The sequence below is a fragment of the Carassius auratus genome, chromosome 12, assembly GCF_003368295.1.
Source record: "Carassius auratus strain Wakin chromosome 12, ASM336829v1, whole genome shotgun sequence".
In the NCBI taxonomy this organism is placed as follows: domain Eukaryota; kingdom Metazoa; phylum Chordata; class Actinopteri; order Cypriniformes; family Cyprinidae; genus Carassius; species Carassius auratus.
In genome coordinates, this window is record NC_039254.1 from 9,177,956 (window position 1) to 9,281,464 (window position 103,509).

Genomic DNA, 103,509 nt, shown 5'->3' on the forward strand with positions numbered 1-103,509 from the left:
CGAATTTCGATGATTCGCCATGAAACAGGAAGTTGCTATAACTCAGACATACAATGACCAATCTGCCCCAAACTTCACATGTTTGATGAGTCTCTGACCTGAACAGATTTGACATGCCCATATTCAGTTTAGTCATAGCGCCAACCTATTGGAACAGGAAGTGACATATTTTACACTGCGATGAACTACTCCTAGAAATTTTATGACATCAATGTATTTTTTGTGGTCAGTCTAATCTAAAGGCCTGTGCGATGTTTAAGTTTGAAGATTTTGAGTTTTCGTTAAAAGGGTGTCCATTGGCGCCGTCAGAAGTTTCGATGTCTCGCCATGGGAATAAAAGATGTTATAACTCAGGCATAAAATGTCGATCTTCCCCAACTTCACATGTGTTGATAGAGTCCTGGCCTGAAACATCTGAAGGCCAAAATTCCCATCAGGTGTGGCAAAATGGCTCGATAGCGCCACCTATACATTTTCAAGAGTGCGCCTCGAGCTATGTTTCACGTACATGTACAAAAATCGGTAAACACATGTAACACACCAATACCTACAAAAAAGTCTCTTGGTACGAAATCCGAATCCCAACAGGAAGTCGGTTATTTAGAATTTTCTCTGCAAAATTGCGTTGTTTTGCCATTTTCAGGGGTTGTACTTTAACGAACTCCTCCTAGAGATTTATTCAGATCAACACCAAACCTGGTCAGTGTAATCTAAAGCCCTTTGCGATGTTAATTGCGAAGATCTTTAGATTTCGTTAAAGGGCGTGTCCATGGCGGCCTGACAAATTTCGATGTTTCGCCATGAAAAAGGAGTTGCTGTAACTCAGTCATACAATGTCCAATCTGCCCCAAACTTCACATGTTAGATAAACTTCTGCCCTCAACAGATCTACATGCCCACATTCAGTTATAGTCCTAGCGCCACCTATTGGCAACAGGAAGTGACATGTTTTATGCTGCGACAAACTACTCCTATAATTTTTTTGAGATTAACATATATTTTGTGGTCAGTCTAATCTAAAGGCCTGTGCAATGTTAACTTTTGGAGATCTTGAGTTTTTGTTAAAGGGCGTTTCCATGGCGCCATGACAAAATTTGATGTCTTGCCACAGCAAGAGAAGTTGTTGTAACTCAAGCATAAAATGTTCAATCTTCCCCAAAACTTCACATGTTTGATAAGAAGTCCTGGCCTGAACACCATCTGAAGGCCAATATTCCATTATGATAGCGCCACCTGCTGGCAACGGTAAGATTGGCACATATATGGGATATACTTTGATATATTCCACTTATATTTAGGACATTAAATGCATATTTCTCAACGTTCACCTTTTTACTAAAGCCACACGATGGCGGTGAGCCCGGGTGCGAGGGCCCGTTCATCGCTGCTTGCAGCTTTAATTATTCTTCTTCTTCTTCTTCTTCTTCTCCCGAATGAATCGCATTTTTGAGGGCTTTAACATGCTCAAAAAGTCATGAAACTTTGCACACTCGTCAAACCTGGTGAAAATTTTCGTCTGATATAGGATTCAGAAGAGGGTGTGGCAAAATGGCTCGACAGCGCCACCTATACCAAGAAAATCAACAGCCTTCCAGCTATGTTTCACGTACATGCACGAAAATTGGCACACATATGTAACACACCAATACCTACAAAAAAGACTCTTGGAGCGAAATTCTAAACCCAACAGGAAGTCGGTTATTTTTAATATTATGAGCATATTTTGTGTAATTTTGGTCATTTCCATGTGTTGTATTTTAACGAACTCCTCCTAGAGATTTCTTCAAATCAACACCAAATTTGGTATGCCTAATCTAAAGGCCTTTGCGATGTTAAATTGCGAAGATCCTGACTTTTCGTTGAAGGGCGTGTCCGTGGCGGCCTGGCGAATTTCGATGATTCGCCATGAAAAATGAAGTTGCTATAACTCACACATACAATGACCAATCTGCCCCAAACTTCACATGTTTGATGAGACTCCGAACCTGAACAGATTGACATGCCCATATTCAGTTATAGTCATAGCGCCACCTATTGGCAACAGGAAGTGACATATTTTACGCTGCGACGAACTACTCCTAGAAATTTTATGACATCAATGTCTTTTTTGTGGTCAGTCTAATCTAAAGGCCTGTGCGATGTTCAGTTGTGAAGATCTTGGGTTTTCGTTAAAGGCTTGTTCATGGCGCCGCGACGAAGTTCGATGTCTCGCCATGCGAATAAAAGATGTTATAACTCAGGCATAAGATGTCCGATCTTCCCCAAACTTCACATGTGTGATAAGAGTCCTGGCCTGAACAGATCTTCAGCCCAATATTCCACCGGGTGTGGCAGAATGGCTCTATAGCGCCACCTATACACTTTCAACGGAGTGCGCCTCGAGCTATGTTTCACGTACATGTACAAAAATTGGTACACACATGTAACACTCCAATACCTACAAAAAGTCTCTTGGTACGAAATCCGGATCCCAACAGGAAGTCGGTTATTTTGAATTTTCCCTTCAAAATTGCTGTTGTTTTTGCCATTTTCAGGGGTTGTACTTTAACGAACTCCTCCTAGAGATTTATTCAGATCAACACCAAACTTGGTCAGTGTAATCTAAAGCCCTTTGCGATAATAAATTGCGAAGGACTTGAGGTTTCGTTAAAGGGCGGGTCCATGGCGGCCTGACAAATTTCGATGTTTCGCCATGAAAAAGGAAGTTGCTGTAACTCAGACATACAATGTCCAATCTGCCCCAAACTTCACATGTTGGATAAGACTCTTGACCTGAACAGATCTACATGCCAATATTCAGTTATAGTCATAGCGCCACCTATTGGCAACAGGAAGTTACATATTTTACACTGCGACAAACTACTCCTAGAAATTTTATGACATCAATGTCTTTTTTGTGGTCAGTCTAATCTAAAGACCTGTGTGATGTTCAGTTGTGAAGATCTTGAGTTTTTGTTAAAAGGTGTGTCCATGGCGCCGTGATGAAGTTCAATGTCTCGCCATGGGAATATAAGATGTTATAACTCAGGCATAAAATGTCCGATCTTGCCCAAACTTCACTTGTGTGATAAGGGTCCTGGCCTGGACAGATCTGAAAGCCAATATTCCATCGAGTGTGGCAAAATGGCTCAATAGCGCCACCTATACACTTTAAACGGAGTGCGCCTTGAGCTATGTTTCACGTACATGTACAAAAATCGGTACACATATGTAACACACCAATATCTACGAAAAAGTCTCTTGGTACGAAGTCCGAATCCCAACAGGAAGTCAGTTATTTGGAATTTTCTCTGCAAAATTAGTGTTGTTTTGGCCATTTTCAGGGGTTGTACTTTAACGAACTCCTCCTAGATATTTATTCAGATCAACACCAAACTTGGTCAGTGTAATCTAAAGCCTTTTGCGATCTTAAATTGCGAAGATCTTGAGGTTTCGTTAAAGGGCGTGTCCATGGCGGCCTGACAAATTTCATTGTTTCGCCATGAAATAGGATGTTGTTGTAACTCAGGCATAAAATGTCCAATCCTCCCCAAACCTCACATGTTCGATAAAAGTCCTGCCCTGAACACATCTGAAGGCCAATATTCCATTATAATGATAGCGCCACCTGCTGGCAACAGGAAGATTGGCACATATATGGAATAAACATTGATATATTCTACTTATATTTATGAGTTTAAACGCATATTTCTCACCGTTCACCTATTAACTAAAGCCACTCGCTGCCGGTGAGCTCGGGTGCGAGGGCCCGTTCATCGCTGCTTGCAGCTTTAATTAGGGCCCGAGCACCGAGGTGCGAGGACCCTCTTGTATCTGCTTTGTTTTTTATTATTAGGGCCCGAGCACCGATGGTGTGAGGACCCTCTTGGAATTGCTCCGTTTATTATTAGGGCCCGAGCACCGATGGTGTGAGGACCCTCTTGGAATTGCTCCGTTTATTATTATTATTATTATTATTATTATTATTATTATTATTATTATTAGGGCCCGAGCACCGATGGTGTGAGGACCCTCTTGGAATTGCTCCGTTTATTATTTTATTATTATTATTATTATTATTATTATTATTATTCTTCTTCTCCAAAATGAATCGCATTTTTGAGGGCCTAAACATGCTCGAAAAGTCATGAAACTTTGCACACACCTCAGAACTGGCGAAAATTTACGTCTGATATGGGTTTCAGAAGTGGGTGTGGCAAAATGGCTCAACAGCGCCACCTATACACGTTCAACGGTGTGCGCCTCGAGCTACGTTTCATGTACATGTATGAAAATCGGTATACACATGTAACTCTCCAATACCTACAAAAAAGTCTCTTGGAGCAAAATCCAAAACCCAACAGGAAGTCGGTTATTACTAATATTATGAGCAAATTTTGTGTCATTTTTGTCATTTCCATGCGTTGTATTTTAACGAACTCCTCCTAGAGATTCATTCAGATCAACACCAAATTTGGTATGCCTAATCTGAAGGCCTTTGCGATGTTAAATAGCAAAGCTTTTGAGTTTTCGTTAATAGGCGTGTCCGTGGCGGCCTGGCGAATTTCGATGATTCGCCATGAAACAGGAAGTTGCTATAACTCAGACATACAATGACCAATCTCCCCCATACTTCACATGTTTGATGAGTCTCCTAACATGAACAGATTGACATGCCCATATTCAGTTATAGTCATAGCGCCACCTATTGGCAACAGGAAGTAACATATTTTAAACTGCGATGAACTACTCCTAGAAATTTTATGACATCAATTTTTTTTTGTGGTCAGTCTAATCTAAAGGCCTGTGCGATGTTAAATTGTGAAGATCTTGAGTTTTCGTAAAAAGGCGTGTCCATGGCGCCGTCACGAAATTCGATGTCTCGCCATGGGAATAAAAGTTGTTATAACTCAGGCATAAAATGTCTGATCTTCCCCAAACTTCACATGTGTGATAAGAGTCCTGGCCTGAACACATCTGAAGGCCAAAATTCCATCAGTTGTGGCAAAATGGCTCGATAGCGCCACCTATACACTTTCAACAGAGTGCGCCTCGAGCTATGTTTCACGTACATGTACAAAAAACGGTATACACATGTAACACACCAATACCTACAAAAAAGTCTCTTGGTACGAAATCCGTATTCCAACAGGAAGTCGGTTATTTTGAATTTTCTCTGCAAAATTGGCGTTGTTTTTGCCATTTTCAGGGGTTGTACTTTAACGAACTCCTCCTAGAGATTTATTCAGATCAACACCAAACTTGGTCAGTGTAATCTAAAGCCCTTTGCGATAATAAATTGCGAAGGACTTGAGGTTTCGTTAAAGGGCGGGTCCATGGCGGCCTGACAAATTTCGATGTTTCGCCATGAAAAAGGAAGTTGCTGTAACTCAGACATACAATGTCCAATCTGCCCCAAACTTCACATGTTGGATAAGACTCTTGACCTGAACAGATTTACATGCCAATATTCAGTAATAGTCATAGTGCCACCTATTGGCAACAGGAAGTGACATATTTTCCACGGTGAGAGACTATTTCTAGAAATTTTATGACATCAATGTCTTTTTTATGGTCAGTCTAATCTAAAGACCTGTGTGATGTTTAGTTGTGAAGATCTTGAGTTTTTGTTAAAAGGCGTGTCCATGGCGCCGCGACGAAGTTCGATGTCTCGCCATGGGAATAAAAGATGTTATAACTCAGGCATAAAATGTCCGATCTTCCCCAAACTTCACATGTGTGATAAGAGTCCTGGCCTGAACAAATCTGCAGGCCAATATTCCACCGGGTGTGGCAAAATGGCTCGATAGCGCCACCTATACACTTTAAACGGAGTGCGTATACACTTTAAACGGAGTGCGCCTCGAGCTATGTTTCACGTACATGTACAAAAAATCGGTACACACATGTAACACACCAATATCTACAAAAAAGTCTCTTGGTACGAAATCCGAATCCCAACAGGAAGTCAGTTATTTCGAATTTTCTCTGCAAAATTAGTGTTGTTTTGGCCATTTTCAGGGGTTGTACTTTAACAAACTCCTCCTAGATATTTATTCAGATCAACACCAAACTTGGTCAGTGTAATCTAAAGCCTTTTGCGATCTTAAATTGCGAAGATCTTGAGGTTTCGTTAAAAGGCGTGTCCATGGCGGCCTGACAAATTTCGATGTTTCGCCATGAAATAGGATGTTGTTGTAACTCAGGCATAAAATGTCCAATCCTCCCCAAACCTCACATGTTCGATAAAAGTCCTGCCCTGAACACATCTGAAGGCCAATATTCCATTATAATGATATCGCCACCTGCTGGCAACAGGAAGATTGGCACATATATGGAATAAACATTGATATATTCTACTTATATTTATGAGTTTAAACGCATATTTCTCACCGTTCACCTATTAACTAAAGCCACTCGCTGCTGGTGAGCCCGGGTGCGAGGGCCCGTTCATCGCTGCTTGCAGCTTTAATTAGGGCCCGAGCACCGATGGTGTGAGGACCCTCTTGGAATTGCTCCGTTTATTATTATTATTATTATTATTCTTCTTCTCTAAGATGAATCGCATTTTTGAGGGCCTAAACATGCTCGAAAAGTCATGAAACTTTGCACACACCTCAGAACTGGCGAAAATTTACGTCTGATATGGGTTTCAGAAGTGGGTGTGGTAAAATTGCTCAACAGCGCCACCTATACACGTTCAACGGTGTGCGCCTCGAGCTACGTTTCATGTACATGTATGAAAATCGGTATACACATGTAACTCTCCAATACCTACAAAAAAGTCTCTTGGAGCAAAATCCGAAACCCAACAGGAAGTCAGTTATTTCTAATATTATGAGCAAATTTTGTGTCATTTTTGTCATTTCCATGCGTTGTATTTTAACGAACTCCTCCTAGAGATTAATTCAGATCAACACCAAATTTGGTATGCCTAATCTAAAGGCCATTGCGATGTTAAATTGCGAAGCTTTTGAGTTTTCGTTGAAGGGCCTGTGTGTGGCGGCCTGGCGAATTTCGATGATTCGCCATGAAACAGGAAGTTGCTATAACTCAGACATACAATGACCAATCTGCCCCAAACTTCACATGTTTGCTGAGTCTCCTGTCCTGAACAGTTTGACACGACCATATTCAGTTATAGTCATAGCGCCACCTATTGGCAACAGGAAGTGACATATTTTACGCTGCGACAAACTACTCCTAGAAATTTTTGACATCAATGTCTTTTTTGTCGTCAGTCTAATCTAAAGGCCTGTACGATGTTAAATTGAGAAGATCTTGAGTTTTCGTTAAAGGGCGTGTCCATGGCGCCATGTCAAAGTTCGATGTCTCGCCATGGGAGTAGTTGTTGTTGTAACTCAGTCATAAAATATCAGATCTTGCCCAAACTTCAAATGTTTGATAAGAGTACTGACCTGAACACATCTGGAGGCTAATATTCCATTGGGTGTGGCAAAATGGCTCGATAGCGCCACCTATACATTTTCAATGGAGTGCGCCTCGAGCTACATGTCATATACATGTACGAAAATCGGTAAACATATGTAACACACCAATAGCTACAAAAAAGTATCTTGGTACGAAATCCGAATCCCAACAGGAAGTCGGTTATTTTTAATTTTCCCTGCAAAATTGGTGTTGTTTTTGTCATTTTCAGGGGTTGTATTTTAACGAACTCCTCCTAGAGATTTATTCAGATCAACACCAAACTTGGTCAGTGTAATCTAAAGCCCTTTGCCATGTTAAATTGCGAAGGAATTGAGGTTTCGTTAAAGGGCGTGTCCATGGCGGCCTGACAAATTTCGATGATTCGCCATGAAAAATGATGGTGCTATAACTCACACATACAATGTCCAATCCGCCCCAAACTTTACATTTTTGATAAGACTCTTCACCTGAACAGATCTACATGCCAATATTCAGTTATAGTCATAGCACCACCTATTGGCAACTGGAAGTGACATATTTTACACTGTGACAAACTACTCCTAGAAATTTTATGACATCAATGTCTTTTTTGTGGTCAGTCTAATCTAAAGACCTGTGTGATGTTTAGTTGTGAAGATCTTGAGTTTTTGTTAAAAGGCATGTCCATGTCGCCATGACGAAGTTCGATGTCTCGCCATGGGAATAAAAGATGTTATAACTCAGGCATAAAATGTCCGATCTTGCCCAAACTTCACATGTGTGATAAGAGTCCTGGCTTGAACACATCTGAAGGCCAATATTCCATTATAACGATAGCGCCACCTGCTGGCAACAGGAAGATTGGCACACATATGGAATAAACTTTGATATATTGCACTTATATTTATGAGTTTAAATGCATATTTCTCAACGTTCACCTTTTTACTAAAGCCACACGATGGCAGTGAGCCCGGGTGCGAGGGCCCGTTCATCGCTGCTTGCAGCTTTAATTATTATTATTATTCTTCTTCTCCAAAATGAATCGCATTTTTGAGGGCCTAAACATGCTCGAAAAGTCATGAAACTTTGCACACACCTCAGAACTGGCGAAAATTTACGTCTGATATGGGTTTCAGAAGTGGGTGTGGCAAAATGGCTCAACAGCGCCACCTATACACGTTCAACGGTGTGCGCCTCGAGCTACGTTTCATGTACATGTATGAAAATCGGTATACACATGTAACTCTCCAATACCTACAAAAAAGTCTCTTGGAGCAAAATCCGAAACCCAACAGGAAGTCGGTTATTACTAATATTATGAGCAAATTTTGTGTCATTTTTGTCATTTCCATGCGTTGTATTTTAACGAACTCCTCCTAGAGATTCATTCAGATCAACACCAAATTTGGTATGCCTAATCTGAAGGCCTTTGCGATGTTAAATTGCGAAGCTTTTGAGTTTTCGTTAATGGGCGTGTCCGTGGTGGCCTGGCGAATTTCGATGATTCGCCATGAAACAGGAAGTTGCTATAACTCAGACATACAATGACCAATCTGCCCCAAACTTCACATGTTTGATGAAACTCCTGACCTGAACAGATTGACATGCCCATATTCAGTTATAGTCATAGCGCCACCTATTGGCAACAGGAAGTGACATATTTTACACTGCGATGAACTACTCCTAGAAATTTTATGACATCAATGTATTTTTTGTGGTCAGTCTAATCTAAAGGCCTGTGCGATGTTAAGTTGTGAAGATCTTGAGTTTTCGTTAAAAGGCGTGTCCATGGCGCTGTCACGAAGTTCGATGTCTCGCCATGGGAATAAAAGATGTTATAACTCAGGCATAAAATGTCCGATCTTCCCCAAACTTCACATGTGTGATAAGAGTCCTGGCCTGAACACATCTGAAGGCCAAAATTCCATCAGGTGTGGCAAAATGGCTCGATAGCGCCACCTATACACTTTCAACAGAGTGCGCCTCGAGCTATGTTTCACGTACATGTACAAAAATCGGTATACACATGTAACACACCAATACCTACAAAAAAGTCTCTTGGTACGAAATCCGAATCTCAACAGGAAGTCGGTTATTTAGAATTTTCTCTGCAAAACTGGCGTTGTTTTTGCCATTTTCAGGGGTTGTACTTTAACGAACTCCTCCTAGAGATTTATTCAGATCAACACCAAACCTGGTCAGTGTAATCTTAAGCCCTTTGCGATGTTAAATTGCGAAGATCTTTAGATTTCGTTAAAGGGCGTGTCCATGGTGGCCTGACAAATTTCGATGTTTCGCCATGAAAAAGGAAGTTGCTGTAACTCAGACATACAATGTCCAATCTGCCCCAAACTTCACATGTTAGAAAAAACTTCTGCCCTTAACAGTTTTACATGCCCACATTCAGTTATAGTCATAGCGCCACCTATTGGCAACAGGAAGTGACATGTTTTACGCTGCGACAAACTACTCCTATTATTTTTTTGAGATTAACATATATTTTGTGGTCAGTCTAATCTAAATGCCTGTGCAATGTTAACTTTTGGAGATCTTGAGTTTTTGTTAAAGGGCGTTTCCATGGCGCCATGACAAAATTTGATGTCTTGCCACAGCAAGAGAAGTTGTTGTAACTCAAGTATAAAATGTTCAGTCTTCCCCAAACTTCACATGTTTGATAAGAGTCCTGGCCTGAACACATCTGAAGGCCAATATTCCATTATAATGATAGCGCCACCTGCTGGCAACGGTAAGATTGGCACATATATGGGATATACTTTGATATATTCCACTTATATTTAGGACATTAAATGCATATTTCTCAACGTTCACCTTTTTACTAAAGCCACACGATGGCGGTGAGCCCGGGTGCGAGGGCCCGTTCATCGCTGCTTGCAGCTTTAATTTCTTTTCTTTTCCGTTGAGAGTTTTGTGTTCTGAGTTAAGTTTTGTAACGCCGTGTCTCAGAGTCTGACCTCAAGTACCTGCCTAAAACTACAACCAGCCCACAACTCCACATCTTCAGACAACTCACAATCACAGGCCTCCCAAGACGTAACTTTAACGACTCCTGATCTCCCAGTCAACCAGCAATTTTGGAAACCCCCTTTTCGATGACAACAAAGGGAACCTGTCAGGGTTTTGGGTAGAGGGATGAGGCGAGGACTCAAAGATGCAGAGAGAGGGCTCTTTAATAGCAATACAAATAAAACAAACAAACAAAAACTACCCCGTGGGGGAAAACAGACTAACTTGACTGGGCAAGGCAAGGCAAGGCAAGGCAAGGCAAGGCAAGGCAAGGCATACACAGACAAAGATTCGACGACGAACTCGCAACCAGACTGCAAACACAAGGGCAATAAATAGGGAGCTAATGAGGAGGTTAACGAGGGAACACGTGTGGGGAAAATTATATCAATAATCAGGTAACAAGATGGGAGGGGTCAAGACAATTGACGAGAGCACATGGCACATAGGAACGAAGACAAAAGCCATGTGCTCACACAAAACAAAAAACACAAGCACATGGCCAGCAAACCAATCGCAAGCCATGTGCTCGAATCGGACACAAACACGCAGCTAATGAGCAAGCTCATAACCCGCGTGTTCACACAAGACAGCACGCAGCCAGTAAAAACTAAGCTGCGTGCGACAGCACAAGACAAAATATAACAAGCACACAGCCGATAACTCGAGCTGTGTGCAACAATGCCACAATAAAACAGAACATGGAGCGCGAGTGCTCGGTCCCCGACACGAAACCGAAACTCAGCAAGACATGAGTGCCGGGATCCGAACACCACGCTCCAACATGAAACAGGACACGCAGACAAGAGCGCACAGCTCGAGCGGTCTCGAAGCCGCGCGCTCACATGAAAACAATAACATGAGGAGAGTATCAGGGCTCTGTCACAAAACCATGAACACTACTAACCTGAAGTGACAGAACCCTGACACTAGCCTCCCTCAAAAGGGACGCCACCTGGCGTCCCTAACATGGAACATCCAAAAACTAGACAGGAACAAGACAGAACAGGCATGGCAACACAAACCTGGTACACAACAGAACACAAGACATGGAAATCAAAATACAAACAAAATAGGGGAGGGAGGGAAGGGGGCCCAGTCAAGCAAAAAGAAAAACCTAATAAGTTAATAAAAGAGACCAGGGAGGGGAGGGAGGGCTGAGCCAAGGAGGCTCAGGCAGTACAGGAGTCCCAGCAGTGGGCCAGGGTGGAACCGGAGAGATGAGCCAGCGAGGATCCGGCCTAACAGGAACCCCGGCAGACCACCAGGGTGGAGCCGGAGGGACGGACCAAGGAGGATCCGGCCAAACAGGAACCCCGGCAGACCACCAGGGCGGAGCCGGAGGGACGAACCAGTGAGGATCCGGCCAAACAGGAACCCCGGCACACCACCAGGGCGGAGCCGGAGGGACGGATCAGCGAGGATCCGGCCAAACAGGAACCCCGGCAGACCACCAGGGCGGAGCCGGAGGGACGAACCAGCGAGGATCTGGCCAAACAGGAACCCCGGCAGACCACCAGGGCGGATCCGGAGGAACGAACCAGCAAGGATCCGGCCAAACAGGAACCCCGGCAGACCACCAGGGTGGAACCAGACGGAGAGACCAGGAGGCCTCCAGCCAAACAGGGACCCCGACGGATAGGGAGGGCAAAGCCGGCAAGGCACTCCTCAGGGGTAGAGCTGGCATCAGGGCAGGGAGCTTAGACAGAGCCGGCATCAGGGCAAGGAGCTTAAACAGAGCCGGCATCAGGGCAAGGAGACTGGGCGGCGCCGGCAGGGCAGGGAGACTGGGCGGCGCCGGCAGGGCAAGGAGACTGGGCGGCGCCGGCAGGGCAAGGAGACTGGGTGGCGCCGGCAGGGCAAGGAGACTGGGCGGCGCCGGCAGGGCAAGGAGACTGGGCGGCGCCGGCAGGGCAAGGAGCTTGGGCGGCGCCGGCAGGGCAAGGAGCTTGGGAGGCGCCGGCAGGGCAGAGAGCTTGGGCATGACTGGGATGGCCTCCAGGCCAGCAGTGGGCTCCTGAATGGCCTCCAGGCCATGTGGGATGGGGGAAGTCTTTCTCCTTTTCCTTCTCCTCCGTCTCCGAGACTGGGGCACTGAAATGTCGTCGGCCACTACTGGGGGCGCGGCAGCCTCATCAGGCTCCTCTGGGGGCGCTGCAGCCTCAACAGGCTCCTCTGGGGGCGCTGCAGCCTCAACAGGCTCCTCTGGGGGCGCTGCAGCCTCAACAGGCTCCTCTGGGGGCGCTGCAGCCTCAACAGGCTCCTCTGGGGGCGCTGCCACCTCCTTAGCTGGGGAACGTGCCAAGAACTCCACAAATTCCCCAAACGACAGGTGGTCCAGCCCCCTCATACTCCACCAGCTGAGAGGCTCATCAAGGGCGTAATTGAAGAGGTCCTTGAGGGCCGCATCATTGACCTCCAATCCCTCTGCAGTCCCACTGAACTCCAGGGCAAAATCCCTCACACCAGTCCCTTGTTGATGGAGAGAGACCAAAGTCTTGAACTGGAGCATGCGCTGATAGTGGGGGCTGGAGAGAGTGGAGGCTGGTGGACAGTGCAAACCCTTCCTCCGCTGAGTCCTCATACTGGCGAGTTCGTACTGTCAGGGTTTTGGGTAGAGGGATGAGGCGAGGACTCAAAGATGCAGAGAGAGGGCTCTTTAATAGCAATACAAATAAAACAAACAAACAAAAACTACCCCGTGGGGGAAAACAGACTAACTTGACTGGGCAAGGCAAGGCAAGGCAAGGCAAGGCAAGGCAAGGCATACACAGACAAAGATTCGACGACGAACTCGCAACCAGACTGCAAACACAAGGGCAATAAATAGGGAGCTAATGAGGAGGTTAACGAGGGAACACGTGTGGGGAAAATTATATCAATAATCAGGTAACAAGATGGGAGGGGTCAAGACAATTGACGAGAGCACATGGCACATAGGAACGAAGACAAAAGCCATGTGCTCACACAAAACAAAAAACACAAGCACATGGCCAGCAAACCAATCGCAAGCCATGTGCTCGAATCGGACACAAACACGCAGCTAATGAGCAAGCTCATAACCCGCGTGTTCACACAAGACAGCACGCAGCCAGTAAAAACTAAGCTGCGTGCGACAGCACAAGACAAAATATAACAAGCACACAGCCGATAACTCGAGCTGTGTGCAACAATGCCACAATAAAACAGAACATGGAGCGCGAGTGCTCGGTCCCCGACACGAAACCGAAACTCAGCAAGACATGAGTGCCGGGATCCGAACACCACGCTCCAACATGAAACAGGACACGCAGACAAGAGCGCACAGCTCGAGCGGTCTCGAAGCCGCGCGCTCACATGAAAACAATAACATGAGGAGAGTATCAGGGCTCTGTCACAAAACCATGAACACTACTAACCTGAAGTGACAGAACCCTGACAGAACCCCCTTTACAAATGCAATGCAAGTAACTTACCCCCAGACTCTGAGCTGAACTGGGTTAGCCCATCTGATATAATTGTAACCTCATTGAGTAACTCAATGCAAGGGTTAATTAAGTGATTGATGGTTGTTCATGTCTATGCAATTTCATGTATGGCTGTAAACTTGGGATTTCACATTTTCATTCTCTTAAACTCATTCTTCCCTAACTTTCTATCTTCCTGCAACTTGTGTGAATGTGTGAGTGCGTGTGCTTATATGTTAGATTAGTTTATGTCTTAGATTTATCAATAAAGCCTTATTCATATTGACAGGAGAAGTATCCTGTTACTTGCTAATTAATAGTGTTTTCTCTATATTCTGGATATTATCCATTGCTGAGTCGATGTTATATGACTCGTTCAATGAATCGCTGGCCGTCTCAGTTATCAGCCGTAAAACAGTGATTCTGTCCAAATTCCCTTTAAAATCCTAAATGAATCCCTTTGAGCTAAATTGACCGGTTTCCCTTACACGGCTCTGGGGAGTTAATAAAGGCCTTCTGAAGCGAAACGATGCATTAGTTTAAGAAAAATATAGATTTTATTTTTTTTACACTGTAATCTCCAGCATTTGTGCACAGCGGAAGACGCAACATAAGCTTCGGGAAGAGAGTGACGGACACGGAAGCACAGAGGAGAAAACGAAAAAAATATTGCCCAGCCATATTTTTTTGAACAGGAGTATACCGACCAGGAACTCTGCAAAATGGAGAAGGCTGCTGCAGAACAAACTACAGATGTACTGTAGTTCACATGTCTTCTTCCCTATGCTGTAAACAAAACTTGGTTCTCACAAGACTACACTCTTCTCCCTGAAGCATCTTCCGCTACGCCTACATCATACGCTCCAACACCTTGTTGTGAACACGCCTGCTTGAGAGACCAGAAGCTGGAGATTACAGTTTATACAGTACATTTTTTTAAATCTATATTTTTCAAACACTAATGCATCATTTCACTTCAGAAAGCCTTTATTAACACCCTGGAGCCATGTGGAGTAGTTTTATGAAGGATGGATGCACTTTTTTCAGCTTCAAAAAACAGGGGCACCATTCATTTACAGCTTGGAAGAGCCAGGACAATTTTTTATATAACAGCGATTGTGTTTGTCTGAAAGAGGAATGTCTGATATGCCTAGGATAACCTAAGGGTGAGTAAAATATAGACTAATTTTCATTTTTGGGTGAACTATCTTTTTAAATTAGATTTAAAATGTTATATACTGTCATATTTCAGTATTATAATTCAAACTACAGTAAAACTAATTGAAAAATGTAATGCTTTGTTTCTGTTTTTACAATTTAGCTTTTCATTTAAAGATCTTTTGGTTATAAATTCAGGGCTCCAGACTACAAATAAAATTCACACAAATTTAGCAGGAATCATTTAAAATCTAGTTGCCACTGACAACAGTTAGAAAAACCTTGTGCTTGTGTGTTTTTAATCAGATAGTCAAAAAGATTCACAGTCAGCTGTTTGAATCAGACTCAAGACTATAAAGAAAATACTGGAAATAAAAACATTTAACGTATTTTATTTAAAAAGCAGAAATATTTGATTTGTAGTGATATGTTAATGGAACAAGTACAATAAAGATCATTCGAGTGACAACCTCGTTATGAATCAGTGATACAAAAAAAAAAAAATTCAGCTGGTATGGCTCAAGGAATTTTTATATTTTTAATTATATTTTACTTCAGTCGAGATAACTAAAGTGACAGCATCAAATGGTCAACAAAACAAAAAATCACTAAAAGAATCATTGACAGAAAAAATACCACACCAACTTTTCCTCCATTACACAAAACAATCTTTCCCATTGCTAGCAGCTCACTGCACAGACCTGACTCAGTGAACCTAGACATAAGATGTCCCTTGTCATGTTACCTTATTTTCTCTCCAGCTTCTTCCTGGAGCAGCTCTTGTATATTGAAAGCATCTTCCTGTGCTTTTTGTTCTGATCTCAAGCCCGAGGGCAAGTAATCAGCATGTCACTCTAAAATAGCATGCAGTACTCAAGGATGTACAACATAATACGATTTGTCCAGGTCAGTGACTACACCGTAGTAATGGCCTCTGTTCTGACATTGATAATTTGGATATGTCACAGTAAGTCAGCTGTAAAGAGATACACAGGTTTCTGTTATAGAAATTCAGGTTTCTTATAGAAATAGGCCATTGGTCAGTTTGTAAAGCACAGTTTTTCTTGCCCAGCCCGGTTGATTCTCACATGGACAAGCAGCATAGCATGAAGACGAATTCAGTCTTGGATCAGGAGGACATTTGACATTTAGCAGGTTGGTTTTCTTCACACAGCAGAATGAACTCCTACACTGAGTAAATCACAGGGCATCAACAGCCTGACATATAAACCACTGATAATAACCACCTGCCGAACAGCCAAAACTGGCTTTATCTTAGCTGCTATATTGAAGTGTAAACTATCCTTTATTCAACAGTTAATTCCAGAATACTAGACCAATCAGAAAAGTAGACAGGATTTAATTTAATATTAAATAAATCAGTTTGTCTGAATCTGCAATGGGGTATTTTTCTGTGAGTTTTTCTGCAGGGTACATCTACACGGCAGAAGGTGGCAGCAACTCTGCAAGTGAATGTCTTTATGAGTTATTCGTTCAACTAATTCAACTAAACGTTGATTCATGAGTGTCTTTATGAGAGAATCACTGACTAATTCCCTTAGATTCATTCAAAAATGCTGATTCATTTACAATCTCATAAAAAAGGTGCACTGTCACAATACTCAATACAAGGGGCAAAAGCTAAAAGGTACATCTTTGTACCTTATTTACTGCTAAATTATACATATTAGCACCTTTTGAAAATGTACTGACCCAGTGTATTTTTTTGAGTGTATAGGGATAAAATGAGTGACTAATGAGTAATATGAGTGATTTAATCATTCACTTAACTGTTTCATTGAAAAATGCTGCTTCACTCAGGAATGAAACACCACCGTGAGTTGCAATAACATTTATACTAACGCTTTATTTTAAACGGTTTGTGTTGGCAGCACAAAACCAGACAATGTTGGCCATTGCTTTATTTAAAATGAATGTCACTCATTGTTAAGTTCTTGCTACTAAACTATACACATGTCAAGAGTTAATGAAAAGGCGGCTTAAAACCTGTTAAAGGCCATCCACGAGCATTCCCATTCAGCCAACCCACGCCTAAATTTCCCACTTTTCCAATAAGCGAAATAAAGGGTCCAAAAGTTTGAAGCAAGAACTTTCCACAAGCCAACACTTGTCAGTCAACCCTCACACAGACTTTGACAGATTTCTGTACAGTCTGTCCATCTGTGCAAGCTATTTCAGTGGAGTTGGATTGTAACAAAGTCATTTTCATTATGCAGTGAGGTGGAGGGCACATTAGCAAAGAGACGCAGACACACACTACATCATTAAGATGCCTCATTGGCATTGTAAAACGACTTGGCCTATAAATACCTCTCTAAATAAGACTAGAAAACCCTAGTCATTTTAGATGGATTGAGATGCTTCACTTAAAAAAAAAATAAGAAGGTTTCTCATACATAATGCCATGGGTTGTGTGACCTCACATATGACCTTGTCTTGTTTATGCCTCTTTTGTTTCTTTAATTAGAATTTCAACTTATTTTTTAGCATAGAAACTACTTACAGAAGGTATCTATTGTACGTGAACATTAATCCCTTTTTACTGGTTCTTTTAACATCCAGTAAGAATGCTAATGCGGATAATCTGCCAGCACATTTTCTCACACCGGGCAGCCTTGATTTTCATCCTCTGCTTCAGTTAGATTATTACACATGATATTTATATATTTGGATTAAAGGGAATTGCAAAATGGGGCTATTTTATTTATTTATTTAAAGCACCTTTAGATTTATTAGCCACACTGCAGTTTGGTTTCAACAATAAGAGCTCCATTTTTAAATTCACTGGCACAAAAACTGTCTGATCAAATGGAGCAGCTGTAGTAATTTTGTAAAATATGAAATGTGTTTCCACTTTCAACCGCAAAATATTTTCTGTTATTATTTGTTCTGTTAAAATGCATTTTCTGGTGACTCACAGCAGTGCGTTTTTAAATGTGAGACATCAGCAGTGAAGTCGCAAAGTTTGATTTTCCCCAGACACTTTACATTACTGAAAGATCATTTATCATGTAACTAGCCCGTTTATTTTGTATCCTTGAAGCTTTAAATTCCCTCAAGAATGTTCCCTCTGTGGTTTTTGAGTTTACTTCATCAGGCTTACACTTTTCTCACTGTAACTTCATTTGGTGTTTGCAAACCAAATATCCTGCAGTGTTAGTCATGTACCTTGGTGACTTTAATCTAATTTGTGGTAGGCTTTGCCTTGAAGGTGCTATATGCCTTCAACTAATTCACAATCTATCCGAAACCTCACTGCTCCAACATATGACCACACATCTGAACACTTAATGTTCAAAATTTGGGTGAATGTTCACCCAAAAATTAAGTCTGTCATCATATACTCACCCTCATGTCTTTCCGAACCTGTATGACTTTTTTTCAGCGTAAAAAGATGTTTTGAAAATGTGTCCTTATAATTAAATGTAACAATATTGTCTTTTATGTTTACAGGTTTGGTGCAACATGAAATTATGACATAATGAACGATCTTTTAAAGCGTTAATTAATACACAAAAATTAAAATTACCACATTATTTACTTACCTACAAGTCATCCTAGTTTATATCAGTTTCTTTTTTCAGAGTTATATATAAAAGAAGCTTTATAATGGCAGTGAATAACTGTTGAGATCCAATAGTCCAATAGAAGTCCAATAAAGTGCATAAATCCATAAAGTACTCCACATGACACCTGGGGATTGATAAAGCCACCTGTAGTGAATCGATGCGTTTGTGTAAGAAAAATGTCCATATTTAAACCCTTACAAACTGTTATCTCTAGCTTTTGCTGACTGTTGTACAAGTGTTCACAAGAGAGTGGCGTTCAAGGTTGATGGGGGACGTACATTTCTAAGGCCTCAAATTTATCAAAACTTGCTGAAAAGCCTGTTGTACACAATTATACACTGAAAAAAAAAGTACATTACGGTGAAAAAAAAGGCAGCTGTGGTTCCTGGAATTTAACAATTTAGGTTTTACAGTTTTAACTTAAATTTACAATTAAATACCCTAAAATACTAGTATGTTGAAGTACTGAAATGTGTTTTGTACCTTTGTAATACACTGATAACCACCAAATGCAGGTGGTGATAAGAAAGTCACATGACGAACCAAACCCCATCACAAGCAGTTTTTTTTTATAATATTATATACTGTAGAAGGTGCACAGTGTCTTTCACACAAACAACTAAACACCATCGTGGTAATAAATACACATCTGAAATAATGTAATTAACAATTATTTAACAAGATATAGGTGTAATATACAGCCCTAATATACAAAACTGATATGAAAAAAAAAAAAAACGAAGAAGAAACAGTTATTTAAAAAAAACAAAAAAAACAAACAAACATCAAACTAAAATGTAATGCAGGGAATTCTGGAAATATCAATTGACAGTTATTCACTGTCAATTAAACAGTCTTTTTCACTTGCAAAAACAGTATAATACGGTATAGTACAGCTTTTCACCGTATATAGTAGGGGAATACTATACATATACAATTTTACAGTATAATCTTATACTTTTTTAAAACAAGTAAAAGGCCTTGTAGTTTAATTATAAAAATGTCCCCTTTTATGTTAAACAAAATAAATTTTGTATTGTTATAGTAATATTTCAAGATGAAAACTGGACTAACTGTACTTGACTATCCATATACATTTTTTTTTTTTTATTATGTTCAAATGTGAGTGTCAAATATGATACATCAGGTTTTTGAGCAACGTTGATTTGTATATCTCATAATCATGGTGGTATATGTTTGGACCCATAATAAAAACTACAGAACATTAATCGTAAAACTAAGGATGCTAAGTATACCATATTATTTTGAGATACAGAGTAACTGATATTTAGATCCATTTTGTGCATTTAGTCTGCTATACTGTTGTAAAGATTACAAAGATTTACAAGTAAATCAAATCGTTTTTGTTCTGTTTTTTGGATATATAAATATCAGCTATTGCATCAAATTGCATACTTTTGCTCAGTTTGGTGTTTTTCCTTCTCAGATATGAGCAGACACTCTCAGATATTCTCTTATATCATAATATAAACAAAACATATGATACTCAAAAAAAGAAGAAGAAAGATTCAATAATGAATTCCATTAAGAAAAAAAAAAGACTGTTATTTCATATGTCAGCCTTCACCGGGTTAAAGAGGCAGAGCAGGAGCCGTTTACAGTGAGCTGAACATTTGGACTTGTTCTAATGATTCACTGACATAACGCTGTTTAAGCAGCGCACCTAATGTCACCCTTTGAAAAGACTGCTAAAATCCAGCTGCTCTCTGAGCCGTTGCCTTTTCCTGCCTCCATTAATCTCATATGCTTCTTGACATGCCCAGTCCCTGCAATGCTCCACTATACTGCTTGGGATGAGTGTTTGTTTGCTTCTTCTAGATCTCCATCTAACCTTATCCTTCCTGACATGGTGATGTTTGAGAAAGACTCATATTAAACTTTGAACCAGGCAGAATAAAAGGTTCATCCTGCTTTCTCTTACTTCCACCATTAGGGCTCCCTCTCCTTAAGTGCTTAGTCAGAGCGTGACCTCAAAAAACAAGCAGGTCTCTCGATTTTTTCCCCCCTTTCAGTCACAGACACAATGAATGAACAAGTGGTGCTCTTTCATGTTATTTGAGGTACCTTGGGTTTAATTTCAAACCAGAAACCGGAGCACTCGATGATTTAAGGGCTTACTGAGATACACTCTGTACATGATTTTTCACTTTCTATTCATTTTAGCAAATAAGCCAAATAAATAATGAAAGCATCAGAGCGACAGAATGATGCACTTAAGATTTTTGAACATAACCTTGAGAGATGGAGACTAGGAATCCACAGTTTCACTCTTTTTTGAATATGTGTCTATGTTGAAAGCTAAAGTGCTGTAGACCTTTACATTTAAAGAGTGGATAACATGCTGTGCGTTGGAGCTGGTTTGGGTTTAAACAGCAGTGTCGTATAGCAGTTCACATTCATAAATGTGTCCTAGAGGCATGGAATCCTGAAAACAACTGCAGCTGTTTGATATGGTGAGTTTCCAACTAATGCATCTGTTTGCATAGATTTTGTGTATTTGCTACAGAATATTTTTGTATAATTATGTTGATAGCAATATTAAAATTATTTTCTCTCTATTTTCTCTAAACGCAAATAAATAAATAAATGAAGATTATGCATAAAAACATCCTCGTACATTTTGTATTCTTTATAATAGACCTTTAAAATCCATTTCCTATTTATTTTTAAGCATGCCCCACTTAAACTGTGATAAACACTTCTTCAGCAGCACTCCACACAGAAGTGCTCTACTGCTCTCTCAAGGACACTGAGTAGCAATGCACCCACTATAGTGATTCATGGCTTCTGCAGCATTCTGCACAGAATAGAATACAATACAATAGAATGCAATACAGTAGGTTTGTAGTAAATGTTGTATGTACAGTTTTAAGACATATGAGTGTGTGTAGGTGCAATATGAGTGTGTTACTGTGTGCAATATGTGCAATATACAGAACTATGTACAATACAGTACATAACTGAGCTGTGCTGAAATATTATGCTATTTACTGGATAGATTTTTAGCCTAGCTGTGAGAAATACAATAAATAGCTTACTAACTATAAACACATCTGGTGAATTGGTGGGATAGAAGGCTATTTATAAGAAACATTAGACATGAAAATGATAGGTTAACATAAAAGTAAGTTGAAATTAGATGAAAGACATTGGCTAACTATGAAATCATAATTCAATTTTAATCTAATATTTTCTACTTCATCTCATAATGATGATTTAATATGTCACAATTGTGACTTTTTATCTCTTTATGACTTAGTAGCCTTAGTAGTAAGGTAAATTTTATAAATTAGACATCTTTGTGACATAAACATGTAACAAGTCATTGTTTTAATAATGCGATTCCATACACGATAGCAGTTGAACAGTTGAGCCACTCCAGTTTAAAAAAATATATAAATATCCAAAAGTTAAAAATAAAATCAATGCGTTTGTTGTAAAAACAGGAAGCCAGAAGCAACTGAAGTGTTTTTCTTTATGCACAAGCGTTTAACGTTCATGCATGAACAGGAGTACATTTTAAGTGAAGTATACTATCCATTTTTAATAACCTGAACGTAAATCACGAAATTGCACGAAATTACTGCTGTTGCTTGGGCTTGTGTTGCACCTCCAGTGCCGCAGGTGGCGCCATTTGAAATTAACGTTCTAAACTCTGCGACGTCACGTGACACAATATGCCTTTTTGAAACTGTAACGAAGCCGAGTAAACCAAACTTATCTAAAGCCAAGGATTATGATATAGCTTAAAAAAAACGGGTTTGCTCAGTTCTGTGATTTTGTGTGTACTACTGCCAAAAAAATAGACGTTAAATGGAAGGCCAATTCTTTAGTTCGTCCTGGTAAAAGGGAGTAGAACTGGTAGAACTATGAAATCATGAACCAGTAACGTTCGCGTTATTCCAGCACGTAAAAAATCTATTCAATTATTTCAGTAAATCGTTCGTAAAGATGGCGAGCCCGTTGCTGGAGTATGAGACAGAGATGTTTCTGAGTTTGTTCAGCACAGACGGGCTGCTGATCAGCGCTGAGGGGCTCGGGATCGACCGCCTTCTCTTACACTTCATGAGAGTGTATTCAGAGGAGGGCAGCCTGGTGCTCCTGTTAAACACAACCACTCCTGAACAGGTGGGTCAGCCCGAGTGATCCTGTTATACTGAGAGATAATTATTATGCATGTCGTTTGTGTATGTTACTATGTTCATGTGTACTGCAAATGACGTAAAAAGTGATACGAAAGGTTGTAAACCTGATTGAAAGGCTACAGAATCTACACCATGCACGGACATTTTCATTATATGCATTGCATTGTTATGCTTAAGCCTGTAAAGCCTAAAATATGAAATAATAATAAATAAAAAAATCGAATCTTTTGAAATGGATCGCTTTATTGAACCTTTAGACAAAATGTTTATATTGAGTGTAAGTGAGAATAACAAGGGAAAAACACAATCAGTTTTTTTTTCTTCAGTTGCCCAGAGCAAAAATATGCAATTTGGTGCAGGTGTTGTTATTTCTAAGGCCGAAAGGTACGATGCAATTTTGATAGATTGTAATGTAAATCAATATAGCAGTCTACTTAAATAAAACGCTTGTAAATATCATTCGTCAATCTATATATCTAAATGATATCTATTAATAATACATAATATGATATTGAAATGCTTAGTTTCATTGCCAAGCTCTGTAGTTTTAATTGTGGGGGGAAAGAAATATTATTAAATGCTAGGCATTGCTAATTCAAAGATACAAAAAAAAAAAACTGTGACTTGAAGGTGGACGTTTTTAGAATTATATTTTACTTATTAAAAAAAAAAGTAAAAAGCTTTGGTCATGTTCATAATTTTTGAGGCCTTTGTCATTCATGTATCATATATGATACAATAGTCTGTAGGATAAAGTGATTCAATAATAATGATGATGAATGTGTTTGCCTGTTGAAGGAGTATTTTACAGAGCAGCTCCGTGCTGAAGGGGTGAGCCATCTTCCCCAGACTGTGACCAGTGATGTGCATAATAATGAAAGATACAATGTGTACACTAAAGGAGGAGTTCTCTTCGTGACCAGCCGAATCCTAGTGGTGGACTTCCTTACGGACCGAATTCCTGCTCACCTCATAACAGGTCAGTGGAGCTATGCAGACGTTTTTCAATAATGTGTTGCTGGACTAAATTGTCTTAATGTGTATTTGAACAGGAATCCTGGTGTATCGTGCGCATAAGATCATTGAGTCTTGTCAGGAGGCTTTCATTCTGAGACTTTATCGGCAGAAAAACAAGACGGGGTTCATCAAGGCCTTTACTGACAAAGCCACATCCTTCTCTTCTGGCTTCTGTAAAGTCGAGCGTGTCATGAGAAACCTGTTTGTAAAGAAGCTCTTTCTTTGGCCAAGGTATGACATTTTATTTTTTGTTTTACTCTGAGTATTTATGATTTTTGTTGGAGCATGTTGTTTATAAAACAGGTGTATTTGCAATCTGCTAGATTTCAAGCATCAGTAAACACAACGCTGGACAAACACAAGCCGGATGTGGTGGAGCTGCATGTGTCTCTGACTCCAGCGATGAGAGCCATTCAGAGCTCTATTCTGGACATCATGAACGCCTGCTTGAAAGAGCTGAAGCGCTACAACCCCACGCTGGAAGCAGAAGACCTCTCTCTGGAGAACAGCCTGGGAACTTCCTTTGAGAAAGTGAGAAAATACATTTCATAGTGCTGTTGATGATACTGTACATTTAAAAATAAAAAATCCAACAACATACAAGAATAAGAATAAATAATACTGATTTTCATATTTCACAAAATCATTTATTATTTTATTCATTTGTTTCTTTTCTACTCTGTGACCATAAATTTTGATCTTAAATTGACTATGGTTATTACTAACATATTGACTGTTTATTAGTACTTATAAAGCACATACTCTGCATAACCATATTCTACTTCCCCAATTCTACCCAATACCTAGAATTAACAACTAACTTATTAACTGTTAACAAGCAGCCAATTAGAACTTTGAGAATTAGAACTTTGAGGCAAAAGTCTCAGTTAATGGTTTGTCAATAACTAGAATTGGACCCTAAAGAAAGTTTAATAATATAATGTATATGTGTATAGTATATTTGTTATATATTTATTTATATGTAATATAAATAAAATATGATACTATTATGTAAATTAATAGATTTTTTATTTATTTTAATAGTGTTTAATTATTTGTATAAAAATCACATTATTCATTGTTCTGTACTATGTAAAAATAAAAAAAAAATCACAATAACACAAAAACATTTTTATTTTCACTAGTTTCAGTATTATTTCAAATGCAGCAATAATAATAATTACATTATTTTATAATAGTTATAAAAATATTCTAAATGGTAATTATATCAAGTAATAGTTATATATGAATGATTTTATTTATTCTTAAATTAAAGTGCCCCATTATGGATTTTTTGAAAATTACCTTTAATGCATTGTGTGACAAGTGAATGAAAAAATCCTGCAAAGTTTTAAATCTGAAACTGCACCGTGTGTAAATATATTGTCTCTTAAAAGAAAGAGTCCACACTGAATCATTGAAACGAGTCGTTTTTTTAAAACAAATCCTAAGCCTTCTCATGTTGACATCCACGTGAAACATTAGCATATTGCCCGCCCACTTGTTGCACGCACAGACCCTGGAAAAAATGAAAATGCAAATTCATTCTTTGCCACTATGAGTGGCTTTTGGAGCGTTAAAAATGTCAGTTTCCCTGGTAACGCTGTACACAAAACAGCACTGGCTCACAAACGCTGATTTATCAGGCATTACAGACATGATGAAATTAAAATGAAATCGACCAATCACCAATCGGACCAATCACCGCAAATTTGCGTCACGCAAAGGAGGGGTTTGGAAAAATGTATCGTATGACCAACTCGTTTGGGAGTCGTTGAGCAAGTAATGTACAAAATAAATGCATATTATATAACAGTGTAAGTGTGGTCCCACTTTATATTAGATGGCCTTAACTATGATGTACTTACATTTAAATTAATCATTTGATACAATGCATTTATTGTGTACATACATGTTTTTACATTGTAATTATAATTTTCAAAATACTTGGATGAAATTACATCTGTAATTTCTGTAATTACATTTATAGCTACACTGTTGACCCATCCCATACAGTTTAATGCACCCTTAAACCTACCCATACCACCAAACCTGTCCTAACCTTAACCAAGACAAAAGCAGTAAAACAATCATGCAATATTATATGAACACAATTACATTGTACTTATTTTTTGACGTAAGTACAGAGCAGTTAAGGCCACTTAATATAAATTGAGACCAAACGTTTTTTTGACCTTGCATGCATGTCAACCTGTTGCTGGGAACTCCCAAAACCAGAATATGAACCTTTCATAAATAGGGGCACTTTAATTATTAAAAAGTGCTGTATTGCTGAGGCAAATATAAATAAGAAATTATTTCAAAACAATTTAAAGCAAAAAGAAAGCAATAAAACAAAAAAGAAAGATTAACTTATAAATTGTGAGTTGCTGACCAAGGTTTTTTTTTTTTTTTTTTTTTTTTTTTTTTTTTTTATGTAGACAATTCGTCATTATCTTGACCCACTGTGGCATCAGCTGGGGTCCAGGACCAAATCCCTCGTTCAGGACCTGAAGATTTTAAGAACCCTTCTTCTCTACCTCACTCAGTACGACTGTGTCACCTTCCTCAATCTGCTGGAGTCTTTGAGAACCAGCCAGAAAAGCTTTGGTAGTAATTCAGGTACAGTCAGCTGATCTGCTGCTCTGTTTGAACTCTTTGAAGATGAAGCAAGTTATAGTCAGTAAAGCTCAACTGATTCTTTTTTTTTTTCATCCTGTTCTGAATCAGGTTGGTTATTCTTGGACTCGAGCACATCGATGTTTGTAAATGCTCGCAGTCGCGTGTATCGCGTTCAGGAGTCAAAGAAGAAACTTAAAGTCGGAGAGACTGACCAGAAACAAAGTGCACTAGGTACATGTATATTTTGTCTTCTAAAAGGTGTTCACATACTTTGTTTCAGATTTTTAATACACGTGCATACTAGTATCATCTTTTCTATTTATGTATTAAACTAGCCCCTCCAATAAGAGAGCTTGTGCTTGAAAAAAATCCAAAATGGGAAGCGCTAACAGAGGTACTACAGGAGATTGAGAAAGAAAACAGCACCTCTGAGCATGAACCGGGTAAAACCATTTAACAGTAAAGTGTTTCATGATAACCATTCAAATGCAAATCATCAAGTTAAATTTGTTGTCTGTACACTAGGCCGTGTGTTGATATGTGCCAGTGATGACAGGACATGCGCTCAGCTGAAAGAATTTATCCAAAAAGGAGCAGAGCACCTTCTGAATCGGCTTTATTCACGCACCATTGGAAAAGAAGATCCTCAGCCTGATTTGCTGAAGCTTGACAAAGGCTGGCCCAAGAAGGACTCCGCTAAGAGCAAAGGGAAAAATGGGCGGCCGAAAAAACCCAAAGCCAGCTCAAAGAGACTAACAAAGAATGAGAGGCCGTCAAAAGTCAGGCAGGAAGATGGAGCTGAAAAGGACATAATTGGAAACAGTGAAGATGAAGGAAGGATGGCGGAAGAGGAAGAGGAAGAAGAAGAAGAGATTCTTCTTGATCTCTCTTCAGATGACTACTATGGCATTCTTAAAGAGCCGTTGACTGTCATTCACCCGTTGAAGGGTTGCAACGACCCGTACAGTTTGACACGGGTGTTGCAAGAAGTTGACCCCATGTTTGTTGTTTTGTATGATGCTGAACTCAGTTTTGTGCGGCAGCTTGAGATTTATAAAGCCAGCAGACCAGGAAAACCTCTCCGGTGTGTATATTGGCATGGAGCAAAAGTATATTCTAAGAAACAATTAATAGTACTTCAAGTTTGGGCTCGGTATGATTTTTACAATATTTATGAAATAACTTGTGCTGACCAAGATGGCATTTGTTTGATCAGAAATACAGTAAACGGGTAATATTGTCTCACATTATTACAATTTAAAATAACCGTTTTCTATTTTAATATATTTTAAAATGGCAAATTTTGTAATTGTAAAGAAAATTCAGTGCCATATGATCCTTCAGAAATCATTCTATTATTTTGATTTGGTGTTTAAGAAGTGTTTTTTGTTATTATTGTAAATCTTGAAAAGATTATTTGATGAATAGAAAGTTCAAAAGAACAGCATTCATTTGAAACGAAGGTTTTATAATATTATAAATGTCTTTTTAATGTGACTTGAATTTAATGCATCTTTACTACTTAAAAGTAGTATTTCTATTTGAAGAAAAAAAAAGTATTTCTTATATTAAATAAATAATGAATACATCTATATCTAATAGATTTAACTCTCCTGATTGTTTCCCCCTCATGTTTAGTGTGTATTTTCTTATATATGGAGGCTCGACAGAGGAACAGAGGTATCTTACAGTCTTGAGCAAAGAAAAACAAGCATTCGAGTACCTCATAAGGTTAGCTCAATATTTCCTATTTATCTGAGGGAAAAAAATTCAACTGCATTATCTTTTCGTATCACCGCTTATTTTAAAAGCTGCTGTTTTCTTTTTAAAATAGGGAAAAGGCCAGCATGGTTGTGCCAGAAGAGAGAGAGGGTAGGGAAGACACCAACCTAGATCTGGTCCGCAGTCAGGAACCTGCAAATGCCACCACAAACACCCGCAAAGCAGGTAAACCTTCATTCTTCTCTGTGATGTATTCATGCAATATGGTTTTGACAGTTCAACATGTAATGTGCTGAATAATGGTTTATATGTTCAATTAGGGGGTCGTGAAGAGGTTAAAGAGCCTCAGCGAATCATAGTTGACATGCGGGAGTTCCGCAGTGAACTTCCTTCCCTTCTTCATCAACGGGGTCTCGACATTGAACCCATCACCTTAGAGGTTGGCGACTACATACTGACTTCAGAGATCTGCGTGGAGCGCAAAAGTGTCAGCGACCTCATTGGTTCCCTGCAGAGTGGGCGTCTCTACACACAGTGCCTCTCTATGACTCGATTCTATCGCCGTCCCGTGCTGCTTATCGAGTTTGACCCAGCAAAGCCTTTCTCCCTGGTGGCCCGCAGTGACTTTCGTCAGGAGATCTCTGCCAGTGACATCACCTCCAAACTGACCCTCCTCACCCTCCATTTCCCCCGCCTGAGGCTGCTCTGGTGCCCGTCTCCCTACGTGACAGCAGAGCTGTTTCAGGAGCTCAAACATGGCCGCCAGGAGCCTGACGCTGCTACAGCTCAGGCCGTCACTGCGGAATCAGAGACTGTGACGGAATCAGCAGACCTGTACAACCCCGGCCCTCACGATTTCTTGCTCCGTATGCCTGGAGTCAATGTGAAAAACTTCAAGAGCATTATAAAACATGCTTCCTGTCTGGCTGATCTAGTAACCTTTAGTCAGGAAAAGCTCAGTGAGGTATTGGGCAGTAGTAGCAACGCCAGGCAGCTTTATGAATTCCTGCACAATCCAATGGATGTGGTGCCTGTTCAGAAAAACAAGTAGACATCGTAAAGAAGAACATTATTTGTATCATAATATCAGGTTTGGTAATTGTGCCTATTTATTATAAAATTGTTGTATAAAATGCAGTGAGTGAATTATTGTATTTCTGAATATTTAAAGGGATAGTTCAGCTAAAAATGAAAAATTTGTCATTACTCACCCTCATGTCGTTCCAAACTTGTAAGACCTTCGTTCATCGTTGAAATACATATTAAGATATTTTTGATAAATACCGATAGCTATTTGATGCTCCCATAGACAGCTAAGATCCTAACACAATCAAGGTCCAGAAAGGTCCCGAACGTAGTAAGGACATTTGTTCAATCATAATATGGGAGTACGAAGCTACGAGAATAATTTGTGTGTGCAAAGAAAACAAAAATAATGAATTTATTCAACAATTCATCTCCTACGCGTCACCCTGTAGCGCCATTTTGGAGAGTATCAGATATACGTGAATATGTTGTTTATGCTTTGATTTGAATTTAAACAATGTATCTGCGTACATATTATGTATGCCACCAGGGTAATGCGGAGGAGACTAATTGTTGGATAAAGTCAATTTTTTTGTTTTCTTTGCACACAAAAAGTATTCTCGTAGCTTTGTGAAATTACGATTGAACCACTGATGTCACGTGGTTTATTTTAACAATGTCCTTTCTACGTTTCTGGACCTTGATAGTTTTTGATCTTTGCTGTCTATTGGAGCTTCAGAAAGCTCTCGGATTTCATCAAAAATATCTTAATTTGTGTTCCGAAGATGAACGAATGTCTTACAGGTTTGGAACGACATGAGGTTGAGTAATTAATGACAGGATTTTCACTTGGGTGAACTATCCCTTTAAAAATGAAATGCCTTGTTTGTTAAAATCAAACTTTCCAGTTTGAAATGACATTGCTGTGTTATATTTAAATGCAGTTATTTGCTTGTTTTAAAATGTAATATTTTCATTGGCAAATTCCACTGTTAGAAAAAGTTAACATTTTTGTCATGAATAAAATAAATTATTTCTGTAATTATCTCTGTGTATTCAACACAAAATTGAAGTTGTGTAATTTGCTCAACCCAATATTTTTTTCCAAAACTGCATGATGTTGTTCTTTGACTACTTTGATAATTACTCCTTACAATAATGGTGACTGAATGGTGACTGAGAAGTAAAAGTAAAACTAAAATCTATATTTTTGGGTTAACTGTACCTTTAAACAATTCTGTCTCATGAACATTAATTTTATTAAAATTAAAAACATAATTTAAGTTATAACATATACAAGACTGACGGAACACTGGCGCCCCCTGATGGTGGCTGGCCTGTAACACCTCTGTTTGCGTCACAACAAGAGTTCAGACGAGCATCGGCCATCTTACTTCCTCAAAAAAAAAAAAAAAAACTTCAGTCCTGGAGGAAAAACTGAATCAATCCTTGTATACATGGGTGACCACATCAAGGACAGCTATGGAGCATTAACCCAAGGGGCTACGACAAGCAAGCTAGACACAGCTATAAGGAACAGGGTAAGAAGCGACATTATATGGCAGTTAGATTTAACGTTAGCGCTGTAGTTCTCGTTCTAGACTGTTTGCTGATGTGAGGATTGAGCCATTGACAAAACCGGAGCATGACTGTCATGTACACTCGAGATAAACAATCTAAAATAAAACATAAACATGAAATTGTGAGTGTTCTCGGATGAGCTTTACATTACTTGAATGTCGCGTAAAAACAGATACTTAATGTAGGCTACTAGCATGCGAACCTACTGTATTATCTATAAACACTGAGTTTTGATGTTTTTAGATCAACACTGCTGTTTCACATGATGTTTATGCGGATACAGTGGGGTTTACATGTTGAGCCCGCAGTGTCAGATACTGTAGGACGAGGAGGAAGCGTCTTTTGGTGATTTAAGCATCTGTACGGCAGAAATGTTAAACACACTGGACGTTTTTGCATCCTCTTTGTGTCTCATTGACTCTCCTGGAGAAACTGAAACTCCATGTGAATGAGTGTAAACAACCTAATAGACCTGCAGTCTTCAAACAACTCGTGAGTCATGCACAGGTGTGACTTCATATAGACCAGACTCCTGGCATCTCCACTTCATGCCACCGCAAGTCATGAATGTCACAAAATCAAATTCTGTAGTGCCTGAATGCTAGATTTATGCTCTGTCATGTATTTTTTTTATTCGAATTGTACAGATTTCACATGCTATTATTTATTTGATTTTTAGGTTTCATGTAAATTTAGTTTTTACCATGTTACCCACATATCTAGATCCCTAAGTTTCTTAGACTTAATCAGGGGTCCTCACCTTTTTTCAGACAAAGTACCTTTAGAAGAGACATACTGCATAAAATTGAGTGTTTCCTGTTCATTAATAGTGTGTTTTATTATCATATTATTGTTACTGTACAATTATTACACTTATCGTGTGAGAAAATGACACATTTAGAGTTGTTATCATTAAAACTATGAAAGATTTTATTAACTGAAATTAAGCTGAATATAACACAAATGTAAAATGAATATGTACTGTAATGTAAATATTAAAGGAAAAAGCTACATATGGAAATCAGAAATCTGTTAATTTGACTTAAGCGCAAGTACTAAAATGAAAACTGAAATACAAAGCTTAATAGAAATATTAAAAAAGTAATAAAATGACAACGGTACACAACAAACTTAAAATGAAAACTGAAAATATAAAGCAAATGCTAATTCAAGATATTAATTAATGCTTTATAAATTATACTAAATAACATATTTTTTGCTGTACTTTAGATGATTAACTTTTATTTTGTTTTGAGAATTTTTTCATTTTAATTCCAAAAATATTTTTTTATAACAATGGCCACCCAAACTCACTTGAATTTAGGATGTACTGTACACTGGCAACTGCATTAAAACACTGCATTTGTACATCTATATGCAACTGGGACATTTCATAATGGTCCAATTCTTTAGTGTATATTCATAGACCTTTTATTGATTCCCCACATGAAATCATTGATGGACCATTTTGTAAAAAGTTAATCTAAAAGTTTGTCATTAACCTCGCTGAGGAAGTTGAGCACAAGTGCTGGGCCGAAGTAAACTAAACATTTATCTTGTGCCAGCCCACCTTGTTGCTCTCCTTTGATGAAACACATGGAAATCATTGCTTGTGTTTCCAGCATGGCACATGAAAAGGATCAAGCATCTGGGTTTGCTTTTTAATTGGAGTTTGATATTTTCCAGAGTATTTAGTCATGGCCCATAGGATGCTGTCTCAGCAGAATCGGGTTCAGGTCTCTGACATTAAAGCCATTTGAGACCGATTAAATGTTGGCCACTGTGAAGGAGAAGCTATTGTGCTAATAGGGTGAATGGAAAACTAGAGCTTGAGGGCACACCTTCCTAAAGGAAAACCAAGAGTGTTGTAACTTCCTTACTACAACAATGCTTATTGCAACAGAGATGAAACAAGAACTAGTTATTAAAGTCATATTGTTGCTGATTGATGTTTGATCAGTATGTAGGTTCAGTTAAAATAACTAAAGCATGATATATTTCATTGTTGCTGTTTTTATCAGTGTTGTTAAACAGTTCTCCTTAAATGTTACACTGGTAATCCTGTAAAATATAATCCATTTTAAGATCAAATGTAATCTCTGAAATGAAATGTTAAGTTCTAGCAAGTTTTTTGGTTTGTAATATTTTAATGGCGGTTATCAGTCCCTGAAAACACCCTCCCATTGTTCCAAACTCAAGACTTCTGCTCCTTATCATTTTTGTCATTTTATTGACTGTACACGCAACCAAAATTTCCAAGGAGGGGTTTGTGATGCTTATTGTCTGTGATAATATCATAATTGCTGTTTTAAAGATATGCAAGCTAACATTATCAAGCATGTCCCTGACTTTGCAAAAAAAAAAAAAAAAAAAAACGGTCTAAAAATCCAAAAGCAGTCACTGTACGATAAAGTCTATTAGAATGCCCCTATAATTCAGGTTATGAAAGCAAAAATTATCCCTTTATAGGTCTTTGATTTTTATATTTATTTAATAATACACATGCATGCAAGAGTGCCGTTTTCCTCAATATCAAAAGTGTGTGTGTGTGATCGCAAATTAGATGTTTTATTTTTTACGTTTATAGTGAGTGAGTTACATTTTAGGCACAATATTGTGTGTTTTCTTTTTTTTCTCAGATTCGACAATGAAAACAGTTCCAAACAAAGCTGGAGCAGAACATTTGTGCATGACAAGAGAAACACTGCGGTCTTTCATTCCTGAATGAATCTGTTTTTGAACTAACCGTTTGAGTCAATGATTCAATGATCAGTTCATTAACACACACCTTTTTAAACAATTGAGTTAAAAATGTAAGATTTTAAAATGTTTACCTTTTTTTTGTCCTTCCTGTACACCCCTATTTCCAAGCTTCAGAAAGTTTATTAAGACACTGTATGAGTAATCCATATATACAGAAACTGGTTTAATACAAGTCGTCTGAAGAGGCACTATATCTCCATAAGATGAACAGAATTTAGTCTTTGATCAGTGCACAAATAGAGCTCATTAAATATTGTAAACACTGAAGATGAAGGGTGATTTCAGAATCTATTTTTCTCCGTGTCAAACATACATGGTTGAGCAATGTCTATGTGCTTTTTAAAACATGTAAATATTGGTTATGTGAAGAAAAATTATAAAAGAATATAAAACATATCTTAATTTGTATTCTGAAGATGAACAAAAGTCTGGAATGACTTGAAGGTGAGTAATGAAGACTAGGGTGAATTTTGGGGTGAACTGAAGTTACTAGGGTTTGACCTCTCCTGACGTCAGCATGACGGCTGGTCATTTCTCAGTGAGGTGTCATTAGTTTACCTGCTTAGTTTGGAGCAAACCTCTTCAGACCTTGCTTTTTTTTATAGAAAACCAAGTGATTCTTTTTGGTTTTTTCTCCCCTTGCTCCTTCTTAAGACGTGTTGACTGTAATTGCCTTCAGTAACTTAACTGAATCGATTGTGATAGATAGTTTGGCACACGATGTTGAAGTTGGAAGTTTATGTGGTTTGAGGGTTGTATGGAAAATGGTTTAGCCATGAGCTCTAACAGTGAGGCATGCCAGAAACAAAAGACCACAGAAGCAGCCCAGCCCCTCTGTTTTTCTTATGTAAAATATACATTATTATTGTAACTGTCTTTAGAGTGTATCTCATAGATCACTGTACCACATATTTAATGTGGTGTAAGCCAGATGTGGACTGTTTGATTGTTATTCTTTGACGTGGTGGCTACACATCAGATGGCCATCTTCAGCTTTGCTTAATGGCCTGGAATAGATGTGGTGGATGACATGCATGTGCCTGGAGTGTTGACTTCTGTACAGTGTTGAAGGGTTATTATTGAATATATTTTATATTAATATTGCCATGGCAATTTCGCAAGTTTGTGGCCAGCTTGTTGCTTCATGTTGCGTCACCATTGCTTGTGGCAGTGATTATGCCACATTGCATGCAAATATTCACATGGTGTGACATTAAATCATATGCTCTAGGGCTGCACAATTGATCACATTTCTGATTGCGATTACAATTATGGAATGCCACAATTATGTAATTGTTCAAAGCTGCAATTAATCGGTCAAAGAGCACATGTTATTCTGCACACTTAAGATGTTTTTTTTCTTTCTACATATTATCTTAAGGGTTTTTGCTTTTTTTGTTTTGTTTTAGTAAAACATTATAATATCGTTCAAATGTTTATAATTTAAAGAAGAAACCAATCCAATGTATATCTGAGGCTTAATATTATAGGAAAGCGCTACAGGTTTTTCAGTTCGAGTATTTTCAGCTTGTTTATTTTCATATATAAATACGGCATGCAGTTGCATCAAACAATGGTATAAACATCATTCAATGTAAATTGTGATAATCGTAATTAATAATTGTGAACACAGTTTTGTCATAATCGAGCAGCCCTAATATGCTCCATAAATGTGTCCTTCCGTAAAATATACATTTCTAAATAATAAACAATATTTAGTATGACACTGCAAATGAAAATCAAATTAAGATACAGACAGGGAAATTTTACTATATATATATATATGTATGTATGTATGTATGTATGTATGTATATATATATATATATATATATATATGACCTTTTTAGGCTTAAATATATTAATATATTCTTAAACTTTTTTTTTTTAGTGTGCATAAGTTTACATTTGACCTGTCCTATTGTGAGTGATCACTAACAGTGCACTGCTGAGAGAGCGAGAGCTCCAGCAGCTTGAGTTTATTTGTGTGGGAGGCTGCTGTTTCCTAGCAACAGTGACTATGAAGGATTAATAGCAACATCATAATACACATACAGTGTTTTGGATGTTGGCACACTTCCCTTCAAAACATAAACAATTTGTATATTGTGTTGACTACCAACCAAAAGATCTTGCAGTATAGAGAATGTTCAGTGTCTAGAAATTCCAAAATAAAGAGGACGAGTAGCTGACGTTTGCTGGTGTGTTATGTAAGAATACAGTGAGGCTTGGCCTGCTAGTGCTTCTGTGCACAAGTGTTTGTTTGAAGTATGTTCAAATCCCTGATTGGTTATTGTTCATTACTTATTATAGATACTTAGGGTTAGGGTTCATTTTTTATTGTTATTTATATGGATAACATCCTGCTTTGTTGTATATGTAGTTTGTTAGAAAATAAGTACAAAGAAGCAAATTAGCAAGCAATCAGACAAAGATAGAGATGAGTGCTTGAAGTTCAGGTACAAACAGTGCTAAACGCTTCAGAAATTAAAAAAGGGAATAGTTTTCACTGTGTTCATAAATACACTGGTCTTTATTAACACTACTGTAATTCATTCTACAATTTACAAGTTCATTTAATAGCTGTGAGTGATTCTCTATTTTTTAAGAAAGTGTGTGTGTTTACATGAATACTCGCCAAAAAAGGCATTGTGTCATATTTTTAGTGCCCTCAAATGACTAAATGCAATTAATCGTGTATATATATATATATATATATATATATATATATATATATATATATATATATATATATATATACAATTTTTCTTTTTTTACATAATTTATGTACTGTATGTTTACTGTTTATTTAAGCCTATATAAATACAAACACATGCATGTATATAGTTGAGAAAAATATTTGTATATATAATATTTTTATAATAAATATAATGTATAATATATATACACACGCACACATTAGCTTACGTAAACAAAAACTTTTATTTTGGATGTGATTAATCGTGATTAATAGTTTGACAGCTTTACATAACTTTATTATTTAATTTGTGAGTATTTGGCCGTTTAGTTCAGGACCCCACACTGATTATGTTCATTTTATTGATTGTTGAGCTAAATAACCCTTTAATATCAAGTATGCCTCGCTTTACTTCTTCATTCGTGTTTCTTTATCACTGAGTTGTTTTACTCTAACATTGTTAGTACTAATATGACGCTTTTTGCAGTTATTATGTATGAAATGGCCTTTTGTTGATTTTGCATCATATTTAGAGATCAAAGAATCCCGTAAACCTGGAGTTAGTAGATGCTGCTAATGTTCTCTATAGGCTACTCTGAGGTCATATCAGGCCATGTGGTTTTCTTTCAATATCCGTCTCCATATCAAAACATGCTTTGGGAACTTTATTATGTCGGTGACCGCATGTCCCACAATGTTTTACTCAATGCATTTTTGAATAAATGGCCTGAGTCATTGATAACCCAGTACAAACAGCTGGAATTCATATTTAAAAACATGCCCTTTTTTTGGAAGGCTGGATCAGATGTTACAGGCAGCTAAATGAGTCCATTTTTTGCCCTTTTTTTCTGCCGGGGTGCAGGGTGGTGTGTGGTGGCTCTGAGTTGGTTGAATGTGGAAAACCACAGGAAGAAGAAGGAAAATAATTTATGCAGAATGTGATGTTTGATTTGTTTTAATGTTTTAAGTTAGGAAGAAAAATCCATCACTGGCAAACTCGAGTTTCTTAGTTAAACAAAATTCATCACAATCCCCTTGTGCAGATTTTGCTTGAGATCAGTTGCTAAATTGATCCGCCACTGAAATTTGTATTGTAAAATTAACAACAGAAAAATGTCCCTCTCAGTTCCCATGTGGCAGGAGGTTATGAATGCCAAGTGTTTCATGGGAATGGATGATTGCGGTTTGTGCTGATGTGGTCATAGTGTATTCTAGCATTTTACAGCACCATGGTGAGTGCTGTGTTTATGTTTTTATGGGTTTCACATCTAAACCACTGGGATGATGTAAAGTTGAGTAATGATAGGCTAGCAAACACAACGTCTATTCATTCACCGTCTGTGGAATAGCTCCTTTTTATTATTTGTTAGCGCTTTGATAGATGCGCTATAGCAGCAACTGTATATGATGTAGGTTAAACACATCCTCTGTGTTTTTGGTCATTTTTCATGGCTAAAGTGATATTAAAGACCTTATACCACATCATTCCCAAACTCTCCATTTCATTTATAATTTCAAGTATTAATAAAACACAGTCTGCCTAACTTGGACCAAATTCCTGAGACAGTCTAAAGAACAATCTTTAGTACAGTGCAGTAAACATGTGCCAGTATTCGGTAATGCGATATATCACGGTAATGCATATGCACGATATTGTTATCTTGGGCACTTCTAAATACTGTGAATAATTATAGGCTACATTCTAAATTAATCAGATTTTGGGATGCATTTTAAGAATACTTTTCCCATAAACTGGTAAAATTGCACGCATGAGAAGCACATGGGGAACATGTGAGAGATGCGCTGAATGATAGCACATTCACCCTCTGACAGCAGTTGGCGCTAAACTGCAGAAAATGCAGCCGTTACCCTGGAAACCTTATAAATATTGCAAAGATTTAAATAGTCATTCAGATTTGTGGATTTGCTATGTTGTTCAGCACAGCACCAAATACATAAATATTTAGACTTAATAGGCAATTCATTTTTTTTTTTTTAATTTGATGATGAAAGTATTAGCGATAAATCGCAACATGCAAATGTGATACTGGCATAACCCCACAGTGAAGCAAATAATACAGAAAATAAAATTTCCTCCATTCTTGTCTTTAGCCGTTTACTTTTTTCTTGAATCTATACCAACTTTGTCTTTTGCAGAAACTGAACTGAGGAGTTTCCTGTGACCATATCGTCTGCTGATCCCTAGCGAAACCCTTTACTCCTCACTGAGGGGCCATGGAGGACCAGGGGGATGCTGGGATTGGGGGTGTGTTGGCACCCAGCCCACAGAGTGAGGCTGTAACCCATGAGATGGGCGAACTGTCCCTGCACCCCAGCCAGAGGTTGCCCCCCCTCAACGAACGCAAAAATGGTATGTCACTTGCTATGATGCTGAATAAAAATTGTTGGATTGAGTCATTTGCATAAATTAACGATGCACAACATATCATAACCATCAGTTATTTCAAATGTAATACCCTAGTGAAAAATAAATAAAGTAAAATGTATTTGAAAGACATTTATTTAATTCTTAGTATACTACAAATACACTGACTTATTTATGCACATAGTAAAATACCCTGTAATTGCACTTTTAGTATATAACCTGGTATACTTATAAAAAAAAATAATAATTGTACTTAATGCTCTTTAATTGTGTGGAAGTAGTGCTAAAGATATACTGAAGTATATCTAATTGTGCTAAAGTAGAACAATTGCAAGTATACTTAAGGTACTCTTTAAATATATTGCGTGTAAAGATATTGCGTATTACTCAAAGATCATAGAGTCCTTATCAATAGTAATATTTAAACACATTTTAGGCTTGGTATTAAGAAATGTGCATTGCGCATGAGTAGTACTCCAAATAAAGTTTAATTATACTTTTTATATCAGTAAGTCTTGAGCGACATGTCAGTAAATATGTTAATAGTTTTTGAACTATACTTAAAATGAAATAAATGTGTTTTAAAAATATAATTTTTTACTAGGTTATATTTTGGCTGATGTTGGATATTTTATTGCGCATAATAATTTTTACTTTTAGATTATTGTTGCCATCATCTAACGCGCATATAATATTTAAACTCTAAATCTCTTTAAAAATGTATGTATAATGTTGTAATACCTAAATTCAGACACTTTTTTGATTTTATTTGTAATACACTTGTTCAGAAATTTTAGCTGGTTGTTCCAGCTGGTATCCCAACCTGACCAGCTTAGGAAGTGGTCAAAACCCCTCTAAAACCAGCCCGCTGACCAGTTGTGACCAGCAAAGACTGGGCTGGATGACCAGCTAAAATAAGTCAACCAACATAGGCTGGGTTTAGTGTTTTATTTTATTTATTTATTTATTTTTCAGCAGGGAAATTCAATAACATTCCATGTGTCCTTTAGCCAACCTCCACTGACTATACAATGACTTCATTTAATCAATTATGATAATACAAAACTCATGGTTTTGGTTAGTGTTTTGTTATCTGTATTCACATTTAATTTTTCTAAGTGACAAATTGTTCACAAATGGGAAAAAGCCAGTCAGATTGCACAGTAAATTTGCTCAAAGATCGTTAATGCACACTGAAAACCAACATTGCCATGCTATTTTTAAACACGAAAACTTGGAAAAAACTTTAGAAACACTTAATATAAATTCCAGCAATTCCAATATATGTAATTTTTTCCCCAGTGTATTGTCACAGGTAGAAAAATCGCATTTATTCCTCAAACACTAGATCCATTATTGAAACTCAGTAAAAAAGTTTGATCATGGCACATTTGGTAACACAAACAGTACAAATGTCTTGTGAAATAAAAAAAAAAAAACACATTGTCTATATGACACTTTCATGTAAGCAGTATATCGCTGCGGAGAGATCGTTAAATTTGTATGTTTTCGTATCATCATCATCATCATCAGCGCTTGTTCCGCCATCACTGAGCATGTAGGGTTGCCAGATTGCACGAATTAAATAAAACATCGGGCATAAAGTGTATCCTTAAAGGAGAAAAGCTCTGTTTTGGGGCTTAAAGCTCTTCACATCTGGAAACCACAAGCATGAACGCTAGTGAAGACTTGTTAGCAATGCAAGATTTTGAACATGTTTCAGGATAAATAAAGAGCCGGCTAATATCTTGATGATTATTTTTAATTAATCATAAGGTGGATGTAGTTATCGAGATTAAAATACGATTAATCATGCAGCCCTACTGTGAAATATTATCTATTTTAATATATAAAAAAGTCAAATAATCTTTCAGAAATCATTCTAATCTAATGAATTAATGCTCAAAAAATGTTTGTTATTAATTTAAATGTTTTTTTTAAAATATATATATATATATATATATATAGTTAAAGAGCAGCATTTATTTAAAAATTTGTTGTAAAATAATAAATGTCTTAACTGTCACCTTTGATAAATTGAATACAACCTTGCTGAAATAAATAAATAACTTTTGCTGGTCACAAACATTTAAACAGTAGAGTAGCAGAAATAGTCAAGCTTTTTATTTACAATAATGTTAATATAATATTCAGCCGGCAAAGATAGTTAACCTGGAGTTGAGACAAGCCCAGTTTATACTTGACAAATCTGATGTGAGAGACGGCTGGCTTCTGAGACTGTCTAAAAAGTACAGATTGGTACTAAGTTGTTTGTCCTTTAACAAAATCACAGATGATATCTGATTTAGATGTCCCCTCATGGCTAAATGTTCACCATCAGTCAGATTTTTTTTGGTGAATTTATTGTGAGATTTCAAATTTGCCCATGTTCTGGAATGGTATTCGTTCGCCCAGTTGTAATCACAGCCTGCATGAATTCAGCTATTTAATTTTGGCTCTCGCTTTTCGCTGATTAGTTTAGCCTCTATTTCCAGATGATTAAATAACATTTCATTTCTGTATGCCCCGAAACAGAGAAGCTCTTTTTTCCATTCGGTCTTGACGCACAGAAGCAGCCTCCACAATCCTGACATTTCTTTGCCTCTTAGTTTGGGCGCAGTCTTTTGATTGACATGTGAGAGGTCACAGGACAGCGCTGTCTGCTTGCGGTGGCTCACAGCTCTGTGAGGGCTGCTCCTCTAGGTCTCTAGCTATGCTGAGGTCACACCGTCACTGCGAGTGGAAATGTAAACGACTTTGGCAGAGCATGGCCCGTGTCAGTTACTCATCCACTGGCTGTCTGTCAAACAAGATGTTAACTGTGTTGATGGAGAGAGGGGTTATTTCAACCGAGAGCTATTTTATGTTTTTTCTGCTCAGATTTCAAACATTAAGCATTTATAATGCACTCATCCATACAGAGAACGTTCGTCGCTCTTCTTAACTATAAAAAGGAGCACTTTTTAATGATCTAGAATTGTACTTCCAATGGCATTGAGGGGTTAATGATGGTCGGTCTGGACTTTCTGCTCCCTCCTCTCCTTCTGCTGGTGGAGCAGAGATGTTGTCTCCTCCGAGGGAGTCCCAGTTTAACTTTTTAACAGTGAATGAAGAGCCCTGAAGAACGTGGTCCTTGTGCTTTTTTCACAAAGCTCTGGTGCGGTCAGGAGCCCACTTCAAGGTACTGTGAACGTGAGGAAGGACGGGCAGACGGCATGGCCTGCTTAGGACTGGAGACTCACAGCATCTGCAGAGGAAACTTCATACCAGGTTCTGCAGCTTGCTGCTCGGCTCTGAGAGGTGGATATCATTCTATCGCTGAGTGGATATAGGTTTCGATTATTTTGAATAGATTTTACTGGCTGCCTCAAGCTTTGTTTGCCGGGCTTAGGTTAAATGGAAATTTGCATGACAGCATTTGAAAACAGAAAGCTACTTTTGATCGGCTTTTCATTAGAGAGCTATGTGCATTACTCTCTGGATAATCAAGGTAATCTGCTGCAAATGGTTGAGATTGTCCATTAGATGCACAACAGGAAGGTCCGTGATTGTTAAAGATAATAGCATTTCCATCTAAACAAAAGGCACGGCATAGATTGGCATGATATCGATGCATAAAGTTACTTGTTTTCAAAATTGGCTAGTTAGTTAATAGGTCTTAATGAAGTCCTTTATAATTTGGCTGGTTTGAGTTTCACCTGAGTTTGATTGGATGTCTTTCATACGGAGTTGTTTATAGAAGATGTGTTGCTGAATGGAACAGAATGCAAAAACTTGAGAGAGAATTAAAACTTTACTGGAGATGCTCAAAACAGCATTAGATGTGATGCTATAGCCAAAGATGTCCATCTGAATGTCTGTGGCTTTGCAAACAGGTAAAGAACGGCTCACTGACTCACACAGCTCACACTAAAGGCATCAATGTCAGTATTATTATTTTTATTATAATAATTGTTACACTTTTGTTCAAAAGTTTGGGGTCTGTAAGATTTGTTAATGTTGTTGCAGCTTGCTTTTATTTGATCAAAAATATTAGCAAATTTTTTTTTTTTTTTTTTATTTTTTTTATGGAAAACAGTGCTGCATAATATATATTTTCTGAAACAGATGCATTTATTTTGCATTATATTTTTTTAATAGAAAGAAGAAATAATAATAAACACCATTTAAGCTATTCAAAATAGAAAGCATTTGTAACATGATCAATATTTTTATACTTTGTGTCAATTTAAGAAAAAAAAAAACTTCTTACTGACCCCATACTTTTGAAATGCAGTGTGTGTAACAATAATACAATTAGATTATTTAAACTGTTATTATATAATTCTCTGATCCTCACAGCTATTTTGAAGCCACTAATTCAGCGTGTTTGCCATGTTTGAGCATGGGAAACATTCTGATTCTCAAAACTTTGAAAGGATGTGAAAGTGTTGAGATATATCGTCTTGATTGTCACCAAGATGATGGAAGATGTTTTACTCATCATGTGGAATAACCCTGGCTAAAAAGCTGCAATGTTATGTTGTGCAATCAAGGAGACCTAAAAGATTTTTTTTGTCTTCTGTGCCCCAAGTAAAACATTAACCTGATTAGGATCAAGGTCAATGTAGAGTCATGTGTAGTCAGGGCACCAGGAATGCATCTGTTACACTGTAGAAGAGGCCCCATTATTATCTCCTTCATCGTGCATTCATGCCTCTTCTCAGAGCTGATGTCCTTTTTGCATTGTAAAATACTTTCCCAGTTTTTCGAAAGTATTTATAATTATCAGTAATAACTGTTCACATAGTTCTCTTCAGTGCCACAAGTGGTGCAGAAATTGCACACTTCAGTTTTAAGTGCACAGATTCATAGTGAAAACAATAAAATGCCAATCATGTGCACCCAGCACCCTTCAGAGTTTCGTTTGCTCAACCTCAGCTGAACTTGTTAACAGTAAACTGACTCAGTTTTTAGTCAGATTAAACCTTTCTGTTCCTGCATTTAAGCATGTAGAAAATCATTGCATTTGACACTGGCTGACTGATTAGTATGCATAAAATGTATGTGGATGATTTTTAGTGCCGTGTTGAGCATTAACAACAAAATTCTTTAATAATCAACCTCGTGCAGATATTGGCTTGTGTGACATGCAGCTGTGTGTTGAACTTGCCTTCATAGATTTGTAAGTTCCCAGCTTACAGAGTTCATGATTCTTGATAAATGTCAGACGTTAATCATGTTGTCTTTCTGCCCAATTTGAGCTGTTTTTATAATCAGCCAAGTAAATCCGGGAGGCTCAGCCAAGAGGGCAAAGAAAAATTTGAAGAGAATTTTCCCAGGAAGTCTTCCAAACAGCACGCTTCAAAAGGGTCGCTCAAGAGCCTGTTGTTTTGGTAGCAGGAAGAACGTCTAGTTTTTTTTTTTCTTTTTGAATGGTGGCTCTTATATAATTCTAGAGAGGAAATGTGTGTGATTTCGGTTGTGCTAAAGGTTAGATTTCCTTTTGTTGCATGTGTGTGTGTGTAGGTGTGTTTATCAGGTGGAAAAGTTTCCATTCTGTGTGTAGTGTTGACAAGCCTGATCTAGAGGTTGGGTCAAGAACGTAACACTGCTCTTGCTTCTCTCCACCAGTTCTCCAGCTGAGGCTCCAGCAGAGACGCACCCGCGAGCAGCTCGTTGATCAGGGCATCATGCCACGTGAGTACAGCCCCTGCCATCTAATACTGATGTGTGCACCAGCATATGGACGAGATGAAGATTCATATTTACTCTTGTATGAAAACTGCTAATACTAACTAAATATGTAAATGTGTTTTAGTCATGAAATGACAATTTGTGACCCATTTTTTCTTCATAATCTAAAAATATGTCTATAAAATTAATTTTATCCATCATGAACTAATTGGATTGTGAAAAGTGGAACTATGTACTGACTGAAAGGGAGGGGTTAAAAAGTAAGAGCGACTACGTCGTTTTACGTTTTGAATAACTAACCAATAAATCATGCACAAAAAGAATAGGCTGCAATAAATATCATGTTGACTTTACAGGGCTCTGTAATATATTTAAGGAGAAATAAATGTTCTGTTGTAAATGTAAAAAATGATGTCATAAGATTTACCGTTCAAAGCTGTTCCATCACATTAATAAATTACATCCTAAAATAAAAATATATTAAAATAGACCCTTTTAAAATAAAAACCATTTTGAATTCTAATCATTTCACATTAATATTGTTTTAACTGTTTTTTTTTGTTGTTGTTGTTGTTTTTTTTTATTTAAAAAAATTTACTTTTCCCAAAAAAAAGTGCTGAATGTTAGTGTAACATCCTTTGTGTTGTCATGTAAACCTTCATTTTATACGGTGCGTTTAAGAAATCAGTTGGTGCTGTGGTTTCTGTACCACATCTGCTTTTGAATCAGTTGTTTATTCGCGCTCTTCAGCATAGTTCACAACCAGGCATAGGTGACCAATGCACATGGTATTTTTTTCCAAAAGCTCACCTCTCGCCTCACCACCGCTCATTCTGTTATTGCTCATAACCACTTTTCCGTTCAACCAAGTAGTGCGTGAGATCTCTCATACTAACATAAAGGTAAATTTTCTTTTCTTCCTCCTGGCCATGTCTGAGCTGATTGATGGGATTACACTGCATGCTGTCTCAGTGTAATATCAGGCATAGATTCTGCTGGGATTAAGAGGTAGCTGTCTGGTCCTGAAGAGCACTGTGTAGTCTGTGTGTGATCTCTGTGTGCGCCCACTATCTCCGCTCTGAGTAATATGTGAGACCAAGCGCTAAAGCATTTAGAAAGACTGCAAGAGATGAAAGAGCCGTGTGTGTTTGAAGTGTGGGGTAATGGCCTTGTGTCCTCATGAGACTGATGCTCTGCTTGTGTGTGTGTGTGTGTGTGTGTGTGTGTGACTTTACAGCCCTCAAGAGCCCTGCAGCTTTCCATGAACAGATCCGCAGCCTTGAAAGAGCCAGGGTAAGAGCAGGGCACCAAGCCCCAGACCTCGTGCACTTTCCTCAGCCATCTGGGCTCCCTGATCCTCCCTGAAACCTCTTCAGGGTTGCCCAACACTCTGTAATGGGACACATGTGAACCTCTCATCTGATTTAATAGCTTAAACCTTCTGTAAATGTGTTTATTATTTGCAAAGCACAGCAGAGATCATTATGATGGTTCCTTTCTGATCCCTGAATTACAGAGGGATTTCGTTTTCTGTAACTCTGTACCCTTTCTCTCTGTAGACTGAAAATTTCCTAAAGCACAAAATACGCAGCCGTCCAGAAAGGGCCGAGTTGGTCCGCATGCACATCTTACAAGGTAATCCTCCATTCACAATATGTAATGCTGGGAAAAGTTGTTTTAATCTACTGTAGCTGTAGCTCTCAAATCTTTTAAGTAGAAATGGGCATCGATACAGATTTTTATTTTTCGATTCCAAATCCAAGACAGTTTATTCAGTTTGATTTTGAGCTCTTTTCTGAATCATTTGGCAGTAACTTCTGATCCATTTTACTTTACATTTCTGTTAATTCTGTTAATGTTGTTTCAACTCATCTTTTATCAAAACAACTGACATATGAGAGCAATTTGTTCGACTGTAAGGACAATTTAGGCACAACTTTCCAAAAAATGGAACCCCATTCCAAACCCATGAAACGTTAATTTACCTTCAAAACAGAAATGAAGATATATATTTTTTTTTTTTTTAAGAAAAAAAGCCTGAAAGATTTCTGTCCATCCATTGAAAGGCCATTCCACCAAAACTTCACATCAGATGATCAGAAAAATCAGAGACCATAAAAAGTTATCCATACTGTATAATATACACAGATTATTCCGTCTCCTGAAGAGATATGATCCCTTTTACATGATTATTTAACCAATTTAATTAAGGCTTTTATTCACATATAAACATTGAACAATGCACAAATACATGGAGTTCAACAAATATGGTGAATGGAAACTCAACCATACTAGTCAGGTTTATATGTTGTCTAAATAACATATAACAAATAATCAAGTATGGTTGAACATATGTTTACCATATCTAATATCAATGTTTATATCTGAATAGTTTTACCAAACTATGCTATCAAGTAAGTTTAGCAGAAACTTAAAGCAGTGGCAGCTTAACCAGTTGGCATAATTAAAAACCAAGAATAATTGATGTTCAAAAGAGCCATCCAGATGCTGTACTTGTGCATTATTTACTTCTGTGATTGAGCTGACCTCTGTGTGATTGTTGTGGTGGTGCAGTAGGAGTGTGGGTTGAAATGATTGCTGTTCTGGTTTTTGGTGGGTTTGCAGAGACCGTGGCGGAGCCTTCTCTGCAGGCCACTCAGCTGAAATTGAAGAGAGCTCGATTGGCTGATGACCTAAATGAGAAGATCGCTCAACGCCCCGGCCCCATGGAGCTTGTGGAGAAGAACATCCTGCCTGTGGACTCCAGCGTCAAGGAGGCCATCATTGGTGAAAATTCAAACTATATTATGTGTTAAACTGGGGTAAATATGCACATTGAATGAAGTATGATACATTGTCATTTGTTTTAATTGGGTAGATGGTCAGATGCAGTACCCTAGAACTCTAGAGGAACAAGCTGATGAGGACAGTGGAGATGCGTTTTCACCTGAGCAGCCAGCTAGTCATGAGTCCCAGGGTTCTGCAGCCTCACCTGGGGAGGTCCGGGCCATTGAAGAGTCCTCACCATTGCCTAATAATTTCTTACAGGTATTCTTTCCACTTCCTTTTCACTTCAGAGCTCAATGTGCAAAACAAAACAAAAAACAGAATTTAGTCACTAAGGTTTTGCAGAACACCTGAGATTAATCATGTGTTGTTTTTCAAAGCACTTTCCTGCAGTGACCACCACAACAGATTTCCTGAAGCAGTTTTCCACCAATGAGCAATCAGTTAGCCCTCCAGCACCCATTCCACAGCTAGTCACCGTGGCCCCTGTGAAGTCTGGGCCCACCCTTGTAAAGGTCAGTGAAGAACTGAAGAAAACAACAAAAAATGATGCAATACCCTTGATTAGATGTAATGCATGATGGGAAATCTCTATTCAATTTACAGCAAAGTCAGCCAAAGTTACCTGGGGACAAAAGCCGCAGTAAGAAGAGTAAAGAGGCCAAGCCACGTGTGAAAAAGTTAAAATATCATCAATACATTCCCCCAGACCAGAAACAAGAACCCAGCCAAGCCCCGATGGACTCCTCATATGCTCGTTTACTACAACAACAGCAGCTATTTTTGCAGCTACAGATCCTGAGCCAACAGCAACAGCAGCACTACAACTACCAGACCATCCTTCCTGCACCTCTCAAGTAAGCACGGAGATCCGAATCTGTGTGTTTGTTATCTGTGTATCAGGCCCTGATTTTTTTGGTATGTACTGCTTTACCAATCCTATCGTTGAGTTTGGCGGATGCAAACCATTTGGTCTTTGTCTTGCCTAATTTGGTAAAGGTCATCTTTCGCTTTTGAAGCTAGTCGTATTTTGTCAGCCATTAGTATAATGGTTGCATATGAATGGTTTTAGGTGGAAAATGTCTGAAATGCTATTATTGTTGCCGGTGGCCATCAGGACCATTACCTATTTTCCAATAACAAATCATGTTTAGTGATATTCATTAATGGCAGGAAGTCTAAGGTTATTGCTCTGCTTTCTTTTCCAACTCTTGTGCAAGATTTATTTTAGCTGTCGTTGTTTTCTGCCTCTGCCATTGTTTGATGGTGTTTATTTATTGAGAATTGTTTCTTCTGTGATGTTAAGTGTTGTTTCTTCCCTTTATTCCCATCTGCTTCCCTACTCAACAGGCAAGTGATAGAAGGCCAAAACAGCAGTGCCACAGTGGCTATAAACAGCACCAGCAGCCTTCCTGCCTCTATTGTGGTGTCTCTGCCCAAAGCAACACCTGTGCGCCCCAACAGCACCCTTTCCAACCGCAAGGCAGGCATACTACCTTCCAACCTGGAGGAGATGAAAGTAGGTTCTTTTTTTTCTTCACAGAATTGTTTTAGCAATAATAGATACACGACTGTTCAAAAGTTTGACGTTTTTTATGTTTTCAGAAATACATTTATTTTATTCATCCAGGCTGGATTTATTTAAAAATACAATAAAAAGTAATATATATTGTTACACAGTAAGTTATGTTTTGCATTGTTATTTATTCCTGTGATGGCAAAGCAGTTATATATTGTAATATAATATGATTCAGTGTTCACAAAAAGTGTTGAAAACAGATAACAGCTTAATTGTTTTGTACAAATCGTGATAACATTTATTTCAGTATTCTTTGATAAATAGAATGTTCAAAACAATTTAAGCATATATTTTAAATGGAAACTTTTTTACATTATAAATGTCAATAAAATGTATTAATTTCCAATTTCAAACTTTAATACGGTTGTGTATACTAAATACAAATAAATAAATAAGACTTTACCATTATTTAAAATTTGGTTCAGATGGTTTGTCGCCAATAAAGATATGCATCTTAATTATTAAATGTTGTAGAATCCAGATGATTTGTAGCTGTTTGTATTGTGAAATATGTGTTAACCCACAAATCACTTTATTTTCTCTATGGATCTAATATTTCTAGAGTTTGTAATTTCATTAATAATGGATTTTATTTTGGCAGGTGGCAGAGCTGAAAATTGAGTTAAAATTACGCGGTCTTCCAGTTTCTGGAACAAAAACAGACCTAATTGAACGACTTAAGCCTTTTCAAGAAAACAATGCCTCGACTGCACTTAACAACTGCACAGGACCTAACATACAGCCCTGCAGCACACCTATGGAGGTGTCCAGCACCACTACAACCCTATCTCCCATCCAACAGCCCTCTGAAAATCTGAGCTCCACTCCACCTGTGTCTCCTGGTTCTTCAGAGCTTCACAGCAAAGAGGACGCATCCATGGAGGTACAGGCAGTGGGCCAAAACCGTAGTTTAATAACGGCAGCTCCTGTTCCTGAAGAACAGGACCGGAGACTACACGAAAAGGAGCGACAAATTGAAGAACTGCTACGTAAACTGGAGCAGGAGCAGAAGCTGGTGGAAGAACTGAAGATGCAGCTAGAGGTGGAAAAAAAGTGTGGGGCGGTTGTTCTACCTGCAGAAAATACTTCCAGTCCAGCCACTATGTTGGCATCTGTCAAAACAGAAAACACCGTCCCTCCTAACTACACACTGAGTCCACACACTACGCCAACGCTATTGAAGCTTGAGGAGCCCCATCCCAACCAGGTGACAGCTTCTCATCTCCGTCAGTACATTTTCAGCCAACAAGGAGTCCAACAGGTCATAGGACACCCCCAGACTCTTCTAACCACTCCGCATGGGGGCACTCAGATCCTTCTTCCAGTGCCCCTGGCAAATAATACCACTACCATCCAGCTGCCCAACACTAATGTCAAACTACAGGTAACACTAAACTTGTGTATATATGTGTTAGGTGCAGTAAATACTTGTCAATACATATATTTAATTTTAATGTCTTTTTGTAGCCAGTTTTGCAGGCTGTTTCTCCATCAGTGCCAGGTATAATTCAGACCCCCCAAATACAGCCCACCAAAACAGAGAGTCCTACATCTCAACAGCTGCTCCGTCACAACCACATAGTTCAGGTTAGTCTTGTAACCAAATACAATTATGTTGTCGTATACTATATAATTTAACAAATATAATTTCATAAATATTTTGTAGTAGAATATACATAGTTTGTATAATATTTAATCATGTATTGATAATACTAAGAATTGGTCCATCACCAAACAAATCAGCATGTTAGACAAAAAAATCGCCTGAGATTTATAACATGTTTTTGTGTAGCTTGTCAGTGAACTACAGCTCTGTGTAGTAAATGCCACTTCATCTGAAAGCACATGCTGGCGATTTACTACTAATAACAGGAACGGCTTTAGTGACGAGATGCGCATTAAAAACGGCATTTGATTTTTTGCATAGCCCTAATTAAAGGGTTAGTTCACCCAAAAATGAAAATTAGCCTGTGATGTACTCACCCTTGTGGCATCCTAGGTGTATATGACTTTCTTCTTTCAGACGAATCCAATTGTAGTTATAATAAAAAAATTATTGAGCTGGCCCCTCCAAGCCTTAAAATGGGGGTAAGTGGGTGCTTTTTGTCAACAATCCAGAAGAATTGAAATAAAGTGCGCATATCTGTAATAAAATGTGCCTCACACGACTTTAGGGGATGTATAAATGCCTCCTGTTGCGAATTCAGTATTGTGAGATATGCAAAGGACCTTTTTTAAAATTCCAGGTTTTTTCAGCAGCGGAAGCCATCAAAGTTGGGTTTACTTGAAGAGCAGAGAATGAGAGAGTACCACAGATATATGTTGTTTGCATTCCCATTTAAAAAATACAAATAATGCATCATCACTGTCTTGTGAAAAGGATGCATTACCTTTTTTTTTTCATGTTCAGCATAAAATATTTTGGAAACATAGATAAATCAAACAACTTTGTCTAACTGCTTACTATAAAAAATTTAGCAGACACTGATGTTGTTCTCACGATGCCCAAACGTTAGACAGGCATATCACTTTTATCCACACTGTAGAGTTTTTTTTTACAGAGTATTGAATGACTGTGGAATCGGAGTAAGAACAGGATGAGTGCCAGCAGGAGCAATCAGAACAAGTGAAAATAATCTGTGAGCTCTGGGATCATCTAGTTTTGTCTGTCCAGCAGAGACATTCATCAATGAGATGGATGGTAGCTGCTGGTCTCATTTCTTTCTAGGCTTTCACTCTACTGTAATTGGCCTTTCCTGGCAGCAGGGCACCATGCTTAGGTTTCCCAGCTAGATGGCCATTACTTTGGCATAGTGAACAAGCCTGGCCTGAGTCCTGGATGACTTGTGTAACTAGAGCTCGTTGGTTGTGATGAGCTGATAACATTTTCATCGACGGCCATGCCTGGTGAACCCTTGCCAGCGTGACCTGAAAAGACCTGTTCTCATACCAAGCAGAATGATCATAACACAAACACAAATGCTGTCTATGATGCTAGTTGGTGTTTCTGGATGCTCATGGCCTATTGGTTTACTCTTCACACAGACCCTGTCTCTGGGGACCACCAAGAGTTTAGATTTTCAGCATGGTACCATTGAGAACCCAGCAGGACTGGAGACACCTCAGTACTTTCTCAGCAGCTCCTCAGATAACAGGATCTCACCTCAGACGTCCCCCGTCCCATCAACACTTATCAATGGGCCACTAAACAAAGTAGAACATCCTATGTTTATTCAGAGTTTTTTTTTTGTGTGTGTTGAGTTCTGTTTTGAGTTGAGTGCTCACTGAGTTTTTTTATCCCCAGACATCCTTCATCCAGCAGTCCCCAGTTTTCAACCGGATGCCCAAAAACAGAGAACCACCCCGCTATGAGGAAGCCGTCAAACAGACTCGCAGCCTACAGAATGCTGCCATCTCAGAGGTAATGAGTTTTTTTCTTTCCTATATATCCATGCATCCTTGTACACATTCTCGGCTTAACAGTGGGTTGTTTCTGAAGTTGCCAATTTTTACCTCACCCAAAAAATTTTTCTTTCCGATGTTTTTCCAATCCCTTTCTTTCTTCTGTGAAACACAAAATGAGATCTTCAGCAATGAGCCTCTGTGTTAATCATGGAATGGGGATGGTGATCTATACTACCAATCTCCAAAAATGCACCAATTATGTGCAGTATTCCATGTGACTCATGCACAATATTTCAGTCCATCTCAATTGGTTGCTTGACTGTTTTTTAACTCTTTTACACAATATGTATAAAATATTCCAACTAAGTCATTAATTTAGATTGCAACGTGTAGAATCAGACAAAAGTTAAATTCATCCAGTTCTCTTGAAAGACATGAATGTAAGTGGCCAGTGAACTGGGAGAAGAATACATTTTAGTTAACTACGCAATTACATAATTAAAATGTGTCAAATTACAGTGAATGACAATCATTTATGTTTAAGGTTTTTTTGTTGTTGTCCTTGTAATGTCTGAAACCTAAAATAAACATGGTTGAAAACACTGAACAGTTGTGATAATAGGACAAGCGCTAAGCAAGTTTCTGAAGTGCCAAAGTGAATTTAAATTTAGCAGTTTATCACAATTTGCCGATTGTACTAATCAAAATGGTGTGATCCTAAATGTCAAAGGGTTACATTTTTGTTTTTAGTAATTAGCCTACCTATATATTGGTTTCAAAACATTTAGCATTTTCTTGTTCCTTACACTTCAAAATTCTCAAAGTTCCACTTTTAAGGTCAGTTTACATTGGAAAAGGGTTTGATTCTCAGTCCTAAACCTTCTTCAGGGGGTACCGATGTTCATGGAGAACAATTCAAGTTTGAGACTTGTGTGTGTGTGTGTGTGTGTCTATGGAGGTGAGAATTTGCTTAAAAATACCACAGAATTCATTTAAAAAACTACCACTCATTTTTATGTTGGTTTATCTCTGGGACTGGATATAAAGTTATCGAGACCACAGAGATGGCTGCTGGAGTTAAACTAATTAGAACAAAAACTCTGTGTTTTGCAGTACTAGTACATAAAGGTTACCACTCAAAATATTAGGAAACAAAAATAGACCACTTAAGATGGACTGACCCTATATTCCAAAACCTCAGATGTCATATGAAGACTGACATTTAAGTTATTATATACTTACATAGTACATACAAAAATATCTATATTGGTCTCATAGTATTATCTCCAATTCCCCCATAAAAAAAATGAAATGAGTACATTATCAATCAATATCAATATTTTAACATACAATAAATGTTTTCTGATACCTGTCACAAAAAAGTCAGTATACAATATCATTATTCTATTGTATGACATTTTTTGTTTTCTCCAAAGAATTCGGTAAATGTTCGGTAATGTTTTTTTTTTAGTTGCTATATAAGTACTTTTTATTTCATGAGAACTGTCTCTTTGTTTGCAGTTAACCAGAAGTAGTCCTTGTCCGTTGTGATGACTGTAGTTATTTTCGTTACAGTTAGGTTGACTGTAATTATTGCTCCTCCTCATTGGCCTTTTCTTCAGTGCTGTCCTTGAACTGAAAAGTCATTTTTATTTTTTGTCGGTTTGCAGATTCCCACAGCAACGAGTCAACAGATGGATGATCTCTTTGACATTTTAATAGAAAGTGGAGGTGAGTTTGTCATTTTGTCGCTGACTGCAATAGATCACGTTCATAAACTAGAAATCCAAATACAGATGATTTTTTTCACACTTGATAATCGTGAGTGTCTGTGTGGAGGCTGAGAATGTCAGGCTTATCCTGGCTACATTTCCCAGAATCCAGTGCTGACTGCGGTAACAGCCTGGCATCTGCTCGATTTAATGGCAAACACTACCGTTCAAACGTTTTCCGTCAGTAAGATTTTCTTTTTACTGTTGTTCGGGTTTCTTGAATTTGGTGTTCCAGAAATGTGAATAACGGTATTAATTTATTAATAAGCATAATGGAATGATTACTGAAGGAACGTGTGAGACTGAAGACTGGAGTAAAAGACTCCAAAAAATTTTTTGGTGTATTTGTTATCTTTACTACTTTTTTTTAATGTTGTAACTTTTGAATTTCTTTTACCACCCCCTATTATTTTGTGCAGAGATCACTCCTTTTAGTCAACAGGACCCATCTGTGTCAAAGATGTTACCTGTCACGGTCAGCATAACCACCCTGCCTATCAGCACTGCCCTGTCCCGTCCACCCGCCCAGGTGCAGATGGCACCCCCGCCAGCGCTCACGGTGGAGCCCATGCCCAGCCTGGCCTCCCTGGACTCTGACAGCCAGTTTGATGCTCTGCTAGAGGGCACGCTCATTGGGGACACAGAGCCGGAGAAGAGGACTTTGGGCCTGCTGGAGGAGCTTCAAAACCAGATACTGGTGCAGGCAAACTCCCCAATGGACACTTCAGAGCTGGGTTTCACCAACCCACCTGCACCCTCCTCCTCCGCCCTGTCCTTTAGTCTCCAAGACACTGGCCTGGACAACATGGAGTGGCTGGATATCACCATGCCTGGGCCCATCAGCGGACTCAATCCATTGGGCATCACCTCTGAATTCCTGGACGCTCATGATCTGCAGCTGCACTGGGACTGACAGGAATCGCTTCAACAAGCCGCCTGTCTGTGGGGAAGTAGGGATCGTCTGTGTGGCAGCGGTTCACGTCTGGCAGCTTTATGTGAATTGACTTCATTTATGCTGGTTCTAATCACCATCTGTTCTCATTCACCTTTTGATCAGAAAAGACACAAGAGCCTTGTGGGTAATGCTGAAATGGCTCTCTTTGCTGTGGTATTCTGAGAGGGAGCTGCAAATTCAATTCTGCTGTATTGCTGTTTTGTTTTGTTTTTATTCATGTGCCATTGATACAAGATTGGTTGCAGTCAGGCTATAAATATCCTCTCAGCTAGTTTTAAGAAATGGTAAGCTATCGGTTCCAAATGATGTGGCATCACAGTAGAGTTCACTTTGTTTGCACAAAATTGAAAATGGGGCCTTGAGCAATGACGCCATTAGCGGTCCTGTCCGTGATCATGAGTGTCTGTGTGGAGGATGAGAACCTGGCAGTCAGCCCTTTTTCACCACTGACTGCAGTAACAGCCTGCTGTCTGCAAATACACTGCCACTCAAAAGTTTGGGGTCAGTAAGATTTTTTTATAACAGAAATTTAGTTTTAATTAGCAAAGATCTAATTATTTGATCAAAATCGACATATATAATGTCAGAAAATGTGTTTATATGTTTCTATTCACCCTAAAATATTAATAATATGAAAAACATTAAATAAAAAATATTAAGCAGAACATTTCTGAAGGATCATGTGACACTGAAAACTGGAGTAATGGTGGCTGAAAATTCAGCTTGGGAATAATTTCCTGTCTAAAATATATTAAAGTAGAAAACAGTTATTTTATATTGCAGCAATGTTTCACAGATTTACTTTTTTATTACATAAATTTACACAATGCCTAGTGAGCATAAAAGACTACTTTAAAATAATACTAATAATAATCTTACAGACTCTAAACTTTTAAATGGTTGTATAGTTTGATGCAGAAGATCAAATTAACATATCACTTATATATTTTTTAGCAAATCTGCCTTTTTATGATATTGTTTGACTCATTGACCAGAGGAATTGCTTCATGTTTTATAAAGTGGCTGCAATTGCAAAAATCCTTTAACCGTAAACGTCTGATCTTAGATGAGGTTGCAAAGAGCCTTTGGTTTGATTTGCATCTGAGAATTGCAGACATGTAATTTTTTAGTACTGGACACATGGACATTTTGTCTCAGTTCAGTTCAGTTCAGAGTCCTCAATCAGCTCTCAGTTCCAGCCGAAAAACATCCCAATATTGATTAACAGGCGATCAGTTCAACTATACCGTTGTGAAATGGTCTGAAATAAAACTATGAAAGTTTATGTAAATAATCTGAGAACAAACCTTTGTATAAAAAAAGAAAAGAAAAAAGAAAACCTGTTTTGTCTGACTCCTTGTATGTCTGACCCCTCGTCTATGTGTATGTGAGTTGTGAATCAGTGTGTCTGTGTGTGATTGTTCGTCACTTCAGTGGAATGTTGATTTTCGGTGCATCATACTGTAAGGAAGTTCCAGTTTTTTCCTCACATTTTCCCAGTTTGGTTCGCAGAGTGGTTGCTATGTTTAGGTTCTTATTTGTGTATTTTTAATGCCATGGGGGGGGGGGGGGATCATGTAAATGAAGGCACAAATACAGTGATCTCTATATACTACGTTTGAACACATGGCATCTTTGTACTATTTATTCCTTAAGTAAATACAATTCTGAAAATGCAAAACTCTTTGGTTTCAGAAGCAAATTGGACAGCTGAAGTGGTAACTGATGACTTTACTGCATGTTAAATGTCGCTGGCAGCTAATAATTCGTTTGTTAAGGGAATCGGAGAACAAATGAATCCAGATTTGTCTGCTTTCGTAGTTCAGATATTTTTAATAGGCCTGTTTTGTCAGGTTCCTATACAAAATAGTTGCGTGTGTTTGTATGGCTGAGCGTGTCTGTCTGTTTTCCTGCATTTATGTCCGCGTTATACTGTTCGAAATTGCTACAGACCATCCAAATGAACAACATTATATATATTTGCTAATATCTCGGCAGCATGTGAATAATCAAATTGATGTGATGTCTTTCAGAGAAACATCCTTTTATTGCTTTTCCTTCTGTTTAGCCCTTTCTGTGCTTTTCTTTCATGATTTAATGTTGTTATCCACGTCATGGATTTTATATATATATATATATATATATATATACTGCTCTGATGTGACACCTTTCTTTTCAGTGAGGCAGTAATCATTGATTGGCTTTGAACTCATGTCTTTCAGATTATGTAAAGCGAGTTTTGTTTGATCCAAAGGGACATACATTATTTGTACAAGATGTACAGCACTTTCCTGCTCATCCCAGTTAGATCAAGAACACAGCCTTTATTAAAGAGAACCTTTATCAACTTTTTGTGCTTCAGTGTTACATGTGTGTCGTCCACTCACAAGTCCAATGAGTAACTTTTTTTAAGGCATTGTACTGTTCTGCGTACTGTCCAAACTGTGTCCTCTCCAGGAAAGAAAAAGTTGCCAAATACTAGTAGAATATTTCACTGCTATGAGTAGCTTTGGGGGGAAATGTAGTCTATTAAGGAATATCATGCAGCTTGGTGCAATATTTTACGTACAGCTAAATTATTTCTCTGACAAGCAAGTATAGGGGAACAAATGTGGTAGACTGACTTTGGTAGGTTCTCTCTTGTGTTTTAGGTGTTCATTGGCATTAAAACTTATAACCAAAGAGGTCAAATATTGTATGCGGCTTCACATACAGTAACGTTCAAAAGTTTGGGGTCTGTAAGGTTAAAATTTTTATTTTTATTCAGAAAGGAAACCTTAACTTTGTTGTATGACATTTATGTTAGAAACCATTTATATTTCGAAAATATTGAGTTCATTTTAATCTTTCTAATTATCAAAGTAACAGAAAAAAACACACAAAAAAAACACAGTTTTCTCAAAAAATATTAAGAGTTTTCAATATTGATAATCGTAAATAATTCTTGAGCGTCAAATCAGCATATTAAAATGATTTCTGAAAGATCATTTGACACTAAAAGACGAAAATTGACTGCTGGAAATTTAGCTTGGCCATTACAAGAATAAATGACATTTTAAAATACATGCTTTAAACTAAATGTTTTCTCTTAAATAAAGGCTTTTTATCTTGAAATGTCCGTTTCAAAATCACCTTTGATTATTTACTGGCTTCTATTAAGGCGAATGGCTTTCTGTTTCTTTCCCGAGCTGTATGTTTGGTGAGCAGGTACAAAAAATTCAGCGAAAAGGGCAGATTTTTTTTACAGCAGCAACAAATGCATGTGTACTGCCATTCACTGTAACACCAACAGTGATATATGTATGACAGGGACTTCCACTCAATTTCCACTAATTGCAAAGTGCACAAAATACACAAAACCACATACAGTTGCTTTAAATTGTAATAATTGGATTGTAATGCAGCCTTAGTGAGAAGAATAGATTAAAAAAAAAAAAAAATGTAAATAGTCAAAATTGTGGTTGAGGATCTTTCTGTTGAAAAATCTTCAATAAATTTGCATTTGCAGTCAATATATGAGTCCCATTCTCTGTTGGAGAGTAAAGCACTAACTTGCATTTTATATACAGTGCTGTACTGTATACAGTAGATGCAGGAGCATCAGAGCATCATTTCATTTATACCTCATCTAATTTGCATGGGGGCCTATTCTGGCTGAGCTCTAGAAACACGTGGCTTGCGTTTTTGCCATTTAGGATGTTGAAGCTCAGCTCTTGCTCTGGTATAGATTTAGGATTCCTAGTTCCTTGTTTTCAGCATCGTCTGCTGCACTCATCTAGATGTCATGCTCTTTATCAAATATTGATGTATATTATGTATCAGTGGTGAAGACACTGGGTGATACTTACTGCCTCCTACGAACGTGCTCCAAAGCGGGAGCTCTATCATCATTTATATCACACCATACCATATGTTTTGCACATTGTGTATATATTTTAATGGATGTAATATATATTTTTATACATGTTTGGCGGATCCATGAGCTCTATTTTGTGAATAGTTTTGAAGATACGATTATATATACGCCATCACGTATCAGTGAAATTTGATGTATTGTGAAAATACTGTTCTAGAGGATGTTTTAGTCTCTTAAATATACCAGAGGAATGACATGCAAAACTTGTCTCTTTGTTTATTGTTGTCATAAGAGACGCTGAAACTGTTGTTTTTATACTCTCAATATTTAATATTATACATATTTTCAAATGCTAACATTCCATGTATAATAGAAGGTTTCAAATACAAAAACAATCCATTGTTTTCATAGTGACATTTGATACAGTATTCTTCCTACAAACAGTTCTCCAGGCTCATTTCCATGACTATTACATGAATGCAAACAAGTATTTATAGAATCACAGATGTCACTCAAACTTGGTTATATCAATTTGGATATCCGGTTTAATTACACTGTCATATAAGATGTTGAATTGATAAACATATTCTGTTTCAATGGCTTGGAATGTTATCCAAATCATTGTTACTGTGTCCACATTTGTCATGACTGCAGCAAATTGTTATTATTTTTTTTACTACATATAATATATATGAAAAATAGTACTTATAGTTGTATATATGTAATATAATAAGCCTACTATAAGTATTATTCCTCCATTTTGGAGGAACGTACATGTACTGCACTACATTTTAGAAGTTGTGAAACGAAGAAATAAAATTCAATTGATCCAAATGCAGGAGTGTACGGAGCGAGTCTAAACCACTGATTTGGTCAAATCTGATTCAGAATGAGCCAGAGGTACATGATTTGTTTACTTCTACAACCACTAGTCTTGACTATGATTCTATCACACTAAAGACATATTGGAAATGGTTGATACACTGCTGGACTAGTGGCCATTTGCACAATATTAATGTAGCACAGTAGATCCTCTTACTCTTAGTCAATTATTATTTGCTTAACTTGACTATAGTTGAATTCATTTGTACAGTAGTTTCACCACATATCAAAGCCTACATGACTTCCCCAACACAGAGACAAGAATCCAGCTGCTCAGCTTTAAGCTCTTCTGGAGGTTTCCACAGGTGTGTTATTGCAGATCAATAAGTGTATTACTCTTTGCTTCAAATTCTGTTTACTGAACATATATCTTTGTGGCAGGATGGACACTTGTGGGTGACATCTTTGAAGCGGTTCATACAAAAGGGGACCAGGCAACATCCGGCCAGGCACCTGCCCCAGAAACAACAGTAGGACAATGTAAATGCAAACTCAATACAACATGTACATGTGACCAATAATACAACAGTTCTGGTTCTCGAAATCTGATTAGCCAAGTGAATCAATGGACTTTTTATTCAAAGCACTGATAAAAGTAATAGTTAGCCAGAACTCTTTTCACTTACTCACTCTCATGTCTTTCTAAGCTTCCGTGACATGACGGCATGAGAGTGTGTAAATGATTACAATAAGTTTGTTTTTTGAGAAAGGTATCCCTATCTTTACAAGCGAGTCATTGAATCATTCACTCGATTTGTATTATAGCATTCAGATATTCTGGAAAGCGTTGCTGATAGATGCACAATGTGTAATTAGGTTTCATCAAACTGTATGTTTTCAGCAATACTCTGGTTAAAAAGTAAATTGTTAACTTCTTGTTTAAAGTTGTATTAAAGCAATATTACACTTGCAGTTGTCCTGTTGGTCTGAATATCAGCACGGTCATGATAACTTGCAATATTTGGAACAACAGCACTTTTGCTTGTGTGCGTATTGATTATTCACTACAGAGTACTTACCCTACCACAGATAAGAGACAGCAAAAGAGAAAGGCATTGCTGCCCAGTGTATAGTAGATCTCAGTTCTGACAGTCTTCTTGCAAGAAGGGCATTTTACTTTTGCTGGGGACATGGTGACATCGTCCAAGCTTACTACTGTCTCTGGGAAGGCGAAACACATTCATTTTGTTTATTCATTCAACATATATCAGTTCTATTGCGATCTAACCTGGACATTTGTCAATGGTTTTTGCCCCGCAACTTGTCAAGTTGTAAATTTGTGCCATGTATGTAACAAACTGTTATTTTACCCGTGTTGTCCTCTTGCTGAGCAATGGTAGGAGGAATTGTCTCTGTAAAAGATATATAAAGTCGTCGTCTTTTGGATTGGAGCTTTTCCAGTTGGTATGAAGAGTATATTATACAAGATAATTATAAGGATTAGTTCACTTTCAAACTAAAATTTCCCATGGCATCCAAGATGTTTGTCTTTCTTTCTTCAGTAGAAAAGAAATTAAGACATTCCAGGATTATTCTCATTATAGTGGACTTCAACAGCTACCAAACAGTTGAAGGTCTAAATGACAGTTTCAGTGCAGCTTCAAAGGGCTCTACATGATAGCAGATTAGGAATAAGGGTTTTATCTAGTGAAACGATTGGTATATGTATATAAAAAAAAGTATATGGTTTGTAAACAGAAATGCTTGCCTTGCACATCCATGACTTCATGTAATACGTAATAGCGCTGAAAATTTCGAAACATGCAAAGACCAAGTCAAAAAATTTAAATACTTGTCATTGAACATACAACAACTTTTGAACATTCCTCTTCACGTGGTACTTCCGCCTACGTGAAGCAACTTTTCAACTGGATTATGTATTACGTGAAGTCATGCACATGCATCACAGAGCTTTTTTTTTCTTTTTTGAAAAAGAATGATAGTTGCACTAAATAAGACCCGTATTCCTCATCTGGTGTCATGTAGAGCCCTTTGAAGATGAAGCACTGAAACTGTAATTTTGACCTTCAAACATTTGGTAGCCATTGAAGTCCACTATAAGGAGAATAATCCTGGAATGTTTTCATAAAAAAAACTTAATTTCTTTTTGACTGAAGAAAGAAAGACGTATACATCTTGGCTGACTTGGGGGTGAGTAAATTATCTGAAAAAATTCATTTGAAAGTGAACTAATCTTTTACTGTTACGTTTGCAGCCTTCCTATATTAATTTACCTGTGTTTTCTAATTGAGAAATGGTTTCTTTAAGACAAATATATAGATATTTATTGGATTGGAACATATATAATACAAGATTACATTTGCAACATTATTATTTCACCTGTTTTTTCCTCTTGAAGAGCAGTGGTAGGAGAAGTAGGTTCTGCAGTAACGGGGAGAACATAGAGCCCTTGGATTGGAGCTTGAATTGCATCTGTCACAGAAAGTATATCATACAATATAATACTGGATAATTAATGTTACATTAGCACACTTATGACTGAGAATGTCCCAGAAAAACCAAAGTATCACCAAAAATATGGTTTCAATTCAGTTTGTATATATAAGAATGTTCGCTTTGACACATTTGGTTTAACAGCTCGTTCATGTCTCTGTACAGATTTTAGAAGGATCCCAGCGTAAGGAACAAGTGGATAGTTTATTTTTAATGGCATTTCGGATTATTCGCATGTTGTTTTGTAAACAAGGCACAGTGTCATGGAGAGTTAACAAAAACATTTGTTGAAAGATGAAATGGTACTAGATCTAGTCTTAGCCTCAGGTGTCACACCCATGGACCGTTGGCTAAACGTCTGATGCATATGGGACACAAAAGTGGAAACACTTCAGGAGTGTCGATGACGTCATTGGATTGGTTGAAATCTACAGGATTTTTGTGAGACATGTTTGTCGCGTTCTTTAACGTTCCGCATAGAAACAAAGATACCATGGCAGCAAACCCCCCTCAAGAAAGAAGAAAGCCACAGTTTACAACTGTGACGATGAGTGATTATCAGGATCAACTAAATGCTGGATTTTCAAAATATGTGAAATATTTAAAGTTCGCGGCATAGAATATTTCAAAAAAGTCCGAGGGATTTACACACCGGTCTGTTATTGTGGTGACATTTCCACGCCCTGAAACTTGACGATGAACGAAACGAACTATGATTGGTTGTTTGACATGTTGGTTAAATGGCCTCATGGGTGGGCCTTTGCCAGTGGATGCTGCCATGAATTCCACTAGATCTGACTGCAGCTGCATCACAAATCGTAAGTAAATGATCTACAATAATGCTTTGTCTGGAAATTATCATTTTATTTTGATTATCTTGTCAAAACACACTCGCAATATGGAGGTTTCCTATGCAATGACGTTAGCCAATCATAACAGCGGCTGATAACTGAAAAAGCCTTAAAGAACATGCCCCTTAAAAACAGGTAATTTTAAAGAGGTTCAGAATGAGCGTTCAAAATAATAATTTTTCCACATATTTTATATTTTTATCCTTATTTATTTTACTTTTTTGTGCAAAAAACTTTAACATTATAAAAATAAAATAAAAAACATGTTGTGACCCCTTTTAATAAATCGAAAATCTAAAAAACAGATTGGCAATTCAAATAATAGCAGATTTTTCACATTTTAAATTGGCACCAAAAACTGAAATGAAAAATGCACTTAAGCCATATATAAAAATGTTTGTTATTGTAAATAAATAATATTGATATCTTAAAAAGATTTTTGGTACATTTTTTTTTCTATATGTTGGCATTTGGCTTTACATTTTGTTATGCTATCATATGTGGAAATATTATACCATGTCTTTTACAAATAACCCTGTGTTAGTTTGTGCCCCATACATCCATTGATTACATCAAGAGATGCTTTTAATTACAGTAAATTATGATTTAGTTTTTATTTTTATTTTTGAATTTAATAAATTTTTTATAACTTTAATAAAATGAAATAAATAAGTATATAAAATCTAGTCTTCAAAAAAAAAAAAAAAAAAACTACCAGTAAAATGTTTTTGAACTGAGGTTTAATTTTTTTAAATGTTGAAATATTTTTGCTATTTTAAATAATAATTGTTTTCTATTTGTAATTTATTCCTGTGATCAAAGCTAAATTTCTAATATTCTGATTTTATGGTTGAGAAACTTTTTTTATTCAATTGAGTAAATTTTTTCAGGATTCTTTGATGAATGGAAAGATCCAAAGACCAGCATTTATATGAAATAAAAAGCTTTTGTAACATTAGACCATCTACTATTCAAAAATTTCAAAATGTTACTGTTTTGCTATGACAATAAAGACAATAGTGTCAATTTACTGTTCAAAATTCAATGATTTCAGATGAAATTACCTGTGTTGTTCTCTTCTTATATTGGCCCATTTTACCTGAATGTTGTGCTGTGGCTCAAGAAAATACCTGCTGATACTCTAACTCTCATAGTCTGAAAACTGTTTTTTGCTTTACTTTTTGCCATTTAAAAATATATATAAATATTTAAGAGTCCCATGGTAATTTATAAAAATATCATTAGATCTCATGCATAGCTTATTTTATTGTATTATAAGTCATTTACCAAAACATGGTCCATATTAGCTGACTCCACCCTATTTAAAATGTGAAATAATTTGAAATTTTACATTTTGTTAAAGTTCGTTTCTGCCTTTCGGTTTTGTTTTTGTGTGTGTATATGCATATGTGTGTGTGTCTTAAATATTTCTAATGTATAATGTAGAAACATGCCTTTGTCTGTGCTCTGTGTTGTCAAACATTGATTATTTTTCTGAACAAGATCCTTCTCTTTTTGCTCCAGTAGCTTCAACTCCTCCTCGATTCTGTCCAGTTCTGTAGGGCCCTCTTCATTTGCAAGGTATCCTAAAAAGACAGAAAAAAAGAAAAAAGAAAATGTAAAGCAACCAGATTATTGTTTGTAGTAACTAGTCAAATGTAAGCACGCAGATGGATTACAGTCAAGAGTGGAGTCATTGCCATTTGAATGCTCATTTCCTGGTAGTTGGAAGTCGGCAGGTCCTCGAAAGAATAATTGCGTTAAATTGTTTTGCATGTTTTATTGCGCAGTGAACTAACCAAATGTTGTTGCTCCTACACTGAAGTCCACAGGGCCATCTGAGTCTAACAATATTTCCAGGGACCAATTGAATAATTCTTAACAACTAGTCTGACTAGTTCAAGCACTTTATGCCACAGTAATGTTTTAATTAAAGTAACTTTTATTTTTATTATTTAGAGTCCTTTCTTTAGCAATATCATGGGTGTATGAGTGTTATTCCATTACCCTCGATTCTGTTGTTCTTCTTTTGGATCTCCTGTAGGAACTGAAGACGGTTTTGCAGCTGTTGTCGTCTGAAGAGGATGTTACTCAGGTCTGTGGCATCTTCATCCTTTTCAGAGCCCTGTGGCAGCTCTGAGGTCACAGTACTATAGTACATAGTGACAGCACATTGCCCTATAGAAGAAATTACATGGATTTTACAACCTTATATGTAGACATATAGACGACCTTTTGGCCGTGTAAATAAAGGTGTGGTCACATTCGCGAAATTTCACAGAGGTACAGTAAATTTAACCGCACTCTAAAACTGCAAATCCCCACAGTATTGGGGATATTACAATATTGATTGTAAAGACACAGCCCTCTTTAGGTTATACCACAACATCTTAATTGACTCATGGTCAGGACTAAAGACTTATGCTTTAGGCCATTGTCTTGGTACAAAACCCAATGACCATCACAAAAAAAAAAAAATCTTGATAGACTTTTGTATTCATTCGTCCTTTCATGATTGGAAAGTGTCCTAACATGCTGGCCCTGAAGCAGCAAGGCAGTGTCAATCCATAATGATCCTTCTACCGTTCTTCATATTTGGGATGAGGTTTTGGAGTTGGTTTGCTCTAAACAGTGTTGTGCATTTTCTCCACAAAACATTTTCCCAAAAGCATTGTGAAAAATCCAGGTGGACCTGTTTTAGTGGGGTTTTTTTTGCAGTGATTTCTGATAGTATGCATGCAGAAAGACTTCAGCAGTTTGTAGAGACTTCAGCAGGTCCTTTGCTCTTGTCCTCTCACTTCTTTCAGGATTGTCGACTGTGTTCTTAGAGATTTAATTGGGCAGGTCACCTATGCGACCCACACTTTGAATCTCATTTGTTAGTTTAGTCAGATTGTGTCTGTCTATAATTGGGAGTTATATTTAGATCAGACCACATTTTATGAGTAATAAATGCAGAAATCCAAACATTTACAGTCACACGTAGCCACGCTTAACTGATTTTTTTATATTAAAAACCATTTGACCATAAGGATTCTGCTTAAGTGTTTTCAGATAAATACAAATGTGCCTGTGTAATAAATTCTTTACAAAACTAATAGTTAGGACCAGAGAGGAAATAAAAGCAGCCAACATGTGCTGAACATGCGTGTGAAGTCCTACAAAACTCTCATGAAGGGGACTTTTTTGAGCAATGCATAATTGTTGTCTTAGTTTTCATTATTGCTTTACTAATATTGTAAAACGTTGAAAATAATGAACAGCCTATATGTCTATCTAAACATGTTTATCTAAACGATTTTTCTATTACACAGGTGTGATAGTGATAGTTCACTTGAATATATCGCTGACTGGACATAGACAAATAAAGCTTTGAAATCTAGTGATAGGCTACTTGGTTATTTTATTAAGGGGAAATTTGCTTTTGCCAAACAAATATCCTGTGAGCTCTTCAATCCAATTTCCATTGAATTTCTTTTTGGCTCTGTTGATGTAGATAGCATTTTAATTCTGAAGTGTGCACGTAATCCAAGCTTGCTAATCATTGCACACATGCTCAACTGGGCAAACTCCACTATGTCTCTAGAATTGACAGTAACAGGAAAATTGGAAATAACATTTTGATCTTGTGGACAAAACATTGTGTAATTTTTTAACTATTGATATTCTAGTGCTCGCCGTTAATGTCAGATACAATGTTTGCCATTTGAACAATGTTAAAAACAAAGTTAGAAAAAGTTGTAAAAAAAATTTCAAACACATTATTTCCACATTTTTTGAGGTAAATAATAAAAAAGAATTTGCCTAAAGAAAACGTGTGCCAGATATTCAAGCAATCCAAATGCATGAAATTGTTTAAGAATGTTTGGTCATTTCTGTGCATCACTGCATTGTACATTTATGTGTGTTACTTGTTCAGTTTTTAGTGTTTCAGGCAACATTTATGATGGACATAAAGCCCATTTAAATGATAGAAAAAACATTGTCAATGAGAAAACACTGTTTAATCTATAAATCATGGGTACATCACATTACCTATAGGCACTAGGATGCTGTTTGTTTCGGCGAGTCAGAGTCCCGCTCCAGTCCTGGAAATGATGACAGTTTGAAGAATTGATCAGAGAATGATCAGTTTACTCAATATTTTTTTAATTCCTGTAGCAGTCCTTGCTTAGCAGTTCTCCTCATGCTGGAGTTTTTTGCAGTCTTTGAATATTTCCCCATAATCTCTTATGCCTCATCGCTGTGAATGTCAATCAAAAAAGATTAGATGACAATAAAAAAAAAAAAAGAATGATGAAGAAAAACTTAGAAAGCTTCACAGTGAATGCCACCCAGCCCTTCAAAAAATATTCACCGCCACCAACATCTTTCACCGTTTCTGTTTGTGGGAATTAAACAAGCCAATATACAATTTCCATATTGGTTTGAATACATTTTCATAATCAAATTTGCAGTAAGGGGTGACGTTCTGACTGTACACTGGTTTGGATGTGTGTGTAGGAAATGTTTAGTGCTTGTTTCAGAATGGAACATGAAGATGCTCAGAGATAAATACCACTTCCTTAATATATTTTTATGTACGTCTGAGTCAGGTTTAAAACCTTTTTTTATATATATACGGAATGGCAAGAAAAATTATCAGCATCATGGCATTATTTATGTTTAGGTTATAACATTTATTTTTTTATTGGTTAATTTTAATTCACCTTTATTAGAACACACTTTCAAAAGGATTCAAAAGGATGCTGGCTAAAACACTTCCATGATCCTTTGCTGTCGGTCACCTCTAGAGGACAGACTTTCACAGTAACAGAGTGGACTGTAGCATGAGGAGCTGTTCTGGACCACGGATGTCATCGATTTAGCCAATTTGACCTTGAAGAAGATTGAAAATAAATGAAATTCATATACAATTAAGGTCTACTTTAGAGGCAGTTAATTGTGTGGCCAGATTTACTAGAATATTCTAGTTTAGAGAAATGTGTATAACTGTTATTATATTATCATTGATGTACTATAGCTTTTGTTAATATCTTGAATTAGATATTTATTTTTTCATTTTCATTTTACTTTTCATAAGTTTTTGTAATTTCTATTCTTTATATATATATATATATATATATATATATATACATATATATATATATATATATATATATATATATATATATATATATATATATATATATATATATATATATATATATATATATATATGCCTATATTGTAAGTTTTAGTAATATTATAGTAATAATGTGAAGTTTTAGTTTTTAGTTTGATATTAAAGAAAATGGAAATTATTGCTTTGGCAGCTAGCTGAAATAAAGTACTTCTCTTATATTTGATTATATTTAAGCTGAGGGACGTGTGTCCAAACATGTCCGCTGGTGCTCATTGAGCATGTCTGTGGAACATTGAGAGGCACTTCCTGTTTGAGAGTGAGCAGCTGGAGTTGAGCCGTGAGTAATGAGAGGGGAATGAAAGGCCTGATACATGAGAGTCGGACAGCATTGCTGAAAAACCAGTAGAACCCTTCTCCCTTTTTGCCACCTCCACTATTTCTCTCCCTTTTGCTCTTTTTCCCTCTGATCCATCGATTTTTTTTTTCCAGCTCTCTCTCTGTTCTATCTATAGAATTGCACAATATGTCACAGACAGAATAGGATGTCCAATCTCTGCTGCAGGCACATGTGCCAAACGTGATCTGGGATGATGACACCACTGGGGGGCGGTGCTTGAACAGGCAATGGGATGAAGTGGGGTGGGAGGGGCAAAGGAAAGGGGCTAAAATAGTGAACAAAGGAACAGAAAGAAGCCTATAAATATGTCTATGCTCAAAGTTGCTGCAGGCTTAATCAATCAGCCTTTGGTGTTGATTAGGTCATTGTATTATGAAATGATACTAAAAATCATCTCACTTGAACTGAACCCAGTGGGGCATAATGGTACGTTCATTTGTGTTTTTTGTTCAAAATCAAATTCAGATTTGATTATAAAAACAGTTCATAGCAACAAATAGACTTTGCAGCTTAAAGAAGGCAGAGAGTGTGGAATCACTGCAGATCGTGTTGTGAGCGAGTCGGTTCGTGCATGTGCGTATATGCACACATGTAGCCTAAAGGAAGAGAGCGGACAAATCAGATCTTCTATAAGCAGAGAGATATAAAGATATCTGCTTGTGTTTGCAGTTTGTAGTCTGACCAAACACAAACTCATACCAGCTGGACTGTGTGTATAGCAAGCAGACACTCTTGAGATACACAACAGTGTTCCTGTAGATCAAACAGAAGAGCATGGCACTAACAATACAAAGGTCATATGTTTGAGTCCCAGTAAATCCATAAAATGATTAACAACAATGTATTGAATGCAATAAAGGCACTTTGTATAAAGGCATCTACCAAGTGCATACATGCAAATGTTAAAGGCTATCACTTTTTATTACATAATGGGAGTGTGGCACTGCTGATGTTTCTGTTCTTTTTTAATTTTCTGTTTGGCTTCATTTTCATTTAATTTCAAGTTACATTTATGATTAGTGTTTTTTTTTATCTTATATATCCATTTTTTGTGTCTTTCAAACATAAATGTTTTGGGCTCCGGGGACTTATTCAGCATTGTTGTTAGTTTAGCTTACGCAGATGAAGTTTTGTTCAAACTGTTTTACTAAAAATTACTTGAAAGCATCACATGCATTGTGTGTTAAAATCTACTAATCAGTCATGTTTTACAACAAAGTTTTCTAGCCCAAGTGTGTCTATGAATTCCAGCTTGTTTCAAGACATTTCTAATGTTACAAACTGTTCTTTTTCATTCAAAAAATAATATATTTTAAATATTTTAAAACATATAAAATGGTAAATTATTTCATTGAAGTCATAATATATTAACATATTAGATGGACAGACATATAGACACAGACAGACCGATAGATAGATAGATAGATAGATAGATAGATAGATAGATAGATAGATAGATAGATAGATAGATCATTAAAAACATTAATTTTAAGATTTTGACCAAATTCTTATGCAAGCAACGAATCCCTAATATTACATTGTAGCTGTCTAATGGACTTGATACTCTTCCGTCTGCTGAATTTTGTATCATGGACTCAGATGGCTGCTGGTGAAGGATTTGAGATGGTTTGCAGTCTTTTTGTGCCACCAACCAATCACCTCCATGATGTCATATTCCTGCGGTTTCAGAGAGATTAGTCACATAAAATTACAGCACAAGTGTGTGAAAGAAAGCGCCCAGAACTGACTGCCGTGAGCAAAAAAAAATAAAAAATAAAAATCCCAACAGGAAGGTCAGGAGAAGAGGACACACTTTGAGCTTCCAGGTGGGCCACTGAGCTGAAGGGGTGTAGGTGTTAATGCAGAAATTAGATCTCTCACTCTCCATATCCTGCTGACTCATGCCCACCCGTTCATTCCAGCCCAAACTGTAGCAGACGTCTCCTGACAGGCTCCTGGAGTGGCAGTGTGAGTCATCTGATATCAAACCTTTTCTGATTCATTATGCTCCTACGGCCCCTCCCCTACCTCATCCCAAACCTTACCGCAAACTCCTTTTCAAAATGCAGCACTATGTTTGCACTTAGTAGGAAGACATCTGCGCTGTCCTTCTCCCCTGCTACGCAGAACATTGTGCCAGCGGTAACGTGGGAACAGAACAGAGAGCAGGCGACCATTTCAGAGGCCAACATCGAGACGAGAGTGGTGTGCTGTTATATTTGACTACAGATCAAATTCAGAGGATCGCTGCAGTGTGAAGGCCCAGGCCAAGGTTCACCTGGCACTCCACAGCACCGTGCATGCTAACGGCAGTTTACTTGGCAAAGTTTTGGTTTCCAAGTCACGCCCCGAAAAACATACCAACACGGAGAACAGTAGCGCTGTGATGAAGCGGACGAGAGGGCGGAAGCAGATTCAAGCTCTCTCTCTCTCTCTCCATGTGTTTGATTTGGAGGTGAAACAAGGACATCCAACCTGAGAACCTGCTGACCTCTGGAGCGGCTCTGCATTAACCAGACAATAAATACCTGCTGGACGTTTATGTCTTCTATCATTTATTTGAATATAAACTCACTGAAAATCCAAATAACCTTAAACACTTTCTTAATCAGTTTTTTTATTTTATCTTTTATTTTTTTTATTATTCTTTACTTGTTTTTTAAACAAGACAAATTTGCATAATATTTTTAAAAAGAAAACTTGCCAAGACTGCATTTATATGATTACAATTCTATATTTTAATATATATTAAACTGTCATTAATTCCTGTTTTCAGCAGCATTAGACAGTTGTACGGGTTAATATTTTTGTGAAAAAGTCTACTTTCTTCTTCTTCAGGGTACTTTGGTGAATAGAAAATTCTAAAGTCAAGCATTTATCAGAAATATTTTGTAACATCATACTTTATTGTCACATTTGATCAATTGAACAAATGTTTGCTCATACTAGTTCTACAGACCCCAAACTTTTGAAGACTAGTGTAGGTAGTTCATAATACTAATTATGAAATAGTAATGAAACATAACACTAAATAAAACTTTTTTTTTTTTTTTTTTTTTTGCTCTGACCTAATGGATTTAAAGTCAGTTTATAATGTTATGATGATTTGAGTTTTAAGAGTAAAGAGGAAATAAATTTTTCTCATATATCCGTCTCAAAATCCTCACTTCAGTCTCACTTTAATTTCTATTAGCATAAAGAATGATAATTCCACAATTATAATTATTGTATATTAAAATTTTGTATAAACTCACATGTACAGTTACAGTACATCAACAACAAGTCTCTACTGTAGAACAAATCACACCATAGGACATACAATATTTATTTAGGAACACAAACAATGATAAGTTAATTATCAGGTAGTCCACAAATATTGTGGGAATGGTATCAATACAGTCAAACAGGGGAAAACATACATGGAAATCCCTTTGGGAACAAGCGACCCAAAAGAAAAGCTTGAGCAGAAATAGTTGCAAGTGGAAAATAAGACAAAGTAAATATTAAAATGACTAACAGCAATCCTTTTTGAAAATGGTTTTCATAAAATGAGAAATTCAACTTTTTTTTTTTTTTCACCAACAGATTTATCATTTTTATGTCGATAGAAAAAGCAAACCGAGACAGAATTGCAACTTGAATTGGAGTTCCCATCCTCTTTCTAAAACTGGAAATGAGACAGAATTCCCGAAAAGCATTCATGTACAATTCCCCCTAAAAGCAAGAAACTACAAAATATGATATACATATGAATACGTCATGCAAAGTGGCAAGTCTGCTTACAAACATGTTGAATAGTAGTCTGGTTTAATGTAACTTTAGCGCCATGGGTTTACTCTCCTCAGCTAAGAAACAACAGTCTGATAAACCAGCTAACCAGCTCCCCCCAAAACAGATTGAATAAAAAAAAACTAGGAGCCATGATTATAAAATATCTAAATCTTTCAGAATCAATTTTCAGAACAATCTTTGAGGACATCAGTGAGTTACTGCGTAATGGGTGAAGCAAAGCATCCTGGAAAATCCGGTTCGAGTTCGAAAAAAGGGTGTTCAACTAGTGAGATTCCCTGATTGGCTGAGTAGAGTCAGGTGACCAGTGAGGTACGAAAAAAAGTCCCATAATCCAATGGGGAGAGAAAATGTAAGTCCGATACACAATGTTTGAGTGTGCAAGGCTCACACACTGTACACATGAATGCTTGCATTGAATACTAGTAAGTTAAAAAACGCAAAAACAGATCGCTAATCCACATGCAACGTCAACTCTCGTCTTGCATAAAGAACACCAGATAAAAGAATAAAAAGTAAAATGTGAGAAAAGTTGCTGCCTTAGATGCTAGATGTCCATCTTTGAGAAAATACCAGAAATAATCCACGGGCGCAATGATCATAGTCCCATATACGTTTAACTACTCTTTTATTATAGAAAAAACTTGGTAAATTTCACTTGCTCTCTTTCTTAGTAATACAATGTGCGCTTGTTTCTTTATTTCTCTTATTACCTTCGTGTTGGCTATCGCTCCGCTTCTGTAAATGTCCATGTTGCTTGGTTATTCTTGGTGTAGCTCTCTCCCTCTCCATGTCTGGTGAGTGAGAGAGAAAAAACGACCCTCCCCTGACCCTCGCTCCGTGTAGTCCAGGCCCTCATCTCTCGGCCTCCATGGCGACGCTGGCCTTCTGTTCAGTTGCCGCTTGCTGGTTGACAGCCGAGGGCCAGCCTGGGGGCGGGTGGGCTTGTTGGGGGGAAGGCCCTTGAGTCCATAAGCCCTGCTGGTTGGGCACGGGTCCGGTCATGCCCCAGCTGACTGGAGGTGGAGGGGGCGAGGTGGCCATGCTGGCACTGCTGCTGCTGTTGAAGCTTTCCGAGGCTTTGAGGCGCGAGAACATGGTGAGGGCGTCTGGGAAGTTTGGTGGCGTTGCCGGCGTGTTTGCGGGGGTGCACATCTAAAATACAAAACAGATGGACAATCACAACTGTGTTCTTGAATAATGCACATCATTTATCATTTTCTATCACTTTTTGGTGTCAGTAAGATGTCTAATGTGTTTGAAAGAAGTCTCTTATGTTAACTATGGCTGTATTTATTTATTTTATCAAAAACATTCAAATAGCAAAAGTTACTTTAAATTGTAAATGCAGGCTATTTTTTTTTTGTTACATTACAAATGTATTTACTGTCACTTTTTTTTATCAGTTTAATAGGTCCTAGCTGAATAAAAGTATTCATTTATTTCAAAATTACCCTAGTAAAAGGTAATATATTAAAAAACATTTATTTCATTCTAAGCACAGATTAAATCTATTCATGTATTTACTTACATGTCGCTTGAGACTTACTGATGTAAAAATTATAATTCAACTTTTATGGAGTACTACTTGTGTACAATGCACATTTCTTAATATTAAGCCTAAAATATGTTGTCATATCACTACTGATGATGATTATATGACCTTTGAGTAATATCGGCGTTTAAATGCGAGATATTTCTAATTTAGCAGACTTTAAGTATACCAGGTTATATACTAAAAAGTACAATTACAGTATATTTTACTATGTACATAAATATGTCAGTCTATTTGTAGTATACTTAAAATAAAATAAATGTATTTCAAATGCATTTCTTTTGAACAGTAGTGTAGCAGTTTGTCTTGTTACACTTTAATTAAAATAAATAAGTAAATCAAATCTTATGCTCTCTAAAATCATTCTCATTGATTTCATGATATTCCCCTCATTCATGTATTTGTATCATATAGGAGGCCCCTTTTTCATACTTCCCTAACTTTCAACACATCTTTAACATTCCTAACTAATAAAACCCATTTTAAACCGTATGACGAGCAGGTAAAACATTTTAGTGGCAAAATGTAGTTCTGCCAAGTGGTCCCAGCAGATCATTCCAACATTCCCTCCCTTCCTTCACATTCTCTCAGCCGGTGTTGACTGGTGCTCTTCTAACAGTTCAACTTCCTGTTTCTCATCTCTGCCCTGGCATCACCCGCTCTGCCTTCCTCTGTGTGCCGTTCAGCCTCTCCATTACTTCTGTGACCTCCCCATTGTCCTCTCTGAACTCATTGTCCTCTGTCCGCAGCAAATCGCGCATTTACAGAGGTACACAATAGGCCCCATGAGAGCACCCCCGCCATCCTGCCATGTTTTCGGCGGCAGGACAACATCACCAAAAATAAACAACTTTTCAAAGGTCGCCACAAATCTGCACAAGGCAGCAATCTTGGGGTTGAATTAGGACTAATATGTGGGGTAAATCTAAGAAATTCTGTCAATGAAAGCTGAAATGAACGGACAGCATTACATTGGGATACTTCCTGGTGTGCCCTTGCACAGGTATGAGAAACATGTCCATATTGTCTTACTGCAACATCCAGTCAGCAACCTTAAATACTGCCGCTTGCAGTTTTTATTGACCCACCCGAAAGGATATCTCTCCGAAACCCACCACAATCACCACATCGTGGCTGGTCAAAAGTCTCAAATGGACCTCCGTGTCCCTAGATGCCTTTGAATTCACAAGAGTGTTTACAACAGGAAGTCTGAGGGATTAAAAAAACAGCTATGAAACTGTTGGGGAGAGTCGTATAAAATGGCATCCAGTAATGCATCACCCAGCTGGACAGCTGCTGCAGATGTGGAGAAGACGACGGTCAGTGGCTTAACAAGGCTGTCAAACCGAGAGCAGATGCATCTGCAGATCTTCCATAATTCAGAAACATTGACAGTGTGCTTCAAGGGGTGCGGTGAACATAACAAACGTGCTCCGGCCGACAGCTGGGTTGCTATGGAAATATTTTGGTTGTGAGGACAGATCTGTTGATTAGAAATGAGGTCAGAGTTGGCGTGGAAAAGCAGAACCTGCGGTGCACAGCCCAGTCCACTTTGTTATAATTCCTTTTTGTTCGTTACACTTGATTAACTTGGAAACCCAGTGAATGTTTAAACCTTTTTCTTTCTTTCTTTTTTAGACACACCCCTTGTCTTCCATTGGTTGGTCAAAAAGATAACCCAGCCCCACACTCACTGCTGGTCTGGATTCTCAAACAAAGAATGTTTAGATAGCACTACACAATGTAAAGGCTGTAAAATAGGGCGCAAATGTACAGCGTTAATATGAAGGAATTATATATTAATTTTTCACAGATGTTTTACCCATATTTTGAATTATGCATTGCATCATGTTGATTCTTCTTCTTACAGTGTACAAACCCAGAGTGGTTTTACTTTATAACCTACAAATGGCTTACTTATCTCTTCATATTAAATTGAAATCTGAAAAAGTATGAAAAAACAAATCAACTTCTATTACCAAACGCTTTTGAGTAGTATCTTTCTATTAAAACGAGACCAACAGTGCAACAATTTTTCAGCCGACTCAGTTCCAGAAGCATTTTTCCCAAAGGAATTTTAAAAAGTTACTAACTAAAGACATGAACCAAACCAACCTGCTATAAGGTAAACCACACATATTACACGTTTTGAAAATCAGCCAAAACACAAAAGGCACAAGACTGCAAGAAAGAATTGCCACTCCATTAAGCATAAACAGCATAAAATTGACAGCATAAAGCTTGTTCCTCTTTACTTTTGTTCAATGAGCCAGGCTGTTCCATTCCACAAACAAGCAGATTCTCCTTCATTGGAAAGAGCTAGAAATATATAGCATAAAACAAAGGAAAGCTTTCAAATTCCTTTGAACTAAAACTGTGATGCAATTCATTTCTTGTGCATAGCATGGAAGTTGTAGTACAACTGCTGTTTTGCATCCTCCACATGCATGTCTACATGACTCAGGGCTGGAATTATGGAAAGTGAACACACTGTGCGAGATGGTGCATGAAATATAATGATAAGGTTTGTAATGAGATAATTGACGGTTGACTGCAGCGTTCCATTGTAACACAAAACTGTATAACACTGCCTGATCTGCTGTACGCGTATCTGTGAGCCTCTGAGAAAATGGAGATGCTGCGCGTTGTCACCAAGCAGGCAGACAATGCCTTTAGGAGGTGCTTTGATTTTGATAACAGTCATTTATAATCACATACTGCAGAGATGCAGAGTTTTTTCTGATCTCTGCACTCTATTCTGCTGTGTTTATGTAGGTTTAAGTGTTTACACATATGTGAAAAAAATGATCTCCCAGTTTAAGGCTTGATTATCAACCTGAGTGTAACTGTACAGAGGGATTTCAGTACAAAACAACAGGCATGTATTGTCTACAAAAAGGCTAATTTCACAATGAAACAAGACTTGATTTATAATGGTGTGCATGTTTAAATCAAGGACACAGCGGTTAATATTGGCTGCAGTTTCCTCTGCCAAGTGATTGTGCAGTGATTGTAAACAAGCAAAAGTTGTTCAATCATAACAGTTTAAATGTCGTCCAACAGAAAGAAATCTTTGAGGGTTATGACCGCTATCCAAGAGCATTTTTTCGTAATAAAAATAAATAAATCTGTTCTTCTGTATTGTAACCTACATCAGAGTGTAACAGCTTATTAAAAAGGAAAGAAAAATAAAAATAATCTATGCATCATTTGACTGGATTTTGAGGTTTTAGCATAGCACTCAACAGGAGTTTGCATAATTGGAAGATCGAGGTCAAAATGTAAAAAAAATGAATATGAATTGTTCATAATAAGATTTATAACATGATTTTAGAAAATAGGGTAAATAGTATAAAAACTGTGATAACTAAATTAGCATTCACACCATACTATAAGTGTACACTGCGTGTCGTCAATTGCTTTAAATGCCCCAGCAGCTCTTTAAAGCTGGGAGGATTCTGGATGGCTGTCAGTGACAGAAAATTGATTCCAACAATATCATTTTTTCTGTGCCATTAACACTACAGTATAGCTGTGCTGTGAACATGCAGCTCACAGAATAAGAATGATTCTTAACATTTCTGTAATAGTTATTGTCCTTGGTGTGAATGGGCCTTAAATAATCTAACATACCATATATATTGTCAGACGTCATATTATATAACTGAAGCTTGTTGAATGAAACATTTCTCCTTTTTTTTTCAGATACTTCACAAACTGTAGGTCTGCCAGCTGATACCGTGGCTTTAAATGAGCATCCAGTTTTATCCAAAGCGACTGATGAACATCACGAGCGGTTTATCATTCAAGAGACAATGCACAGTCCCGCAGTAACAAGCTTCAAGAGTGTGTCAGCACAAATTGTGATTTCAGTTAGATGCTCACAAAATAGCCTGCTTTCCTAGCATTGCTTCCGATGAGTAATCGGAAAGGCTATTTTGATTATAGAAGAACATGATGTGATATGTTTTTGAATAGATGTGACAAACATTTACTTTTGGGGATTGAATTCTGCCGGGGGCTAAAATCATCTACCAGCCGAGGCAATCTGGGCCATGCTTACCAGTTAAACCCATGTGCATTGCATGGTTCTTCACACTCACAGCATACTGGGAAACATTGCTTGTAAATGTGGTTTACTCTTTCTGAACCCAACCACAAAATCAGCTCAAGGCCAAAAACTCAAATATAATCATTGTTTCAGAGTGAAATACTTTGTATACACTGCCTTTGATGAGACATTCCGGTGTTTATTGACTTCTCAGCCTGTGTTTTGTCCTTAGAATGTTTCACACAGATTGTTCCACTTCCCCAATTCACAGCCTTGACAAGAGAGAACATCTGCTCGTTTTTATAGCTACAGAGACTGTAAGGTCATCAAGATAAGGAGCTTCACGCCATGATCCCTTTAATCAAACTGTCAGTTAACTGCAATAAAGTCCTGTCATTACTCTAACCTTTCCCCGGCACCCCTCTCTGTAAGGTACAGGAGAATTAAAACACTGCCAACTCTTTCTTAGGTCACACCCTGGAACAAACCACAGTTAAAGTTACCAGAACTTGTGCCCCTCCTTCTCAGCCCCAATGCCAGGAAAAGAGACTTTTCTACCCTTTGTGTGTTAAATCCTGTATTAATTACTTTACTTTAACCGTAGAATAACTTACCATGTTACTAAGGCTACTCTTTTTACTTCATGCATGGTAAGAGCTTCACTGGACAGAATACAAAAGTGTATTTCTCAAAATGTGGAAATTGTGCTCCGTATAAAACATTATTCTTTGGTAATGAAAATTAAGTGTGATGTCTGAATCCTGAATATAAACCAATGAGGGAATCCTGAATATAAACCAATGAGGGAAGCATGCTAGTCTGCTGACTCTTTCATGCACGTATGTCTTCAGTCAATCAGAATAAGTGTGTTAGTGCAGGGGAAACTGTAGTGCAAACTCAATTGCATTCAACAAAATCACACCTCTGCTTCTTGTGCTTTCACCTGGATCTTTTTAAACTGTGATGCAGTGGGCAAACTACTCTGTGTTCAGCGATAAACAATGATCTGTAGGTACTTTTATGCTTCAGCAAAACCATTTATGGCCCATATACTCACATCAATAAACCTCAAACAGACACAAACATGGGGTGAACTGCAATGTTTAACTGAACATTATCATTTCTGTTTTAGCAACACATTTATTTATTTTAATTCCCACTTTTTATATTTTGCCATTTTTCTAGACATATAGGATTAGCTTTGAATTTTTTTTATACTTCAGATTCAGACAGATTCACTAATGAATATTTTTGACAATTTTATAAAACTGTTTAACAGATTAATTGAAAAAAACTCCAAAAGACTCCAAATAATAAATCACCCACAATTCACATCAGCATTATCTATGAGATTAAATATATTTAATATCAAACAATAACTGTAAAAACTCTTCACTATAAAAATGTTCCACACCTTCCGCAATTTATGACTTTTTTTTTAAGTCTGAATAACACAATTTCAATAGTTAACACAAATTAATGAAAAATAAAGCATAATATAACAACAAACATTTATTAATTTTACAAATTAATGTTAATTTCAGCATTTACTAATACATTATTGAAATCAAAAGTTATTACCGGACATTATTTACCCGACCTGGGCTAACAATGAATGAACAGTTGTATTTTTTTTAAGTAATGTTAACACAGATTATTAAATAGTAACGAATTAATTGCAAAATGTTAGTTATAGTAAATCCATGAACTAAAATGAACTAATGGGATCTTATTGTAAAGTGTTAAGGATATGCCCAGGAAAACAAGAGACAGTGGGGTGTTCCAGAACTCCGTCATCATCATGCACATACCATGAACCTCTTTTTCATAAAGGAATTATTAAACACTAGTCCTGTTCAAAAAGAGACCTGCTTATTGCTTGACCAGTGGTAGCCCACATTCGTGATACTTTCAGTATAAATAAAAATAAAAATAAATAATGGCCGCAACAATGAAATACTGCCTACCTCGGCACACTACAGTGATAACACTGAACACAGCGCCCGTGTGTGTGTGTGTGTGTGTGTGTTTATTTCTGGAAGCCCCGTCTCTCCGCAACATGGCCGACACTATGGCTACAGCTTTACATTGTTATTGTTTCAGCCACGATGTAAACGGAACACGTATATAGTCACATAACAGACGCGTGTAATAAAAAAAAGTAACATTTAATAAACATTTATAAACAGAGGTGACGGCTTTCATACTCACCATTTGATGATGGTGACCGTAAGGGATATTTGTCTCTTGAAAGAAGGCACTAAGGGCTGTCTGTGAGTGAGAGATCATAACACAGCATTACCACGCATGCGGTTTAATAATATTCAAACATATTTATACCTCGCTAGACTGGAAAACTGTCGGAGTTTCACTTATTTTAGAGAGCTGAGAATGGCTGCAGGATTTAGGCTGATCAAAACAAAATAATAAAAGCACAACATTTGTATCAGTGTTGAACTCTGTGGAGTGTAATCTGTCTGCGGTCATCTTCATTGCAGAACAGCATTGGAAGATCGTATAGTGTGGCATGGGGAAGGATTATAGTATTTAATCTGGAGTAAACTCTAATTGGATAGTAGTCTCTGATGAGCTTATCGCAATCGCTATACTATAGAGATGCATTTTAGTGCCGTTTTATTCCTAAATAAAGCATATGCAGACGACATTAATAGATTTTAAATGTCCAAGAAGGGGACACTGAAACATGTCTCGGTCATTGTTATTATTTATTATTAAGCAGTGGCAACCAGACACTCGACAGACAGAGAATGCAATGCAGCACATAAACAATGCACTAGCGTAGGCATGCATAGTGTGTTTTACATTGCGCTTTACCTCAAACTGCCAATGTGCCGCTTGCAGAAGCTGTTTCGCTTGGTCTGCGGCACATCCAGCTGTCAGGACGAACTGGTTTATCATAACTTGATGTTTGAGTTCATCCATATTCGCTGGTGTTTGTTTCCAAGCCACGAACAATAGTGCTTTACCCGGGATCGGATTTTTGAGATTTAGCCTCTCCGCTTTTCTCTTTCAGTCGTCCACCATTACAGCCGGTTGAACAAACACAAATATTTACTGTAGGAGCGCTGGTGTAACGAGCGCCACATGATTGACATCATGGAGCAGCCAATCAGAGCGGGGCGGAGGTCATGGGAATTGTATGCGTCGGGATTCCACGTTTGTTGTGTTTCTGATGACAGTGCATTAGTTTGATGTATATGTTGAAGCATTCCAGATCGACATTGACGATTTTGCTTATACAATTTGACAATATCCAATCTTAAAGAAAGAAAAGGCATATATAAACTACGCGACAAGAATAGCAGGGTGTGTTTAAGTTGCTCTTTAAACGCCGAAACTACATATCCCACCATGCAACGCTTTGTTTGTTAGGTTCTAGAAGGCAGAATTTATGAATGACGGTCGATCCTGTCCAATTCCCATTCGAGCTATGCCACTACCTTCCCAAATATGGTAAACAAATCTTCCAACACCAATTATAAATCACTAGCATCTTAACATAATACCCCCTGATGTACTTTAGCGCAGTCCTTTGTAGTAATTATAAGCATATGACGACAAGTTTTACATTACGTTTCTTTCACTTTTAATAACTGCGTTACTGCGCTTGGTGAAATTATGATTTGACTACAAAAAAGCATCACGTCTTAAACACATATACGGAATAACAGTATTCGTAACAATAACAATATATAGTAACAATATGTAATTATTTTGTCGTGCTCGATCCATATATGATATGAATTTGTTTGTTATAATATTAGATTTCAAACAATATCATTTTTATAATCAATACGGGAATTTATTCACCTTGTAAATCATAAACATAACTAATTGTATGTCCATGATAATTGATTAAAAATAATTTTAGTGCAGAAATTAATGTTTCTTTTAAGCTTTTTATGGTGTGGTTTACGTCAGCTGAGACTCCGACCTAAGGTAGAACAACATATCCCAATATCCTTTGCTCTCCGAAAATCCCATCTCGCGAGAGTACGGGTTCCTCAGAAGAGAGTCTTTTCCAATAGTCTTGTTTTTGTTGTTATTTTGTTTAACGGTCAAACCTCGTTTATTTGGCATCTACTCACGAGTTAACCGATTTTACATAAGTCACTTTGTTTTTTGGAAGAGTTAAAACGTAGATACAATAGTTAATTCCTTTTGTTCGCAATTCTTTTTGTCGCGAGAGATGGGAATGTATCCATAGCGGAGGAAGCAAACCGTATCCAGCTAACTGTCCAAACAAATCTTCCTTTATCCACATATATCGGTCTTCAACAGCCATTTACACGTAAACATGGGTTCAATACTGAGCAGGAGGATTGCTGGAGTTGAAGACATCGATATTCAAGCCAATTCGGCGTACAGATACCCTCCCAAATCAGGTAAAATGTCATCCAAGTAAAGTGTTAATAAACGTTAGCCTCATTACGGAGTCTAATGTAGTGTATTTTTACTATTTTTGGCGTCACTCATGGATTGTCACATATTATTTATGTTTCTTACTTTCTGTTAGTAAAATAAACATTTATCCACAGAATTTCTCATGCTTCTGCTTTTTAAATGTACTTATATATACTAGAAAATACTTGATATATATTGACTAGATAACTAGAAAATATATAGCATATATAGATATAGATGCCGAAAATATATACTAATTTGATGTACTCATGAATGCTTTTAAACAACACCCTGGGTTAACTTTGTATAATGACTACATGAATCCCAGATAATAATCGATCTAATGTCTTTATTGCAGGAAATTATTTCACAAGTCATTTTTTCATGGGAGGGGAAAAGTTCGACACACCCCATCCAGAGGGATATCTTTTTGGAGAAAATATGGATTTGAATTTCTTAGGCAACAGACCTGTGCAGGTGACCAAAAGAAACAACCTTAAAAACCTTAAAGAGTTTAATACTGTCATTCTCACACATACGTTTTGGTCCTATTTCCCACAGTTTCCCTATGTGACCCCAGCACCAAATGAGCCTGTGAAGACGCTGAGGAGTTTGGTGAACATCAGGAAGGATACTTTACGACTTGTCAGGTATATTGTGAATATTTTCATGGCTTGAAGGGGCTGATGATGATACCACAATGTGGAATAAATGCCGAAATAAGAAATAAACTTTTGTTTTTCTATTTTTTTTTTTGCAGGTATAAGGATGATTGTGACAGCACACTGGAGGATACAGGAGATCCCAGGATTCTGTACAGTATTGAATTCTGCTTTGATACTGATGCCAGAGTGGCTATTACATTATACTGTCAGGCCTTTGAGGAGTTTGCCAATGGGATGGCAATGTAAGTTTCTACTGAGTAGCAAATTAGGTAAAGTTTATGTAGTTGAATGGTACTAAATCACTGCGCTTGTGGTGTATGCGTTTTTAACTAAGTGAATTTCTTTTAGAGGAAAAGGATTGGAAGATAATTAGAAGTTTCTTGTGATTGATAGCCTCACTTGTGCCATTTGAGTCCAAAGAAACATAACCCACTGGCATCTAGACAACATCTCTTCTGGCAACTTAATTCTTTCCTTGGAAACAGTGGTACATTTAGCCCTCGGTCTAAAAGCAGATATAAAAATTAATCCCTTTTACAAAGGTCACTGTGTTTTTAATGCACATTATTAGTAATTGACGCCCTCAGGTATGCTGAGATGTGATGTGTTGGTGATAACCACTACAATTTTCTTTTTAAAGATACAGCCCCAAGAGCCCTGCAATGGTGTCTGAGACGGTCCATTATAAGAGAGGGATAAATCAGCAATTTTCTCTGCCATCATTCAAGATCGATTTCACCAAATGGAAACCAGAAGAGGTATGATTATCTGAGATTACCTTTCTTTAGAGGCTCATTTGCATCGTCTCATCAAGACCTTTGTGCTGTGAATAATAATGTTTTTAAAAATAATTGTGAATAGTTGGGTGTCGTGTATTTTTAGAAATAAACATTGAAATATTTCTGTAATATTTCAGCTGAATTTTGATCTGGACAAAGGCGTTTTCCCTTTGGTGGTCCAAGCAATAGTGGATGATGGAGATGGTTGGTGAACAATTTTGATCATAAAAAATATAATCGGGAAGAATTATGTAAAAGCATTACATTACTGTTGTTTCACAAAACACTGTGTTTTGTGTTACAGACGTCACCGGGCATGCGCATGTTCTCTTGGCAGCTTTTGAAAGGGTGTGTATTTCTTGTGATTTGTTTTATGCTCTAGAATGTCAGCTGAAAGCTTGCAAGCAGTCCATCATGTTTTGTCATGTTTGAGTAAGTCATTAACCAGGCTGGATTTTATAGAGTCACGATAGTTTGAGATTCATGGTTCACATGATCTTGTAAAACCCTGAATGTGGGTTTGCCGTTTTAAAATTGTGATATTTCAGGCTCTTATAAGATATGGTCAAAAATGGTTAGAACCCTGAACATTGTTTTAGTCAGTGTAGAAAATAGACAGAATTAACATCATTTAGCTTTATTCAAAAGAACAAAAATTCCCACAGAATTATCATGAAAAGCATCATACATTTTTATTAACACAGCACAATCAGACTAATATATCAAGAGATGTTTAAAAGTAATGCTTTGATCTGTTTGCATTGATTTAGGAACTGCTTTAAACAAATTACATAAAAGCTTTTCTATTCATTCTAATCACCTGTCTGGTATAACTATGATGTTAAACGTTGCCTTCAAGAAGTAGAGGAGAAATAAAACCGTATTGTTCAAGCTGTGCTAATGTTAAGAATAGAAATACAGAGATATATCTTCACTGGCCTTTTTCCAAGTATGCATCTGATCTGTCCTATTCTCAGATTTTCTCAAACATTTTCTTTACCAAGTTGTTTTATAATATTAATACTATATATATTCCCTTACAGCACGTTGATGGCAGTTTCTCAGTTAAACCTTTGAAACAGAAGCAAATAGTAAGTATTGTTGTGGCTCATTATTAAATGTAAGGGTCTGATGTTTGGTTTTTGAAGCAACAGTATATCTGTGATTGTGGCTGGATGATTGTGTTTCTTAATTGGATCCCTCATTAAACAGACAGATTCAACGCTTTGATCTTTTGACACTTGTGCACGCTTATCCACTCCACATGTGTGGAAGCAGTAATCAGGCCATGTCACTTCATGAAAAAGATAATGAGCATTTTGATCTGTTCTGTGATGTTTCCCATGCCAGTAATCCGCATTTCCGTATCACATGCTCATCCTTTAGGTGGACCGTGTGAGCTATCTGCTGCAGGAGATTTACGGCATTGAAAACCGGAACAATCAGGAGACCAAGGTAAATCATGTCGCTACACCAGAGAATTTAGGGCAGATGAGATGTGACGTGCACAACTAGTAACACAATATCCATCCAGCCTTTTTCTGTCTCTGGTTTCATGTTGTATTTGACAGTGTTTTGTTTTGTCTTCTCTCTCCAGTCCACAGAGGATGAGAACAGTGACAACAGCAGCGAGTGTGTGGTTTGTTTATCAGACCTGCGTGACACACTCATTCTCCCTTGCAGGCACCTGTGTCTGTGCAATGCCTGTGCTGACACACTGCGTTACCAGGCCAACAACTGCCCTATCTGCAGACTGCGTAAGTACTCATTAATCAACGCCTGAGCTCTCCGGATTGTTCCCCCATTATTATTCAGATTTGTTCGGCTAAATGAGCCAAACCTTTGAAGTGGGTATGGCCATAAAGATAAAAGGCTGAGTGATGTTTTTTTTTTATCCAATATGTACTGATTTACCATTGTGCGTTTATTACCCTTTTTAATTGTTCTTAGTGATGAATAGTCACTAGTGCATTACTGATCACTTATGCAGTGCAGATCAGGTGACTGTTGAACAATAGTGCCATCTGCTGGGGATGTCATGTAATAATCTTTAGGCAATTCATGTGGAGTAATAGACACCAGCTAATTTTTCATGGATTTTGTATTTGTGTTATAAAACATGTTTCAGTTTTTTTTCTTCTGAGAAACCTTTCTGAAAATGATACATTCCCTTGCTGTGTAATTAAAGGAATAGTTCAACCAAAATTTAGATGAGTTTTTAGCATTACATGGCTTTCTTATCAGTAGATCCTTTGCAGTGAATAAGTCCTGCCAGAATGAGAGTTTGTAATAAATCCATCATTAAGATGAATGTTGGTGGATTGTGATGTGAGAGGGAGTCATTTCTCAGCATTTTTATGGATTATGGACTGGTATTTTTGGCCAGAATTGAAAGTTGGTATATCTTAATGATATTAAACAAGACATTAATTGATGGACTGGAGGTGTGTGACAGTTTTATCAGCTGTTTAAACTCTTATTCTGACCGCACCCATTCGCTGCAGAAGATTCATTGCAAGTGATGTAATGCAAAATTTCTCCAAATCAATTCTTGGGTGGCCTATGTTTTATGGTAAATGTTTTAGTGATTTTTCGTTCCTTGAAGGAGAAACGTGCTAATAAGAAACTACACCGGACTGCAGTTTAGTTGGCCAGGCTTTTGTGTAGGCTACTTGTATTAAGTGTTTCTGCCCTATAGATCTTCTTCACTGAGAGAATGTACACTGATTTTGCTTCGACAGTAAGACCAGTTGTGCAAATATTTACTTCCTGTTTTGTAGCCAAATGAATCTGGTAACTTAATCTGCAGTGTTAGATGCAGCACCTGTGTTTGTTTATGCAGAGAGCACTTGTCTGTATCCCTTTTCCCCAGCCAACCTTTCTTTCTCCTTTCTCTGCCCCAGCATTCAGAGCCCTGCTCCAGATTCGAGCCGTGAGGAAGAAAACAGCTGCCACTCTCTCACCCGTTTCCTTTAGCCCAGTGCTTTCCCAGAGCTCTGACCATACTGAACATTCGGTAAAGTACATGTTTCATCCTGTACTCTAATTCATTAATAAATCATCAATCCCGTTTCCACTGTGTTGCTACAGTAGTATTGATTTTGTCCAGTGCAATCATGCTTCTCATTTGACTCCAGTACAGTTATGAATGGTAGTTCAGGTTTTCAGTGCCGCTTAAACTCCTCATTTCAAACATCCAAATATGTTTGTTTTAATTTATTTTAAAAACAGTATTCTAAAAAAATATTACAATTTAAAATAAGTTTTCTGTTTGAATGTGTTTTAAAATGTGTATGTCAAACAACATAACTTTCAACATATAAGACCTCTAAATCAGAAGTTTACCAACAACACACTTTTTTTTTTCCTGTTGGATCTCAGAATGCTGACAACATCCCTCCTGGTTATGAGCCCATCTCACTGCTGGAAGCCCTGAATGGGGTGCAACCAGTGTCCCCTTCAATCCCATCAGCACCTCTCTATGAGGAGATCCAGTTTTCTGGGGAGATGGGGGATCCCCTGACCGGACGGCAGCAGAACACAGATACCACATCAATGAAGGGCAAGGGTAGCAAGTCTCCAGATGGGTAAGTACGTAATGTGAAAATACTAAATCTGAAAATGCTCAAATAAGGGTTTTCATTTTCCAGTGATGTATGTCATGTTTCCAGGTCTACACGTTCTCCATCGTCCCCAATACAGGAGGAGGAAGATGAGGAGAGGATGTCGGAGCTCTCTGATGCCCAGCCTCAGTCTGTTCTGCCCTGTAGTCTCAGTCCCACTGAGGTCAGCCACTATCAAGTTCTTCCCTGAAATGATGCACTTTATTTTAAGGTGACGTAGTTACATGCTACATGTACTTATGTAGTCATAACAGTATAGTATAGTATAGTATAGTATAGTAATAACATTAAATCATATATAATTACAAGCAACTAACCTTAAACCAAACCTTAACCTTGTAGAAGAGGTTCTGAACTGTGGCCCTCGAGGTCCACTTTCTTGCAGATTTTTACTTCATTATGCCCTATAGTATGTTATTTAGTAGTAATAGTTTATTAATGTTATACTGTACTGTGTAATAACACTGTAACAACGTCACCTTGAAATCAAGTTTAACCAACAGATGGATTAACAGTGGATTAACAGTGGACTTAAAGGAAGCAGGAACTACTGTGTTTTATGAAGTGCCTGTGGTATAAATAACAGTGTACAATAGTTTCTTTACAAATGTATTTCTTGGAAACTTGTGTGTGACTCATGGCATGGATGAGCTGACTGTAACTCAATGGGTTAGTTTGCCTAGATCTGTGGGTTTTACCTGATTGCATGTGACTGATAAAAAAATGCAAACTAGTAAACGACCTACACTGTTATGTCTGCTTATCATTTCCCACAACCTGACAAAAAAAACAAAAAACAGACAGGCTCATTCTAGTTTATTTCCCAACAGGCCACAGTAGAGGGTGTGTCCACCAAACCTGGCTTCCCAAATTCAGGTTAGAAAATTTGATGTGCAAATCAACATTAAGATGAAGCGTATCAAGTCAGTGTTGCAAATAATATGGCAGCAGCAGTTAAAAATAGATCTTGTGTAATATATATAACTTTTTGATATAATATATGTATATAAAATGAACATTCTGACTGGCTTGCCATCCTCTCCGGCTTTGGTTGTGTGTCAGTACCGTGTTAATCGTGTCACGTTGGCAGGTTCGGAGAGCAGATCTCTGGGTGTGTCTGTGAGTGAAATCCTACAGGACAGCCACAGCGAGCGCAGCAGCCTGAGCCGGACAGAAAGTGACCCCTCGGCAGACCTGGCCCTGCCTGGTGAGTCACTACCACACAATCCTGACTATGTAGGAATAGTTCCTTTGAGTCCTTTTTCGAGGGTAGGGTGTCTTTTACGCCCTGATAAACCTTCGTACTGTTGACTTTGAGAAAATGCAAAAGAGCAAAGTTGGAGCAAGCAAATTTTTCAGCATGTTTGGCAGAACTGATGCTTTGCTGAACCTTCTCTGTTATTACTGCTTCCTTGCTCAGCAATTTCTACCAAGTAAAGCTTCTGTTTAAAATACTTTTTTTCAGTCTTTAAAAGCATTTTTCTGTTCTCTTGCAGTATATTTTATATGCCATGTATACACTAGAAAGAAACATTCTTAAAAGGGGTGTAAACATTTTCTGATAATTTGATTATCATTCTTGATGTAAAACCATGAAATCTGAAATTGTATATTTCTATTAGTTAATTTTATTTTAAAACATTCTTTGAAAATGTTTTTTACAAATGTGATTCGATTAAATGTTATTTTTTATTTTATTATGCAAATTTTGTAAGTAAATATAATTTATTAACACAGTACACAGCATTTATATTTTGAAGAAGTTTATTATAGTATTTAAATGTAACTAGTAATTAAATCAGATGTTAAATTAAAATTTTTTTATTGTAGTCCATTTTCACCACATAAGAACAAAAACATTTTTTTTAAAGCTTTATCAAATCATAATTATAACACAAACAGTCCTAATTATCAGATTATCATTACTATAATTCAAATGTATAAAATACTAGGTCATTATATCGAAAATGTACTTTTGTCAATCTCAATTTTCAGAAAAACTTTCAGAATTATGATTTACAATGTCATAATTTAGATTTATGATTTACCAAAGCATGATATTTTCCCCCCTTATGTGGCAGGGATGTACTTCCACGCTGGCTGTGTGTGTGTGTGTGTGTGTGTAATACATGTCTAATGCTGTGCTGTCTCCTAACTCTCTCTCTTTCTTACTCTAACTCGGCTTGCTCTTAACACACAAAGCGTCTGAGTCATGGTCCACTGCTGTAGAGGAATGTTGACTCTGGTAGGTCACCAATGTCATGAATATTTCTTTCTATTTACTGGTTTTCTATTTTTCTACCAGTCGCTTTGTAAGAGTCAGTTCATGAGTTATTTATAAGTCACATGCAAACACATTACATTACACATTACTGTCTGTCCATGATAGATACTTCACAATCTGGTCCAGCATTTTAAAACAGTTGTATTTAAAGAAAATTCATATGTAATCCCAACTGGCCTGCAAAACTAATTTTAACCATAAGCCCCATAAGATCATGAGAAAAATGAATTCAGTTAAACCGGTCCAAACCTGAAGTGAATATTCTCCACCATTCTCACTCCACTTGTTTTCATCTTTCCTCAGGTTCATCGGAGTCCATAGAAAGCCTGAAGAGTCAGAGCACCAGCAGCTCCAGTCAGCCCCTGCTCTGCCTCCCCAGCACCCTGCACATGGAAGATGAGCGGCTCCCTTCATAAACACCCCCTGCTGTGCCAGATTCATCAACCCGCTGACCCAAACTTATTCCCATTCCAGCACACTGTTGCTCATGAATACTTCCAGGTCTCAATTAAGAAAATTACTTCTTGAGTACAACAATCAAAGCTGTGTAGTGAAGAGTCCAAGACATTTCACCGTGTAATAGAAACACAATACAAAAGATAAAAAAAAACCTAAAAGAAAAATAAGAAAACGAATTGTCATTTATAAGACGGTCATAGCTTTTGCTTTGAGAGTTCAGAAATGTTGAATGACTCAAATTATTTTAATGGATGCTCAGTCTCTTTGAAGAATGCAGCTTCATGGTGATATATGACTTTGTACCTTTTTTTTTCTTTTTAAATAATCAGCAAATGAACACTAAATGCATCAGATTGCAGTATGATACGGACTCATAGTATAATCAGTTATCCGGTTGAAGTAGTCATCTACGTCTGTATCTTATATATTTGTTTTGTGCCTTATAGTGCTGTGTGGCTGTCCCTTCGTCCTCCCGTTGAAATAGACAAAGTGGGAAGCTGTAGCACTTCTTGAAGCTTTAATGAGTAGTTTATAGAGGGATCTGCCATGATTTACAGTCACATATCTGATGCTTTTTAGTGAATTCACTGCTGCTTATCTAGGTCAAGCACCTTTAAAAGTTATGTATGTTTGTATGTAGTCAAATTGTTTTATCATAAAGTGTTGTGCATAGATATGAGTCACTGTGTGTGTGTTTTTAAGCCATAAATTGCATTACATTAGTTATGAATGATCCTGCTGTTCCAGCATTAACCCTTATTCCAGTAGCTACTTTATAGATATTTCATGTAATCTTGGTTATGCTTCTTTCACAAAACATTTTTAAAATCTTCATTATCATTATAATGCACATACAGAAGGCTGAGCTTAGTGTAGAGAACATATTTAGCCAGATGGTGGCAGTGTGTTCACTCCTTTAGAAATGGGCTCAACTTTAGTCAGACGACTAAAATATCTGAACTCAAATACAGACTAATTTTAGTGGGTTTACTCAGACTAACGGCTGTATGTTTGACAATGTGGTGTGTAATCCAATGCTTTGAGAGGCAGAGAGATCTCCTCAGGCGGGATGAGAGGCGCGCTCCTTTTATTGCACTACATGCACGTCACTATTTTAATTTGTGCGCCTTTTCTTAACTCCTGGCGCGCGCGCAGAGCTTATACCAACAACTTTCTAACGACTCACTCCTGCCATGTAGCAAATTTAAAAGGAAAATCGATGTGGAGAAGTAATTTTAAAAATTATAACGATGCTGCTGCGGATGTTAATCATAATAATAATAGGTAAAACGCAAAAATAATAATAATGCAGTTCATAGGCTGCATTTGAATCAGATTATATGTGTCAATTTTAGAAATATAATAAATAATTTATTCCATTTAAATTGCAAGAAAATTAGCACCTGTCACATTTCGCGCGGACGTGTGGTTGAGTACACTCCTCGCGAGGGACGATGACATGTTCAACTATGGAGCTCGCAGCCAATCAGAGAGCGTCAACATTTAAAGGGCTATTAAGAAACAGGCAAAACGGCGAAGTGCAAAGCCTACATCTCATTTCTTTCTACATGACTTACTTGAAGACAGGATTGGAATGATACTTTTACGCAGTAGATATCAGGAAATGTCTGAGTTTGTGGATGCGCACGTTTATCTGCTGCACTTGTTGCACTGAGGCAGGCTGCTCAATCTAACGTTAACGGACTGAGACAAATTCACCGTTACCGACGAGCTCTTGTGTTTTCATTTCGCAGGTAACGTTAGGGATTTAATTAGAGGGATTTCATTTGCCTAACCTTATGGTGGATTACACGCTTATAAAATACAGTTTTGCTGTTAAATTGTTATCAACCGTTATTTTTGAAATTTCAAGCGACGCAGTCTACTTTACAGATCTGTATCTTCAAAAACACTAAATCGTGCTCACGATGCCAGTGTTAATGAGTCCAGAGATAGCGAATAGATTCAAAGAGAGATGGATGATGCTTCATCCGGAGGATCAGGACAATGTCAGCGGCTCTGTTCACTTTGACGACAGTCTCACCAGCCTGCACTGGCTGCAGAACTTCTCTATCCTCAGTGCCAATCCTGAGCGGACTCCCAGCTCCGGCTGCCATCCCCAACAGCTCTTCTACCACAAAAACCAGCTGGGGGGCACCGACTCACCCTCCAGCCCACCTGCTGGAGATACCGCCGCCGCAGGGATGCCACAAACACCTGGGAATCCCACAACGTCCTGCAGCAGTTTGGCGAATTCAAACGCGCAGCAAGCGGGACACTACATAACGGCGCAAACAAATGCATCTGAGGAATTAGACTATAAAACAAACCGCCATGTGAAGCCACCCTATTCATATGCCACTCTGATTTGCATGGCAATGCAAGCTAGCAACAAAACCAAAATCACTCTGTCAGCCATATACAGCTGGATCACGGAAAATTTCTGCTACTACAGATACGCGGAGCCAAGTTGGCAGGTATCTCCACCGATCATTTATACATCTTTGAGAATCACTTGTTGTTTTTTTTAATGTTTTTTTTTTTTCTTCAATTGGTTCTGTATTTTTAGATCTTTGAAGTAGAGAAAGAAAAACAGATTTTTTTTTCTTGTGCAACAGGTGCACCGACCACCAACAGGTGCCTATGAGATTTTTCCTAACGATTCAGGTTTCTTAATGGTCCTATTAACGATTCTTTAAGTACTTTATCGGGGAAAACAGAAATACGATTCTTTTGATTAAAATGATCTTATTCAGTCTCTTGCTGAATACGTTTTTTTTTTTTTTTCTGATTTTAATTTTCAATTTCAATTTTCAGACCAGATATAACAAAGTTGTGCACCTCTTATAAGAAGTGTTTACTTTTAAAACTTTTTGAATCAAACAACAAAAATCATAACATATAGTTCAATGCATTCATTTTCAAGGTTTTTGATTCATTAAAAAACGTCTCAAAAGACTGCTACACATTTATATTTCTGTATGTTTCTGATTCACTATAATAGAACCGGCCCATAGGAGTCATTCGTTTGTGAATCTTTCTATATTTGTATATCTGCACGTAAGAACAGTTTCAGTCATTTGTTTGATAATCGGACGAAACATGTTTCTGATTCACCGAAGAAGGACCAATTCATAAGATTCATGAATCAAATTGATACTCTGGTGTGGATCAACCATGGTCTGTCAATACAGAACTACCAAAACAGACCTGTGCACTCATCTACAGTATACTTAGTGTGACTGATGATGGAAGCTGAGACCTCTATACCCAAGAGCACTAGGTTCCCTGAGGCCTCCATCCATAATGAGAGATCCACTGATGATGTGAAACTAAGAGCGTTGCATTGCTAGAGAAACTCAAGTATATCCACCACATATCTACTCCTGTACGTGCAACATTCCCCTACCCAATTCTTCTATGTCACACACAAAGTGAGCCAATGAAATAGGACACCTCTACCTATTGCACAGTGGGATTTAATAGGAAGCTTTATGTGTGCCGTCTTCTTCTGTCACTGGAAGTCTAAAACTCTAAAAATAACCATAATGTTGGCTTTACATTCAAACGGCTCAATTAAATGTGCCTAATCATTTTTTACAATTAAAATATAAATATCAAAACCCTGCTATTCTTGTTCTTAACTCTCAAATAAACAGATTTTTCTCCTTTTCATTCAGAATTCGATCCGCCATAACTTGTCCCTGAACAAGTGCTTCATGAAAGTCCCCCGGCAGAAAGACGAACCAGGAAAAGGAGGCTTTTGGCAAATCGACCCGCAGTACGCTGACATGTTTGTCAATGGCGTTTTCAAACGCCGGCGAATGCCTGCCACAAACTTCAACACCCAAAGGCAGAGCAAGATGTTATCCTCTCCCAGCTCCTCGTACGGCTCTCAGTGCAACCAGACCGGCCGACAAATGGGAATCGGCCACTTCCAAGGACAGATCCCAGGAAGCAAACGCAAGCAAGACTTCCCCAAACGAGGCAGCAAGCTGGCCAGGGTCTCCAAGAGCCCTCTGTTAACCACCGACATCAAAACTTCAGACGTACTGAGAGGAGATTTTGACCTGGCGTCTGTTTTTGACGATGTGCTGAGTGGGAATGACAGCACGTTTGAGGATTTGGATATCAACACAGCACTGAGCTCGTTGGGATGCGAGATGGAGCTATCTTCACAGAACCAGCACGGGCCTGGCTACAGCAATGAAGACGAACAGGCTTGTGCTTACCTAGAGGCGAACGGCATGATGGGATACAACAAGGAGGACTTTCACCAACACCAGCAGGTACAGGTCCACCCGCAATATTACGAGGGAATGTTCACAGATCAGGTTCACCAGCATCAGCACCCTTGGGAGATTAAAGAGGAAGTCCAAGCCATCCCTCTTACCTTGGATCATGCCTATGGGCTTTGTGAGGGATTCTTCTCTGAGATGCAACTCTGGGAAAGAGCAGAGTGATATCTGTGAACACGTCTGAATACATATGCACTGTCTTTGCTCGTCTGAAGACCTATTGACTTTTGTTTTGCTACATTAGCATAATGAATTACTGAGGATGTGAGAGGTTATATATAATTATTCTTTGTACTTCTTTTGCATTTTGCAAGAAACTTTACTGATTCATTTATAATCACCCTTGATCTTTGAATTCTTTTCTTGTTCTTTTCTTTTCTTGACATGAGAGACAAGTGTAGTTATTTGGGATAGTGACATTTTGTTCCTTCTAATATATTCATTTTAGTTTACTTCATATTTTAGGTAATGTCATGTTTTATATAAGTCTAAAAAAAATTAATGTAAATCATATATTTGAGGGAAAAGGGATGCAACAAGCCAAAGTGCTTCACTAAATCATTTCCAGAGACAAAATAAGCCCGCACAAGCACTTTGAAACGCAGTTTGTAGCCTCATAATTTATTTTCTCTCTGTTATGATAATCTATGAGAGTGCAAAGTGGGGTCTTACGAGGCAATGACTGTTCTAGAAGTGTACTTGTATTGATTCTTTGAGAAATGGACTAAAACATGCAACGTGAAACAAAATATATTCTGTACTTGAATAAAAAGATCAATCTGTATAACTTTTTTCTGTCTGTTGCTTTTGAATTTTACATGTGACGAGTTCTTTGTATATATATTAAATAAATAAATAAATAAATATATATATATATATATATATATATATAAATTATGTTCCTCAAAATTCCACATACAAGTTTTTTGTTTGTTTAAAGCCATTATTAGAATAAGCATTCCCTAAATGTTTTAAATGATGTGTGGCCATTGTGGTAATAACATATTTATAATTCTGCCTTTGAGGATTGATACACTTTTTGATTTTTTGAATTTTTAGAAACTGAAAAAGTATTATGTCAAAAGCACACATCTCAATAAGAACTACACGGTCTACACAATTACAGTTCAAGGCATCTACAATTTAGCCAATCAATTTCAAGGTAAAATTTCCTAATATCTTCCCATTGACTATTTCATTGAAGTCCGATTGTATTTGGTTGTTCTGATTGTTACTCATTTCAGTTCCTCCTGAATAAATGCTAATTCACGCCACATATACTCAAACGTGTATTCATGTTGTCTCTTTTAATGTGGTTATTTGTGATTTATTGTCATAACGGCTTGATTATTTACAAGGAAATACTGTAAAAAACATGCCAAGACTGGCCCACATTCCTCAAATTGCAGTAAGTTTTACTTATACAAATAACTACAGTATTAAGCTTCACAACATAAGCTTTTATACCTTTAATGCACTAATATAAACACTTTATTTACTCATGTGTGCCTTTAAGGTATAAATATGGACCCTTTGGTACAAAAGTGTACCATTTTTAAAAGTATCACCCCATTTACAGCTTTTGTACCTTTTCTTCTGAGTGCAGATGTTTGCATAGACTGACCTTTACTCTTGACATCAGCATGAGCTGCAAAGAGCAGCAGGTTTAGTAAAGTTTTTAGTTCAGATTATAGTTTGCATTGTCTCTTCTTGTTGTTGGCAGGCCAACTTTGTTCTAAATAATGAAATGCATTCAGATTGAGCAGTCAACGACAAATAGCAAAGAAATGCATGTTTTAGTTACTTGTGTCTTATTTCCTTGCTGTGCCTCCCACCTTTAAAAAATCCAGCTAACTTGAATATCTGTGAAAATCCACTACATTAGAACAACTTTCACACTTTAAATCTCTTTTTAATGAAAAAGAAAAAAGGAAAGGGAGGATTAGTCCATTTCATCGGCTCTGCCTCCTTCTGTTGGAGGTCATGTGTAGAGACCCTTCTGAATCTGTGGAGTAATTCACATTCCTTGAACATCAGGGAAAGTCAGGGATGGTAAGTCCAAACTAGCTGTGCCCCAAAATGCCATGGACATGCAGGGTACATATTCATACGCATACATACATCCAGCAACCAGTAAGTGACCCTCATTCTGTTTTCACCACAATAGCACGCTTCGAGTCCAGAGGTGAGTTAGTGCCAAGATTGCGGTGTAGGCAGGGTGAGAGGGGAGGTGTGGGGGCGAGATGCCGTGTGCTTCTCAGGGGACAGGTTTTGTGGAGGATGGATGGGAGAACGCCTTGACGCTGGAGATAACACTATCTCCCCAGAGGCAGAGACTCCTGCCTGTATTTACACCAGTGATGTGCCCCGCATACGGACCTGTCAGCTGGAACAAGGACGGCTGTCACGGCGGGGCATCACCACGCTGCTTTATGTCCCCCCGGGCACTGCTGGCAGCCCCTGATTATAGGTGCTATGTGGGCATGTCAGCCAGATCACACAGAGAGATGTGTCAGCCATTCTGCTGGAAAAGTAAGCAAAACACTGGCGTCAGCACTCAACGTGTGTATTTTTCACCCTGAAACCTTCTTGAAAATCAAATATCAAATTAATATTTCGGTCAGTGAGAGGGTGCTCATTTTTTGTTTGGTTGATCTATTCGTTTATTCATCAATTCATTAAATGATACATAAAATGACACAAAAACTCCTCTGTATTAAAATGTAATTTGACATTTTTATGGCTCATTAACATATTGCATTAAGATTGCCTCTGTAAAAGTTTTTGCAAGTTAAAGTAGTTTATTTCTTATTATTTCTTAGAGAGAGAAAAAAAAAAGTTGAACAAAACTCCTTATTATGTTTGTTGGCCACCAAATCAAAGTCATGTGGTTTAGTGAACATGCAAAATAATCATATCATATCATTATAGTAGTTGTTGATTTAGCTGAATGTGATGGGAAAGAGCCATTTATTTCATTTTGTCTCAGAAAGGAGCAAATAGTAAAATGACTTGTTTACACTGAAGGCTCTTTATATAAGTATATCTATCTTTCTTTACACACACATACAGTATACTCACATAAAGGCCATATATAGCATAACTGTTTAATTGGTTGTACCCTGGCAAAAAGTCAGCTGTATTTTCTCCCAGCTTTGTTTATTAAATGTGACTTAAATGCATGATATTAATTAGCATCATGGTTTTCTACAAAGCTGCTTTGAAACAATGTATATTGTGAAAAGTTATACGAATAAATTTGACTTGAACTGATGGTATCATTTCATCCTGAGCTTCTTTATGAATTCCTTTCATACATTCAAAGCTTGCAAGGGCATTTTGTTCTGTTAATATCACTGCCTTTTCATGAGTCACAGATGTAGCCAATGAACAGCTGGAATACACAGAGCCCCATAACGATTTACATTCGCTGTGCCTAATCTTATTTAAAGCTTTACTAAACTAAATGAACCCTTTCATTCCAGCCTGGATTGGCCAGTGGTCACCAACAGAACAAGGTCAAAGGGCAAAGGTAATAAAATGACTCTTATCTCACTGAGCTACAGAGCAGTTAGTGGGATGATGTTTTCTGATGGATCTGCATCAGTCATAATGTGGCAATTTAATCTGTCTTTTGGTGCACTTGAGCACACCACAACAAACCTAATATTGCTATCATTATTAAAAACTAGCATTCTAGAATCAGAATTAGAAAATATTGTTCAGAGTTTGAAGATTAGTATAAGAAACTTAAATGGATACTCCACTCCAAAATGAAATTTTGTCATTAATCACTCACCCCCATGTCGTTCCAAACCCGTATAAGCTTCATTCGTCTTTGGAAAACAATTCAAGATATTTTGGATGAAAACCGGGAGGCAAGTAAATAACAGTGTCAAGGTCCATAAAAGTATGAAAAACAACGTCGGAATAGTCCATCTGCCATCAGTGGTCAAACCGTATGTTATGAAGTGACGAGAATACTTTTCTGTGCTGTTTCTACGAATATTTAGCTTAGATTTGAAAGAAAACAGCACATCCTTGGGGCGCGGCTGATAGAGATGGCAGATGGACTATTCTGATTATGTTTTTCATACTTTTCTGGAATTTGACGGTGCAACTTACTTGGCAGTCTATGGGACATTCTCAAGCCAACCAGATTTCATCAAAAATATCTTGATTAATGACTACATTTTCATTTTGAGGTGAAGTATCCCTTTAATATGGTTTTCAACAAATCCCTTGCCAAAAACCTTATAAATACAAATATTTTACAGTTTGGAATAGATAATTTTTAAAAATGTTTTTGAAAGAAGAAAAACACAGTAAAATAGTAATATTGTGAAATATTATTACAATTAAAAAAAATATTTTTAGTGTATTCTTGATTGAATAAATAAGGCTTAGAAGAGCACAAAAGATGTCTTTCAAAAACATTTAAAGATCTTAATTATTCCAAACTTTTAACCAATATTGTTTTTACAATATGTCTATGCTAACTATTTTGCTTATTGATTAATACATTTTAATATAAAATTAGTTTAATGTTGTGTTGTCCTCACTTCCTTCAGCAAAACCAGTTGAGAATCACTGATCGAGAAAATAAATGTAAAAAATTTACCATTTTACAATTGGTTGTACTTTCACTTGTTGCCTGTATACATTGCTGTTACAGTTGGGAGCTTTATTTTGTGCTTCTTGATGTGCTAATTTTATAGATTGTGTGGAAACCCCAAAAAAGGCACATGTGGCAATAAACTGCTATCTTGCGCCATTTACATCTCTTTGGGCTTAGGCCCTTTCACTGATGTCTGAACGAATGGAAATGCTATTAGCGGACACTTGAGAGGGGTGAAGAGCCCATTCAGAGGTCGCCCTGCAGGCATATATTGAATAGCTTTATTTTGTCTTCCAAATATGTCAGTATGAACATACAGATATGTAGATTTAGATGTAGATTTACCTTAGCAATAACCCATGATTAATTTCTGATGCAAAATGATGTGACTGCATTATGAAGACATAATGTCAAATTTCCTTCTAATATGTTGTGGTGAGTTTTAGTAGGTTATTGGCTGTGGACGTCATATGAAATGATTTATTATATTGCTTTATTTAAACTGTGCCTAAATTCCTGGAGTAGACAGAAATAGCATTTCACCAATGCAACGTAACATTAATATGGCTCGCTGGGTACGAGCCACAGCCGTGACTGGAATGCAGAATTAGTCAACACAGTCCTCCTAAATGTCACTCCTGCCTGCTCCTTTCATTTATTCTCCATATCCTTTTGTGGGTTGCTATAAAGCATGGTGCAGGCCCAGGACGGGTTGGCAGGGTGGCTGGTGAAAAGCATTCCTCAGGGGTTTCTTAGATCTTCGTGGCTGAGCGAGAGAGAGAGCAGCCAGAGGGCAGAGTGTCGGGACACCCAGAAACAGAGGCAGTGCCCTGGAGCCCGGTCACACACACTGCCCCATGCCAACGAGCAAAGACAGAAAACAAATGCAGTGCCATTCTCTGAATCTGAAATATTTCTGAGTTGATCACAAGTGTCTGATATCTCTAAAGGGATAGATCAATGGAAATTACTCATCCTCTATGTCATTCCAAACCCTTACAGTGCATTCAGAAAATATTCAGACCCCCTTCACTTTTTCGGTTTTGTTATGTTGCAGCCTGATGCTACATTTGTTTAAAAAAAAAATATATATATATATATATATATATATAATTAATCCATGCTCTGTACCTTATAGTGAAAACTGAATTTTAGAAATGTCTATAAATTTATTAACATGAAAAAACTGAAATGTATTTAGACACAGATCTGGGGAAAGCTACAAAAAAAAAAAGATTCTGCTGCACTGAAGGCTTCTTAGAACACAGTGGCTTCCATTATTCACAAATAGAAGAAGTTTGGCACAACCAAGACTCATCCAAGAGCTGGTCACCCAGCCAAACTGAGCAATTGACAGAGAAGTGCCTGGTCTAGACTGATGACCAAGAACCCTATGGTCACTCTAGTTGAGCTCCATGATCATATATGTAGATTGGAGAAACCTACAGCAGGACAAACAACACTGCAACACTCCACCGATCTAGGCTTAATGGCAGTATGGCCAAACTCAATCATCTCCTCAGTGAAGACACATGAAAACACATTTGGAATTTGCAAAACAGCACTTAAAGAACCCTCAGACTTTGAAAAACAAGATTATCTGGTCTGATGAACCTCAATTCTAAGCATCATGTTTGAAGGAACCCAGCTATGCTCTTCACCTGCAGTTCCTTCCCAAGGGTAAAGTGTGCTGCAGCTTCAGGCTGTGGAGGTGTTTTTTCAGCTGCAGGGACTGAGAGACTGGTGAGGGAAAGCTGAATGGAGCAAAGTACAGAGATATCCTCAATGAAAACCAATTCCACAGCACTCAGGAACTCGGACTGGGCTGAAGTTTCACATTCTAAAATGACAATCACCGAAAGCAGACAGCGAAGGCAACACAGGAGTGGCTTAGGGAGCCTGAACCCTATCAAACATCTCTGGAGAGACCTGGAAATGGCTGTCCACTGATGGTCACAATCTAATCTAAAAAAGCTGAAAAAAGACTATGAATTGGATTCAGAATGATAATCAATACATAGATGGAGTCAATCAACACCCCAAAGCTTGATTTTAATTATTACCTCTTCATCAGTCGACATTTTATTCCATAACGTTACAGTTTTGATGCCGTTTCACGTCAGATGATCGTGTTAGATTACATGTGTTAGAATCTGTTGTTTCTTTTTCTTCTTCACTTGTGTTTTTTGGGGGGAAATTCTGTACAGAAGATGTGTACTAGTGTCCTCTACCATCTTACAATGAAAACAAAGATTCTAGGAGCACAAGTATAATTCAAATATGTTTAGACTTTTTGTTAGTATAAGTCAAGTATACTTAAATGTCATTTTAAGTATATTTCTGAGAAGTATAGAAAAAGTAAACTAAAAGCACACTTTCCTATTTTTTTTGTTTAAAAGAAGTATACTAATAGCACACTTGAATAAACATATTTTTTCGTAAGGATAACCCTCATTTTACTCAGTCTCTTTCATTGTTTATACTTTATTTACCCCTTCAGAATTTAAGTAAATAACCAATCAAATTGATGCTGTTCCAAAGCCAACCTTATCAGGATACCTTATGTTTTTTTGGATCACAAAAGAAAGAATCATTTAAAAATTTAAATTTAAAAATCAATTGTAACCTTCTTTAATTAGTCTGCCCCTGTTTATATGATTACCTGCCTTGTGCATGCTCGTATGTAGCCCTTTTTAAACTGCTCTTATCCCTTTCTCATTAAATCCAGCTGGATGTCATTGCATGGCACTCGTGATCTCGTCTCATTACCTGCCTGCAGATTTGGCCCTGTCCAAAATTCTCTCTTCCTACACTTTCTGGGCGAGTGGGCCACAAGCAAATCTCATTTGCTTTAGCACTCACACTAAATCAGTGAGAGAAATAGCACCTGATTACATAAGCATGACTCCACGTGGGGATATGTGAGCCTTGGTCTCTGACACCTCTGTCGAATGTGTCGCTCCTCTCCTTCATAATTGATGATTGACCCGCGCATTGCGTGTATGGGCTCCATACCAAGATGAGGTGTCCAGGAGCTTAAATGAGCTTGAACTTGACACTTGGCTCAGAACTAAAGCCCACAATGCATTTTGTCTCCTTCGAGTCCAGCTAATTGAGTGGAATTATTATTCTGTATCTTTTTGACCGAGAACAGTTAATGTCTGTAATTTGGTGGTGTTTTAAAAAACTATTTATCTCAAAAATGCATGTAATGTTCCTACATTTTTCTGCTTAGAACTAAAGTTGTTTTGAAATCTGTGTAAATGAAGGCCGAGTACTAAAAGTATTTTTGTTACAACCCTATTCAAAGATTTAAAAGTTCAAATTAATTATTGTTATTCTGTTAATATCAAACATTTACGGTTATTATAGTTTGCTAAGTAAATGCCATTTCGTTTTAAGCATTTAAATGTAAATAATAATAAAAACTGAAATTTTGTTCTCTAACATTGTAAAAAGATAAAAAGTTGTTGAACAAAAACAAAATGTGGGTAAACAATAAAAAAAAATAGTTTGTGTCTCCTTTATATTCAATTTGGAGTCATACTGTTTTAAGAATCTTTTCAATCAGTGTTTTGTGGTATTAATGTTTGTAATAAATCTCAACAAACAATCAGATTTGTTCTTTCAAGGCATCTACACAGTAAAACTCCCAGTGTTAGTGAATTTATCTTATGGCCACAGGAGATATAGTTTGACATTTGTCATTGAGCTGCAGTTGTTTACCTGTTTGCTGAAAAGAAAGATTTCTTCTTTCGAGGCACATGAAAGCTCCCTGGAGAGACATCATTTGTTTGTACATACACCCCTGTGGCCGTAAGAATGCTATGGGACTCAGTGCTTTTGGGAAAAGAGTCATGTTATGTCATCTAGAAAAAAAAAAAAAAATTAAATCAGTTCAAAACATAGGTTCACCTTCCGTGACAATCAAGAGCTTATAATGCCAATGTGTTTGTTTGTGTGTATTATTAAACAACGATAATTAATCAATCTGTTTGTGATGTTCCCGTCCATTTGTTGAACTGAGCCTTGGGTGAAAGCAGCACACAGCTGATGATTAATGCAGTAAATTAGATTATGAAACTGCTAGTACTCACAGCTGAATCAGAGAATTGGTGCAGATGCAGATATACTTGCTGATACCTGAGAGAGAGGTAGAGCAAACATCAGCCTATTCCTGTAGAGCAAACACTACCACCAGGGCTTCATTAAAACTGATTAGACCCACAGGGACCACACCTGTTCCGGGCAGGTTGGGATACACACACACACACACACTCACTCTGTGGCTTCAGCTTTCAGGGGAACTGGGTTAACACACTGCAAATACACAATCAGGAGAACACAAGTGCTCTGGATTCTCAGAAGCAGTGGGAATCTCTGGAAGGTTATATTTCCTGCACTTCCATGCGTGTGCTTCCATTCTCCACTTGCTTCCTGTAATCAAGCTGACAGCAGGTGGATGTAGGAGTACTAGTCACATGACACCCTATAGTGCATTAGTGAATACTAAGTGTGCAATAGTGAAAAAAATAACTGCATATTTTTGCAAATACAGTTTAGGAAGGCACACAGATGTTCAAATAGCCTACTGGATATATTTGTTATGGTGCTTTTTAAAAAGCCATTTCCGTATAA

General features: G+C 37.5%; 5 protein-coding genes and 3 long non-coding RNA genes across 11 annotated transcripts; 4 read left to right on the forward strand and 4 right to left on the reverse strand.

Annotated features, from left to right (window-relative positions):
* The first annotated feature begins 22,230 nt into the window (after window positions 1-22,230).
* ercc4 (excision repair cross-complementation group 4) lies at window positions 22,231-30,205 on the forward strand. Of its 2 annotated transcripts, none has more exons than XM_026276788.1 (11): window positions 22,231-22,756; window positions 23,572-23,752; window positions 23,826-24,021; window positions 24,114-24,321; window positions 26,232-26,412; window positions 26,521-26,643; window positions 26,748-26,855; window positions 26,938-27,496; window positions 28,051-28,143; window positions 28,247-28,359; window positions 28,455-30,205. In XM_026276788.1, exons 1-11 carry the CDS (start codon window positions 22,580-22,582, stop codon window positions 29,183-29,185), a joined length of 2,670 nt encoding a protein of 889 aa, XP_026132573.1. In that variant the 5' UTR covers window positions 22,231-22,579; the 3' UTR covers window positions 29,186-30,205. The 2 variants fall into 2 exon arrangements, with proteins under 2 accessions (XP_026132573.1, XP_026132574.1); XM_026276789.1 differs by having other exon boundaries at window positions 22,624-22,756; window positions 23,675-23,752.
* A 320-nt stretch (window positions 30,206-30,525) lies between these two features.
* LOC113111740 (MKL/myocardin-like protein 2) lies at window positions 30,526-55,369 on the forward strand. The gene is made up of 16 exons (XM_026276790.1): window positions 30,526-30,701; window positions 38,358-38,571; window positions 44,200-44,265; window positions 45,500-45,555; window positions 45,822-45,897; window positions 46,888-47,049; window positions 47,141-47,310; window positions 47,430-47,564; window positions 47,656-47,906; window positions 48,400-48,568; window positions 49,230-50,012; window positions 50,096-50,215; window positions 51,674-51,841; window positions 51,933-52,049; window positions 53,704-53,764; window positions 54,225-55,369. The coding sequence occupies exons 2-16, from the start codon at window positions 38,436-38,438 to the stop codon at window positions 54,716-54,718; spliced, it is 2,964 nt and encodes a 987-aa protein (XP_026132575.1). The 5' UTR covers window positions 30,526-30,701; window positions 38,358-38,435; the 3' UTR covers window positions 54,719-55,369.
* A 4,425-nt stretch (window positions 55,370-59,794) lies between these two features.
* Window positions 59,795-61,919, reverse strand: LOC113111743 (uncharacterized). The gene is made up of 4 exons (XR_003293352.1): window positions 61,839-61,919; window positions 60,809-60,850; window positions 60,518-60,659; window positions 59,795-59,951 (listed from the first exon to the last, which is right to left on the reverse strand). It is a non-coding gene; the product is annotated as an uncharacterized LOC113111743 (long non-coding RNA).
* A 2,275-nt stretch (window positions 61,920-64,194) lies between these two features.
* LOC113111744 (uncharacterized) lies at window positions 64,195-67,408 on the reverse strand. Its single transcript, XR_003293353.1, has 3 exons — window positions 66,839-67,408; window positions 64,811-64,981; window positions 64,195-64,389 (listed from the first exon to the last, which is right to left on the reverse strand). It is a non-coding gene; the product is annotated as an uncharacterized LOC113111744 (long non-coding RNA).
* Window positions 67,409-71,626: 4,218 nt separating this feature from the next.
* On the reverse strand, window positions 71,627-80,803 carry LOC113111741 (UBA-like domain-containing protein 1). Its single transcript, XM_026276791.1, has 3 exons — window positions 80,556-80,803; window positions 79,932-79,991; window positions 71,627-73,269 (listed from the first exon to the last, which is right to left on the reverse strand). Exons 1-3 carry the CDS (start codon window positions 80,661-80,663, stop codon window positions 72,970-72,972), a joined length of 468 nt encoding a protein of 155 aa, XP_026132576.1. The 5' UTR covers window positions 80,664-80,803; the 3' UTR covers window positions 71,627-72,969.
* A 903-nt stretch (window positions 80,804-81,706) lies between these two features.
* Window positions 81,707-90,633, forward strand: mgrn1a (mahogunin, ring finger 1a). 2 transcript variants are annotated; one of them, XM_026276793.1, is made up of 17 exons: window positions 81,707-82,126; window positions 82,504-82,622; window positions 82,707-82,795; window positions 82,906-83,052; window positions 83,451-83,568; window positions 83,727-83,793; window positions 83,894-83,937; window positions 84,633-84,680; window positions 84,976-85,044; window positions 85,187-85,346; window positions 86,493-86,605; window positions 86,971-87,176; window positions 87,261-87,375; window positions 88,043-88,088; window positions 88,303-88,419; window positions 89,415-89,457; window positions 89,800-90,004. In XM_026276793.1, exons 1-16 carry the CDS (start codon window positions 82,039-82,041, stop codon window positions 89,450-89,452), a joined length of 1,584 nt encoding a protein of 527 aa, XP_026132578.1. In that variant the 5' UTR covers window positions 81,707-82,038; the 3' UTR covers window positions 89,453-89,457; window positions 89,800-90,004. The 2 variants fall into 2 exon arrangements, with proteins under 2 accessions (XP_026132578.1, XP_026132577.1); XM_026276792.1 differs by lacking the exon at window positions 89,415-89,457 and having other exon boundaries at window positions 81,708-82,126; window positions 89,800-90,633.
* A 714-nt stretch (window positions 90,634-91,347) lies between these two features.
* LOC113111746 (forkhead box protein J1-B-like) lies at window positions 91,348-95,028 on the forward strand. 2 transcript variants are annotated; one of them, XM_026276796.1, is made up of 3 exons: window positions 91,348-91,709; window positions 91,849-92,432; window positions 93,636-95,028. In XM_026276796.1, the coding sequence occupies exons 2-3, from the start codon at window positions 91,884-91,886 to the stop codon at window positions 94,416-94,418; spliced, it is 1,332 nt and encodes a 443-aa protein (XP_026132581.1). In that variant the 5' UTR covers window positions 91,348-91,709; window positions 91,849-91,883; the 3' UTR covers window positions 94,419-95,028. The 2 variants fall into 2 exon arrangements, with proteins under 2 accessions (XP_026132581.1, XP_026132580.1); XM_026276795.1 differs by having other exon boundaries at window positions 91,348-92,432.
* A 492-nt stretch (window positions 95,029-95,520) lies between these two features.
* Window positions 95,521-103,304, reverse strand: LOC113112226 (uncharacterized). The gene is made up of 4 exons (XR_003293398.1): window positions 103,154-103,304; window positions 102,969-103,014; window positions 102,598-102,740; window positions 95,521-96,777 (listed from the first exon to the last, which is right to left on the reverse strand). It is a non-coding gene; the product is annotated as an uncharacterized LOC113112226 (long non-coding RNA).
* Between the last annotated feature and the right edge of the window lie 205 nt (window positions 103,305-103,509).

What these genes read in the sequence shown, in the direction of transcription:
- LOC113111741 (XM_026276791.1), bottom strand. Translation starts at nt 80,663, where the DNA reads ATGGATGAACTCAAACATCAAGTTATGATAAACCAGTTCGTCCTGACA. An exon ending in CGGCACATTGGCAGTTTGAG is followed by an intron (nt 79,992 to 80,555) that starts GTAAAGCGCAAT and finishes TCTCACTCACAG; the next exon opens with ACAGCCCTTAGTGCCTTCTT. An exon ending in ACGGTCACCATCATCAAATG is followed by an intron (nt 73,270 to 79,931) that starts GTGAGTATGAAA and finishes TTTGTATTTTAG; the next exon opens with ATGTGCACCCCCGCAAACAC.
- mgrn1a (XM_026276792.1), top strand. Translation starts at nt 82,039, where the DNA reads ATGGGTTCAATACTGAGCAGGAGGATTGCTGGAGTTGAAGACATCGAT. An exon ending in CAGATACCCTCCCAAATCAG is followed by an intron (nt 82,127 to 82,503) that starts GTAAAATGTCAT and finishes TCTTTATTGCAG; the next exon opens with GAAATTATTTCACAAGTCAT. An exon ending in GATACTTTACGACTTGTCAG is followed by an intron (nt 82,796 to 82,905) that starts GTATATTGTGAA and finishes TTTTTTTTGCAG; the next exon opens with GTATAAGGATGATTGTGACA.
- LOC113111740 (XM_026276790.1), top strand. Translation starts at nt 38,436, where the DNA reads ATGGAGGACCAGGGGGATGCTGGGATTGGGGGTGTGTTGGCACCCAGC. An exon ending in CTGGGCCCACCCTTGTAAAG is followed by an intron (nt 47,565 to 47,655) that starts GTCAGTGAAGAA and finishes TTCAATTTACAG; the next exon opens with CAAAGTCAGCCAAAGTTACC. An exon ending in ATCCTTCCTGCACCTCTCAA is followed by an intron (nt 47,907 to 48,399) that starts GTAAGCACGGAG and finishes CCTACTCAACAG; the next exon opens with GCAAGTGATAGAAGGCCAAA.
- ercc4 (XM_026276788.1), top strand. Translation starts at nt 22,580, where the DNA reads ATGGCGAGCCCGTTGCTGGAGTATGAGACAGAGATGTTTCTGAGTTTG. An exon ending in AAGCTTTGGTAGTAATTCAG is followed by an intron (nt 26,413 to 26,520) that starts GTACAGTCAGCT and finishes GTTCTGAATCAG; the next exon opens with GTTGGTTATTCTTGGACTCG. An exon ending in CACCTCTGAGCATGAACCGG is followed by an intron (nt 26,856 to 26,937) that starts GTAAAACCATTT and finishes TCTGTACACTAG; the next exon opens with GCCGTGTGTTGATATGTGCC.
- LOC113111746 (XM_026276795.1), top strand. Translation starts at nt 91,884, where the DNA reads ATGCCAGTGTTAATGAGTCCAGAGATAGCGAATAGATTCAAAGAGAGA. An exon ending in ACGCGGAGCCAAGTTGGCAG is followed by an intron (nt 92,433 to 93,635) that starts GTATCTCCACCG and finishes CTTTTCATTCAG; the next exon opens with AATTCGATCCGCCATAACTT.